Raw genomic sequence first — 109,025 nt, 5'->3', positions numbered from 1 at the left:
CAATGTGTTGTGTTTTTTTATAATTGAATTTTCAGGCTTAGTAGTGGAAGGCATCATGTAGACAGAATCCATTACTAAGCTGGGGCTTAGCGTTAGCCCCCAAAACAGCTAGCGCTAACCTCCAATTATTACCCCGGTACCCACCGCCACAGGGGTTCCGGAAAGAGCTGGTGCCAACAGGCCCAGAGTGTTAAAAATGGCACTCCTGGGCCTAGGCGGTAACAGGCTCGCTTTATTTAGGCTTGGGAGGGCCAGTAACAATGGTAACGTCATACACAATACAATGTATTGTACATACGGGGGAGTGGCTACCTCCATGTTGGCCGTGCACCCCACCCACCTCTATCAGGTGTGTATATAAGGTGGCTTGGATGTTCCAGATCCTGCCATGCTTACTGAACTGTTCACACAGAGGCATATTCACAGTGTAGGGTCCGTCCCAGGAGGCTACCTTATCGCGGTGGGACGGTCCAAGCTATTTGACCGCCGGCGGAGACAAATTTGCGAGCTAAGTGCCTCATTATTTCATAGTTTCACATTTGCATCTATTACACCATAGCTGTATAGCTCTCCATGTTTTAACTGCATATTCATGTTGCACCTATATCCTTGTGCTGGCAGTGTGCTGCTGCATTCTTCTGTTGCTACAATGGTAACGTCAGACTGTTGCTGCTTGGTTGATATCTTGCTGATACTGAAAAAATTTGGGAACCACACACTTTTTTTTATTTATTTAAAATAAAAAAAATGCATAGGGTTCCCCCTATTCAGTATCAGCCAGATACCAACCAAGCAGCAACAGCCTGACGTTACCAGGGTGGGCAACCATGTATACTGGCCCTCCCCAGCCTAAATAACACCAGCCTGTTACCGCCTAGGCCCAGGAGTGCCATTTTTGACGCTCCGGGCCTGTTGGTACCGGCTCTTCCTTTCACCCCTTTGGCGGTGGGTACCGGGGTAATAATTAGAGGTTAGCGTTAGCTGATTTTGGGGCTAACGCTAAGCCCCGGCTTAGTAATGGATTCCGTCTATAAGACAGCTTCCACTACAAACCCTGAAAATTCAACTATAAAAAACACCACACATTGAAAAATGTTTTTATTTAAAAAAACACTCCCCCACAGCCCTCATTAACCCTTTTAATGAAATAAAAAAAATTGCTGGTCATCGTTGCAGTCCACCGAATCTGACGTAGTCCTCCGCATTCACGTATCTGAAATGAGAAGAAAAGAAAAACAAGAAATATGGGTTAGTAAATATTTTTTTTTGCTCTCCCCTGGGAAGAGCACACATAATGCAGCGTGTTCCTAAACAGGGAGCCTCCAGTTGTTGCTAAACTAAAACTCCCATCATGGGGGGCTGTAGTTAAGCAACAGCTGGAGTCTCCCTGTTTGGGAACACACTGCCAGAAAGGCTCTGTTCCCATTATGCAAAACTCATAATGTGAACTTAGATCTGTCCCTCTGCCCTGGGACTACTACTCCTATCATGGGGCAGAGCCTGTCCCATGATGGTAGTAGTTGTAGTACCGCAGCGCTGCTGAGGGATGGCACTTGCACATCCCCCGGCTGCAGGACTTTTAGGACTACTACTCCCATCATGGATATACTCTGCCCATGATGGGAGTTGTAGTCCAGGGGTTGAGTCATTCTACAGAGACCCGCTGCGGTCCGCATTTAAGTTAACAAGCCGGAGATACATGCGTCTACACTGTTGCTGCCACCGACTTCTATATACACTGTAATAATTCATAATCCCCGCCACCGGGAGAGGGGAGCTCTGATTGGTCAATAGCTATTCACCAATCAGAGCTCCCGTATTCCGGTGGCAGTGATTATGAATTATTAAAGTGTATATAGAAGCCGGCGGCAGCGCAGTGTAGACACATGTACCGCCGGTTTGTATAGTTAATAAATGCGGATTGCAACAGATCTCCAGAGAATGATCTGCTGCAATCCGCATTTAAGTTAAAAAGCCGGCGGTACATGCAGCTACACTGCGCTCCTGCATACACTGACATAATTCATAATCGCCGCCGGGAGAGGGGAGCTCTGACTGGTCAATAGCTATCCACCAATCAGAGCTCCCGTGTTCCGGCAGGGATTATGAATTATGACAGTGTATATAGAAGCCAGCAGCAGTGCAGTGTAGTCGCATGTAACGCTGGTTTGTATAGTTAATAAATGTGGATCGCAACAGATCTCCAGAGAATGATCTGCTGCGATCCGCATTTAAATTAAAAAGCCGCCGGTACATTCAGCTACACTGCGCTCCTGTGCTCCTATATACACTGCAATAATTCATAATCGCCGCCGGAACACGGGAGCTCTGATTGGTGTATAGCTATTGACCAATCAGAGCTCCCCTCTCCCGGTGGCAGGGATTATGAATTATTACAGTGTATATAGAAGCCGGTGGCAGCGCAGTGTAGGCGCATGTACCGCCGACTTGTTATCTTAATAAATGCGGATTGCCGCGGGTCTCTGCAGAATGACCCGGTGCAATCTGCACCTCAGCCCCTGGACTATAACTCCCATCATGGGCAGAGTCTGTCCATGATGGGAGTAGTAGTCCTAAAAGTTCCGCAGCCAGGGGATGTGCAAGTGCCATCCCTCAGCAACGCTGCGGTACTACAACTACTCCCATCATGGGACATACTCTGTCCCATGATAGGAGTAGTAGTCCAAGGGCAGAGGGGCAGATCGCACTCCTGCGATCTGCATTTATTAACTATACAAGCCAGCGGTACATGCATCTACACTGCGCTGCCGCGGGCTCCTATATACAGTTCTTATAATTCATAATCCCCGAAGGGAGAGGGGAGCTCTGAATGGTGGATAGCTATTGAACAAACAGTGTAGATGCATGTACCGCCGGCTTTTACAGTTAATAAATGCGGATTGCAGCGGGTCTCTGGATAATGACCTGCTGCGATCTGCACCTCAGCCCCTGGACTACAACACCCATCATGGGCAGAGTCTGTCCATGATGGGAGTAGCAGTCCTTACTGTGTGAAAATAGACACTTTGGTACATGTCCTCCGAGGTGGTGTATATTTTTCGCAAGAAAATGCAGTTTGCGCATTTTTTTGGGCATAAAAGAACCGCAATTAGTAAATTTGATTCTACAGTAGAAAGTGCTCTATGGTAAACTTAACCGTAGACAATAGAAGAAGTAGAAATTTTTGCGCAAAAAAATTGACACAAAACAGCTCTATTTATAATGATAAATTCCCCCCATTGACTCCATGGATGTTTAACCCCTTAGGCTAAGTTTCCACTGCCACTGCAGTTTTTATGCCAAAGCCAGAAGTGTGTTCAAAAGGAATAGGTCATATAAAGGAAGGACTTATACTTCTCCTCCCTTATGGATCCAAGTGGAAACTTAGCCTTAAAGGGTAGCTCCCACTATCCTATAATTTTTTTTTTTTTTGCTAGCCCATTCCCCCCCCCCCCCCCCCGCTACGGCACTAGCCCGTTATCTCTTCCCCCCCCCCCCCCGCCCCGCATACCCCGTTCCCTCATTACACTTGCAGTTACTGCAGAGTCCGGCAGCGGGCGTGCAGGGACAGCGGCGACAACGAGGCGGCGGCGATGTGCGGGAGGAGTGGCCTCCCAGCCAGTGGCCGGGGAGCCAATGCGCTCGCTCCCGCCTGTCTGATTGACAGGCAGGGAGCGAGTGCAGCCTAACTGTAAAAGGACTGATTGCCACTCCAAAATCAGTCCTTTTTCAGTGGCCGGTTTTTAAATGTAAATTAAACCTTTTTGATGAAAAAAAAATAAATAAAAGTATATTAGAGAAATGTTGTAGTACATAAGTACTACAACATATCAAAAAATAAAGTTGGTGACAGTGCCCATTTAAGGACAATTTTATTTTTACGTTTTCATTTTTTCCTCCTCGCCTTCAAAAAATCATAATTCTTTTATATTTTCATCCACAGACTAGTAATAGGGCTTGTTTTTTGCGCGACCAGTTGTCCGTTGTAATGCCACCACTCACTTTACCATAAAATGTATGGCGCAACCAAAAAAATACTATTTGCGTGGGGAAATTAAAAAGAAAACCGCAATTTTGCAAATTTTGGAAGGTTCATTTTCACGCCGTAAAGTTTACGGTAAAAATGACATGTGTTCTTTATTCCTTGGTTCAATACGATTAAAATGATACCCATGATAATATACTTTTCTATTACTGTTGCGCTTAAAAAAAAATCGCAAACTGTTTAACCAAATTAGTACGTTTAAAATCCCCCTATTTTGAAGACATATAACTTTTTCATTTTTTCGTATAAGTGGCGGTATGAGGGCTCATTTTTTGCGCCGTGATCTGTACTTTTTATTGATACCATATTTGCTTATATAAAACTTTTAATACATTTTTTATTAATGTTTTACATAAAATGTTATAAAAAAGCAGCTATTTTTTTACGTTCACGCCGTTCACCGTACGGTATCATTAACATTTTATTTCAATAGTTAAGATATTTACGCACGCGGCGATACCAAATATGTATATAAAATGTTTGTTTTTTTCACTTTTTGGGGGTGAAATAGGGAAAATGGGACAATTTACGTTTTGATTGGGGGAGGGGGGTTTTCAATTTTTTTTTTACTTTTTTTAAAAACTTTTTTTACTTTTATTTTTACACTTTAATAGTCCCCATAGGGGACTATTTATAGCAATCATTCGTTTGCTAATACTTTTCAGTGCTTTGCATAGGACATAGCACTGATCAGTGTTATCGGTGATCTTCTGCTCTGGTCTGCTCGACCTCAGACCAGAGCAGAAGACCCATGGAAGGCAGCAGAGGCAGGTGAGGGGACCTCCGGCTTCCATGCTGGATGATCGGATCGCATCCATTTTAGTGTTTGCAATGCGGCAGATGCCGTTATCTATATTGATCACAGCATCTGAGGGGTTAATGGCGGACATCCGCGCGATCGCGGATTTCGGACATTACTGGCGGGTCCCTGGCTGTTATCAGCAGCCGGGACCTGCCGCGCATGACCCGAGCATCGCTCCGATGCTCGCGGTTATGTATAGGACGTAAATGTATGTCCTAGTACGTTAAGTTCCAGCTCATAAGAAGGTACATTTACGTCCGGCATCGTTAAGGCGTTAAGCATTAAAATAAAGGATTACAGTTTAATCTCTTGACGGGGCGGACATTTGGGGCTGAGGTTTCGAGCACGTATTAAACCTTACATGTTGTTTTCTACATTTCTGTACCTTTTTGATATGTAGGCTTTGTTAACACCCACATTCCCTCTGTCATGGTTTTTGTTGCCTTAATAAGAAGAAAAGCGATGCATACTGTACAATTCTTCTCATTAAAAATGATGAAATCTGCAATGGAGGGTCCAAATGGAGCCTCCGGGCCAGATGTGTACACAGCCTTACTCTTATACAGTGGTCCCTCAACATACGATGGTAATCCGTTCCAAATGGACCATCGTTTGTTGAAACCATCGTATGTTGAGGGATCCGTGCAATGTAAAGTATAGGACAGTGGTCTACAACCTGCGGACCTCCAGATGTTGCAACACTACAACACCCAGCATGACCGGACAGCCAACGGCTGTCCGGGCATGCTGGGAGTTGTAGTTTTGCAACATCTGGAGGTTCCGCAGGTTGAAGACCACTGGTATTGGAGGTTATACTCACCTGTCCCCGCCGCTCCAGACCATCACCGCTCGTCACTGCTGCCCTGGATGTCGCCTTGATGCTGGGAGTTGTAGTTTTGCAACATCTGGAGGTCCGCAGGTTGAAGACCACTGGTATTGGAGATTATACTCACCTGTCCCCGCCGCTCCGGACCGTCACCGCTCGTCACTGCTGCCCTGGATGTCGCCTTCCATCGCTGTCGCCGCGTCCCCGGTGTGTCCCCGACGCTCCGGCAAGGCCTCTGCTTCCCCGGTATCCTCACTCTCCGTCGCCGCCATCACGTCACTACGCATGCCGCTCCTATTGGATGACGGGACGGCGTGCGCAGCGACGTGATGACGACGATGGAGAGCGCCGACGATGCAGGGGATCCCAAAGAGGACGCGCCGGAGCCCAGAGGACAGGTAAGTGATCGTCAGCGGACCACACGGGGCACCGTAAACGTCTATCTGGTGGCAGCTGAAGCAGTCTGTGCTGCCGGAAAGCCGTTTATGCGATGGCCCCGACATACAAAAGCATCGTATGTTTTTGCTGCCTTCAACATGCGATGGCCTCTGAGAGGCCATCGTATGTTGAAATGATCGTATGTCGGGGCCATTGTAGGTTGGGGTCACTGTATACCCATGCATCTGCTCATGGCATTGCTACAATAAAACATTCATAAGACATAAGATGTGAGATCTGTAAATAAAAATTCTAGCGTTTTAATAATGCAGGCACATCTCTACAAGAAACTTTGAACATATGACTGGAAATACACTGTAAGCAACACCAGCATGGCCATCAATGAAAATAAGAAATCATTTATTCATATATTATCTCACAAGAGACCAATTCGGAGTGCAGGATTCCTGTGTTTTTCCATGTCGAGTACATTCGGAATATAAGATCTCCCGTTTCATTCCTTCTCATAAGTACATGCCCCAATAGAAGAAATTAAACAAAATATAGACAATAGGAAAGATGATCCTGGAATAAGTGTCTATGGCATGATTGTTCTCCAGGATTATTCTGCCAACGTTCCCTTTAATCGATTTCTTGCGCTTCACTCGAGCTGCATCCAGAGTGCTCACGCTGGCCCTCCCGCGAGATGACGTTTCCTCAGAATGCAAAGAATAGTTTAGGTCGGCATCACTGTCATGGTAACAGCCATCAAACGCCATGGCCTGCACTGCCTCCAGGTTCAGTGTCGTAGAAGACTAGAACAAAATATAAGCAGGTCAGCCCGAGATCTCTATTTCACGTTGTTTTCTCAATGCAAACATATTCTGCAGCACTGTACAGTTCATAGCTAATGTACTCGAACCCTTATCTATAACACAGTAGAATTAAAGGGATTATCCAGAAAAAACTTTTTTTTTATATATATATATATATATATATATATATATATATATATATCAACTGGCTCCAGAAAGTTAAACAGATTTGTAAATTACTTTTATTTAAAAATCTTAATCCTTTCAGTACTTATGAGCTTCTGAAGTTGAGGTTGTTCTTTTCTGTCTAAGTACTCTCTGATGACACGTGTCTCGGGAACCGCCCAGTTTAGAAGAGGTTTGCTATGGGGATTTGCTTCTAAACTGGGCGGTTCCCGAGACAGGTGTCAACAGAGAGCACTTAGACAGAAAAGAACAACCTTGACTTCAGTAGCTCATAAGTACTGAAAGGATTAAGATTTTTTTTAATAGAAGTAATTTACAAATCTGTTTAACTTTCTGGAGCCAGTTGATATATATAAATACATTTTTTTTTCCTGGATAACTCCTTTAAAGTTTTTTGTCAAAGAAAACCCATTAATGGCCTATCACCAGAATAGGCACAGACTTCAATGTGGTCTAAACCCCCCTTAAAAACTTTGAGAAAGATAAATAAATCTGCAAGATACCATGTTTAAAGTGTAGCTGCAATTTTAAATTAAATTATTGAAATTATTATAGTGCAGCATGTTGCAAATTGTGCTGACCTCACAGATGTGCCATAATAGAGGCAAATTTTACCTTTAGGACCCAAACCTATCTCTTGGTCGAGGGCGAGCCTGCAGAGCTTCGCCTTTTATGCAACAGGTACTCCGGTGGAAAACTTTTTTTTTAAACAGGTACTCCGGTGGAAAACTTTTTTTTTTTTTAAATCAACTGGTGCCTGAAAGTTAAACAGATTTGTAAATTACTTCTATTAAAAAAAATCTTAATCCTTCCAGTACTTATTTGCTGCTGAATACTACATAGGAAATTCTTTTCTTTTTGGAACACAGAGCTCTCTGCTGACATCACGAGCACAGTGCTCTCTGCTGACACCTCTGTCCATTTTAGAAACTGTCCAGAGCAGCATATGTTTGCTATGGGGATTTTCTCCTACTCTGGACAGTTCCTAAAATGGACAGAGATGTCAGCAGAGAGCTCTGTGTTGCAAAAAGAAAATAATTTCCTCTGTAGTATTCAGCAGCTAATAAGTACTGGAAGGATTAAGATTTTTTTAATAGAAGTAATTTACAAATCTGTTTAACTTTCTGTCACCGGTTGATTTAAAAAAAAAAAGTTTTCCACTGGAATACCCCTTTAATGTCATCAATTTAGTTTTGTTTATGCATCTTTTTCATTCCTTTTATACCTTTCCTCTCCTTTTTAGCTGTTTTCTTTCTTCCACTGTAGTCAGGTAATTGACAGCTGCATATTCAATAACAGACAGAAAGACGAAAAGAAAGCTGATCCACAAGTAGACGTCTACGGCTTTAATGTAAGACACCTGAGGCATTGAGGCACTGACTCCGGTGATGATCGTGGACATTGTCAGTACGGTGGTGATACCTGTTAAAAAGAAGTAAAAGCATCATTGTCAATTGTGAAAAACTGTGCAAAAAGTTTTATACACACACGGCAGAGAGCACAACATGTGCTGCTGTGTGGTAACTCTATATGCATTGTGCATATAGAGTTACCACACAGCAGCACATTAAAAAAATCTTAATCCTTCCAGTACTTATTAGCTGCTGAATGCTACAGAGGAAATTATTTTCTTTTTGCAACACAGAGCTCTCTGCTGACATCTCTGTCCATTTTAGGAACTGTCCAGAGTAGGAGAAAATCCCCATAGCAAACATATGCTGCTCTGGACAGTTCCTAAAATGGACAGAGGTGCCTCAATTGTGTACTTAAAGGGGTTCTCCACTGACCAGCTTTCGGAAGTAAATGTTCCGAATGCTGTTTTCGCGCTGTGGGTGTCGGCCACGCCCCTCATGCCATCATTGCCACGCCCCTCAATGCAAGTCTATGGGAGGGGGCGTGACTGCCGTCACGCCCCCTCCCATAGACTTGCATTGAGGGGAGCGTGGCTGTGATGTCACGATGGGCGTGGCCGACACCAGCAGCACAAAAACAGCATTCGGAACATTTACTTCCGAATGCTGGCCAGTGGAGTACCCCTTTAATCACCCCTGTAAGCAATCCTTCTATAATACATCATGAAAAGGCACGTGCCATGAGTTAAAAAAATAAATAAAATTCAGAGATTCTGTTTGAACCGAAACAAAAAAGAACTTTATACAGAGACCTATAGAACTGTATGACTACAGACATCTAATGGTGCTTTATTATGGCTCTGTACATCTTGGAGTTTTTACAAAGCCACAGAACATCCAGCTCTCATAGGCTATACGTGACAGTCATTATAAATCAATTGTACAAACTAATATAAGAAATGTTGTAATCTCCTTTTATTAGTCTTTTTATTTTTTATTTTTTTTTGCCCCCTCTCTTTCCCAACTAAATGTATTATTTATATCAGTGCACTAAGGGATTAGATGCTGCCTATAGAAGTCTATGGAGAGGGAAAGGTAAATAGAAGAAGGGATGCTGGAGATAGAGACAGAGAGACTTAAAGGGGTTATCCAGGAAAAAACTTTTTTTTATATATCAACTGGCTCCAGAAAGTTGAACAGATTTGTACATTACTTCTATTGAAAAATGTTAATCCTTTCAGTAATTATGAGCTTCTGAAGTTAAGGTTGTTCTTTTCTGTCTAAGTGCTCTGTGATGACACGTGTCTCGGGAAATGCCCAGTTTAGAAGCAAATCCCCATAGCAAACTTCTTCTAAACTGGGCATTTCCCGAGACACGTGTCATCAGAGAGCACTTAGACAGAAAAGAACAACCTTAACTTCAGAAGCTCATAAGTACTGAAAGGATTAAGATTTTTTAATAGAATTAATTTACAAATCTGTTTAACTTTCTGGAGCCAGTTGATATATAAAAAAAAAGTTTTTTCCTGGAATACCCCTTTAAGATGTTAATAGTACAGTGAGACTACAAGAGTTTATGTGGTGGTGACCTGGTACGAAACACACTACTCTGCCTGTCCTCTCAGGTAGATATTGCTGCAGGTGTTGTGTCTCCAGGGAACTTGTAATTTAATATTGTATTTATTGTTCCATGTTTTATACCGATGTATGCTGTTTATCCTGTGTAAAGTGTACTGTGCCTTTAAGGGAGAGGTTTTCAGATGTGTCATGTGATCACTGTGGCCAATTGGAGTCCAGCCTTAAGCCTCCAATCTGGCAAGCATGGAGAAGTTAGTCAATAGTGGTTGTGAGAAGAAGGAGAGAAGTTCTTCTTCTGTCCCTGTCTATTGGCAGCAAACATAAGCGCTGTCTAATGGGTGTACATCACTTCTCTGGTGGATCTGTTCAATCTTCTGCCAGAATCCAATTCCTTATCTGAGATTTCTGTGACAAAACTTCTAACTAGTAAACTAAGCAGCAGAACTCCCATTAAAATCTGCACAAAATTTACTCCAGGGATTTCCATAGTGTTAACAAGGCCTTAGGGTTAATTCACACATACAGAATTCTGCGCAGATTTGATGCACAGGATTTGAAGCTGTGTTCAGTCATTTAGTTTACATTGAAATCTGCAGCAGAAAATCCTGCGCATCAAATCCTACGCATCAAATCCTGCGCATCAAATCCTGTGCATCAAATCCTGTGCATCAAATCTGTGCATCAAATCCTGCGCATCAAATCTGTGCATCAAATCCTGCGCATCAAATCCTGTGCATCAAATCCTGCACATGAAATCCTGCGCATCAAATCCTGTGCATCAAATCCTGCGCATGAAATCCTGCGCATCAAATCCTGTGCATCAAATCCTGTGCATCAAATCCTGCGCATCAAATCCTGCACATGAAATCCTGCGCATCAAATCCTGCGCATCAAATCCTGCACATGAAATCCTGCGCATCAAATCCTGCGCATCAAATCCTGTGCATCAAATCTACGCAGAATACTGTATGTGTGAATGGACCATTGAGGAGAAAAATACCTGTCAGACTCTGGCTATCAGAATTAATTCCTGGACCAATGACTCTTCTCCAGATTTGAGTAATTATACCCGTTTTTACTCTCCAGAAATGTATTTAGGTCACCATGACCCTGAGTTCCATAGTTTCACTGCTCTTACAGTAAAGAATCTTTTTCTATCTTGGTGATGAGGGAAGGTGAGTGGGATTTTTTTATTTTCTTTTGTAGGGGACTTATTGAGGGAAACTACTTCATGGAGGCATCTACCTAATAAGAGGTTCCCTACCTACTTGACTACCTAACTACTAAGGAGCTTCTACTTAAAAGGGGAGGGTTCCCAATCCCTACCTACCTACTTACCTACTGGGGCCTTAACCTTATAGGGGGATTCCCTATTTACCCTTCTACCGGGGGCTTTTACTTAAAAGGAGAGAATTCCCTATCTACCTACTGGGGTTTCTACCTGATAGGGGGGATTCCCTACTCAGCTACTCAGGGTATCTTAATTTGAGTGAGGGTTGCATGTTCGACTTTCACCTATGGCTTCACAAAGTCTAGAGTGACCTCTGCTGTCACATGACGTTAAAGAGATGTAATGGTAATCGGCATTGGTGAGTACTTGAAAAATAGTATCTTACATTTTTTTTATGAGGACATCTCTAGTTATTAGGTCACCCTCCAGCCATCTTTTTTGTCTAAATAACTACAATTTTGATAACCCTTCTAAATATTACAGTCCATTATTTTATTTTCCCAGGCAGAAGGTGCCTGGCACTGATACAGATCCCTTTATACTGTCCTCCTTTGTATTAATGAATACCCTGGAGGATGAGCCCCCCCCCCCCCCCCCTCCATCCCTTTATTCTATTACTTTTATCAAGTTATCTTAATGTGGTAAATATAAAAAAAAGGGGGGGCTGTACTTATGTTGGTGTTGAGATTTTGTTACAGGGCCAGCTGTTGCTGGGCAGGATGGATGTGGATTGGTTGCCATGGAGCCGTCGAGAAAAAGAAGCGGTGATAAAGACCGAGGCAGCTGGAGGCGCTGGACCAGTTCACAGTGACCGGCGAAGAAGAAACAGCTGCCCACCACCCCCCCCCCCCCCCCCATCCCTTATCCTGTCGCGGTCGTTTGAGGGCGTCACCTCACCTCTGGGTGGACAGGTGATAATTTTAAGTGGAGATATGGTGAGATTTTATCTTGGTTACATGAGTTGAAGTTATAATAATAATTGGCTTGCATTGAAGGGGCGGAGCGTGATGTCACACGGGGGCGGAGCCTTGACGTCACAATGCTCCGTCCCCGTGATCGCCAGTAATCAGACCAGGAGCGAACGCGCTCTGGGGACTGATTCTAACAGGGTGCTGCGTGCAAGGTCACAGGGGTCCCCAGCGGCGGGACCCCCGCGATCAGGCATCTTATCCCCTATCCTTTGGATAGGGGATAAGATCTCTTAGCGTCGGAGTACCCCTTTAAGTAAGGGAACAGAATGCAGTTTTTATATATCCTTAGCAGTACAATGTTATGTCCAGCAGGTGTCCCCCTTGTAATGCCTTGTAAAGTCAAACACTTTTATGTCCTCATCATGGAGTTATGCTTACCTAGGGATACTCTGGCAGGTACAGCTCTCCTGTCAATCCAGAAAGAAACCCACGACAGCATCACCATGAGCATCGCAGGGAAATAGGACTGGAGCACGAAGAAGAATATGTGTCGTCTAAGAATGAAGTTGATGAAAAGCCTGTTGTACCATCCTATGAAATAGACAACAATTATTTCATAATCATGTGAGTTGTAGTTATTCATTATTGCAGTGTTTCCCAACTATGGTGCCTCCAGCTGTTACAAAACTACAACTAGTTTTGCAATAGTTAAAGGCCCCCTGATTGGGAACACTGCATTACTGTATAACAGAAAATAAGCTTGAATTAGGATTCAGGATTATGTGTGTGAATTGGTGTCATTGCATATACAATAAATGTATTTGAAGGGACTAACTGCTTTGAACAAAGTCCTTTTTTTCTCTACTGAAGAATAAGAAAAATCCACTAGAGGAAAATATAAATCATCCAACAGGGAGGATAAGGGAGTTGTATCCAGCACAAGGTATGGAGAGTTGGGAGAGCATACATGGAGGGCAGTTCACACAGGCTGTAGGCAACAAGGAAAGCATATGAAGGAATATTCCGCATGGAAATCCCACTTCAGCAGAGTCCTATTGATTTCATTGGATTCTACTGCACTGTGCACACGGCAGAATATCTGCAGCAGATGTTTCTGCCACGGAAATCCCGATTCTGGCATCCGCAGAAAGAATAGACATGTCTATTTTTCCTCCAGATTCCGCTCGGAAATGCATCTCCGTCTATGAGAAAGCGCATTTCGGAGCAGGCGGGAAAATTCTGCACATTTTTGGCCATGTGAACATGGCCTACAAGGGTAGAAAGAAGGCAAAGCAGTGATAGTAGAAGTAGACACCTCCATTCAGCATGTAGTACAGGAAGGACTCTCCTACACATCCAAACCTAGAGACAAAAAAGACTAAGTGTAACATTATTTAACTCAATGTAACCACTAACCACTGTATCAAAAATGTCCATAGACTTTAAAATTTCTGATTGAAATAAAAAGGGTATTCCAGGAAAACACTTTTGTATGTATATATATATATATATATCCTTCCAATAATTATCAGCTGCTGAAGTTGAGTTCTTTTCTGTGTGACAACAGTACTCTCTTCTGACATCTCTGCTTGTCTCGGGAACTGCACAGAGTAGAAGAGGTTTGCTATGGGGATTTGCTTCTACTCTGGACAGTTCCCGAGACAGGTGTCATCAGAGAGCACTTAGACAGAAAAGAACAACTCAACTACAGCAGCTCAAAAGTACTGAAAGGATTAAGATTTTTTAATAGAAGTACTTTACAAATCTGTTTAACTTTCTGTCGCCAGTTTAAATATATATATATATATATATATATATATATATATATATATACACATATATGTATATATATATATATATATATATATATATATATATATATATATGTCTTTTCCTGGATAACCCCTTTAAAGTGATGTGGATTACGTATAGACTTTGATGTGTAATCTGCATGAAAATCCACATGAAAGCCATGTAAAAAGACTTTGTGTAAACAATCCCCCTACTGTCTTTCCCACAGTAAATATGATTGCTGGTGGTCCCACCAAAAGTGCACATCATGATCAGCCTACTGCTAAGAGACCCTTCTAAAAAGTAGGGGTTGTCCAAAGTAGCATGTAGCAATAGAGAAAGCGCTGCCGGCACTGCTATAAGTTATGACGATGGCTCTCTTAACACCACACACTTCCTATTTCCCTTTGCTGACTTGGCGGTGCTCTATCATGGAATACAAAGTGCAACATATTATCCAAAAGAAGACACGATGGCACTCACCATTGCAGGAGTAAAATTTTATTTTCAGTCCTGGTACGAGGATACATGATGGCCGACGGGCTGTCGGCCATGATGTATCCTTGTACCAGGACTGAAAATAAATTTTAACTGCTGCAATGGTGAGTGCCATCGTGCCTTCTTTTGGATAATATGTTGTCCAAAGTAGACAAACCCTATTTAACAAAATACAATTGCAAATACTAACAATACTTACCTGTGCTACTGTACAAGGCCAATCCACTAGATGCACTGAACTCTTCAATAAAAAACTGGGACAGTGCAATATGCTCATCTGTTTTCAAGGACTCATTTCCTCGCTTCCAGTACAGCATGAGATCATCCTCATTGTAGGCATCTATGAAAAGATTTCAAAGCAAGTAACATAGTAACATAGTTCATAAGGTTGAATTCATCAGTTCAACCTATATCCCTAATGAGTCCCTACTGAGTTGATCCAGAGGAAGGCAAAAAACCCTCATACTAGAGGTAAAAATTCCTTCCCGACTCCAAATATGGCATCAGAATAAATCCCTGGATCAACGTTCTGTCCCTATAAATCTAGTATACATAACCAGTTATGTTATTATTCTCCAAAAATGCATCCAGTCCCCTTTTGAACTCTATTACAGAGTTCACCATGACCACCTCCTCCGGGAGAGAATTCCACAGTCTCACTGCTCTTACATTAAAGAACCCCCGTCTGTGCTGGTGTAGAAACCTTCTTTCCTCTAGATGTAGAGAATGCCCCCTTGTTATAGATACAGTCCTGGGTATAAATAGATCATGGGAGAGATCTCTGTACTGTCCCCTGATATATTTATACATAGTTATTAGGTCTCCCGTAAGACTTCTTTTCTCTAAATTAAATAATCCTAATTCTGATCATCTTTCTGGGTACTGTAGTCCTCCCATTCCCCGTATTACCCTGGTTGCCCTTCTTTGAACCCTCTCCAGCTCCACTATATCTTTCTTGTACACTGGTGCCCAGTACTGTACACAGTATTCTATGTGTGGTCTGACTAGTGATTTGTACAGAAGAATAATTATTTCCTTGTCGTGGGCATCTATGCCCCTATTGATGCACCCCATGATTTTATTTGCCTTGGCAGCAGCTGCCCGACACTGGTCACTACAGCTAAATTTACTATTAACTAAGACTCCTAAATCCTTTTCCATTTCAGTCATCCCAAGTGTTCTCCCATTTAATACATAATCCCAGCCCGGATTTTTCCTCCCCATGTACATTACCTTACATTTATCAGTGTTGAACCTCATCTGCCACTTCTCAGCCCAAACCTCCAACCTATCCAGATCCATTTGTAACAGTGCACTGTCCTCTATTGTGTTTACCACTTTACAGAGTTTAGTATCATCTGCAAAGATTGCTACTTTACTATTCAACCCCTCTGCAAGGTCATTAATGAATATATTAAATAGAACAGGACCCAAGAGGGACCCCTGTGGTACCCCACTAGTAACAGTCACCCAATCAGAATAAGTACCATTAATAATCACCCTCTGTTTCCTATCCTGAGCCAGTTACTTACCCATTTGCACACATTCTCCCCCAGACCCATCCTTCTCATTTTATGCATCAACCTTTTATGTGGCACCGTATGAAATGCTTTGGAAAAATCCAGATATACGACATCTAGTGGTTCCCCCAGGTCCAGTCTGGAGCTCTCCTCCTCATAAAAGCTGATCAGGTTAGTTTGATAGGACCGATCCCTCATAAAGCCATGCTGATATGGGGTCATACATTTATTTTTATTAAGATACTCCAGAATTTCATCCCTTAGAAAACCCTCAAACAATTTACATACACCAGAGGTTATACTAACAGGTCTATAATTCCCGGAGTCACCTTTTGATCCCTTTTTAAATATTGGTACCACATTTGCCATGCGCCAGTCCTGGGGAAAAGTCCCTGTTACTATAGAGTCCCTGAATATTAAAAAGGGGTCTGTCTATTACATTACTTAATTCCTTTAGAACACGGGGGTGAATGCCATCTGGATCTGGTGATTTGACTATTTAGATTTTTTGTAGGCAGCACTGTACTTCTTCCTCGGTTAGACAGGTGACCTGTACTGGGGAGTTTTCCTTATCTCGCAGTATTTCACCTGGCATTTCATTTTCCTCGGTGAATACAGTGGAGAAGAATTAGTTTAATATATTAGCTTTTTCCTGATCCCCGTTTATAATTTCTTCCTCATAATTTTTTAACGGGCCAACACTTTCATTTTTGATCATTTTGCTATTTTTATAGTTAAAGTCTTTCTGTCTCTATTTTTGTGGCTTTTATCTGTTTTTTTACATATTTTACATTTTTCTCTATAGCTTTTTAATGCTTCTTCACTGCCGTCCTGTTTTAGTAGTTTAAGTCACACGGGAGAAAACCAGGAGACCACCTAGGCCAAGATTTCTCAAACTTTTTCCACTTAGGCCTCACCAGTTAACTCACAGGGAGAGATTTATCGAAAACTGTGCAAAGGAAAAGTTGCCCAGTTGCCCATAGCAACCAATCAGATCGCTTTTTTCATTTTGCAGAGGCCTTGATAAAATTGATAGAAGTGAGCTGATTGGTTGCTATGGAAATCTGGGCAACTTTTCCTCTGGACAGGTTTTGATAAATCTCCCCCATAGTGATGCTAGGGCATCAAGATTTTACATATACGATTTTGCAGCGATAAATACCAATGTGCAGAGACGGTATCACTAAATACTTTCTTGCAACACACATTATACCCCCTAGAAGCACCAAGCACTACAGTGCAGCACTACATACCCCACCAGCAGCACAAAACAAATACTTCAGTGCAGCACAAAATATCTCCCCAGCAGTTTAAAACAAACACCGAAGTACTTTTCCAACAATGCTAAGAAAATATCACAGAGCAGCAAAAAATTCCTCTCCAGCCGCACAAAATACCTCGCTAGGTCCACACACACACACACACACACATGATTGTTACAATTTTGAACATTTGTATTTATATTTAAAATATGAATTAGAATTTGAACTCTTGAATTAGAACTTGTCCTGTCCCTTGTCTAAAGTCCCCTCAGCTAGAGTCCCTCCATTCATATAGGGCCCTCCTGCAGGGCTTGCCCTTGGTCGCCTCATGTAAAGTGTTTATATTTATTTAATGTATAGAAAATATATGTACAGGACCTTAGTGGTCACATGATGTACGGTTGTGATGTATAAAATGTACAAGGACCTTAGAGGTCATGTGATGTACCCAGAGTTCACCGGGTTCATAACTTACAGGTTTGCTGACCAATGAGCTTTGTCCAGCTCCTTATTATAAAAAGGGCTGTAGCCACTAAATTCGCGCTTTTATCTCCTGGACACTAAAGAAGCACAAACGTCTCAGCATCAATTCAATTCATCTAGGCCAAAGCCTAAGAACCTGCAGCCACTAAACGTGAGTTACTCAAAGCTCCATCTATCAAATCTTGTGTGACTACTACCAGCTCAAATATTATAATTAGTAGCACAGTGGTCTGCATCAAAGCTTAGTGCTTCCAAGTCCCAGCAAACCTGTGAGGAACCTGTAGCCCGGTTCACTCTTGAAAAGACTGTTATGTTAAAGAATGTTTCATAAATTCAGCAAGTAAAGTTTTCTTCAGTTTATTCCTGAAATCTGTTGTGGACATTCCGTTATTTTTCCCTGCCATTTGTGGGACGGTTGGCGGTAGGAACATTACTATTGAGGAAACCGCACCCTGGCATCACGACATTCAAGGGTTAATACCACCAGACCCTACACTACCACTGCAACACCCCAGTCCCTCTCCTGGCTCACCACATTTATATTTATATTAATAATGTACACTTCATTTACAGATATAAATAAGATTGTTGGTAAAAAAAAAAATTCTCCAATTTCAACTAACAAGCTTAAAGGGGTACTCCGGTGGAATACATTTTTTTAATCAACTGGTGCCAGAAAGTTAAACAGATTTGTAAATTACTTCTATTAATAATTCTTTATCCTTCCAGTACTTATGAGCTGCTATATACTGCAGAGAAAGTTCTTTTCTGATTTTTTTTTCCTGTCCACAGTGCTCTCTGCTGACACCTCTGTCCGTATCAGGAACTGTCCAGAACAGGAGCAAATCCTCATAGCAAACCTATGCTGCTCTGGACAGTTCCTGATATGGACAGAGGTGTCAGCAGAGAGCACTGTGGACAGAAAAAAAAAATCCAAAAACAAAAGAATTTTGTTAATAAGTACTGGAAGGATAAAGATTTTTTAATAGAAGTAATTAACAAATCTGTTTAACTTTCTGGCACCAGTTGATGAAAAAAAAAAAATTTCCACCGGAGTACCCCTTTAAATAGATGAGTATAACTTTCCATTGTTTTTTTTTTTTTTCAATTTGCCACAATGCCAACCCCCCAAAAAATAAAAAATAAACTGCAAAACACCATGCGCTTTGGCAACAGTCTGAATCTAACAGAAATTAATACAATCAGTCGGAATCAACCGATCCGATATCCTGCCAAAATGTATGTATCCTCAATGTTCTGTCAACTGATCAACACATGAAAATGATAACGCCCCACATTGTTCAGCAGGTTTAGTTTCAGTAGAGATGTTTTGCGGCTCTTTAAATGACATTCAGCGTGTGCTTTGATTTAACCCTCTGTATTCTGGAAAGATTACACTAGTGCTGTGATTTAATGTGCTCAGCGTGTATAAATAGAAGCAAAGTTATTATTAAATGGGCCACATTAATCCCAGATGACTAGGGGAAATAAGCTTCTCGTAGTCATGGCAAAACACAATGAGGTCATTACTTACTGCTGCAAGAAATGAACGTGACACTGATCTCTGATCTATAGGCTTATTTCTTTCTTTTTTATACTTTTTCTTTTTGACAATCACACCCTCCTCCTCTCCTTCTTTTCAACTTTATCCTGTGCTACACCCGGGTCTTGCTGCCAGAGAGTAGTGTTGGGCGCAAATATTCGCATTGCGAATTTTTATCACGAATATCGCAAATTTGCGAATAATGCGAATATATTCACTATATATTCGAAATTGCGAATATTCGTTTTCGCGCATATTCGCATATCCCTTCTTTTCACGTGTGGTCCAATTAGAATGATGCAAATACACTTGTCAGAGGTTATCAACAACATCCATAGCAACCAATAGTAAAGTTGCCCACCCCCTCACTGTTTTCTTCCTCGAATACGCGAATATGCGAATGTAACGAATACATGAAATTCGCAAATATAAGATGGATATTCGTCTATATATTTGCGAAATTTCGCAAATTCAAATATGGCAAATGCCACTCATCACTACCAGACAGGACCCAAAGGGTCTTATGCCTCATAAGAAGACTCAACTATTATGAACAGCACATTGAGGGGAATTTTCTAGCTGTTTAGACGGCTTTTTTCGTCTAAATTTGTCACAGGAAAAGACGCAGGCCGGTCCCGTGCAACATTTCATTTACACTGTTTAATTTTCATGACCATAAAGTGATCTGATTTAGATCACTTTGTGCAGTGGTCACTAATTCACAGAAAAGTCGCATGGACCAGATAGAGAAGAAATCACAGGGCAATCCAACCCTGCCCTACATGTCTTAAAGGGGTACTCCGTTGCTCAGCATTTGGAACAAACTGTTCCGAACACTGGAGCCGGCGCTGGGAGCTCGTGACATCATAGCCCCACCCCCTCATGACTTCACTCCCCGCCCCCTCAATGCAAGTCTATGGGAGGGGGCGTGACGGCTGTCACGCCTTCTCCCATAGACTTGCATTGAGGGGACGGGGCGTGGTGACATGAGGGGGCAGGGCTATGACATCACGAGCTCCCTGCGCCGGCTCCAGCATTCAGAACAGTTTGTTCCAAATGCTGCGCAGCGGAGTACCCCTTTAATCTGACAATTGAATTAAGCTCTGCGACATTAAAACAGCGCAGTTCAGTGGGCATTCACCAACGTCCATGTGCTATTTGATAAATCTACCCGCAACTTTTTTTTTTACCGAAACTGAACTAAAAGCAAGTTGAGTTTTGATAATGCCCCTCATTGTCATTGTTGAATAATGTCACCTTTATAGATTTCGTGTAGAAATCAGAGCTTCTAATGAACCATGTCAGATTATATAACAGCTTTACATGTTTACAGGTTTGGTCATTTATTTTCCCCAGTGTTGAAAAAAATTGTATAAAGCTATAAAGGTTTATTAGCAACTTAAACATATAGGACAGAGGTACAGGACTTGCAACCACATTACCAGATGAGGAGTGGGTAAGTGGATCCTTTTTTTATATACGTGTAGGTCCCAAAAGTAAGACTTACATCTTTCAGTCATTTATGCTAGTCGGGATCATAGAAATAGGAAGCGCAGAGATAATGGTTATCCCTCTGCTACATAGGGAAACAACAGTATTATAAATAACACATGGTAGATGGATCGCTTCACAATATGTCTCTGATACCTATTACTAGCTCTTTAAGAAACCAGGGAGCTAATTGTACTACAGTAAAATCTCTCTTAGCGGACACCTCCCAATAGGGGACACCTCCCAATAGAGGACACCTCCCAATAGCTGACAGTTTTTAATTACCCGGCAGAGTCCCATAAGACTTAATGTATTTGCCCCCTCCGAATAGGGGACATTCCCAATAGTGGACGCGGACATACCCAAAAGGGGACAATAGGGGACAAAACACTCCCAATAGGGGACAAAACACTCCCAGGGGGCCAAGGCCACCGTTGAACTCCCCTGCAACAGCCCCAGCACAGAAGCAGAAGATCGCTGTTAAAACAGTGGTCTCCTGCTTCTGTACATCCGCCAGCCACATCATTCACCCCCCTCCTTCCCTGATCCCCCTGTGCCACTTTATTCCCCCTGTGTCAAATTACCCCCCCCCTTTTTACCCCCTGTGCCAAATAATTTCCTCTTGATTCCCCCCCGCCCGCATGCTATTTCATTCCCCCTTTTTCACTTCATGAAGAGGGGGTGATTCATTTACACAGAGGGTAATAATGGGGGAATGGCGAACGTGAACTTCCGCAAATGTTCGCGAACCGGGCGAACCGCCATTAACTTCAATGGGCAGGCGAATTTTAAACCCACCGGGACTCTTTCTGGCCACAATAGTGATTTAAAAGTTGTTTCAAAGGGACTTATACCTGGACTGTGGCGTGCCGGAGGGGGATCCAGGGCAAAACTCCCATGGAAAATTACATAGTTGATGCAGAGTCTGGTTTTAATCCATAAAGGGCATAAATCACCTATTATTCCTAAATTCTTTGGAATAACGTGCTTTAGCCCCCTTTAGGCAGCACATAGTTACATATCCCCTTTAGGCAGCACATAGATTCCCCCATATTAGGCAGCACATAGTTAGAGCCCCCCTTTAGGCAGCACATAGGTAGAGCCACCCCCTTTAGGCAGCACATAGGTAGAGCCGCCCCCCTTTAGGCAGCACATAGGTAGAGCCGCCTCCCTTTAGGCAGCACATAGAGCCCCCTTTAGGCATCACATAGTTAGATTCCCCTTTAGGCATCACATAGTTAGATCCCCCCTTTAGGCATCACATAGTTAGATCCCCCCTTTAGCCAGCACATAGATTCCCCCATGTTAGGCAGCACATAGTTAGAGCTCCCCTTTAGGCAGCACATAGAGCCCCCCCTTTAGGCAGCACATAGATTCCCCCATATTAGGCAGCACATAGTTAGAGCCTCCCTTTAGGCAGCACATAGAGCCCCCTTTAGGCAGCACATATTTAGATCCCCCCTTTAGGCAGCACATAGATCGCCCCATATTAGGCAGCACATAGTTAGATCCCCCCTTAAGGCAGCACATAGATTCCCCCATATTAGGCAGCACATAGTTAGAGACCCACTTTAGGCAGCACTGGTTTTATTTCACAGCCAAAAAAGGTATTTTTTATTTTTATTTGAACAACTGTCACACCAAATGTGATTTGCACTAGTGTGACAATGAGCAAAAAAGGTTGCCAGCGGAGTTCCCCTTTTAAGCAGAGGTCCCCAACCAGGGTGCCTCCAGCAGTTGCAAGACACACGGACTGAACTTATATCCCTTTTAATACTGCAGTTAGTTGCTTGAAGGAAATTAAGTTTTACACCGGAGTACCCCTTTTAACCAGCGGTTCCCTCCCAACCAGGGTGCCTCCAGCTGTTGCAAGACACACGGACTGAACTTATAACCCTTTTAATACTGTAGTTAGTTGCTTGAAGGAACTTAAGTTTTACACTGGAGTACCCCTTTTAACCAGCAGTTCCCTCCCAACCAGGGTGCCTCCAGCTGTTGCAAGACACACGGACTGATATTTGAGCCCTAAAAAGGGCTTTTTTGGGTGCTGTCCTTAAAGCAGATGTTACACTAGTGCTTTAGAAATAAAGTGGATCCTGAATACACCACCTAGCAGCAACCTAGCTATCGCTTTCCCGATTACAGCAGGAGCAGTTTCTCTGTCCCTCCACTTTCTAAGCCTGCAGCATGCTGAATGAAGGTAAAATGGTGTCCGTCCAGGAGGTAGGAGGGTCTGGAAAGGAGGGACTGCTGCTGATTGACTGTAATGTGTCTGCTGACTCTGACTCACAGGGTCAAAGTTTACCGCAATGTTAAAGTATAGGGGGCGGATCGAACTTCACATATGCTCACCCGGCGATGCGAACGTGCTAAGTTCGCCGGTGAACAATTCGCAACATCTCTAATAAGGTGGCACAGGGTATAAAGGGTGGATGAAATGATGGGGGGGATAAGGGGTGATTAAAAGGCACTGAGAGATCCTACTGTAATATTGCTTTTTATCATATCTTATAGGTAATTACACTCTGGAGTGAGGACAGTGCTGTATTCAGGCATTTAGAAAGGTTTTTGAGCCTTTTTTCCCAATAGGGAACATCTCTCAATAGCGGACACTTTTTTATTCCCAGTGAGTGTCCACTATTGGGAGATTTTTTTGTACCAATAATGATATTCCTCCAAAGATTTGAACCCAAACTCCAAACCAGACAGTTAACAACACACCTATAACCTCAGATAGATGTTGATAAGACAATAAATCATTAATTCAGCTTTCCCCAGGAATAGCCATCAATTTTATAACAGTTTTCGTCCAGCAACCCAGAAGTGCGGGGCAGGCGAATATTGAACAAACAGAGAAGGGTAGTCCAACGCAGGGGTGTGCAATCTAAATGCTTTATTGGAGCAAAACCAGACATCACAGTTTACATAAGATCAAAGGAAGTCATGTGACACATTTCAGGTATCGCCCCCCCCCCCCCCCCAATCGTACATCCAGTCATCAATATTAGGTCGCTGGAGGTTCAACGTCTACCACCCCTGACGATCCACTGTTAAAACGTGTTGCATTGCTTGCACGGAGCCATCAGTTTATAAGGCTTCACAACCCCTTTAAAGGGGTACTCTGCCAGAAAACATCTTATTCCCTAGCCAAAGGATAGGAGATAAGATGTCTGATCACAAGGGTCCCGCCCCTGGGGACCCCCATGATCTCCGGGCCCGCAGTGGTGGCATCTGGAACACGGAAGCTTGGAGCTTCCGTGTTAATGACGTCACGCCACACCCCTTCCATTCATGTCTATGGGAGGGGACGTGACGGCTACATAGCCATCACACCTCCTCCCATAGACATGAATAGAGGGGGCGTGGCAGCTGTAGTCGCCAGTCATCCGGCACAGAGCAGAGATAGCTCAATGCACAGGATGACCGGGGTGCCGCAGTGGAGATCACGGGGGTCCCCAGTGGCAGGACCACCACAATCTGACATCTTATCCGGCAGAGTACCCCTTTAAAGCATTACTTTCACAGAAATAAAAAAAAGTTGACTTTGATCAGTCAGGATCCTGATTCTGAGATCCCCATTGATTGCTAGTCATAACCAGAAGAAGCATGAAGTGCACGTTGCTCTTTGGGTAACTGCTCAATTCGATTTGTAGCAGAAGACAGACTTCAATGTAAGTCTATGGAGCCCATCTCTTACTACAACTTGGATAAAGTGGCTGTGAGCTTCTCCTGGCTATGTCTAGTGATCAGTCTGGGTCTCAGCACCAAGACCTTGATCAATCAAAACTTTTGTCAAAGCAGGTAAAAAGTGACATTTACATTTGGAAATAAATTGATAATCATATTATTTATGTTGGAGTATGTTTGGCACACATTGGAACATTGAAACATGTGCACATTGTAAATTTTTTTTGTTCTTCTTTAAGTATTTTAGAAACCTACTTACAACTTTCCAGTTCCAAAGAACAGTTCTGAGTGTCCAGAGGAAATCTGCTGAAATCCATGAAGCACATTGCAGACACAGTTATCCTGTAACATTGGAGAGAACATCACTGTTACATAACACTAAGTAAACTAATCCAGCATTGACTGTATAACTATGGATTGTATTACATGGTTATATGTTGTTATTTTACTATTCCAATCACTTTAGCTACTTAGTGGCTAAGACCAGGACTACACGATGACAGCTACTTCCAGCTAATGGATGTGGATGTGGTGACACGTATCTTCTCATTAACTGTGATGGAGAAGCACAAGACTGGAATCCTTGGCTGGGACACACGTCACATTGCACCATGTAGACCTAGCGCTAATGTCACTTCTGAAACCAGAATCATTTCCAGGTAAAGAAATGCTAGGTCAGTCAAATCTAATTTTTTTTGTCAGTTTTAACCTCAATAGAATATAAAAATAAAGGAACATTTTTATATCACATTGCACAACTTAGAATCACTTGACCCATTAGATATATATATATATATATATATATATATATATATATATATATATGTATATGACACAAAGAAGAGGTCAGAGTATATGCAAATACATAAACAAGGGGGAAAGGCTTAAAGAGGTATTCCTATCTCAACTAATATAGTTAAAGGGGTTATCCAGGAATAGAAAAACACAGCTAATTTCTTTCCAAACCAGCTCCACATCACATTTTACAACTTGGCTTCTTTCACTTCAATGGAACTGAGCTGCAGAACCTGTAGACAGATGAGGAACTGTTTTTTTTTTTTTTTTTTAAAGAAAGTAGCTCTGTTTTTCTATTCCCGGATAACTCCTTTAAATTCGTAGGGCTCGCCAACGTAAATATTTTTGCATCGTTCTAATGATATTCTTGTTGCTATATATATATATATATATATATATATATATATATATATATATATACACACACACCAGCCTGTCCACCTTTTCTAGAGTAGAGCTGTGGTCTGTAACATAGGCAATAAGCTGTCAGCATGTGGAGAAAAGAAGCAGGAATATCAGAAAAGGGAAACCAGGATAGCACTCTGCTGCCCATAAAGATCTATGGGAAGTCAAGGAGGAGTGGTTGGAGAAAGACAGAAGCAGATGGAGACACACAGGGAGGCTGCCATAGACAGGTTATATAGTAAGTGGAATTGATGCCTTTAATTTGTTATGGAAAAGGGTAATATATCACTTATTGGAAGGTGGGATTCTAAAGGAGGATATTTTTATTTCTTAAATTGCTTCATAAAAAAGAACCAGCACAGAGCATTTGGTAGTAATATATGTACATCCATCCATCATATATATATTATCCTCAGATTACCCAGGACATCCACGAGCTCTGCTAATAATATCCAGTATAATCTCATGCTGGTGCAGCCCAGGCAAAAACAGCTTATTATATTAAATACTATATCTTTACAGGAAAATGCACCAGATGTCCAAGTTAGATTTTTCTGTAATTTCCGCCTGATAAGAAGCACACAATGGCTCGGTTTATGAACGGGTGTGTAATGACTGGCTTGTTAGCAGATAAATATAATATGTATCCTAGTATGCTCCTATAACTGTGTGAACATAGGTCTATTGAGGTGGCTGAAATGAAAGATTATCATTATCGCGTGGCGTGACATCACGAAGGGGGTGGCCGTGATGTCATGACCCCCGCAGCCAGCACCCATCGTTTGAAACAAAATGTTCCGAACGCTGGGGCAGTGGAGTACCCCTTAACCTCTTAAGGACCCAGGGCGTATGGATACGCCCTCACACCCTGGGCCTTAAGGACCCAGGGCGTATCCATACGCCCTGGCGTTTTCCGGTCTCTGCCGCGCGCCGGGCAGAGATCGGAACCGGATGCCTGCTGAAATCCTTCAGCAGGCATCCAGGGCAAACGCCGAGGGGGGCCATGTAGGCCCCCCATGTCGGCGATCGCCGCAAATTGCAAGGGAAATCGCCCTTGCGATCTGCGGCGATACCGGGCTGATCGGATCTCTGGGACCCGACCGCCCGGTAATTTCGCATGATCCCGGCTGTCACAGACAGCCAGGACCATGCTAATGTATAGGAGCGAGGTGGCAAACCGGCCACCTTCTCCTATACCCTGCGATCTGTCGGTTAGTTAACCGACCAATCGCAGGAGGGGGGGCGGTTACTTCCTCCCGCCCTGTCCGGCCCCTGAAAGTCCGGAGAGGACGGGAGGAAGACCGGAGGACGCGGCGGGGGACGGGGGAGTGCTGGGGAACAGCCCCGGTACTTACCTCGTCCCTGAAGACCCGGATCCCGGCGAGGAAGATGGCGGCGGCGGAGACAGGTGAGTATATCTTCAGCCGCGGTCGGGCCCTTTACAGCAATGCACGTCGCCGTAAAGCGACATGCATTGCTGTAATGGGACCCTGTAAACTACAACTCCCAGCATGCCCAGACAGCCCTTGGCGTCTGGGCATGCTGGGAGTTGCAGTTTTGCAACATCTGGAGGTCCACAGTTTGGAGACCACTGTGCCCTTCCAGATGTTGCAAAACTACACATCCTCAGCATGCCCTTGCTGTCCAGGCATGCTGGGAGTTGTAGTTCTGTAACATCTGGCCCTTCAGATGTTGCAGAACTACAACTCCCAGCATGCCTGGACAGTTTTGGCATACTGGGAGTTGTAGTTTTGCAACATCTGGAAGGGCACAGATTGGGAACCACTGTATTAGTGGTCTGCAAACTGTAGTCCTCCAGATGTTGCAAAACTACAACTCCAAGCATGCTGGGAGTTGTAGTTCGGCAACATCTGGCTCTAAAGATGTTGCCGAACTACTACTCCCAGCATGCCTGAGAATGTTTGAGAGTTGTGGTTTTGCAACAACTGGAAGCACACTGGTTGGGAAACATTGTCTGTTTCCTAACTCAGTGTTTCCCAACCCGTGTGCCTCCAGCTGTTGCAAAACTATAACTACCAGCATGCACTGATAGACTGTGCATGCTGGGAGTTGTAGTTTTGCAACAGCTGAAGGTCCCCCCTGTGAATGTACAGGGTACATTCACATGGGCAGGGGCTTACAGTGAGTATCAGGCTGCAAGTTTGCGATGCAGCAAATTTTGCGTGGCAGCTCAAACTTGCTGTAACCCCCCGCCCGTGTTACTGTACCCTAAAAACACTACACTACACTAACACAAAATAAAATAAAAAGTAAAAAACACTACATAAACACATACCCCTACACAGCCCCCCTCCCCAATAAAAATGAAAAACGTCTGGTACGCCACTGTTTCCAAAATGGAGCCTCCAGCTGTTGCAAAACAACTCCCAGTATTGCCGGACAGCCATTGACTGTCCAGGCATGCTGGGAGTTTTGCAACAGCTGGAGGCACCCTGTTTGGGAATCACTGGCGTAGAATACCCCTATGTCCACCCCTATGCAAATCCCTAATTCAGGCCTCAAATGCGCATGGAGCTCTCACTTTGGAGCCCTGTCGTATTTCAAGGCAACAGTATAGGGACACATATGGGGTATCTCCGTACTCGGGAGAAATTGCCTAACAAATTTTGGGGGGCTTTTTCTCTTTTCACACCTTATGAAAATGTGAAGTTGGGGTCTACACCAGCATGTTAGTGTAAAAAAATAAATTTTTTACACTAACATGCTGGTGTTGCCCTATACTTTTCATTTTCACAAGAGGTAAAAGGGAAAAAAGCCCCCCAAAATTTGTAATGCAATTTCTCCCGACTACGGAGATACCCCATATGTGGGCGCAAAGTGCTCTGGGGGCGCACAACAAGGCCCAGAAGGGAGAGTGCACCATGTACATTTGAGGTGATTTGCACAGGGGTGGCTGATTGTTACAGCGGTTTTGACAAACGCCAAAAAAAAACCACATGTGACCCCATTTCGGAAACTACACCCCTCACGGAATGTAATGAGGGGTGCAGTGAGAATTTACACCCCACAGGTGTCTGACAGATCTTTGGAACAGTGGGCTGTGCAAATTAAAAATGTTGTACAGACCACTGTTCCAAAGTTCTGACAGACACCAGTGGGGGTAAATGCTCACTGTACCCCTTGTTACGTTCCTCAAGGGGTCTAGTTTCCAAAATGGTATGCCATGTGGGTATTTTTTGCTGTCCTGGCACCATAGGGGCTTCCTATATGGGACATGCCCCCAAGCAAAATTTGCTCTCAAAAAGCCAAATATGACTCCTTCTCTTCTGAGCATTGTAGTTCGCCCGTAGTGCACTTCAGGTCAACTTATGGGGTACCTCCATACTCAGAAGTGATGGGGTTACAAATTCTGGGGGGTATTTTCCGCTATTAACCCTTGCAAAAATGTGAAATTTGGGGGGAAACACACATTTTAGTGAAATTTTATTTTATTTTTTTACATATGCAAAAGTCATGAAACACATGTGGGGTATTAAGGCTCACTTAATTCCTTGTTACATTCCTCAAGGGGTCTTGTTTCCAAAATGGTATGGCATGTTTTTTTTTTTTGCTGTTCTGGCACCATAGGGGCTTCCTAAATGAACATGCCCCCCAAAAACCATTTCAGAAAAACGTACTCTCCAAAACCCCCTTGTCACTCCTTCGGTTCTGAGCCCTCTACTGCGCCCACCGAACACTTTACATAGACATATGAGGTATGTGCTTACTCGAGAGAAATTGGGCTACAAATATAAGTATACATTTTCTCCTTTTACCCCTCGTAAAAATTCAAAAATTTGGTCTACAAGAACATGCAAGTGTAAAAAATGAAGATTGTGAATTTTCTCCTTCACTTTCCTGCTATTCCTGTGAAACACATAAAAGGGTTAAAAGGCTGACCGAATATCATTTTGTATACTTTGGGGGGTGCAGTTTTTATAAGGGGGTCATTTGTGGGGTATTTCTAAGATGAAGACCCTTCAAATCCACTTCAAACCTGAACTGGTCCCTGAAAAATAGTGAGTTTAGAAATTTTGTGAAAAATTGGAAAATTGCTGCTGAACTTTGAAGCCCTCTGGAGTCTTCCAAAAGTAAAAACTTGTCAATTTTATGATGCAAACATAAAGTAGACATATTGTATATGTGAAAATGTTTTTTAAATATTTTGAATATCCATTTTCCTTACAAACAGAGAGCTTCAAAGTTAGAAAAATGCAAAATTTTCAAATTTTTCATAAAATTTTCAAATTTTTCACCAAGAAAGGATGCAAGTTACAATTTTTTTTTACCACTATGTTAAAGTAGAATATGTCATGAAAAAACAATCTCGGAATCAGAATGATAACTAAAAGCATTCCAGAGTTATTAATGTTTAAAGTGACAGTGGTCAGATGTGCAAAAAATGGCCGGGTCCTAAGGTGTAAAATGGCTGGGTCCTTAAGAGGTTAAATTAAAGATACCTATGTTGTTGTACAATGGACCTGCTTTGGCCTCCAGAACTGCAGCAATTTATTGTGGAATAGATTCTACTAGATTGTTAAAGGGGGTTAAACAGGAAAAAACTTATATATATATATATATATATATATATATATATATATATATATATATATATATATATGTATATATATATATATATATATATATATATATATATCAACTGGCTCCAGAAAGATTTGTAAATTACTTCTATTAAAAAATCTTATGAGTTGCTGAATTTGAGTTGTTCTTTTCTGTCTATGTGCTCTCTGATGACACCTGTCTCGGGAGCTGTCCAGAGTAGAAGCAAATCCCCATAGCAAACCTCTTCTACTGCAGTTCCCGAGACTTCAACTTCAGCGGCTGATAATTATTGGAAGGATTAAGATTTTTGAATAGAAATAATTTACAAATCTGTTTAACTTTCTGGAGCCAGTCGATATAAAAAAAATGTTTTCCCCTGGAATACCCCTTTAACATTATGCAGAAAGCACATTGACCTATGCGAACAGCATAGCTTATCGTAGTTCATTCTACTTTGTCCCTAATATACTCTATAGGATTAAAGGGGTTGTGCAGTGAAAATTGACTTATCAGTACAGGATAGGGGATAAGTGTCAGATTGTGGGGGATTTGACTGCTGGGATCTCCTGCACGGGACCCGGCTCTCTGCGAGGAGCATGTGCTGGGGATGGCACATTCTCTATTCTTTTCTATGGAAGAGCCGAAGATCCCCAGTACAGCACACTGGCGCTCCCATAGAAAATAAAAAGAGCGTGTGCCGACCCCAGCGCGTGCTCCTCCAGAGCCCTGCCTGTGCAGGAGATTGAGGGGGTCCAAGCGGTCTGACCTGTGGATAGGGGATAAGTTACTTTTCGTTGCACAACCTCTTTTAGTTCTGAGCAACCATGAAGGCCATAGAAACAAGAAAAATCACTGTGATGTTCCTGGAACCAATACGTGACTATACGACGACTGTTGGCATGGTGCATTGTCCTGCCATAGGGTAAACAGCTGCAATGAATAGATTAATTTGGTTGACCACAATGTTTATGTCCCAGTACAGATTGAGTCCTGTCAGACTAAGTCCCTAAGTGACCTGGGTTCTCTCCTGCAGTGTCTCCCCTGCTGTTATTATAAGTGTCATTTATTGCCATAGGATTATAGTCAGTGCATTAATGTATAGCTAGTCTAAAGGACCTGTGAGATGTCTGAAGGACCTGTGGAAGGTCACATGTTATGTTATGTTGTCACATGATGTTACCCAGAGGGCTCCCGTTTAACACATGACCCGCAGCTTGACCAATGGGCTGTGGCTCAGCCCCCCCTCTATATAAGGGAAATAAAAAAAGCACAAACGGATGCGCTCCGTAGTGTAACACCAAAGGTGAGTTGGTAACGCTAAGTGTGAATTGCGCTTACCACATGAAGTTGTACTCCAACCAAGTACAACAATGGAACAGGGTGTATCATCAAAGGGTCTCTGCAGCTTCGTCCCGCTGAAATAGAATCACGATAAAAACAAGCAATCTCCAGGTAGCAGAGCGGGATCAATGGAAGCGCTGAGACCAGATAAGAAGTTAAAAGGATTTATTTCCCATAATGCAACGCGTTTCACGGTCACCCGCTTCCTCAGGCAGGGAGGAAGCCTGAGGAAGCGGGTGACCGTGAAACGCGTTGCATTATGGGAAATAAATCCTTTTAACTTCTTATCTGGTCTCAGCGCTTCCATTGATCCCCCTCTATATAAAGGGGCGGCCATTACAATTCTCTCTCTTTCTGCTGAGGACAGCAAAGCACAGACATCACAGATCCTGTGTCCAGTACACCTGGAGGGCACAAAGCCAGAACACCAGCCACATTGTCACTAAGTCATCTCATCTATGTCTGCTGTCTCTTCTAAAGTCAAGACACTGATCAAGTCTATTCTAGTCTGCGTGGCTGAACTAAAGTCTTTTATAATAACTACAAGTCCCAGCAAGCTGCAGGGCCCTTTCCGTGTTACTGGTCGACTCTTTGGGATTCTGGCCTAGCTGTGAAGATAATACCACCTGTCTTAACTCAGTAAAGCCTCCGTTACACCATAAGCTGGTTGTGGACTCTCCTTTCCCTGCGTAGCCATTGGAATAGCGGAGATACCGTTCCTGTGGTTCCGGTACCCAAAAACCACTCTGGCATCACGAACATTAGGGGTTAACAACACCTTGCCCCGGGGGTTCATACCATCTTGCCCTTCCACCTACACTGCTACAACCCGTGGTCCCGCCATACACCATGGGTTTAGATAAGCCCTTTTATCCAAATGTTCATCCACAGGTATCAGATGACCTAGGGTGGGCCACAAAAACATTCCCTGCACCATAACACCTTCTCCGTCACATTAACATCTGAAATGAAATGTTCTTCAATGGATGCTGCTTCTGACAAATTTGTATTGAATTCAGCTGCAGTTTCCTTAACTGTGCACCACCTGTTTGTCAGGTTTTTGACATCTCCCTCTGACCCATATTTCAATAAGTTGTTCACAACTTTTGCTGGATGTTTTTCTTCCTTGATCAATGATCAGACCTTATTCAGAGTCAATCATATTACTCTATTTTCACATTTTAAAGGGGATTAACACTGAAACTGATCCACAAAAAACATACTAACTTAAAGGGGTATTCTGGCCAAATACATCTTATCCCCTATCCAAAGGATTGGGTATACGATGTCTGATTGCAGGGGGCCCACTGCTGAGACCCCCCGCGATCTCCGAGCAGCACCTGGCATTCTATACAGGGCTGCGTCTCCAGTCCCGGAAAGCTCTTTCTTTCCGGAACTGGAGACAAGAAGTCACGCCACCCCGACTCGAGATGTCATGCCACGCCCCCTCCATCTATGTCTATGGGAGGGGGTGGGATGGCCATCACGCCCCCTCCCATAGACATCAATGGAGAGGGAGTGGTGTGACATCACGTAAAGGCGTAGCGTGACATCACGTCTCCAGTCCCAGCAGAGAAAGAGCTTTCCGAGACTGAAGACGCAGGTACGGAGATCATGGGGTTCCCAGTCCCTTTGGATAGGGGATAAGATGTATTTGGCAGGAATAACCCTTTAATTTTACAGGGCACTCCAAGCTTATGTGTCAAATTTCCATACGGGGGAACTCCAGTTGTAAAAGCTTTAGGCAGCTTTCTAATGCCCCAAATTCAGAAAAAAAAATTACTACATTGACCAAATCCCAGCAGATACTTGCGTAATGCAATAAATTGCCATATTCTCTATCTACTCACCTTAGGCTGAATAAAACATTTCCATCCGGATACACTCGGAGCATGATGTTCTCCATTGTGGTATCATGTATAAATGACCGTTTGGAATGAACAAAGAATACATCTGGAACCCAAATTTTTTTTATTAGCCTTCCATCAAATGTCATGCTCCTGTTGTTGGTACTCTGGAATGAGAGCCTCTCGTCTTTCCAGTAATGTCTGAGGTATAAGGTCATTGTGAAATCCTTGAAAAGCCAAAAAAAAAATTAGACAAAAAAAATAAAAAAAAGGAAATGAACACATGAATGTCATCATGTAGTTATTCACTTTGAAGGTGTTATATGGCGGTATGGTGTTTTTTTAGAGCCTTCTTCCAAGTGTGGGGGCTTAATACGTCACACTGTGGCTCAGCCAACCATTGGCCAAGGCCAGACATTGCTGCAGCCAGCGATTTGCTGAGCCATAGAGTAACAGATAGACCCCCAGAACCAGGAAAAGGATCACAACAGAGGCCGGGAGTGGAATTCTAGGAGCACCAGGAGAGTCCTAAAGGGGAGTAGAGGTTTATTTTTTTTTTCTAGTACACAGAATGGGCATTTTGTTAAAAAAAGAAAAAAACAAAAAAAAAAAACAAACACCCTATCACCAGATAACTCCTGTGACATATCATGGAAATCTGATATATTATGTAATTATACATCTATATATTGGGAACGTGTATGTATGTGTGTATGTTCCAGCACAACTTCCAAACAGCTGAAGATATTTCAATCTTTTGAAAACTTGGTACTTATATGTCAACTACAAATATAGGATAGATAAATTAACCCTAACCTACCCCTATTTGAGAGGGTCTGGATTTTTGTTTAAAGTTCCATGCAAGTTTATGGGAAATGTATGTTCCAGCATAACTTCCCTACAGCTGGAGACATTTTATTAATACTTGGTACTCATGTTACTTATGTGTCAAATAATATAATAAGATTACCCACCCCCTTACGTGATGGATGACGTATTTGTCTCAAGTCCCATGCAAGTCTATGGGACTTCTGGAGCCTTATTCCACAAGCTCCACTCTACATCTCCTGGTGAGTACGTCTATCTGGCTTGCATATATTACTGTCTACATCTAACACAATAGTGCACCTAAATTCATGCATTACTCTATATGTTACACATCCACTCCTTTTATCTGGTGTAGGATGCCATTGTAGCACTTGTAGTCTGCTGCAGGCATCCCCGTGCTGCCACGCCCCCTCCCATAGGCTTGCATTGAGGGGGCGGAGCCGTGACGTTACAATGCTCCGGCCCCATGATCAACAGTAATCAGAACCGGAGCGAACACACTCCAGGGACTGATTTTAACGGGGTGCAGTGTGCAAGATCACGGGGGTCCCCAGCGGTGGGACCCCCACGTCAGGCATCTTATCCTCTATCCTTTGGATAGGGGATAAGATGTCTAAGCGCCGGAGTACCCCTTTAATCACTATTATAGGCAGCATTTTGGGGCACCTGTGAGGCCGGCAACATATCAGCCTACTTGGGTGGGGCTCATAGCCTCCCTCCTCCCACTGTATGTGTGCTTAGCGGCACTGGAGTGAACTGGGAGAAGGCTGTGAGTCTGACCTAATGCCGCTGTAATTGCCCACTGGCCCCTGGTTTTGCCCACACAGCACAGGTAGGTTTAGTGTTGGGTCCCGTGCCACTTGAGAAACCTTAGTGCACTAGTATGTAGGGGAGAAAAAAGACAGATGTGGTGCTAATATAGTGCCGGTTATCCGTAGATGACGGATGGTTGGTAGATAGATAAGAGCCTGCTCACCTTTAGGTGTTGCGCTAATTTCAAGCACAACACTGATGTAAGCCTTGAGCAGGTGTCTTTCCGCAGGTACGCCGGGAGCAGCTGGCCGTCGGTCCCGTGGGAGATGGTGGATAGGATACTGTAGCAGATGTGGGAGATAGGAATCCCGGGACTCCTAAACCTTCCCGTGGGTGATGACTTCGGGCACTGCAGCGCTACACCGGCAGGGTAAAAATAGCAATCGGAGAGGGTGCAGAGGATGGTGATAGCTTTTATTTGTATAATCATAAAAAGGATCGGTGCTTGGATGGACAACGCGTTTTGGAGGGGCTCCCTCCTTCGTCAGGTCCGCATTTATGGTGTTAGTGTGCAGGCTCAGGTATGTCCTTCATATAAGGATATACTGGCTAATGTCTCAATTTTAACATCATTTTGAGGGTTAGTCATATGTTACTGTCTACATCTACCACAGTAGTGCACCTGAATTTATGTATTATTCTGTGTGGCTTGCAAGTCACACCTTTCCTGCATGCCACGCCTCATCTCACAAAGCCATGCCCGCCATTTAAGCCACACCCCTGTTTATTTTCTGCCCTTTTTGTGCATCGGTCCTGCTTGCAAGTCATACCCACTCCTAAAGCCGCGCCCTCTTCTATTTTCGGCCCACAATCTCTTCATCACAACTCAGCCCCACCCGAGGACATGATATGAAGTCAGGGTATAAGGACAGGATAAGATGTCGGTATATGACAGGATATAAGGTCAAGATATAAGGACGAAATGTGAGGTCGGGATATGAGGACAGGATATGAGGATAGGATGTGAGGCCGGGATAGAGGGATGAGGACAGGATATTAGGTTGGGATATAAAGACATGTTAAGAGGTTGGGATATACAGGGGGGCAAAAAAAGTATTTATTCAGCCACCAATTGTGCAAGTTCTCCCACTTAAAAAGAAGAGAGAGGCCTGTAATTTTCATCATAGGTATACCTCAACTATGAGAGACATAATGAGAAAAAAAAATCCATAAAATAACATTGTCTGATTTTTCAAGAATTTATTTGCAAATTATGGTGGAAAATAAGTATTTGATCAACAACAAAAGTAAATTTCAATACTTTGTTATATGCCTTTTGTTGGCAATGACAGAGGTCAAAAGTTTTTTGTAAGTCTTCACAAGGTTTTCACACACTGTTGCTGGTATTTTGGCCCATTACTCCATGGATATCTCCTCTAAAGCAGTGATGTTTTTGGGCTGTTGCTGTGCAACATAGACTTTTAACTCCCTCCAAAGGTTTTCTATGGGGTTTAAATCTGGAGACTAGCAAACTTCAGACAGGCCCAGACTGGCTTAAAGATATAAACTTTTTTTTATATTTCAACTGGCTCCAGAAAACAGATTTGTAAATTGCTTCTATCAAAACATCTTAATCCTTTCAGTACTTATGAGCTGCGTAAGTTGAGTTGTTCTTTTCTGTCTAAGTGCTCTCTGATGACACCTGTCTCGGGAACTGTCCAGAGTAGAAGAAAATCTCAATACCAAACCTTCTACTCTGGGCAGTTCCCGAGACAAGCAGAGATGTCAGCAGAGAGCACTGTTGCCAGACAAAAAAGAACAACTCAACTTCAGCAGCTGATAATTATTGGAAGGATTAAGATTTTTTAATAGAAGTAATTTACAAATCTTATCACATACGAAGAAGTCAGAAATAAAGTCGCACTCACTAGCATCTTCAGCAATGTGGTAGCTTTTATTGCATATTTTCGGAAGTGAACAAACAAAAGTTCATGGCGGGGAGCGAGAGTCAGCCGACTCTCCTGACGCGGGACACACCTGTGGGAGCGACTAGTTTCGCGTCACATGATGGACGCTTCTTCCGGCTCTGGTGCGTCCCTCACAGGTAATGACCCTCTTCTTATCCTAACAGATGTAGGTAGCCATGGAAACAAAAAAACATAGTGCTATATACCATAACCATTAAAAACATTAGGATACAAAAAGAAGAGGTTAAAACCAATAATAAAAAATGTGACTTACAAAAATGCTGAAAAATCGTTACGTTCATTTAAACCCATATTGCGGGTGGCATTTAATCTAACTATCCGGAGGGCTTCTCTACGTAAAAGATAGCTGTCTTTATTTATACCGGGTGGGAAGCTGGTAACCCTTTCTAATCCGGCAAATTTTAGTCCCTCAAATCTACTTTCATGGCAATCAGCCATATGTGAAAGTAGTCGAGGGACTCCCTTGCCGCTTCTAAGGGAATACCAGTGTTCCCTAATACGGGCACATAGTTTACGTTTGGTTTTACCCACGTAGAAAAATCCAATGGGCAAATAATACAGTAGACTACGTGAGTGGATTGACATGTTATAAACTGATTAACAAAAACATTGTTTCCTCCAATAATAAAATTCCATTTGGCAAGATTGTGATGACAAAACTTGCAATTACGGCAGAGAAAATTACCCTTTGGTTCTGTTCTGCTAATCCAGTTTTTGTTAGCAGCCTTTTTATTTTGATTCTTTTTTATAAAATCTCCTATGGTGGTAGATCTCCTAAATGTTATAATCGGTCTTTCTTTTGCCTTGGGACCTAGTTCATTATCTTGTGAAAAGAAAAAACAATTATCAACAATACTTTTCTTTATAATATTGTTACTGGGTGAGTTCGCAAATGAAAAAACAATTTTGTTGTCGTTGCTATTAGTAACTGTATTGATGTTTCTTTTAATTTTGGGGGTGAGTAAATCTCTCCGTGTTTTTTGTTCTGCTCTGGTTAATGCTTTATCTAAGATTGCTTGAGGGTAACCTCTCTTTTTCAGTCTATCAAATAATTCTATTATTTGTTCTTTGTATTTAGTATAATCACTGTTTATTCTTTTTAAGTGCAATAGTTGACTATATGGAATATTGTTTTTGATATGAGCTGTATGAGAACTATTGTAGTGTAGAATAGAATTTTTCGCAATAGGTTTTCTATAACCAGTGGTAATGAGGGAATTATTCTCTATGGATAATTTTACATCAAGAAATTCAAATTTTTCTCCCCATAAACGCTAGTAAATAGCATATTAACAGTATTATGTACATTTAGATATTCTATGAAGGAAGAAAAATCGGTTTCTGTCCCCTCCCAAACTATAAGAATATCATCTACATAATGCAAAAACATTTTTATATTGTGGATGAAAGGGTTAGTGGGGGGGGGTTGTGGCTTGGCGCGCTGGCGGTCGCACGCACATAGAGAGAGCTCCGGCACCGGCCCTACTAAACGGACGATTTTCCCTGGCATGGGAAGCCGTCGCCGCCACAAAAAGAACAGCGGGAGCTCACGAGACACAAGCTGCCCGCCTCGGCAGATCACTGCCTTCTTCAAGAGCCTGTCGGCGCCTGTGAGTTCCCCGCCACGACCAAGGCCTAGCTGCGCACCCTCTCACAGTGCGCCTGAAGCATCGCCCATCTCCACGGCTCAAGCCGCTGACTCACCCTCTGCTACCGGAGTGAGCGTCTCCCACACCCGGGCTCTGCGACCCCGCTCCCCCGCTGCGGTACCTCCGGGGCTCCCAGCTGAAATCACCTGGACCGAGTACCCGCCGCTGCAGAGACCTCAGACAGCGATGCTGGCAGTCCTAGCTGCCCACGTGACCGTTGGGCCTACATCCAGAGCGCAGACAGCACCATCTTTGGAGGTAACAAACGGCCCTGCAGTACAGAACATGGCGAGTCCGCTCTCCCTCACCCCCCCACCTTTAAGCTGTGTGTGTGTGTCAGCTACAACCCCGGCTGCCGCAATGGACATTACGTTAACCCCCTCCTCACCTGTTACCACCCTGGAGGAGGGACAACCCCTTGCAGCAAACGGCACACCACCAGTGCCACTTGTTAAGAAGGGGACTGCAGTCGCACAGAAACCTTATCCCACCCCTGCTCCATATGGTCCTCCTCTGTCGGTCCCAGATGCAGCTAATCCCCCATATTCTCAACATATGGACTCAGATGCCTCGTCCGGCGATGATGACTCCACGGACAATAGTGATGTCCCGGAATACTGGGGTGACAGCCCTCCTGCTAAAAAGAAATTATTCCACACGCCCTCAAAATCTCGCCCACGGGCGGCGTACAGTGGTGCCTGTTCTTCCTCTGATGACTCGCAGGACCCTGCCGGCACCAAAAGGTCACATCACGATGCCTCAGGTGGCCCACCGGTTCCTCCCTCACAACCCTCTGCTGCTCAACTCACTAATAGAGAGACAGCGCCTGCGTTGCCCAGTCCTGAGGCTGCTGCCAACACGCTGAAGAATCATCCAGAACTGCAGGCGTTGTTGGCTCTGATCCCGACCAAAATGGATATGCTCTCCATGGCTGAGGAAATGAAAAAATCTTGGCGCCAAGATCTGGAACCTGTCAAGGCGGAGGTAGCCCAATTGTCAACCAGAATGACTGCTCTAGAATCTTTTCGCTCATCCATTTCGTCGGAGGTCCATACCCTGCGGGATGCTACCACCTCTCTTCTTGCCCAGCAAGCTCAGATGGTTGACCATATGGACGACATGGATAACAGAAACAGGCGAAACAACATACGCATTAAGGGACTGCCTGAATCTGTAACCCCCCAAGAGGTCCCTGCTACCCTTCAAAAATTGTTCAATAATATACTCCAAAGACCTACTGACACCCCCCTGGAGTTAGATCGAGCCCACCGCGCTCTAAAAGCAAAGTCCCCAGACCCGCTCAAATCGAGGGATGTCATATGCAAGGTACATCATTACACTTTGAAGGAGGACATTATGAGAAAATCGCGTAACCTGAAGTCGATACAGTGCAAGGGGGCTGAAGTTTTCCTGTTCTCTGATCTGTCGCTCCGCACCCTCCGCCTGCGGGCCACACTGAAGCCCCTGCTCTCTATTCTCCAGAATGCTAAGATTGTATACCGCTGGGGTTACCCGTTCTACCTAACGGCTCGATATGGTTCGACAGTGGCCACCCTTCGCAAACCAGATGACCTCCCTGAATTTTTGGCAGCTTTCAAGTTACCTCCTGTGAAAATCCCAGACTGGGAACAGCTGTTCTCCCCAGTTACAGCGTCAGCGCGTCACTCGGCAGAGACTCGCCAAGCCTGGAGGCGTACCGGACAAGAAAAGGACTTAGCACCTCTCCCCCAGAGGAGAGGCCGCACGACCTGAGACTGGGACATCCTGCTAGACATATGGTTCTTCTCACATGGTCGCAGTGCTCTGCTTCTTGATGGGTCGCGGTGCACAGTTTCTTGGGGGCTGACTTTCTCTTAGTTTAGAGTCGCACCTGAAGAAGCATTTTGCCCCTTACAAGTTGTCCGTACACGCTAGTTGCAGTATTCTTTTATCGGTTACACTTCACTATGTTTCCCATGCCACGTAGGTGTCATTAGATCTCAAAACCTCCTTGATTTCCACTGCATTTCCCCTCCTCTGTTCTGGGGGGAAATTCCTATAGTATATTATGGGCCACCTGCTGTACTCTTATTGTCCCGTTACAATTCATTTTAGTTCTCCCATAAGTGGGCGGCTAGCGCCTCTTCCCCGCTACCCACTAGTTGAGTGTCCAGGCCGGTCCTGGTTACACCTTATCTTAACCCTTATGGCTTCCACACATAGTCCCTTTGTATCCGTTCTCTTACGGCTGCTTTTTCTGCTTCCCCTTTTCACCTACTCATCCCTCCCTTCTTCTCCTTTCTTCTTTCCTAGATGGAGTGTTCCTCTGACTGGACGGCCTCGATGGATGGCGGTGTGGGCGGACTCCTGGGGGGTTGGTAAGTTTATTTTTCTTTCCTCACTCACACATGGTGGCTGACATTAATGTCACTACACTGAATGTCAAAGGGTTCAACACACCCGAGAAGCGTGCTCAAATCCTATACTCCCAACATAAGCAACACACACATATACTTGCCCTACAGGAGACCCACTTCAAAACGGACCACCTCCCCACCCTTCCCACCAGATATTACTCGACCTGGCTGCACAGCACGAACTCTGATGCACGCACTAAAGGCGTCTCCCTAGCTTTCCATAAATCCCTTCCTTTAAAAATTCTAGACTCGGTCTCTGACCCTAATGCCAGATTTCTATTTGCTAACTGTGACCTCTCTGGTCATAAACTTACCATCGCCTCCATATATGCACCTAATCGCCATCAAAGCACATTCCTCTTGAATGCCCTAGAGGCTCTTGCCTCCTTCGCGACGGGTCAAATTTTACTCTGCGGAGACCTAAATCTCCCTCTATTCCCCACGCTAGACACCTCTTCTGGCCGCTCCCTCCTCCCCAACAGCAGATTGAGGCTCATTCGCTCTAAACTTCACGAACTGCAACTCGCCGATACGTGGCGCTCCCTACACCCTAATGACAGGGACTACACCTTCTTTTCCCATCCACGCAACTCATATTCCCGGATCGATTACATCTTCTGCCCCCATAATCTTCTCTCATCGATCACCCACACGTCTATTGGATCTATAACCCTCTCAGACCATGCTCCTGTGAGGCTTATCTTCACGCTCCCCTCTTTCGCCAAACCCCACGCTACCTGGAGGCTAAGTGAGAGTCTCCTTCGGGACGCCCTCTGTGCCCAGGAACTGAAAGTATCGATTGCCAATTTCCTCGCGGACCACATCTCAGATGCTTCCTCTCCACTTATTAAATGAGAGGCGTTGAAATGCGTGCTCCGGGGGGTGTTGGTGAAACATGGGGCGAGGCTGAAGAGGGAGGCGTCACTTAAACTATCCTCCCTTCAAACGGAACTACATGCCCCGAATCCCAACACAAGCAATCTCAACTTGAACACACCCTCCGTGACATTATCCAAGTCCGACAGGAAATCCTAGCCATCCTGAACGTGAAACATAGATATTATAAACAGATTGTGGGAAGGTCCTTTTATGAATGGGGGAATAAGCCTCGTAAAATGTTGGCCAGGGCTCTCAGACAAAAACGGGCCTCCCTTTTTGTCCCTGGTATCAGGGATTCGTCGGGATCCCTCACCCATCTCACCTCGGACATTCTTGCAGTCTTTCGCTCCTATTACGCTAAGCTATACAGACTCCCATCGCCCTCTTCTTCAAACCACTCCTCTCTTTCTTCCTATATTAACGAGACGGCACTGCCGTCACTGCCGCCAGATGCGGTTTCAGCTCTGAAAGCGCCGTTCTCACCTGAGGAATTGAGCTCCACGATCACATCTCTCTCGGCGGGCAAAAGCCCGGGACCCGATGGCTACACAGCCAAATTCTATAAATTCCTTAGGTCAGAACTGTCTTCACCCCTTCTCTCTGCCTTCAACGCTATCTCTGACTCCAGCGCCCCTCCTCAGTCCTTCCTGCGAGCCTTTATAACAGTAATCCCCAAGGGAGACAAAGACCCATCCCTATGTCAAAACTGCCGCCCCATATCACTGTTGAACACAGACACAAAGCTCTTTGCAAAACTGATCTCGAACAGATTGGCCGCATACATGGGGACCCTAGTCCACAACGATCAAGTTGGCTTCATACGGGGCAGAGAAGCAAGGGATAACACCCTGTGCACTTTCTCAATTGCACACCAGGCGCGCAGGACTAAGACGCCCTTATGCCTGCTCTCTTTAGACGCCGAAAAAGCCTTTGATCGGGTGGACTGGGGCTTCCTGAGGGCAACCCTTTCTCAGATAGGCTTGGGATCGCAGATGCTTGCTCGCATTATGGCCCTCTACTCGGACCCGCAAGCACAGGTCAGAGTTAATGGTCAACTTTCACACCCCTTCCGCATTTGTAATGGTACTAGGCAGGGGTGTCCCTTATCACCCCTCTTGTTCGTGCTCTGCATGGAACATTTACTCATAGCGATTCGTAGTAATGTGGACATCAGGGACTTTCCCGCTGCCTCTCACCATCATAAATGCTCGGCCTTTGCGGATGATCTCCTGTTATTCCTCTCCTCCCCGCACACTTCCCTGCCTGCCCTACTTGCGACCATACGCACCTTTGCTCTCCACTCGAACTACAAATTAAACTCCTCTAAGAGCAAAGTGCTTAACGTCTCCCTCTCCCCAGAGTCCGTCCGACAATTGCATGCCAACTACCCCTTCAAGTGGTGCCCCACCTCTCTTACCTATCTTGGAATCCAGGTACCTAATGACCCCAAGGACACCTTTCGACTCAATTTCCCTCCCCTTTTGCATCTCATTAAATCGGACCTGGCTAGATGGGAGCGAACGGATTTCTCCTGGCTTGGGAGGATCAATATAATAAAAATGAATGTGCTGTCGAGACTTCTCTACCTCTTCTCCTGCACGCCGATATGTCCCCCCAGGTCATTTTTCGGAGGGATTGCTTCGCTCCTCTCTAGCTTTGTATGGGCCCGCAAACGGCCAAGAATATCCCGGCGGGTCCTGACTAGACGTAAGGACCGCGGGGGCCTGGGTATGCCGGATTGTCTGTATTATTTCCTAGCGGCTGTACTGACTAGAGTACTCGACTGCAGCACTGACCAAGCCACTAAGCAATGGGTCTCCCTGGAAAGGCATGTCTCTCCACTTGACCCCAAAACAGTGCTCTGGCTGCCATTGCAAGCGGTCCCGGCTGGCCTGGCCCCTGTGGTCCCCCCAGTAACTCTCTCCATTGTGAATGTCAAACGCCTGCTCCCGGTCGGTAATATTCTATTCTCTCCTAATGGACCTCTCGCCCCAGTTTTCAATAACCAGTCCTTCCCGCCTGCCCTGTCCTCCTCGTCCTTCCTGGGTCACCATAGCTCTGAGGGCATTTCACCTTCCTAGATGCCACGGGCTTGAAGCCACTATGCGACATTGTTGCTCTGCCGTCTCTCACGCCGACTCATCACTTCCAATACATGCAACTTAAAAATGTTTTTGCCTCTTGCTCCGCTTCGCTCCAGTTGACCCGCTCTCCCTCCCCGTTCGAGAAACTTTGCTGCTCTCCTACCAGCGTGACTCATCCGGTGAGACAAATATATGCTCTTCTATTGGAGGCTAATCATAATGAGCCCCTGCCCTACCTGAAAGGCTGGGAAAATGAGACTGATAGTTCATTCTCGGATGGGGACTGGAATGCAGCTCTTCGACACTGGCATACAACGTCCATCTCGTGCAAAGCTCTTGAGACGAACTACAAGGTATTATCGAGGTGGTACAGAGTGCCAACCGTGTTGTCCCGCATTTACCCTAATGTGGAAGACTCCTGCTGGCGATGTGGCAGTAGTGGAGGCACAATGTCGCATATCTGGGTACAATGCCCCCTATTGACGCCCTTTTGGAATAGTGTCCTTGACGTGATACATAAACTGACAACAATACACCTTGCACTGACCCCGGCCCACCTGCTCCTCTCCATCTTACCCCCATCGGTCCTGAAATGGAACGCCCGTCTAATTAGATTCATGCTACTAGCAGCCAGGTCGGTAATACCGCGTTTATGGAAAACCACCTCGCCCCCTCCTTCTCCTCATGGGCTCAAGAACTTTCCCATATCCACCGTATGGAGGAACTTATGGCTGACTCCAAACGTCAATTTGTGAAACACCGTTTGATCTGGGAACCTTGGACTTCCTTTGTTTCCTCTTCTGAATTCAGATCTCTACACCTCTCACCGTAAATTACTCACTGATCCACTCATTTGCTTCCCGGGCGTGTTGGCCGCCGTGTGTCATCTTCAATGCCCTCCCCCTGAGAAGCCCGCCGGCGCCTGCCGCCCTGAAAGGTATGTCCAGTACTATTCTGTCTATTCTTCCTCTACCCCCCCACTCACTCCATCCGCTAGTCCTTTCTTTCTTTTTCCCTTCTTCTCCCCCCTCCTCTCCTCTATTCTTTCTGTGCCTTTTCTCATATACTAGTCTGTACACCGTAACATGGAAAGTGCATTCCCTAGTTTCTCCATATTTGTAGGATTGTTTTACGATGATCGCCTGAATTGGTTTTCATGTTTATTCCCCCCTTTGGGGAGGCTTCATTGTTGCTCCCATACAGCAAGCCCTATGACAGCCACCGAGACCTGACATGCATGCTCTTACTGCATTATTTTGACTTCCTGGCTGTGTATTGAAATATGCTTACCCATCCTTATTTCTATGTTACCTTTTTGTTATGATGTTATATATTGACCAATGTTTGGTAAACCTAAAACTTTAATAAAAATGTATTATGGAAAAAAAAAAAAAGAAAGGGTTAGTGGAGGACAAAATCTAACTTTGTTCCATAACTGCCCAAAAAATATTTGCATAGGAACATGATACAGGAGAGCCTGCCTGTACCACTTTTCTTCGCAAGTGAAAGTATTGTTTTGGAGAACAAAAAGTAAGGCTTCACAGAAAAAATTGACAAAAGATTCAGATTTTCCTGCATTGGACAAAAAGGCCAGCATAGACTGTACACCCGCCCCGTGGGGAATGCGGGTATATAGACTTTCTATATCGATTGCTGTCAGCTTATAGTTGTCTTGCCAAATAAAATTATCAAAAGCAGTGAGTAATTCCCCAGAGTCTTTTAACAGAGTTGGTATGCCTTTTAGAAGAGGGGCTATCAACCATTCTAAGTAGCTAGACAGGTAAATCTACTTCAAACTGCTCTCTGTTGAATTCATCATGTAAACCGTAATTTAGTCCTTTTGACAGAACAGCTATGCAGTCATTGTCCAAAATAATGTCAGTAAGATTAATAACATTGTCCGGTTCTCCTATGTTTGCCAACTGATCGCCTTTCTCTTCCCTTGTTGAGTAGGTTGACTCTTTCTTCTTGCCCCTTCCACTCCTTGTCCGTCTCGAGTTCCCCCTAAAGGGAGTGTAGCGGTATTGTTGGGAGCGGATTTAGATGTATAAGGTTCACTGTCTTCAGATAGACTTGAATCCGATTCTGTTGTAAGAAAGTCTGTGAACCTTTTTTTGCGATAGTTAGGTCCTGATTTATTTCTTATATTCCTTTTTCCTTGCGGTTTATGTTTAATGGTGTTCACATTTATCCAAGAAAAAACGTGTCCATTTTCAAAGTTGGATTTGTCGCGGACATATTTGTCCCGCTTTTGTTCTTTGATTTCAATTTGCAGTGGAGCCAATTTTTTTTCCAATGCTTTCATAGATGCATCAAATTTAACTTCTGTCAGTCGCGTTTTTAGTGCGTTTTTCGCCTTACATAGTTCTTCTACAGATTTTTCACATTCCATTTCGTTTTTTTGCAGAACAATTGTTAGTAGCTTAAGAAAATGTTCTAGATATGCCTGTTCCCAAGCTGATACAATAGATCTATCTTCAGTGAATTGTGAATTGATTCGGCTGGCTGGAGGTGGATCCTCTGTGCCAGAGAGGGATTGTCGTGGACCGTGTTGGTGGACCGGTTCTAAGTTGCTACTGGTATTCACCAGAGCCCGCCGCAAAGCGGGATGGTCTTGCAGCGGCGGTAGCAACCAGGTCGTATCCCCCAGCAACAGCTCAACCTCTCTGACTGCTGAAGATAAGCGCGGTACAAGGGAGTAGACAAGAGCAAGGTCGGACGTAGCAGAAGGTCAGGGCAGGCAGCAAGGATCGTAGTCAGGGGCAACGGCAGGAGGTCTGGAACACAGGCTAGGAACACACAAGGGAACGCTTTCACTGGCACAATGGCAACAAGATCCGGCGAGGGAGTGCAGGGGAAGTGAGGTATAAGTAGGGAGTGCACAGGTGAACATACTGATTAAGCCTGCTGCGCCAATCAATGGCGCAGTGGCCCTTTAAATTGCAGAGACCCGGCGCGCGCGCGCCCTAAGGAGCAGGGCCGCGCGCGCCGGGACAAGACAGACGGGGAACGGGTCAGGTACGGGAGCCGGGATGCGCATCGCGAGCGGGAGCCTCCCGCATCGCGAATCGCATCCCGGGTGGGAGTGATATTGCAGCGCACCCGGTCAGCAGGTCTGACCGGGGCGCTGCGAATGAGAGGATGCTGCGAGCGCTCCGGGGAGGAGCGGGGACCCGGAGCGCTCGGCGTAACAGTACCCCCCCCTTGGGTCTCCCCCTCTTCTTGGGGCCTGAGAACCTGAGGATAAGACTTTTGTCTAGGATGTTGTCCTCAGGTTCCCAGGATCTCTCCTCTGGGCCACAGTTTTCCCAATCCACTAAAAAAAATCTTTTACCTCTGACAGTCTTGGAGGCCAGAATCTCCTTCACGGAGAAGACGTCAGAGGAACCGGAAACAGGAGTGGGAGAAAGAACTTTGGGAGAGACGCGGTTAATGATGAGTGGTTTAAGGAGAGAGACATGGAAGGCATTGGGAATACGGAGAGAAGGAGGAAGAAGGAGTTTGTAAGAGACAGGGTTAATCTGGCACAAGATTTTGAAAGGACCAAGATAGCGTGGTCCCAGTTTGTAACTGGGGACACGAAAGCGGACATATTAAGCGGAGAGCCATACCTTGTCTCCGGGAGCAAAAATGGGGGGAGTTCTTCTTTTTTTATCAGCAAATCTTTTCATCCGGGATGAAGCCTGTAAAAGAGAATTTTGGGTTTCTTTCCATATGGTGGAAAGATCACGAGTCACTTCATCCACAGCGGGCAAACCAGAGGGCAAGGGAGTAGGGAGGGGAGGAAGAGGGTGACGGCCGTACACCACGAAAAATGGGGATTTAGCAGAAGATTCGGAGACTCTGAAGTTGTACGATAATTCGGCCCATGGTAGAAGATCTGCCCAGTCATCCTGGCGGGAGGAAACAAAATGCCGTAAATAGTCACCCAGGACCTGATTAATTCTTTCTACTTGCCCATTGGATTGGGGATGATAAGAAGAAGAGAAGTTTAATTTGATCTTGAGCTGTTTACAGAGGGCCCTCCAGAATTTAGACACGAATTGGACGCCTCTATCCGAGACGATATGCGTGGGCAAACCGTGAAGGCGAAAAATGTGTACAAAAAATTGCTTTGCCAACTGAGGCGCTGAAGGAAGACCAGGAAGAGGAATAAAATGTGCCATCTTGGAAAATCGATCAACGACCACCCAAACAACTGTGTTGCCACGGGATGAGGGCAAGTCCGTAATAAAGTCCATACCAATCTGTGACCAAGGCTGTTCAGGAACAGGCAGAGGATGAAGAAGACCAGCAGGCTTCTGGCGAGGAGTCTTATCCCGGGCACAGACAGTACAGGCCCGCACGAAATCAACAACATCAGTCTCCAGAGTCGGCCACCAATAAAATCGAGAGATGAGTTGCAAGGATTTTTTGATGCCCGCATGGCCTGCGAGGTGGGAGGAGTGTCCCCATTTGAGAATCCCGAGATGCAGGCGTGGAGAAACGAAGGTCTTCCCTGGAGGAGTTTGCCTGATGGAAGCTGGAGAAGTGGAGATCAGACAGTCCGGAGGAATGATGTGTTGCGGAGAGACCTCTACTTCAGAGGCATCAGAAGAACGAGAGAGGCCCTAATGTTCTTGTCAGCAGGGCGAAAATGGATTTCAAAGTTAAAACGGGCAAAGAACAACAACCACCTAGCCTGGCGAGGGTTCAGTCGTTGGGCAGACTGGAGATAGGAGAGATTCTTGTGATCAGTGTATATGATAACTGGAAATTTTGATCCCTCCAGCAGGTGCCTCCATTCCTCAAGAGCCAATTTAATGGCCAGTAGTTCTCGATCACCAATGGAGTAGTTTCTCTCCGCCGGAGAGAAGGTCCTAGAAAAAAACCCACAAGTAACAGCATGCCCGGAAGAATTTTTTTGTAGAAGGACAGCTCCAGCTCCCACAGAGGAGGCATCTACCTCCAATAGAAAGGGTTTAGATGGGTCAGGTCTGGAGAGCACGGGAGCAGAAGAAAAGGCAGACTTGAGATGTTTAAATGCGTCTTCCGCTTGGGGAGACCAGGATTTAGGATTGGCATTTTTCTTGGTTAAAGCCACGATAGGGGCCACAATAGTGGAGAAGTGTGGAATGAATTGTCTGTAATAATTGGCGAACCCCAAAAAATGTTGGAGGGGCGTGGCCAATCTAAGACGGCAGAAAGTTTATCTGGGTCCATTTGTAGTCCCTGGCCAGAGACCAAGTATCCTAGGAAAGGAAGAGATTGACATTCAAAGAGACATTTCTCCATTTTGGCATAAAGTTGATTGTCCCGAAGTCTCTGAAGAACCATGCGGACATGCTGGCGATGTTCTTCTAAGTTGGCAGAAAAAATCAGAATATCGTCCAGATAAACCACAACGCAGGAATATAGGAGATCACGAAAAATGTAATTAACAAAGTCTTGGAAGACGGCAGGGTCGTTGCACAGGCCAAAGGGCATGACCAGATACTCAAAGTGTCCATCTCTGGTGTTAAATGCAGTCTTCCATTCGTCCCCCTCCCTGATGCGGATGAGATTATAAGCACCTCTTAAGTCCAGTTTGGTAAAGATGTGGGCGCATTGTAGGCGATCAAAGAGTTCCGAGATAAGAGGTAAGGGGTAGCGTTTTTTTACCGTGATTTTATTAAGTCCGCGGTAATCAATGCAAGGGCGTAGGGAGCCATCTTTTTTGGACACAAAAAAAAATCCAGCTCCGGCAGGAGAGGAGGACTTGCGGATAAACCCCTTTTTTAAATTCTCCTGGATGTACTCCGACATGGCTAGAGTCTCTGGAGCAGACAGAGGATAGATTCTGCCCCGGGGTGGAGTAGTACCCGGGAGGAGGTCAATAGGACAGTCATAAGGCCTGTGAGGAGGTAAAGTCTCTGCTTGCTTTTTGCAAAAAACATCAGCATAGTCCATATAAGCCTTAGGAAGACCGGATACCGGGGGAACCACAGGGTCACGACAGGGAGTACTGGGAACCGGTTTAAGACAGTCCCTGTGACAAGAAGTACCCCAGTTCTTGATTTCTCCTGTGGACCAATCAAGGGTTGGGGAATGGCGTTGAAGCCACGGTAATCCAAGAAGAATTTCTGAGGTGCAGTTGGAGAGGACCAAAAATTCAATTTTTTCGTGATGGGGTCCGATGCACATTAGGAGAGGTTCTGTGCGGTAACGCACGGTACAGTCCAATCTTTCATTGTTAACAGAATTGATGTAGACGGGTCTGGCGAGACTGGTCACCGGGATGTTGAACCTGTTGATGTGAGAGGCCAAAATAAAATTTCCTGCAGATCCGGAATCCAAGAAGGCCATAGCAGAGAAGGAGAAGGTAGAAGAAGATATCCGCACAGGCACAGTAAGGTGTGGAGAAGCAGAGTTCACATCAAGAGCTGTCTCATCTTTGTGCGGAGTCAGCGTACGTCTTTCCAGGCGGGGAGGACGGATAGGACAATCATTCAAGAAATGTTCAGTACCGGCACAGTACAGGCAAAGATTCTCCATGCGGCGTCGTGTCCTCTCTTGAGGTGTCAAGCGAGATCGGTCAACTTGCATAGCCTCCACGGCGGGAGGCACAGGAACGGATTGCAGAGGACCAGAGGAGAGAGGTGCCGGGGAGAAAAACCGTCTCGTGCGAACAAAGTCCATATCCTGGCGGAGCTCCTGACGCCTTTCGGAAAAACGCATGTCAATGCGGGTGGCAAGATGAATAAGTTCATGCAGGTTACAGGAATTTCTCGTGCGGCCAGCACATCTTTAATGTTACTGGATAGGCCTTTTTTAAAGGTCGCGCAGAGGGCCTCGTTATTCCAGGATAATTCGGAGGCAAGAGTACGGAATTGGATGGCGTACTCGCCAACAGAAGAATTACCCTGGACCAGGTTCAGCAGGGCAGTCTCAGCAGAAGAGGCTCGGGCAGGTTCCTCAAAGACACTTCGAATCTCCGTGAAGAAGGAGTGTACAGAGGCAGTGACAGGGTCATTGCGGTCCCAGAGCGGTGTGGCCCATGACAGAGCTTTCCCAGACAGAAGGCTGACTACGAAAGCCACCTTAGACCTTTCAGTAGGAAACTGGTCCGACATCATCTCCAAGTGCAGGGAACATTGCAAAAGAAAGCCACGGCAAAACTTAGAGTCCCCATCAAATTTATCCGGCAAGGATAATCGAAGGCTGGAAGCGGCCACTTGCTGCGGAGGAGGTGCAGGAGCTGGCGGAGGAGAAGATTGCTGGAGCTGTGGTAATAGCTGCTGTAGCATCACGGTCAGTTGAGACAGCTGGTGGCCTTGTTGCGCTATCTGTTGCGACTGCTGGGCGACCACCGTGGTGAGGTCGGCGACAACTGGCAGCGGGACTTCAGCGGGATCCATGGCCGGATCTACTGTCACGATTCGGCTGGCTGGAGGTGGATCCTCTGTGCCAGAGAGGGATTGGCGTGGACCGTGTTGGTGGACCGGTTCTAAGTTGCTACTGGTATTCACCAGAGCCCGCCGCAAAGCGGGATGGTCTTGCAGCGGCGGTAGCAACCAGGTCGTATCCACCAGCAACGGCTCAACCTCTCTGACTGCTGAAGATAAGCGCGGTACAAGGGAGTAGACAAGAGCAAGGTCGGACGTAGCAGAAGGTCAGGGCAGGCAGCAAGGATCGTAGTCAGGGGCAACGGCAGGAGGTCTGGAACACAGGCTAGGAACACACAAGGGAACGCTTTCACTGGCACAATGGCAACAAGATCTGGCGAGGGAGTGCAGGGGAAGTGAGGTATAAGTAGGGAGTGCACAGGTGAACATACTGATTAAGCCTGCTGCGCCAATCAGTGGCGCAGTGGCCCTTTAAATTGCAGAGACCCGGAGCGCGCGCGCCCTAAGGAGCGGGACCGCGCGCGCCGGGACAAGACAGACGGGGAACGGGTCAGGTACGGGAGCCGGGATGCGCATCGCGAGCGGGCGCCTCCCGCATCGCGAATCGCATCCCGGCTGGGAGTGATATTGCAGCGCACCCGGTCAGCAGGTCTGACCGGGGCGCTGCGAATGAGAGGATGCTGCGAGCGCTCCGGGGAGGAGCGGGGACCCGGAGCGCTCGGCGTAACAGATACCTTGAGTTTGCGTAGTGTTGTCTGTGTTTTCCAAATCCATCTGCGTGGAATTGCCCTGTGTAGTGTGCGTGCTCATGGTAAGGCAAAGTTTCTATTATAGACAATAGTGAAGAAAGAATCCAGGCACTGCACTATGGGCATGAAGAAACCAGACAATATCCAAAATGTTTAGATGCAGTTCACACCATGTGGCAAACTCAAGTCTATCTCCGATAGGGTGCTGTATAAGGGGGTGCTGACTTATGAATGTCCAAGTGGTATATATCATATCACATACGAAGAAGTCAGAAATAAAGTCGCACTCACCCGAATCTTCAGCAATGTGGTAGCTTTTATGGTATATTTTCGGAAGTGAACAAACAAAAGTTCATGGCGGGGAGCGAGTGTCAGCCGACCCTCCTGACGCGAGACACACCTGTGGGAGCGACTAGTTTAGCGTCATGTGATGGACGCTTCTTCCGGCTCTGGTACGTCCCTCACAGGTAATGACCCTCTTCTTATCCTAACAGATGTAGGTAGCCATGGAAACCAAAAAACATAGTGCTATATACCATAACCATTAAAAACATTAGGATACAAAAAGAAGAGGTTAAAACCAATAAGAAAAAATGTGACTTACAAAAATGCAGAAAAATCGTTACTTTCATTTAAACCCATATTGCCGGTGGCATTAAATCTATATTAGGGAACACTGGTATTCCCTTAGAAGCGGCAAGGGAGTCCCTCGACTACTTTCACATATGGCTGATTGCCATGAAAGTAGATCTGAGGGACTAACATTTGCCGGATTAGAAAGGGTTACCAGCTTCCCACCCGGTATTAATAAAGACAGCTATCTTCTAAGTAGAGAAGCCCTCTGGATAGTTAGATTAAATGCCACCGGCAATATGGGTTTAAATGAACGTAACGATTTTTCAGCATTTTTGTAAGTCACATTTTTTTCTTATTGGCTTTAACCTCTTCTTTTTGTACCCTAATGTTTTTAATGGTTATGGTATATAGCACTATGTTTTTTGGTTTACATGGCTACCTACATCTGTTAGGATAAGAAGGGAGGGACGTACCAGAGCCGGAAGAAGCGTCCATCACGTGACGCTAAACTAGTCGCTCCCATAGCGTCAGGAGGGTCGGCTGACACTCGCTCCCCGCCATGAACTTTTGTTTGTTCAATTCCGAAAATATGCAATAAAAGCTACCACATTGCTGAAGATTCGGGTGAGTGCGACTTTATTTCTGACTTCTTCGTATGTGATATGATATATACCACTTGGACATTCATAAGTCAGCACCCCCTTATACAGCACCCTATTGGAGATAGACTTGAGTTTGCCGCATGATGTGAATTGCATCTAAAGATTTTGGATATTGTCTGGTTTCTTCATGCCCATAGTGCAGTGCCTGGATTTCTTTCTTCACTATTGTCTATAATAGAAACTTTGCCTTACCATGAGCACGCACACTACACAGGGCAATTCCACGCAGATGGATTTGGAAAACACAGACAACACTACGCAAACTCAAGGTATCAATGCGGGTAGAGCAGACGCTGGGACATACTTTACGTCCTGTGACACACATGATGCATTATATAGCCTTAGCACCAAGAATTTAGAATACAAGGTGCATTCCCTTGGTGAAAAAGAGATTCGACTATACTGGACTATTCAATCATTAAAAGCTTATGTGGAAGCAAATTGAGTTCCAAGAGGTCTACGTGCATACAGACCACCTTCACAATTCACTGAAGACAGATCTATTGTATCAGCTTGGGAACAGGCATATCTAGAACATTTTCTTAAGCTACAAACAATTGTTCTGCAAAAAAACAAAATGGAATATGAAAAAACTGTAGAAGAACTATGTAAGGCGAAAAACGCACTAAAAACGCGACTGACAGAAGTTAAATTTGATGCATCTATGAAAGCATTGGAAAAAAAATTGGCTACACTGCAAATTGAAATCAAAGAACAAAAGCGGGACAAATATGTCCGCGACAAATCCGACTCTGAAAATGGACACGTTTTTTCTTGGATGAATGTGAACACCATTAAACATAAACCGCAAGGAAAAAGGAATATAAGAAATAAATCAGGACCTAACTATCGCAAAAAAAGGTCCACAGACTTTCTGACAACAGAATCGGATTCAAGTCTGTCTGAAGACAGTGAACCTCATACATCTAAATCCACTCCCAACAATACCGCTACACTCCCTTTAGGGGGAACTCGAGACGGACAAGGAGGGGAAGGGGCAAGAAGAAAGAGTCAACCTACTCAACAAGGGAAGAGAAAGGCGATCAGTTGGCAAACATAGGAGAACCGGACAATGTTATTAATCTTACTGACACTATTTTGGACAATGACTGCATAGCTGTTCTGTCAAAAGGACTAAATTACGGTTTACATGATGAATTCAACTGAGAGCAGTTTGAAGTAGATTTACATAAGGCCCTAAGAAAGATCAATCTTAAAAAAATGTTTGCAAATAAAAACAGTAATAAAGATATAAGCACAGCAGAGAAAAAAGGTTTGGAGGGTGAAAATCCATGCACTATATCACAATTGGGTTTTAGTGTAGCAAAATAATTTTCTACAGAGGACAGAAACATTGCGGAGATGCTTAGTGATTTAATGGATGAAAGAGAACATCCTACGAATGATACTGCAGTAATTTAACACCAGAGATAATTTTCTTGTGGAAACAGGTCAAATTTTAACCCCAATATTATAACGGGGAGTAATTTGGACCTGTTTCATAAAGCAGTCATTAGGGATATCTCAGCACTTCTATACCCCCCTCCTCAAACTGATCTCTCAGAAAAAAGGACCCTTACTTGGCTCAGTAAGCAAGACCATCTACATATTACACGTGCCGATAAGGGAGGAGCGGTGGTTGTCTGGAGTAAAAAAGCTTATGATAAAGAAATCAATAGACATCTGTCAGATAATTCTACTTATACCCTTCTAAAGGAAAATCCTACTCGCAAAACTATTGACAGCCTCCGCTCCCTCCTTAGGCGACACGTCGAACACTCGATTATATCACTGAAAACAGCGGAAAAACTTATAACTGCCAATCCTAAACCAGCCAAAATGTACATCCTACCCAAAGTGCATAAAAGCACATATAATCCTACAGGTAGGCCTATTGTAGCAGGAATAGGAGCGCCCACCGAATACCTGTCTAGCTACTTAGAATGGTTGATTCCCCACTTCTAAAAGTTATACCAACTCTGTTAAAAGACTCTGGGGAATTACTCACTGCTTTTGATAATTTTATTTGGCAAGACAACTATAAGCTGACAGCAATCGATATGGAAAGTCTATATACCCGCATTCCCCACGGGGCGGGTGTGCAGTCTATGCAGCCTTTTTGTCCAATGCAGGAAAATCTGAATCTTTTGTCAATTTTTTCTGTGAAGCCTTACTTTTTGTTCTCCAAAACAATACTTTCACTTGCGAAGAAAAGTGGTACAGGCAGGCCCATGGCACGGCCATGGGCTCTCCTGTATCATGTTCCTATGCAAATATTTTTTTGGCAGTTATGGAACAAAGTTAGATTTTTTCCTCCACTAACCCTTTCATCCACAATATAATTTTTTTTTGCGTTATGTAGATGATATTCTTATAGTTTGGGAGGGGACAGAAACCCTCCCCGGAGCGCTCGCAGCATCCTCTCATTCGCAGCGCCCCGGTCAGACCTGCTGACCGGGTGCGCTGCAATATCACTCCCAGCCGGGATGCGATTCGCGATGCGGGAGGCGCCCGCTCGCGATGCGCATCCCGGCTCCCGTACCTGACCTGTTCCCCGTCTGTCTTGTCCCGGCGCGCACGGCCCCGCTCCTTAGGGCGCGCGCGCCGGGTCTCTGCAATTTAAAGGGCCACTGCGCCACTGATTGGGGCAGCAGGCTTAATCAGTATGTTCACCTGTGCACTCCCTACTTATACCTCACTTCTGCCGTTGCCCCTGACTACGATTCTTGCTGCCTGCCCTGACCTTCTGCTACGTCCGATCTTGCTCTTGTCTACTCCCTTGTACCGCGCTTATCTTCAGCAGTCAGAGAGGTTGAGCCGTTGCTGGTGGATACGACCTGGTTGCTACCGCCGCTGCAAGACCATCCCGCTTTGCGGCGGGCTCTGGTGAATACCAGTAGCAACTTAGAACCGGTCCACCAACACGGTCCACGCCAATCCCTCTCTGGCACAGAGGATCCACCTCCTGCCAGCCGAATCGTGACAGTAGATCCGGCCATGGATCCCGCTGAAGTCCCACTGCCAGTTGTCGCCGACCTCACCACGGTGGTCGCCCAGCAGTCGCAACAGATAGCCCAACAAGGCCACCAGCTGTCTCAACTGACCGTGATGCTACAGCAGCTATTACCACAGCTTCAGCAACAATCTCCTCCGCCAGCTCCTGCACCTCCTCCGCAGCGAGTGGCCGCTTCCGGCCTACGATTATCCTTGCCGGATAAATTTGATGGGGACTCTAAGTTTTGCCGCGGCTTTCTTCCCTGCACTTGGAGATGATGTCGGACCAGTTTCCTACTGAAAGGTCTAAGGTGGCTTTCGTAGTCAGCCTTCTGTCTGGGAAAGCTCTGTCATGGGCCACACCGCTCTGGGACCGCAATGACCCTGTCACTGCCTCTGTACACTCCTTCTTCACGGAGATTCGAAGTGTCTTTGAGGAACCTGCCCGAGCCTCTTCTGCTGAGACTGCCCTGCTGAACCTGGTCCAAGGTAATTCTTCTGTTGGCGAGTACGCCATCCAATTCCGTACTCTTGCCTCCAAATTATCCTGGAATAATGAGGCCCTCTGGGCGACCTTTAAAAAAGGCCTATCCAGCAACATTAAAGATGTGCTGGCCGCACGAGAAATTCCTGCTAACCTGCATGAACTTATTCATCTTGCCACCTGCATTGACATGCGTTTTTCCGAAAGGCGTCAGGAGCTCCGCCAGGATATGGACTTTGTTCGCACGAGGCAGTTTCTCTCCCCGGCTCCTCTCTCCTCTGGTCCTCTGCAATCCGTTCCTGTGCCTCCCTCCGTGGAGGCTATGCAAGTTGACCGGTCTCGCTTGACACCTCAAGAGAGGACACGCCGCCGCATGGAGAATCTTTGCCTGTACTGTGCCGGTAGCGAACACTTCTTGAAGGATTGTCCTATCCGTCCTCCCCGCCTGGAAAGACGTACGCTGACTCCGCACAAAGGTGAGACGGTTCTTGATGTGAACTCTGCTTCTCCACGCCTTACTGTGACGGTGCGGATATCTTCTTCTACCTTCTCCTTCTCTGCTATGGCCTTCTTGGATTCCGGATCTGCAGGAAATTTTATTTTGGCCTCTCTCATCAACAGGTTCAACATCCCGGTGACCAGTCTCGCCAGACCCCTCTACATCAATTCTGTGAACAATGAAAGATTGGACTGTACCGTGCGTTACCGCATCGGACCCCATCACGAAAAAATTGAATTTTTGGTCCTCTCCAACTGCACTTCAGAAATTCTTCTTGGATTACCGTGGCTTCAACGCCATTCCCCAACCCTTGATTGGTCCACAGGAGAGATCAAGAACTGGGGTACTTCTTGTCACAGGGACTGTCTTAAACCGGTTCCCAGTACTCCCTGTCGGGACCCTGTGGTTCCCCCGGTATCCGGTCTTCCTAAGGCTTATATGGACTATGCTGATGTTTTTTGCAAAAAGCAAGCAGAGATTTTACCTCCTCACAGGCCTTATGACTGTCCTATTGACCTCCTCCCGGGTACTACTCCACCCCGGGGCAGAATCTATCCTCTGTCTGCTCCAGAGACTCTAGCCATGTCGGAGTACATCCAGGAGAATTAAAAAAAGGGGTTTATCCGCAAGTCCTCCTCTCCTGCCGGAGCTGGATTTTTTTTTGTGTCCAAAAAAGATGGCTCCCTACGCCCTTGCATTGATTACCGCGGACACATCTTTACCAAACTGGAAAGAGGTGCTTATAATCTCATCCGCATCAGAGAGGGGGACGAATGGAAGACTGCATTTAACACCAGAGATGGACACTTTGAGTATCTGGTCATGCCCTTTGGCCTGTGCAACGCCCCTGCCGTCTTCCAAGACTTTGTTAATGAAATTTTTCGTGATCTCCTATATTCCTGTGTTGTGGTTTATCTGGACGATATTCTGATTTTTTCTGCCAACTTAGAAGAACACCGCCAGCATGTCCGCATGGTTCTTCAGAGACTTCGGGACAATCAACTTTATGCCAAAATGGAGAAATGTCTCTTTGAATGTCAATCTCTTCCTTTCCTAGGATACTTGGTCTCTGGCCAGAGACTACAAATGGACCCAGATAAACTTTCTGCCGTCTTAGATTGGCCACGCCCCTCCAGACTCCGTGCTATCCAACGTTTTTTGGGGTTCGCCAATTATTACAGACAATTCATTCCACACTTCTCCACTATTGTGGCCCCTATCGTGGCTTTAACCAAGAAAAATGCCAATCCTAAGTCCTGGTCTCCCCAAGCGGAAGACGCATTTAAACATCTCAAGTCTGCCTTTTCTTCTGCTCCCGTGCTCTCCAGACCTGACCCATCTAAACCCTTTCTATTGGAGGTAGATGCCTCCTCAGTGGGAGCTGGAGCTGTCCTTCTACAAAAAAATTCTTCCGGGCATGTTGTTACTTGTGGGTTTTTTTCTAGGACCTTCTCTCCGGCGGAGAGAAACTACTCCATTGGTGATCGAGAACTACTGGCCATTAAATTGGCGCTTGAGGAATGGAGGCACCTGCTGGAGGGATCACAATTTCCAGTTATCATATACACTGATCACAAGAATCTCTCCTATCTCCAGTCTGCCCAACGACTGAACCCTCGCCAGGCTAGGTGGTCGTTGTTCTTTGCCCGTTTTAACTTTGAAATCGATTTTCGCCCTGCTGACAAGAACATTAGGGCCGATGCCCTATCTCGTTCTTCTGATGCCTCTGAAGTAGAGGTCTCTCCGCAACATATCATTCCTCCGGACTGTCTGATCTCCACTTCTCCAGCTTTCATCAGGCAAACACCTCCAGGGAAGACCTTCGCTTCTCCACGCCAGCGTCTCGGGATTCTCAAATGGGGACACTCCTCCCACCTCGCAGGCCATGCGGGCATCAAAAAATCCTTGCAACTCATCTCTCGATTTTATTGGTGGCCGACTCTGGAGACTGATGTTGTTGATTTCGTGCGGGCCTGTACTGTCTGTGCCCGGGATAAGACTCCTCGCCAGAAGCCTGCTGGTCTCCTTCATCCCCTGCCTGTTCCTGAACAGCCTTGGTCACAGATTGGTATGGACTTTATTACGGACTTGCCCTCATCCCGTGGCAACACAGTTGTTTGGGTGGTCGTTGATCGATTTTCCAAGATGGCACATTTTATTCCTCTTCCTGGTCTTCCTTCAGCTCCTCAGTTGGCAAAGCAAATTTTTGTACACATTTTTCATCTTCACGGTTTGCCCACGCATATCGTCTCGGATAGAGGCGTCCAATTCGTGTCTAAATTCTGGAGGGCCCTCTGTAAACAGCTCAAGATCAAATTAAACTTCTCTTCTTCTTATCATCCCCAATCCAATGGGCAAGTAGAAAGAATTAATCAGGTCCTGGGTGACTATTTACGGCATTTTGTTTCCTCCCGCCAGGATGACTGGGCAGATCTTCTACCATGGGCCGAATTCTCATACAACTTCAGAGTCTCCGAATCTTCTGCTAAATCCCCATTTTTCGTGGTGTACGGCCGTCACCCTCTTCCTCCCCTCCCTACTCCCTTGCCCTCTGGTTTGCCCGCTGTGGATGAAGTGACTCGTGATCTTTCCACCATATGGAAAGAAACCCAAAATTCTCTTTTACAGGCTTCATCCCGGATGAAAAGATTTGCTGATAAAAAAAGAAGAACTCCCCCCATTTTTGCTCCCGGAGACAAGGTATGGCTCTCCGCTAAATATGTCCCCTTTCGTGTCCCCAATTACAAACTGGGACCACGCTATTTTGGTCCTTTCAAAATCTTGTGCCAGGTTAACACTGTCTCTTACAAACTCCTTCTTCCTCCTTCTCTCCGTATTCCCAATGCCTTCCATGTCTCTCTCCTTAAACCACTCATCCTTAACCGCTTCTCTCCCAAAGTTGTTTCTCCCACTCCTGTTTCTGGTTCATCTGACGTCTTCTCTGTGAAGGAGATTCTGGCCTCCAAGACTGTCAGAGGTAAAAGATTTTTTTTGGTGGATTGGGAAAACTGTGTCCCAGAGGAGAGATCCTGGGAACCTGAGGACAACATCCTAGACAAAAGTCTTATCCTCAGGTTCTCAGGCTCCAAGAAGAGGGGGAGACTCAAGGGGGGGTACTGTTACGCCGAGCGCTCCGGGTCCCCGCTCCTCCCCGGAGCGCTCGCAGCATCCTCTCATTCGCAGCGCCCCGGTCAGACCTGCTGACCGGGTGCGCTGCAATATCACTCCTAACCGGGATGCGATTCGCGTTGCGGGAGGCGCCCGCTCGCGATGCGCATCCCGGCTCCCGTACCTGACCCGTTCCCCGTCTGTCTTGTCCCGGCGCGCGCGGCCCCGCTCCTTAGGGCGCGCGCGCGCCGGGTCTCTGCAATTTAAAGGGCCACTGCGCCACTGATTGGCGCAGCAGGCTTAATCAGTATGTTCACCTGTGCACTCCCTATTTATACCTCACTTCCCCTGCACTCCCTCGCCGGATCTTGTTGCCATTGTGCCAGTGAAGCGTTTCCTTGTATGTTCCTAGCCTGTGTTCCAGACCTCCTGCCGTTGCCCCTGACTACGATCCTTGCTGCCTGCCCTGACCTTCTGCTACGTCCGACCTTGCTCTTGTCTACTCCCTTGTACCGCGCTTATCTTCAGCAGTCAGAGAGGTTGAGCCATTGCTGGTGGATACGACCTGGTTGCTACCGCCGCTGCAAGACCATCCCGCTTTGCGGCGGGCTCTGGTGAATACCAGTAGCAACTTAGAACCGGTCCACCAACACGGTCCACGCCAATCCCTCTCTGGCACAGAGGATCCACCTCCTGCCAGCCGAATCGTGACAGTTAATATGCTATTTACTAGCATTCATGGGGAGAAAAATTTGAATTTCTTGATGTAAAATTATCCTTAGAGAATAATTCCCTCATTACCACTGGTTATAGAAAACCTATTGCGAAAAATTATATTCTACACTACAATAGTTCTTATCCAGCTCATATCAAAAACAATATTCTATATAGTCAACTACAGTATTGCGCTTAAAAATAATAAACAGTGATCATACTACATACAAAGAACAAACAATAGAATTATTTGATAGACTGAAAAAGAGAGGTTACCCTCAAGCAATCTTAGATAAAGCCTTAACCAGAGCAGAACAAAAAACACGGAGAGATTTACTCACCCTCAAAATGAAAAGAAACATCAATACAGTTACTAATAGCAACAACAACAAAATAGTTTTTTCATTTGCGAACTCACCCATTAACAATATTATAAAGAAAAGTATTGTTGATAATTGGTTTTTCTTTTCACAAGATAATGAACTAGGTCCCAAGGCAAAAGAAAGACCGATTATAACATTTAGGAGATCTACCATAGGAGATTTTATAAAAAAGAATCAAAATAAAAAGGCTGCTAACAAAAACTGGATTAGCAGAACAGAACCAAAGGGTAATTTTCCCTGCCGTAATTGCAAGATTTGTCATCACAATCTTGCCAAACGGAATTTTATTATTGGAGGAAACAATGTGTTTGTTAATTAGTTTATAACATGTCAATCCACTCACGTAGTCTACTGTATTATTTGCCCATGTGGATTTTTCTACGTGGGTAAAACCAAACGTAAACTATGTGCCCATATTAGGGAACACTGGTATTCCCTTAGAAGCGGCAATGAAAGTAGATCTGAGGGACTAAAATTTGCCGGATTAGAAAGGGTTACCAGCTTCCCACCCGGTATAAATAAAGACAGCTATCTTTTACGTAGAGAAGCCCTCTGGATAGTAAGATTAAATGCCACCGGCAATATGGGTTTAAATGAACGTAACGATTTTTCAGCATTTTTGTAAGTCGTATTTTTTCTTATTTGTTTTAACCTCTTCTTTTTGTATCCTAAAGTTTTTAATGGTTATGGTATATAGCACTATGTTTTTTGGTTTCCGTTAGGATAAGAGGAGGGTCATTACCTGTGAGGGACGTACCAGAGCCGGAAGAATCGTCCATCACGTGATGCGAAACTAGTCGCTCCCACAGGTGTGTCCCGCGTCAGGAGGGTCGGCTGACTCTCGCTCCCAGCCATGAACTTTTGTTTGTTCACTTCTGAAAATATGCAATAAAAGCTACCACATTGCTGAAGATTCGGGTGAGTGCGACTTTATTTCTGACTTCTTCGTATGTGATATGATATATACCACTTGGACATTCATAAGTCAGCACCCCCTTATACAGCACCCTATTGGAGATAGACTTGAGTTTGCCGCATGGTGTGAATTGCATCTAAAGATTTTGGATATTGTCTGGTTTCTTTATGCCCATAGTGCAGTGCCTGGATTTCTTTCTTCACTATTGTCTAATTTACAAATCTGTTTAACTTTCTGGAGCCAGTTGAGATATATATATATATATATATATATATATATATATATATATATAAAGTTTTTTCCTGGAATACCCCTTTAAGCAGGGGAACACGTCTGGCACTGCATGATTTGAGTCCCTGGCGGCGTAGTGTGTTACTGATGGTAGCCTTTGTTACTTTGGTCCCAGCTCTCTGCAGGTAATTCACAAGGTCCCCCATGTGGTTCTGGGATTTTTGCTCACCGTTCTTTTGACACTATGGGGTGAGATCTTGCGTGGAGCCCCAGATCGAGGGAGATTATCAGTGGTCTTGTATGTCTTCCATTTTCTAATAATTGCTGCCACAAGTGATTTTTTTTCACACCAAGCCGCTTGCCTATTGCAGATTCAGTCTTCCCAGCCTGGTTCAGGTTTACAATTTTGTTTCTCGTGTCCTTTGACAGCTCTTTGGTCTTTGCCAAATTGGAGAGAGAGTTCCCCACTACATGAGACCAGGGGGTTTCTGGAATGGGCAAAGGCTGTAAGGAACTTGCAGGCTTCTGTCGTGGAGTCTTCTTTCTTCTAAGGTGACCAACTGGCAAGGAAGAATGTCCCCAATTCAAGACTTTACGTCTGAGTTTAACATGCACAGAAGATATCACAGGGGGAACAAGACAGTGATCTTGGCAATATTATCCCCAATAAGTGATTACACAAGATTTCCAGTCAAGTTGTGGAGAATGACGTTGAAGCCAAGGAAGACCAAGAAGAATCTCCGAAGTAGTGTGTGGTAGCACATAGAACTCAATTTTGTCCTTATGCAAATTTCCTACTTGCATGACGAGGGGTTCCATGTGAAATTGCACCTTACAGCTCAAATTTTGTCCATTAACAGAAGAGATGTTGAAGGGCTTGGCAAGACGAGACACTGGAAGACAGTGTTTATGGAACTGGGAGGCACCAATGAAGTTACCAGCGGAACCGGAGTCCAAAAGAGCAGAAGTGATAAAAGACGTCTTGGCAGAGGAAAATACTTGAAATGGGGTGGTTAAGCGAGGAGAGGTAATATTAACATCTAGGGAAGCCACTCCTACTTGTCCAAGTTGACAGCGTTCTCCCGGACGTGGAGGACGTATAGAACAGTCTTTGAGAAAGTGCTCCGGACTGGCACAATATAGGCACAAATTCTCATTGTGTCGACAGGATTTTTCCTGCTGCGTTAAGTGAAAACGGTCCACTTCCATAGCCTCTTCGGCAAGAGGCAAAGTAGATAGTAGGGGTGGATGTTGGAACACGGGGGCCAGACGAGGTAGACGCCGTGTTTGGGCAGATTCTTTTTCCAAAGGAAGTTCCTCCTGCCTCTCGGCAAAACGCACATCAATTCGAGTGGCTAAATGGATACGCTCCCTTAGGTTAGCCGGAGAATCTCGCGCAGCGAGAGCATCCTTGAATCGAGAGAAAAGTCCTTTTTTAAAGGTAGCACACAAGGCCTCATTGTTCCAAGAAAGTTCAGAGGCAAGAGTGCAGAACTGAACCGTGTAGTCACCAATGGAGGAGTTCCCTTGGCAAAGGTTCAGTAGAGCCGCCTCGACAGAGAAGGTTTGCGCAGGTTCTTCAAATTCATTGCGGAATTCTGCAAGGAAGGCTGACAGGTTCAAGGAGACCAGATCTCTATGATCCCAGAGAGGAGTAGCCCAGGCCAAAGCTTCCAGACAGTAGACTGAACACAAACGCTACTTTAGAACGCTCCATCTGGAACAGATCCGCCATGAGTTCTAGATGGATAGAACATTGTGTCACTAAGCCTCCGTCATACTTAGATGGCAAGGACAAATGAAGCTTGGTCCTGGGAAAAGCTGCAGACACAGGAGGAGGCTAAGGAACAGGTGGCTGCTGCTGAGTGGCAAGAAGTTGTTGCACCATGGCTGAGAGTTAATTCAGTTGTTGCGCCTGATGGGCTTACTGCTGCGACTGTTGAGCCACAACGGTGGGAAGATCCAAGACATCTGGCAAAGGCACCCCAGCGGGATCAATGGCCGGATCTTACTGTAATGGGATATGGCAGTTAGTGGATCCTCTGGGCCTGTGTGGATGATGACGTGAGCCGTGCCAGGGAGCGGAGTCTAAGGTGCCGCTGGTTTTCACCAAAGCCCGCGACAAAGCACGATGGTCTTGCTGAGGCAGGCCTCACCCAGGTCGCTTCCGCTGGCATGACTCGTCCACACTCGTCTTTAAAAATCAGACAATGTGATTTTATGTTGTTTTTTTCTCATTATGTCTCTCATAGTTGAGATATACCTATGATGAAAGTTGTGGTTTTGCAACAGCTGATGCACCCCCCCCCCCCCCCCTGTGAATGTACAGGGTACATTCACATGGGCAAGGCTTTTACAGTGGGTTTCTCGCATCTTGAGATGCAGCAAATTTTGCGCTGGGAAACTCGCTGTAATCCCCCGCCCATGTGACTGTACCCTAAAAACACTACACTACACTAACACAAAATAAAATAAAAAGTTAAAAACACTACATATACACATACCCCTACACAGCCCCCCTCCCCCAATAAGAACGTCCGGTACACCACTGTTTCCAAAGCAGAGCCTCCAGCTGTTGAAAAACAACAACTCCCAGTATTGCCGGACAGCCGTTGACTGTCCACGCATGCTGGGAGTTTTGCAACAGCTGGAGGCACCCTGTTTGGGAATCACTGGCGTAGAATACCCCTATGTCCACCCCTATGCAAATCCCTAATTTAGGCCTCAAATGCACATGGCGCTCTCACTTTGGAGCCCTGTCGTATTTCAGGGCAACAGTTTAGGGCCACATATGGGGTATCGCTGTACTCGGGATAAATTGCGTTACAAGGTTTGGGGGGCTTTTTCTTCTTTAACCCTTCATGAAAAGGAAAAGTTGGGGTCTACACCAGAATGTTAGTGTAAAAAAATTAAATTTTTTACACTAACATGCTGATGTTGCCCTATACTTTACATTTTCACAAGAGGTAAAAGGGAAAAAAGCCCCCCAAAATTTGTAACGCAATTTCTCCCGACTACAGAGATACCCCATATGTGAGCGCAAAGTGCTCTGGGGGCGCACAACAAGGCCCAGAAGGGAGAGCGCACCATGTACATTTGAGGTGATTTGCACAGTGGTGGCTGATTGTTACGGCGGTTTTGACAAACGCAAAAAAAAACAAAACCCCACATGTGACCCCATTTCAGAAACGACATCCCTCATGGAATGTAATGAGGGGTGCAGTGAGAATTTACCCCCCACAAGTGTCTGACGGATCTTTGGAACAGTGGTCCGTGAAAATGAAAACTTGTACAGCCCACTGTTCCAAAGATCTGTCAGACACCAGTGGGGGGGCAAATGCTCATTGTACCCCTTGTTACGTTCCTCAAGGGGTCTAGTTTCCAAAATGGTATGCCATGTGTTTTTTTTTTTTTGCTGTTCTGGCACCATAGGGGCTTCCTAAATGCGACATGCCCCCCGAGCAAAATTTGCTCTCAAAAAGCCAAATATGACTCCTTCTCTTCTGAGCATTGTAGTTCGCCCATAGTGCACTTCAGGTCTACTTATGGGGTACCTCCATACTCAGAAGAGAAGGGGTTACAAATAATGGGGGGTATTTCCTGCTATTAATGCTTGGAAAAATGTGACATTTTGGGGGAAACACACATTTTAGTGAAATTTTTTTTTTTTTTTTTACATATGCAAAAGTCGTGAAACACCTGTGGGGTATTAAGGCTCACTTTATTCCTTGTTATGTTCCTCAAGGGGTCTAGTTTCCAAAATGGTATGCCATGTGAGGGTTTTTTGCTGTTCTGGCACCATAGGGGCTTCCTAAATGCAACATGCCCCCCAAAAACCATTTCAGAAAAACGTACTCTCCAAAATCCCCTTATCGCTCTTTCCCTTCTGAGCCCTCTACTGCGCCCGCCGAACACTTTATATAGACATATGAGGTATGTGCTTACTCGAGAGAAATCGGGCTACAAATATAAGTATACATTTTCTCCTTTTACCCCTTTTAAAAATTCAAAAATTGGGTCTACAAGAACATGCGAGTGTAAAAAATGAAGATTGTGAATTTTCTCCTTCACTTTGCTTCTATTCCTGTGAAACACCTAAAGGGTTAAAATGATGACTGAATGTCATTTTGAATACTTTGGGGGGTGCAGTTTTTATAATGGGGTCTTTTGTGGGGTATTTCTAATATAAAGACCCTTCAAATCCACTTCAAACCTGAACTGGTCCCTGAAAAATAGTGAGTTTGAAAATTTTGTGAAAAATTGGAAAATTGCTGCTGAACTTTGAAACCCTCTGGTGTCTTCCAAAAGTAAAAACTCGTCACTTTTATGATGCAGACATAAAGTAGACATATTGTATATGTGAATAAAACATTTTTTTATTTGTAATATACATTTTCCTTACAAGCAGAGAGCTTCAAAGTTAGAAAAATGCAAAATTTTCAAATTTTTCATCAAATTTTAGGATTTTTCACAAGGAAAGGATGCAAGTTACCACAAAAATTTACCACCATGTTAAAGTAGAATATGTCACGAAAAAACAATCTCGGAATCAGAATGATAACTAAAAGAATTCCAGAGTTATTAATGTTTAAAGTGACAGTGGTCAGATGTGCAAAAAACGCTCTGGTCCTTAAGGCCAAAATGGGCTTGGTCCTGAAGGGGTTAAGTGGGAGAACTTGCACAATTGGTGGCTGACTAAATACTTTTTGCCGCACTGTATGGATGAGATAAGAGGTTGGAAGGTATGGACGTGATAAGAGGATGGGATATGATGCCAAAATAAATAGAAAACTTGACCTATTATGAGTCAAAGGTGTTTGCTATTGGGATTTGCCATATGATGGATCCGTCATGGTATCATGGCTTACATTATAAACCGAAGCCCCGACCTCAGTATGAGCAGAGCCTATGATATAGCGGAATAGAATTTTTTATAAGATAGGAAAATGCTCCAAAGTTCAGCTAGATTTGCCATACCATTTTATTGCATAAACTATGGGGGGAGATGTATCAAAGCTTGTCCAGTGGAACAGTTGCTGTGTTGCCCATAGCAACCATTTAGATAGCTTCTTTCATTTTTGAAAAGGCCTCTGAAAAATGAAAGAAGCGATCTGATTGGTTGCTATGGGCAACTCAGTGACTTTTCCTCTGGACAGGTTTTGACATATATCCCCTTAGATCTTGTATTTTTAAGCATTTTCTTTTTTACCATGCAACATTCATAAGTAGGCTGCATACATAGAGACTATTTTTTTTTTTTCAACTGCTAGAAATGAATGTGTGACTGCAGGAGAAAATAATACTGCACGTCACTAACCATCCTACACAGATAGCCTTACCTGCAAAGAGAGGCTTCTGCTAGTGTGCGATTGCTTATGCAACAAAAAAGTTTAAAGGAACACACTGAATGAAATGGATATGCAGTGTTATGCCTAAGGCTGGTTTCTGAAGTGAAGATGCAAGACAAAAAAGATTCATGCAATGTCAAAGAGACAACCCTTCTGTTCTCAGCTACACCTGAATGCAGGAGATGCCTGAAAGCTGTACTCCGGTCTCTTCAGCGCTCCAATAGAAATTAAAGGGGTACTCCACAGGAAAACATTTTTTTTTTTAAATCAACTGGTGCCAGAAAGTTATATTGATTTGCAAATTACTTCTATTAAAAAATCTTAATCCTTCCAGTACTTATCAGCTGCTGTTATGATCCATAGGAAGTTATTTTCTTTTTGAATTTCCTTTCTGCCTTACCACAGTGCTCTCTGCTGACACCTCAGTCTATTTTAGGAACTGTCCAGAGCTGGATAGGTTTTCTATGGGGATTTGCTCCTATTCTGGACAGTGCCTAAAATGGACAGAGGTGTTAGCAGAGAGCACTGTGGTCAGGCAGAAAGGAAATTAAAAAAGAAAAGAACTTCCTCTGGAACATACAGCAGAGGAAGTTGTAGTTTTCCAACATATGGATGGCCATAGTTTAGAAATCACCACAGAGTGGTCTCCAAATTGTAGTCCTCCAGATGTTGCAAAACTTTAACTCCCAGCATGTCCAGGCAGCGAGTGCCTGTCTGGGCATGCTGGGAGTAGTAGTTTTGCAAGATCTGGAGGACCACAGTTTGGAGACCACTGTGTAGTGGTCTCTAAACTATGGCCATCCATATGTTGGAAAACTACAACTACCAGTATGCCTAGACAGGCACAAATTGTATGGGCATGCTAGGAGTTGCAGTTTTGCAAATTGTAAAGGGGAAGCACTCACCCACCGCATCATCACGACACCCACCGCCGGACCTCCGAACACCAACCGCTCCTCCCGTCGGACCTCCAGACACCCGTTACTCCCACCGCCGGACCCGCCGGACACCACGGGACGTTAGCTAATTAACAGGATCAGCGCTGCGAGAGCGCATATTTACTGAATGCCGTATGTAAACGGCGGAATGCGCACCCCCCTGCTCTGAGTGTCCACTTGAAAAGGGAGGGACTGCAGTACCAGCAACTTGGACAGGAGCACATTCAGTTTATGTGCTGTTGGATAAGTGGGTGCATACGGCTAGAAGTTGCTGCAGTGTAAAAGCTCATACTTGTATGTTAAAATCGAGCTGGCGGTCCTCCGCAAGGCGAGCTGCCACCTATTCCAGCCACTGCCTCTCAGCGCCCCCGCTCCCCCGACTGTGAAATTGCAAATGTTTAATTTAATCAGTTATGGTTCATTGTTATAGCTCCAACCTGTTTCATTGGATTCTTGTGGTAACTCCACAGGTAATATATGATGACAACCATAGGGCCTCACAATTGAAAAGATTGAAGAGATTTTTTAAAGCTTAAATTGATTTTGATTAATTTTGATTAGATTTTGATTAGATTCACAAGTTTAATGTCCAGGGTTTCCGAAGAGTTTACTTTGAACTAATACTGTATGACCACAAAACCCAATATAACAAGGAGTCACATGGCGGCACAATGACAGAGCCTGGAGGTGGCAGCATTAGCATGAGGATACCAAATGGTGGCACAATGACAGAGCCTGAAGGTGGCAGCATCAGCATGAGGAGACTATATGGCAGCACAATGACAGAGCCTGGAGGTGGCAGCATCAGTATGAGGAGACCACATGGCGGCACAATGACAGAGCCTGGAGGTGGCAGCATCAGCATGAGGAGACCATAGGGTGGCACAATGAGAAAGCCTGGAGGTGGCAGCATCAGTATGAGGAGACCATATGGCGGCACAATGACAGAGCCTGGAGGTGGCAGCAGCAGCATGAGGGCCATGCCAACTGAGGGTTAAGTCTGAGTAACCCCCGACTGTTGACTGTGGATGTCGGATGTCACTTGGGATGAATTGGATGACCAAGTGAACCAATCAATCACGACTGCTCGGTTGCTGGTCGACACAACTGCTAGCTGACATCGGGAGCTCAGACCTCTTGCTGCGATTCCTGCTGCCACACACCCCTACTCTGCTGTGACCTCTGCCTGCGCCTGACGAATTTAGGCCTCTGCCACTCCTATTTGCAACTCCTGTCACTTCTCTGCTTGACATACGTATACACCAGCTGAGTGCGTATATGTTACATTTATGACAGGAGGACAATATGCTCCACTACGCTTAAAACTGTATTTGGCTGCAAAAGCAGGTGTGTAGTTTTGGCTGGCCTTTCAGAGTAACTAGGCCCTTATGACTTTAACAGGATTAAAATCGTACACCACGTAGGTGTACGTACAGTATAAACTTATGAAAAGAGGACTATGTGCTCCACTACACTTAAAACTATATAAGGCTACAAAAACAAGTGGGTAGCTTTGGCTGGCCTTTCACAGTAACTAGGCCCAAATTATTTTAACAGGAAAAATATAAAGGACATCACGTAGGTGTACGTACAATTTACACTTATGAGAGGAGGACTATACGCTCCGCTACAAACTGTATAAGCCTACAAAAACAAGTGTGTAGCTTTGGCTGGCCTTTCACAGTAAGTAGGCCCAAATTTGTTTGACAGGAAAAAAAAAACTACACCCCCTATGTATGCACAAGTTACACTTATGAGAGGACAACACGCTCTGCTACGCAACCTGTATTAGGCACTGAAATCAGTTGACTATGGCTTGTCGTGCTCACCCTAACTGGGCCCTGTTAGCTTTAGAGTTGTAATACACACTAGTGGTGCAGCAAAGAGTCTCTGTGTAGTAGCCCAGTACAGTATTATTATGCATTAATAGCAGGTGACAATGGGTTTTAGTGCTCAGCCTAACTGGCCCCTATAAGCTTTAGAGTTGCTGTACACCCCACTGCAGCAGTACAGAGTCGCTGTGTAGTACAGCCCAGTACAGTATTATTATGCACTAATAGCAGGTGACAATGGCTTTTAGTGCACACCCTAACTGGCCCTGTTAGCTTTAGAGTTGTAGTACACACTAATGCTGTAGCACAGAGTCGCTGTGTAGTACAGCCCAGTACAGTATTATTATGCACTAATAGCAGGTGACAATGGCTTTAAGTGCTCAGCCTAACTGGCCCCTAAAAGCTTTAGAGTTGTTGTACACCATACTGCAGCAGTACAGAGTCGCTGTGTAGTACACCCAAGAGTGTACTTTCTCTCTCTCTCTTCCCTGTCAGTGCTTTTCTTCAGCGATTTGGGCTTGTGCTGAATTGCTGCTGTGAAGCTGTTTTTCTGTGCAACACACACACTGCTCTATCTCTGTCTGCATTAAAACACTCTCTCTGAAATACAATGCTGGAATGGCTGGCCGCAAGGTGGCTGCCGATTAAATAGGGCTGTGACATCACAAGGCTGACTGGCTGCTGATATGCTGCATGCTGCATGTGATTCAGGGTCATCCCCCCTACCCGCCTTCCCAGAGTTCCTTGCCCCATGTCCTCACATGTTGATCCGCCATTTTAGATGCCCTGGAGCATGGACCGCACTAAACGGAGTTTAATGAAGCGTTTCATTGAATCGCGGTGATATTCAGATTCGTTGCAAAGCAAATTTTTCCTGAAATTCATAACGAATTCGGATTTGTCAGATTGGATTCACTAATCCCTATTTACTATACTAATAAAAAAAATCTGATAAATATTTTATAGCTGCTTTTATTTTCTGATTATAGATTTTTCATTTATTGCACACAGATATAGGGGTGATTATCCTGCATGAGCTGCTATTACAAGTATTTAGAGATATGCTTTACCGCATCCACATGGACCATATGAGCATTTACTCTGGAGTTGACTTATTATGGGGGAGCTTTATCAAAACCTGTGCAAAGGAGAAGTTGCCCAGTTGCCTATAGCAACCAATCAGATTGCTTCTTTCATTTTGCAGAGGCCTTGTTAAAAATGAAAGAAGTGAGCTGATTGGTTGTTATGGGCAACTGGGCAACTTTTCCTTTGGACAGGTTTTGATAAATCTCCCCCATTGACCTGTATGAGTGTTGTGGCCTGCTCCATTACCTGTGCAGAGCTCATTGTGCAGTGAATGCTGGGAGCAGAGCTCCGATTATCATCACCTATTGTAAATGGTGGATCCTGTGTTATCTATACATAGATGTTATCTTTCATTGTAACCCTGCCTGTGATGATAATGATGAGACTGCTGACAAGTGACCTCCACAGAACAGGAAGTGTCAGTCTATTGTAAAGCTGGGTAGTCAGAAGGAGAACTGCAAAATTTTACAAAGAGTAATGTCACATACTTACATCCATTGTAACCTACCATATCAACTTCTGAGATACTATCTATACTTTCTATCTGTACATCAATGCCGACAGGAATTGCTGAACCTAAGAAATAAAAAATACATATTATTTCTGGGGAAATCCTATTAAAGAGTACCTGTCACTAAATAAACTTTTCTAAACCAACTTAGGTTATGTTCCCTAACGACTCCTAACACCTGCCCTAAAAATTTTCTTAAGAGCTTTACAAAGCTCTGTATCTTACCTCTCTTCTTGCTCACATAGTGTGAGCTGCCGGCATGAGGATGTGGGCATTCCCCAGCAGGCGCTACGTCAATGAAGCCTGCTTCCACCCTTACTTCGCCGAGGAGAGCAGTGGGGGTAGGGTGGTGGAGGGGAGGGTGCGAGTGAGCCCGCATTTGCAGAGCCCTGCTTGTCCTCACTGCACAGAGCGCCGCTTGTCCTCAGTTTACAGAGCCCAGCTTGTCCTGAGTGTACAGAGCCCTGCTTGTCCTCAGTGTACAGAGCCCCGCTTGTCCTCAGTGTACAGAGCCCCGCTTGTCCTCAGTTTACAGAGCCCTGCTTGTCCTCAGTGCACAGAGCCCTGCCTGTCCTCAGTGCACAGAGCCCTGCTTGTCCTCACTGCACAGAGCCCTGCTTGTCCTCAGTGTACAGAGCCCCGCTTGTCCTCAGTGTACAGAGCCCTGCTTGTCCTCAGTGTACAGAGCCCTGCTTGTCCTCCGTGTACAGAGCCCTGCTTGTCCTCCGTGTACAGAGCCCTGCTTGTCCTCAGTGTACAGAGCCCTGCTTGTCCTCAGTGTACAGAGCCCTGCTTGTCCTCAGTGTACAGAGCCCTGCTTGTCTTCAGTGTACAAAGCCCTGCTTGTCCTCAGTGCACAGAGCCCTGCTTGTCCTAAGTGTACAGAGCCCTGCTTGTCCTCAGTGCACAGAGCCCTGCTTGTCCTCAGTGCACAGAGCCCTGCTTGTCCTCAGTGTACAGAGCCCTGCTTGTCCTCAGTGTACAGAGCCCTGCTTGTCCCAGTGTACAGAGCCCCGCTTGTCCTCAGTGTACAGAGCCCTGCGGGGTATGGGAGTGAGCACAGCGCTCCCACCTGTCTGATTGACAGGCAGGGAGCTGCGCTGAGCTGGTCACGTGCTCAGCCAGCGGTCTGCAATTTTGGACTTACTGCCAGGCCGGCGTGAGTCCGACATTAATGCAAAAGCTTGCGACAAGGGAATCCCAGGGAGACCCCTAGTGGCCACATTTTCAAAATGTAAAAAGACATTCAAGGATTTTTTTTTAGAAAGTTGTTATATATGGAATGATCTATAACAAAAAAAAATTAATAATTAATGACAGGTACTTATTTAATAATTAAATACAGGCTTTTTCACATTTTGCAGATCAGTAGTGTTTTCTTGCCACAGTACCACAGCAAAGCCAGGCTGTTTCACAAAAAATTTAACCACAATGCGTTTTTTTTTCCATACCATTTTGTAGTGTCAGTGCCCTGATTTCAACACTGTTTTTATTTTGTTGCTAAGACACCACTACTTGATTACTATGGATTTTAACTATTTTGTTGACTATCTGTACTTTCCCCAGAATAGTCTGGTTGGTGTGAACTTTATTTCACAAAGGGGGTGAGAGTAATAGACACAGAGGGGTGTAAGTGTCGGGCTGAGGGTTCATAATTCAACATTGAAGGGCCAAATATATGCAGCTGATGGCGCATTAACTAGCATCAGGGTGTGTTAATATGAGGCTGGGGGGGAGGGGTTGTGAATCAGGCTGGGGGGGGTGAATATAAGGGCTGAGGGGGCGTGAATCAGGGAGTGTGAATACCATACTGAGGAACTCGTGAATCTGGCTCGGAAGTGTGAATCTTTTTTTTGAGGTGGTCATGAATCAGGCTGAGGGGTGTAAATATGAGGCTGAATGGGGTGTGATAAGGCTCAGGGGTATAAACATGAGGCTGAGGGGGGTCAAAAATCTGGCTCAGGGTGTGTAAATATGAGGTGGCGGAGGGGGTAAATCATGTTTAGAGGGTGTAAATATGATGCTGAGTGGGTCATCATCACGCTCAGGGGTGTGATTGTTTGGTGATTATGGGGGTAATTATGGGGAACATGAATCAGGCTCGGGGGTAATTATGGGGAACATGAATCAGGCTCGGGGGTAAATATGAGGCTAGGTGTCATGAATGATGCTCGAGGGGGTTATTGTGAGGCTTGGGATCATAAATCAGGCTCAGGGTGTGTTAATATGTGGCTGATGTGAATCAGGTTCAGGAGGTATGAATCTGAGGCTTAGGGGTGTGAATCAGGTTCAGTTTTGGAATCATGGCTACAAAATGGTCTAAAAAAATTAGATTTATTTTTTATTCTGGCCACAGGTCCTCTTTAAATAAATAGGCACAAGTTCTTAGTAGTGAGCTGCAAATAGTTTGTCCCAAAAGTAAACTGATCAATACAAATAAGAACCTTTGTGGTGAGGGTGTTGAAAGGACAGATGTTATTAACCCCTAGGGCAGTTGGTATTAACCCTTTGTGTTCATGACGCCAGGGCGTGGTTATCCTCGCTACCACCAAAGGTACAGCTGATGATTCCTGGGCCATGTTCGAGGCAAATTATTTCTCTGATGCAAGGTTACAGAACAATGGCTCTTTCCTGAGGCAGACAAGGTGTTAAAGTCTTTACAGCTCAGTTCAGGCCTAAGGAGATGCACAGTGAACTTTAGGAAGCTTGTCGGCTTGATGGGATTTGTAGTGGACTTGGACTGACTTGTGCAACCCACACTGAATGTAGTAATTTGACTAGACTTGTCCCCTATATTTGTGCTTACCACCAGGCTTTGACTTTCACCTGCAGGGGTTAACTGGTAGTAGATGCGTGGCTGCTTGACTAGGCCTTAGGCCTCCCTCAGGAACCCCAGACAACTTCTCAGGTCTTCACTCCACTGTACCTCAGCTAGATCTCCAACTCTCAACTGCACTAAACTGACTCCTCCCAGCTATATATGGGAGCAATTTAGAGATGTCCCATTGGTCACCAACAAGCCACCTGTTCACCTTACACCTTCCTTGGTAACATAACACTTAGCAACAGTATTCAAAGGCACAAGAGCATATTATTATAACTCACAGCGTGACATTAGTTCAAATATTACTTTATATTATAAAAGAGTCCTGAGGAGTGTGGGGCCAGGGGACATGGACTGAGTCCGCCTGATAGGACTGACAGGGGTACAGAATGGCACATTCTGTACTGGGCCACCACACATTTTCTGCCTGATTTGGTGTTTTCTCAATGTGCAATATGGTTATGATTCCACACAATAGAGTACAACAAAATAAACAATTTGCTACATTTCTCTTACAAAAGCAAATCTGCAGCATTACACATGTATCCAATGAATACTAATCTTCACCAATGTAAAGGAAAAGCAAATCAGTTCCCCATAGCAACAAATTAAATTCCACTTTCTTTTTCCAGATGCCCTAGAACTGTGGTCTTAAACTGTGGCCCCCCAGATGCTGGATAAACTTCAACTCCCAGCATGCCGTTGGCTAGTTTTGCAACATCAAGAGGGCCACAGTTAAGACCACTGCTCTAGAAAATGTAAACGGCAACCAAATTAGTAGCTAAGGGAAACAGGTTTATTCAGGTTAATATTTTGTTACAATGTTATATTACTGACTAGCAGGCACAGTTTGCCCCATTGCATTTTATCGTTGTCTTACCTCCAAATCCAGGTCTCATTGCAAAATCATGGTCATCTATCCGTAAAAGCTGTTCAGATTTGACCTGACGGACTTTAGTGCTGTCAATTCTCTTCATTTTACTGCAAAATCAGATAATAGGGTGTTTAGTTATTCATATTGTTACATTGTTTGTATTCAAAAGGATTGCCAAATTTAGGAAATCCATTTTTAAATACGCTACTGAGGAATTCTGAGTTTCAACAGGGATCTCTGTTAAAGGGGTACTTAAAAATATTTATTTATTTATTTTTTAATCAACTGGTGCCAGAAAGTTAAACAGATTTGTGATTTACTTTACTTTAAAAAAAATCTTAATCCTTCCAGTACTTATAAGCTTCTGTATGATCTAGAGAAATTTTTTTCTGTCTGACCACAGTGCTCTCTGCTGACACCGTTGCCCATGTCAGGAAAATTGTTTTCCACCGGAGTATCCCTTTAAGGATTCCCATATGTTCTGACCAGAGAGAATATCTCCTTGTCTGTCCTGCAGTACAGAGAAAACCCATTGATTGAATGGGGACTGTGTAATGCTTTAATGGGCACTGTCAGGATCAAAAAGTATTATATGTTGTACATGTTGGAAAAACATTAGCCTTTCGAATATACTCCATTATTTTTTTTTATCTCCTTTTAATAAAAAACAGGGCTTATAAAAAAAGACTCCAGAACATAATCCTGACCGGCTGCTGCATCATCTTTGTTCAAGCTGAAGCCCTCTTGTGTGCTCACTCCTGTCCTGTCTGAAAACAGAGAGGAGGCGGTTACAGAGCAGCCTGCAGTGATTGGATGAAGAGACCCAACACAGCAGACTCAGGAAGGAAGTGAATGCACGGGGAGTGAGGGCAGGCTCAGTGATTGCCTCGGACGCATATATAAGCTTTTTCTTCTTTGTAATATGACAGGTACGCTTTAAATTCTCCTTTGGTGGCGCTGTAGGGAAATGTAATACTTAGTGTCAAGGTTCTCCACAAAAGACAACTGATCTCTTTGGATTCTAGCAGGACAACAATTCGTTACCAGATTATAATAAAGGGACCAAAGCGGACAACCTCTTTGAGGCCACCGTAGGTTCCAGTGGGAGATTTCAGTAGAAAATTATGACAAGAGTGATGCTAGTGTTATTCAGTCCAGTAAAATGGATCTTATTATAGTTAATGGGCTCTGTTGGATGGCGTCAGTGTCCAGAATTCAGAAGATCTAACATTGGTGTTATTTCCATTGTTCTGCCATTATGGCGAAGCAAAAGAAGTTATTTATGGTAGGAGGGAGGGAGTCTTCTCAGAGAAAATGGTCACCTTGCATAGTGTATGGTGCCTTGAAAATCTGTCACTCAAAATCTGGATGGGGTAGTGGTCTAAATAGGTGGTCTTTTGGACATATTTTACTGTATCACAGTCCTGACTTTAGAAGGACAATCCCATGAACCAAACCACAAAAGGCAAGGAGTTTGGGGGCATTCCTGGGTGTTCTTTGGAGTGAGGAATAAATTATGTTGGTAATTAAAGTATTGGTAGGTACCGTATTTTTCGCCCTATAGGACGCACCGGCGTATAAGACGCACCCTATTTTTAGGTGCAAAATCTAAAAAATTTACGATTTTGAACCCAATAGTGGTCTTCAACCTGCAGACCTCCAGATGTTGCAAAACTACAACTCCCAGCATGCCCGGACAGCCGTTGGCTGTCCGGGCATGCTGGGAGTTGTAGTTTTGCAACATCTGGAGGTCCGCAGATTGAAGACCACTGCATAGGAGGTCTTAGGAGGTAATACTGACGTGTCCCCGCCGCTCCGGACCCATCACCGCTGCCCTGGATGTCGCTCCATCGCTGTCGCCGTGTCCCCGTCGCTCCGCTGCCGGCCTGCTGCTCAACGTCTCTGCTGCCGGCCGGGTATCCTCGCTCTCCGTCGCCGCCATCACTTCGTTACGCACGCCGACGCACGTACGCGATGACGTGATGACGAGGAAGGAGAGCGCCGGCATACAGGGGATCCCTGAACGGAGAAGACACCGAGGAGGCAGGTAAGGTCCCTCCCGGTGTCCTGTAAGCACTTACCCGGCTATTCAGTCGGGCTGTTCGGGACCGCCGCGGTGAAATCGCGGCGGTCCCGAACAGCCTGACTGAACAGCCGGGTTAGTGTCACTATCCCTTCAGACGCGGCGGTCAGCTTTGATCGCCGTGTCTGAAGGGTTAATACAGGGCATCACCGCGATCGGTGATGTCCTGTATTAGCCGCAGGGACCGCCGCGATAGGGGTGTATTCGCCGTATAAGACGCACCGACTTTTTCCCCCCATGTTGTGGCAAACTCCTACGTAAGCCTGAGGCCTCATACATCAGTTTATTAGGCAAAATTCTATTAACCCCTTAACGACGCAGGACGTATATTTACGCCCTGCGCCGGCTCCCGCGATATGAAGCGGGATCGCGCCGCGATCCCGCATCATATCGCGTTGGTCCTGGCGCTCATCAACGGCCGGGACCCGCGGCTAATACCACACATCGCCGATCGCGGCGATGTGCGGTATTAACCCTTTAGAAGCGGCGGTCAAAGCTGACCGCCGCTTCTAAAGTGAAAGTGAAAGTGACTAGGCTGCTCAGTCGGGCTGTTCGGGACCACCGTGGTGAAATCGCGGCGTCCCGAACAGCTGACCGGACACCGGGAGGGCCCTTACCTGCCTCCTCGGTGTCCGAGCGGCGAATCACTGCTCCATGCCTGAGATCCAGGCAGGAGCAGTCAAGCGCCGATAACACTGATCACAGGCGTGTTAATACACGCCTGTGATCTGTGTAAAAGATCAGTGTGTGCAGTGTTATAGGTCCCTGTGGGACCTATAACACTGCAAAAAAAAAGTTAAAAAAAAGTGTTAATAAAGGTCATTTAACCCCTTCCCTAATAAAAGTTTGAATCACCCCCCTTTTCCCATAAAAAAAATAAAACAGTGTAAAAAAATAAATAAATAAACATATGTGGTATCGCCGCGTGCGTAAATGTTCGAACTATAAAAATATATTATTAATTAAACCGTACGGTCAATGGCGTACGCGCAAAAAAATTCCAAAGTCAAAAAAAGCGTATTTTGGTCACTTTTTATACTATTAAAAAATGAATAAAAAGTGATCAAAAAGTCCGATCAAAACAAAAATCATACCGATAAAAACTTCAGATCACGACGCAAAAAATTAGTCCTCATAATGCCCTGTACGTGGAAAAATAAAAAAGTTATAGGGGTCAGAAGATGACATTTTTAAACGTATAAATTTTCCTGCATGTAGTTATGATTTTTTCCAGAAGTGCGACAAAATCAAACCTATATAAGTAGGGTATCATTTTAACCGTATGGACCTACAGAATAATGATAAGGTGTAATTTTTACCGAAATATGCACTGCGTAGAAACGGAAGCCCCCAAAAGTTACAAAATGGCGTTTTTATCCGATTTTGTCGCACAATGATTTTTTTTTTCCATTTCGCCATGCATTTTTGGGTAAAATGACTAATGTCACTGCAAAGTAGAATTGGCTACGCAAAAAATAAGCCATAATATGGATTTTTAGGTGGAAAATTGAAAGGGTTATGATTTTTAAAAGGTAAGGAGGAAAAAACGAAAGTGCAAAAATGGAAAAACCCTGAGTCCTTAAGGGGTTAAAGGGAATGTGTCATCAAAAACTGACCTAATGTTTAAATGGGGTTTTTATGTTAACCATATTTTACAGAATATTTGGTGATGTTTTTTTCAAATTTTCCATTTTTCTATCTATAATAATCCTGAAATCTTGCATTTTCCATTCTGCGCACTAGGCCTAAAACTAAATTGCGACTTCCTGTTCTGTACAGATCATTTCCCAGTAATGTCTTTTTTTTTTTTTTTTAACACATACAGGATTACAGTGAAATGTAACAACAGTAAGATAGATACACACAATAACTTTTGCACAAAGAACAGTCTCCCCCTCCCTGTAGAATGACATCTGCAATTAAAGGGGTACTCCGCTGCTCAGCGTTTGGAACAAACTGTTCCGAACACTGGAGCCGGTGCCGGGAGCTTGTGACATTATAGCTTCACCCCTACATGATGTCACGCCCCGCCCTCTCAATGCAAGTCTATGGCAAGTCATGACATCATGAGGGGGCGGGGCTATGACGTCACATTTGTTCCAAATGCTGAGCAGCGGAGTACCCCTTTAATGCGAAACCATAGAGACTTTGCCGTGTGCATGAAAATTTGATGTTACACATTTTTTCTTTAATTTGCATAATAAAAACTAAATTTATCCTGTATTCGTTACAGTATATTGTGAAGTGGAAAACTATCTGTGAAGTTCTGTGAAGAGAATAAATATAAAATAGTCTCTTGTTTATTGAGTAAATGGCCCTGGAGAGTAATCTCTCTCATGTACGTTTGGTTAATGCTTTAAAATCTTCTTTGGAAGAGAACACGGACAAATAGCTTTGTAAAGGAGGGGGGGCATCTGCTCTCTGAGACCAGGGGGAATTGTAGGTTAATAACATATTCACTGTGGATTCTTTTCTAAAAGTCCCCTAGTCTTCCCAGCACCATCTGTCTGGGATGTGTCTTCTGTATATGCCTGCCGACTGCTTGTTTTGTTGCAGGAAAATATTTTAAGATACTGTAAGAAAAGAGTGAACCTTTCCAAAAATAAAGACTTAAAGTGGTACTCCGCTGCTCAGCGTTTGGAACAAACTGCTCCAAACACTGGAGCCGGCGCAGGGAGCTTGTGACATCATAGCCCCACCTCCTCATGACATCACGCCCCCTCTCATAGACTTGCATTGAGGGGGCAGCAGAGTACCCCTTTAAAGGGGTACGCCGCACCTAGACATCTTATCCCCTATCCCAAGGATAGGGGATAAGATGTCAGATCGCCGGGGTCGCGCTGCTTGGGACCCTGGGGATCGCTGCTGCACGTAATGACGGGCAATACAGGGGCTGGAGCCTCGTTATGTCACGGCTCCGCCCCTCGTGACATCACGGCCCGCCCCCGTCAATACAAGTCTATGGGAGGGGGCGTGGCGGTCGTCACTCCCCCTGCCATAGACTTACATTAAGGGGACGGGCCGTGATGTCATGAGGGGCAGAGCCATGACGTCACGCTGATCCGGCCCCTGTATCGCCCGTCATTACGCACAGAGCGAACTCGCTCTGTGCAGTAATGATGGTGGGGTGCCGAAGCGGCAATCCCGGGGATCCCCAGCAGCGGGACCGCGGCGATCTAACATCTTATCCCCTATCCATATGATGGCTATCCTACCATTGATAGGACTTATTGATCGCTTTTTATTCATTTTTAAATTATATAAAAAGTGACCAAAAATGCACTATTTTGGACTTTGGAATTTTTTTGCGCGCACGCCATTGACCGAGCGGTTTAATTAATGATATATTTTTATAATTCGGACATTTCCGCATGCGTTGATACCATATATGTTTATTTTTATTTTTATTTACACTGTGTTTTTTTTTATGGGAAAAGGGGGGTGATTCAAACTTTTAATAGGGGAGGGGTTAAATGATATTCATTAATTTTTTTTTCACTTTTTTTTTGCAGCTTTATAGGTCCCATAGGGACCTATAACACTGCACACACTGATCTTCATCATTGATCACTGGTTTCTCATAGGAAACCAGTGATCGACGATTCTGCCGCATGACTGCTCATGCCTGGATCTCAGGCACTGAGCAGTCATTCAGCGATCGGACAGCGAGGAGGCAGGTAGGGGCCCTCCCGCTGTCCTGTAAGCTGTTCGGGATGCCGCGGCTATCCCGAACAGCCCACTGAGTTAACCAGCAGCTTTCACTTTCGGTTTTAGCGCGGCTAAAGGGTTAACAGCACGTGGCGCCGCGATCGGCGCTGCGCGCTATTAGCGGCGGGTCCCAGCTTCACTATGACGCCGGGCCCGCCGTGATATGATGCGGGGTTACCGTGTAACCCCGCGTTATATCAGGGGAGCAGGACCAAGGACGTACCAGTACGTCCTTGGTCCTTAAGGGGTTAAAGACACCTGTCCACAACCTCAAACAGTCAAACTCCAAACTCCACTATGGCAAAAACCAAAGAGCTGTCGAAGGACACCAGAAACAAAATTGTAGACCTGCACCAACTGTGGAAGCAATTATTAGAAAATGGAAGGCATACAAGACCACTGATAATCTCCCTCGATCGGGGGCTACACGCAGGATCTCACCCCGTGGTGTCAAAATGATCACAAGAGCGTTGAGTAAAAAACCCAAAACCACACAGGGGGACCTAGTGAATGACCTGCAGAGAGCTGGGACCAAAGTAACAAAGGCTACCATCAGTAACACACTACGCTGCCAGGGACTCAAATCATGCAGTGCCAGACATATCCCCCTGCTTAGGTCAGTACATGTCCGGGCCCATCTGAAGTTTGCTATAGAGCATTTGGATGATCCAGAAGAGTATTGGGAGAATGTCATATGGTCAGATGAAACCAAAGTATAACTTTTTGGTAAAAACTCAACTTGTCATGTTTGGAGGAGAAAGAATGCTGAGTTGCATCCAAAGAACACCATACCTACTGGGAAGCATGGCGGTAGAGACATCATGCTTTGGGGCTGTTTTTCTGCTAAGGGACCAGGAGGACTGATCCGTGTAAAGGAAAGGATGAATGAGGCCATGTATCGTGAGATTTTTTTGTGAAAACCTCCTTCCATCAGCAAGGGCACTGAAGATGAAATGTGGCTGGGTCTTTCAGCATGACAATGATCCCAAACATACGACCCGGGCAATGAAGGAGTGGCTTAGTAAGAAGCATTCAAGGTCCTGGAGTGGTCTAGCCAGTTTCCAAATCTCAACTCCATAGAAAACCGTTGGAGGGAGTCCGTGTTGCCCAGCGACAGCCTTAAAACATCACTGCTTTAGAGGAGTTCTGCATCGAGGAATAGGCCAAAATACCAGCAACAGTGTGTGAAAACCTTGTGAAGACTTACATAAAATGTTTGACCTTTGTCATTGCCAACAAAGTGTATATAACAAAGTATTGAGATGAACTTTTGTTATTGACCAAATACTAATTTTCCACCATAATTTGCTAATAAATTCTTTAAAAATCCGACAATGTGATTTTATAGATTTTTTTTCTCATTATGTCTCTCATAGTTGAGGTATACCTATGATGACAATTGCAGGCCTCTCTCATCTTTTTAAGTGGGAGAACCTGCACAATTGGTGGCTGACTAAATACTTTTTTGCCCCACGGTAGGCCTGAGCTCATCTCTGGCAAAGTAAAGTGGTTTTCACAGCCATCCAGTCATTAGTCTGGTTAAATCTGTAACAAGCAACACTAATAAAGATTTACTACTTAAAGGATTTATACCCATCTGGACATTATAATCTGGATATTATAAACATTCTTGTTGAGGCTGTCGGATGTAGTCAGGAAGCCAAAAACAGCCAAGGCGGCTGTTTTATACAGTTTGTGTAACTTCCATCGATGTTAGTGTAAGTTGCGCAAACCATGCTACACTGTTTATGTTTGCTACACTGTTATGTTTGCTATGGGGATTTTCTCCTACTCTGGACAGTCCTTAAAATGGACAGAGATGTCAGCAAAGAGCACTGTGCTTGTGATGTCAGCAGAGAGCTCTGTGTTCCAAAAAGAAAATAATTTCCTCTGTAGTATTTAGCAGCTAATAAGTACTGGAAGGATTGAGATTTTTTTAATAGAAGTGATTTACAAATCTGTTTAACTTTCTGGCACCAGTTTATTTAAAAAAAAAAAAAGTTTTCCACCGGAGTACCCCTTTATCTCTTTCATTTTAAATCTACAGACCCATATGAAGGCTTTTCTCAGGACCAATTGTACTTTGTAATGACACCCTTCAATTTTCCATAATACAAGTAGAATATCCCAATAGTGGACACTCCCAGAGAAAGAAAACGTGTCCACTATTGAGAGATGTCCCCTATTGGGAAAAAAGGCCCCAGAATCTTTCTAAATAAGTGAATACTGTATTGAACTCACTCCAGAGTTAATAACCTATAAAACACGATAAAAAGCAATATTACAGTAAAATCTCCCGATGCCATTAAATCATCCCTTATCACCCCCTGTACTATTCCATCCCCCCTCCTGTGCCGTTTGATTCCCCCTCTTAATTGATCCCTTAATTCCACTTCATTCTTCCCCCTTTGAACCCTTCTGTGCCATTTTGTTCCCCCTTTACACCCTGTGCCAAATTCTCCCCACTAAGCCCCTGTGTCACATAATTTCCCCTCCCATGTGCCATTTCATTCCCCCTTTATTGCCCTCTGTGCAAATTCATCACCCCTTCTTTACCATCCCCTGTGCCATTTCTTCCCCCCTGTGCCATTTGATCCCTTTATCCCCCTGTGCCACTATATTCCCCCTGTGCCAAATCATTCCCCTCCCCTTACACTTTGTGCCACATCAATATTTCCCTTCCCTCTTCCCTCTTTACCTGGTCCGCAGGCTCAGGTGTAGGGGCTCTCAGTGGGTTTGACATTCTCCTGACGTCCTCTGTACTGCACGTAATGAGAGCAGCGGCTGCAGGCACTGACAAGTGACGTCAGGAGCCTCCCTCATCAGTGCCCACAGGCGCCACTGCACAGTGAGTGCAGCGCAGAGGACGTTAGCAGAACATTAAACCCACTGAGAGCCCCTGCACCTGAGTCTGCTGGCCAGGTAAGAAGAACAACAGGGGGAGGAGGGAAGGGGAAAAGTGATGTGGCACAAGGGGTGAGGGAGGATGATTTAGCACAGGGCACGGGGATAAAGGAAGATGAAATGACACAGGTGGAATAAAAGGGGGAAAGAAATGGCACAGGGCTTGGTAAAGAGGGGGTGATGAATCTGCACTGAGGGTTGTAAAGGGGGAATAATAGCAAAGGGGGGAGCAAGGGGAAATGATGAGGCACAGGGGTTATAATGGGGGATTATTTAGCTCGGGGGATCAGGGGGGTATACAAAAGCAGAATACCACTGTTTAAACAGCAGTCTTCTGCGCTGGGGAGCCTGGGTCCCTAACTGGGGTATTGTCTGTACCCCACTGACGGCAGCCCTGTGTACAAGGTAGGGCCGACACATAAGCCTGGTTGTCCTCTATTGGGAGCATTTTGTCCCCCTGTTGGAAGTGTTTTGTCTCCTATTGGTAGTGTTTTGTCCCCTGTTGGGAGTGTTTTGTCCCCTATTGGGTGTGTCCGTCTCCCCTATTGGAAATGCTTCCTATTTAGAGGGTGCAAATATATTAAGTTTTACAGGACTCTGCCGGGGAATAAAAAACGGTCCACTATTGGGAGGTGTCCGCTAAAGGAAATCTTACTGTATATACTGCGAAGCAAAAAAATATATAAATATTTATGAGGAAAAATTGAAAAGAATAAAATTTTGCTAATTTATGCTGTTTAATATACACTTAAACTAACATATTTTCTTGATTCTTCAGGTCTATATCATTACAATGATACCTTATTTGTATATATTTTTTTGTATGTGATTTCCTGGTTTAAAAATGTTTAAAAATAGGCGTAAAATTGCCCTGCTCTGACCCCTATAACTTATTTATGTGAACTTCTGATGTCATGTGACCAAAAACTGCAACTGTAGCCTTTGCTATATATATATATATATTTTTTTTTTCATACACGCCCATCACGAGATCAAGAACGCTATGTTTTAACAGTTTGTACAATTCCACACATGGTAATGTTAAATTTGATGCAACACCTTGCTGGTGTGAAACATCTGTCACTTTTATCATACTGCTAGCTCCATATCTGGAGTGATTTTACTGTATGAAGTGTAATGGATTTAATATATAATCATATATATTTTAATTGATAAAATGACTTATTTTACATCTACTTAGACCTTTGCTCAATATTAGCTGACCAGACAGAAATCAGCCTCTCTCCCACCAGTGCAGTGTAAGAATCAAGATTTAACTGTTTGCAGAGAGATAAAGTAATGTCAAAATGACATTTGGATATTTGAGGAGAAGAACAAGGTTAATAATTGCTTAGCACTTAGAAGCAAAACAAGTCAAACTTGCGCATGACAAAAAAACTATGTACATGTATCTTAAACACACACACACGTCACTAATGATTAATCAATAATGTGGGTGGTAATTTATGTTAATTCTGAAGTCTATATGAACCCCTGTGAAGTGCTGTAATTTCTGTAGTGAACAATGTGTCAGTGTGTTATTAACTTACTTCGATGCATGCATCAAATAATAATTGATTTGGACGGGAACAGATATCCACTAGGTCCTGAAGGAGAGTTCCACTTCAGTTGGGGCCCGAAAAGGAACTCCGAGTACTGGTACCGGAAGGCAGTCGCGAGAGGCAAGGCATTAAGCCAGACCAACTGGATACAGAAGGGACACCGATGAACCTGGTCAACTCTTAAAGTACGGGAGGACACATTTCTTGTTGTAACCTAGTCAGTACCTAGACAGGTAAAAGTTCTTGCTCAGAGTCGTTTTGCTGAACCTGTCATAAAGTGACTGTGATCTGTTGCCCGGGTATGTGTTTAGTGAGTGTGTGTGTTCTTGAGAAGAGGGCTGGGTCTCAGGGTGATTGAATAGGAAAGGCACTAATAACTGCTACTACAGATATTTCTGTTAATTAGAGCATTAGCATTAGGTGCTGGACACCAGTAGTTCAAACAAGCCACTGCAGTAAGGCATGTCTTGAACATACAGGAAAGTATAACACAAGAAGTTCCTCTGCCTATAAGACATTTCCATGACCTTCCCTGTCATAACTGTTTATGTGTGTGAATAGCATCCCAGCCAGAAGGACAGCTTCTGAGAGATTGAGTTCCGGAAAAAGCTAATAATCATCTCCAGTTAGTCTGTGAGAGAAGATATTAGTGAATTTGGCAGGGTGCCAGTAGTTAAATAGAGACACAGTGTATAGTTAGTGTCTCTGGTACGTGCACGTGCATAGGATTTCTCTTATAATAAGACATCTCTGTGACTTGTCCTAGTGTGTATATTGTATGTTATCTGTATATGTGTCATGTCATGTCCAAATTGTGTCTGTGGATTAATGCTAGCGGTTTCACATGGGGGTTAAAGATTGCTTAAAGTGATTAGCCCAGGTTATCCGAGTGAACTGTTGGGACGTCACCCAATTATACCAGAGTTAGAAGAGTTAGTGGTTTTTAGATTGAATGTGCACTTTCCAATAGAGGATTGGGAGCAAGGACTAGCTTTGGAAGAAATAGAAGGTAAAGCAAGAGAGAAGGGGAGTGAGCCAGTTAGGTGTCCCTGCCATCAAGAACAGCCAGAGGACTGTGAGACGGAAGAGCAGAATAGAGCAGAAGATCTGTTTGGGCTCCAACTGGGAGGTTCAAAGAAGTAAGGATGGGACAGAAACAGGTGAAGCCGGAGAGAAGAATTTTAACATGTGATCTGGTGGCAGAGAGAGTGGGTGAAGAAAATGTGAAAAAGTTGGGTAAACTAATGAAAATATGTAATATACAACCAGTAATGGGAGAAAGGTTGCAGCCAGAAATATGGCGGAAAATTCTCAGAGAGAAGAAAGGATTATTAGTTGCTAATAATTTGCTGAAGACAGCAGAAGCATGGTTTAATACAGCTAAATTTGTGCACAAGGAAAATTGGTTAGAACAAGAAACAGAACAGGGGGATAAGAAGGTATATGTGTACCATAAATGTCTTAATGCTGATGAAATGCCCCCCAACCTATACCTAAAAGTGTTTTCTATCAGCATTGGGATGCAAGTTTATTGCGTGAGCCTGATGATGTTAATTACAGAGTAGTTGCAGGAAATGGGCAACCAGTCCCTAGACATGGATACTGGGAGCCAACCATTCAGTTGGGAGAGCATGTACTTACCGGGCAGGGAGTGATTGTAACTAATGTGACAGATATGGGGTCTGCTGAGTTTATATTGGGGATGAAGAATTGTTATGAAGAATTGTTTCACTGAAGTGTTAGATGCCTTTCCTGCCTCTCTTCCCCATATGCCCTCTGCAGGCCAGCAGGCTGCACAGCACCACTTGAAAGTTCTACAGGCGGAGCAGAAGTTTGACAAAAAGTAAGGTGAAATCTGCAGAGTACGAGTTCAAGACATCAGGTCGGTGACCTTACAACCCAACACAGAGACCATCATCTGGTGTCTTGCATGTCCCGGAGTCAAGAATAAGGACTATCAAGCCCTGTTGGAACCTCTGCAATTGGAAGATCATCCTCTTGTTCGAGCTGAGAGAAGCCTTGTCACCAACGGGAGAGTCCTGGTGCGGTTAGTAAACCTGTCTGATTCTGCTACTGTCTTACCCAAATACACTCCTGTAGCCCAGCTGTACCTCCTAGAGTCAAAAGACATTGTGACAGAACGTCTGGTGGCCCGACAGCGTGCAGCTCAATTGACTGAAGGATCCAGTGTGAGCCCTCCAGAGCCCTGGTGGGCTCAACTCCAGTTTGGAGACGACACTACCCCAAGGGACCAAGTCAATGGAATCATCAATGTTGCCAAGAGGTACCATAAGGCTTTCAGCAAGCACCCCACGGACTTCGGGCAGACCTTAATGATTCAGCACTGAATCCTCTCAGGTGATAGCCCACCTATCAAGGAAAGACACTGTCCACTCACACCCAGTATGTTTCAGACTGTCAAGAAGATGCTGGCCGTCATGAAAGATGGAATCCAGGAAAGTCAAAGCCCCTGGGCAGCGCCACTTCTCCTAGTCTAGAAAAAGGACAGAACCATCTGCTTCTGTGTCAACTACAGGAAGTTGAACAATTTTACACACAAGGACACTTATCCATTGCCAAGAATTGAGGAGTAATTCATTGCCCTTGGGTCTGGCTGCTTATTTCTCCACCCTGGACTTAACCGGTGGATATTGGCAAGTGCTCATGGCTGTGGAGGATCAGGAAAAGATCGCCTTTGTGACACCCATGCGACTGTTTGAGCTTAAAAGTATGCCATTTGGGCTGTGCAATGCACCTGCTAGCGTCTGATGGAAAGGTGCCTGGGCCATCTGAATTTTCAAAGTGTCCTATTGTACCTGGACGATGTCATTGTGTATTCCAAGTCCTTCCAAGAGCACCTTAGCCACCTGTCAGCCATCTTCCAAGTCCTGATCAAGCATGGGCTGAAGATCAAACCATCAAAGTGTCACTTGCTCAAACCTCAGGTCGTCTATTGGGTCATGTTGTCAGCGCAGAGGGATTCCAGCCTAATCCTGAAAAGGTGGAAGTTGTCAAGAACTGGCCAACCCCGCGCACGGTGAAAGATGACAGGAGCTTCCTGGGGTTTGCCGGCTACTACCCCCGTTTTATTCCCCACTTCGCCCAGATTGCAGAACCCCTCACAGCTCTCTTACGGGGTATGGTGAAGGAGAACTACAATGGAAGAATACCTGTTGAATGGGCCGTAGAGCAAGAGGCGGCGTTCTGAGCTCTCAAAAGTCTGCTGACAGAACCACCCATCTTGGTGTATCCAGACTACAGTCAGCCATTCCTGCTGTATACTGATGCCAGTTTCGAAGGTCTGGGAGCTGTCCTGTCCAAAGTCCAGGAAGGGTGAGAGCGAGTAATTGCCTATGCCAGTCGTAACCTGCCAAGAGCAGAGAAGAACTATGCAAATTACAGTTCATTCAAGTTGGAACTTCTTGCCCTGGTGTGGGCCATGACCGAAAAGTTCAAAGACTATTTGGCTGCCACGCCATTTACTGTCTACACGGATAATAACCCGCTGGCCCACCTGAACACTGCCAAGTTGGGTGCCATCGAGCAGCGTTGGGCTTCAAGATTAGCCAATTACAGTTTCACCATCAAGTACAGAAGCGGCAAGTCGAATGTCAATGCCGACGTACTTTCCAGGATGACGATGTCCCCATTCTACCAACGGTTCGTGAACCAGAATGTTGTGACCACCCTCATGGACGGTGAACCCAGGTCCGAAAAGGTCAAAGAACACCTATATACCTGGAAGACTCTTCAGGGTGAAAGTCAAGTCATGGGGGATCTGTTGGACTACCACCTGTCTATGCCGGGCCAAGTGTGACTACGAGCTTAAACATCTGTGGCGACAGAGGAAGCAACTGTTTGTGCACAAAGGACTGTTGTACTGAAACTCTTCGGATCCGGTCTCTGGTGATCGACTTCATCAGATTCTGGTTCCCCGAAGAGATGCGGCGATGGTCCTCCACGCATACCATGATCAGTTGGGACACTTTGGAGTCCACAAGACTAAAGCTACTGTCACGGGAAGATTCTATTGGATCGGAATGCAGAGTGACATTGAGAAATGGTGCAGAGAATGTGCTGTCTGTAACATCATCAAGAACGTGCACAAGGACCCAAGAGCACCCCTCCATTCCATCCAGAGTGAAGGGCCTAACCATGTTGGTTGCGCTAGACCATGTCAAGTTGTCTCCTATCCGGTCTGGGTATACTTATGCTCTCACCATGGTGGATCACTACTCCAAATGGGTTATCGTTGTCCCCGTCAGAGATCTCACAGCCAAGACAGCGGCCCAGGTGTTCTACTCCAATTGGGTGCAAACTCTTGGGTGCCCGGAGTCCATCCTAACGGACTGTGGAACGGCCTTCGAGGCCAAACACTTCCAAGAGCTATGTCAATTCCAGGCCTGCAATCACCACCAGGGGAACGGGCTCTGTGAGCGCATCAATCAAGTCTTTATCCACATGTTGCGAGCAGCCTCTGTGTCAAGTCTAGAGTAGCCCTGACTGCTGCTTGAACCATCGGAGATCTATAATAGCACAGTCCACTGTTCTACGGGGTATACCCCTTTCTATTTGATGATGGGGCGACATGGGCAGCTGCCTAAAGGCAAACATTTGGGCTCCAAGCCCCGTTCATCAACTCTCCGCAAGCCTCCCTGGAGTGGGTCTCTGACAACCAGAGAAGATTCCTAGAGGCTAAAGAAATTGTCAGCAAGAAGATGGGTGAGGCCCAGCAGAGACAACAGGAGGACTATAACCGTCATGCTTCTGCCAAACCACTTCAATTGGGCGATAAAGTCTGGCTGCGGTAGTTTCCAAGGACCCACAAGTTAGACTCTATCTGGGAGACAGAACCGTACACGGTGAAGGCCATACCCTATCTGGAATCTGCTGTATACGAAGAACAAAAGACTGGGTATGAGTCGCAGGTTGTTCACCGAAACCGAATCAAGTTGTGTCTGAAAGAAGATCTACCAGTGCTCCCAGCGCCACCTGGGTACTTTCCAAGCGAAGGAATCCACTCATCCATGGATTTCCCCATGTTTTCTCCAACCCAGCCTGCGATCTTCTGTGTCTCACCAGCACCGGTTCAGCCTACTCTAGTCTCTGCACCAGTCCCAGTCTTGTCACCATTGACTTTGGTCTATACACCAATCTCTAGAGAACCAACTCTTTCTCCAGCCTCTCCAGTATAGATGCCAGTGACTCTGGGCCCTACCAGTCCTGAACTAACACCAGCTCTTGAGTTCACTGAGGACGAACCAGCTGCGGCCTCGGAAGTTCCAAGAGCTCCAGAAGACGCAATCGTTCCAGATACCCCTGAGGTGGTGTTGCATAGATCCCAAAGGTCTACTCAAGGATAGCTTCCCGCTAGATATAGGGAGTAAAAAACAGTATCACACATAGTCCAATTAATCTAGTCAGTCTACAGTATACAGTGTGTATATAACCTTTGTCAAAATGTCTAGTCAGGACTGCATCTAACGTGTCCATTACCAGTCCATATTGTCGAAATGTTTATATGCATCTAAAATTTTTCCTGTCCCCGTGTACAGGGTGCTCTCCTGGCCAGAGGGTTCCTCTGCAACTTAAGTAAAGCACTTAGAGACACAGAAATGCTGTATATAGAGGTAACAATGGTGTGTTGTATAAAATATGTATAGAGTTCTTGGGAGAAGTGTTTTAGTACCGAAGGGCCCCAGTCGCTAAGGCATTGGGTAAATAGCCTCCAGCAGCCCAATCCACAATTTATGTGTTTCAGTGTCTAAGGTATGTTATCAATGCAGTTGCAAGTGTAATAAATCCCACATGTTTACCAATTTATTTCCCAAAGGAAATGGACATTTCTAAAGTGCTACATGGACTCATCCTCTGCTGTTATTTACTACCCAGACCTGTGAAGGACATTTTATACAAATATGCCCCAGGAACTGTCACTAGGCCCCAGTGGCCACTTCTAGTCGTCCGCCCTCCAGCACTGGGTGCCGAGGACGGCTGTGCTTAAGAGGGGGAATTTGTGGTTCCACGGTATGGGAGGTGTCACCCCGTACCTTTGCTGCCCTGTCAGGCAGCCTCCCTATAGTGGGCCCCTTTACATCTGTCCCCCCATGTAAATATGTTTCTAATGTATTATACCATGTAATGTGTTCAGAAAGCATTGTCACTTTAAGACTGTTTACCATGTGACTTGTCATGTGATTGTTACCCAGGTGGTACCAGTGACCAGGGGATCCCAAGGGTGGCCTATGGGCTTCCTGCTAGTCTCCCCCATGGGAGGAGCTAGCTCATGCTCTTTCCTTGCTCTCTTGCTTCCTGCTGAGGCCCAGTGCAGTCGAGTCTAGGTGTGTGTCCAGAGTCATAGGATGCTTCAAGTCCAGTCTGCAGCTAGAAGTAAGCCACAGTCTCAGTATTGTCAGTCATCAGTCAAGTCAGTCACAATCACCATTTGTCAAGTCAACTGGCCTGCATTAAAATGACCCCATCTACTACAAGTCTTAGCAAGCCCTTAAGGTCTCTGAGTCACTGGTCACCTCCGTAGGCCCTGACTGAACTGTATAGACTTTACAATCTGTCTAAGCTCAGTAAAGCTACCGTTATCGGTAACTTGGCATCCGAGTCATTATTGCCCCTGTGCCTAGCCCAGGAGCTACCGGTCTACCTTCGGGTGGTATCGAGGATAAACCACGCCCTGGCGTCACGAATACAAGGGGTAAATGCCATCTGCTTGTAGGGTAATTCAATCTGCCAATACTGGACACAGTTCAGTCTGAGGGGATACTTTAGGTGTACACCCGTATCTTGTTTGTGACGCCATAAGTTGTGGTAGAGGGTGTGATGCAAAGGGCAGATGGAACTACCCTGGGGCAGATGGCATTAACCCCTTGTATTCGTGATGCCAGAGTGTAGTTTATCCTCAATACCACCCGAAGGTATACCGATGGATCCTGGGCTAGGCACGGGGGCAATAATAACTCCGGTGTCAAGTTACGGACAACGGAAGCTTTATTGAGTGACAAATGGAACAGTCTATACAGTTCAGCCAGGCCCACGGAGGTGACCTGTTACTTCAGAGACTTTAAGGGCTTGCTGGGACTTGCAGCAGATTTGGACAATTTTAGTGCAGGCCACGCTGACTTGACAATAGATGACTGTGACTGATTTGACTTGACTTGAGAATGACTAATCTGTGACTGTAGTTTACTTGTAGACTTGAAGGCTTGTGGCTGCAGGACGGACTTGAGGCCTCCTATGGACTCCAGACACACTCTAGGACTTGACTGCCCTGGACCTCCGCAAAGACTTAACTGGAAATCAAGAGCATAAGAGAGCGAGCTATCTCCACCCAGGGCTTATATGGGAGAGACTAGGAGGGGTCCCATAGGTCACATGCTCATTGACACCTCACGGGGTTACACTCACATGACAACTCACATGACAACTGGTGATCACATGTTAACATTTCTTAAAGCAATAACACTCATATTTATTTTACAGTATAACACATGGCTGAAAATATATCTACATAAGAGAACAGGTGTCGGGGGCCCAGGGGACACTGCAGGGAGGCTGCTTGACAGGGCAGCAAGGGTACAGGGGTATAACTCCTGTACTGGTCCACCACACGTGTTTAGCCAGCATATGGTAAGAAAAATGACCTTGAGGGTAGGGTCACATGCAACGGATCCGCAGCGTATTTTACGCTGCAGATCTGTCGGTGACCTGACCCATTTTGTGCCTCCAGCTGTTGTCATTCCCGTTCCCCCGCCTCGCTCCGCCCCCTGCCTGCTCGCAGCGGCCACTGCTACGAGCAGCCGCACAGGGGGTCTGCGAGTTGGCGAATGCACGCTGACATCGCGGAGCACTGCGCATGTGCAGTGTACTCAAACATCGCGGCTGCTCCGCGATGTCTGAGTGGACTCGGCAACCCGCAGGTCCTCTGTGTGGCTGCTCGTAGCGGCGGATTGCTGCTGCGATCAGGCCAGGGACAGAGCAAAGTGGGGGAACGGGGGTGGCAACAGCTGGAGACACAAAATGGGTCAGGTCACCGGCAGATCTACAGCATAAAATATGCTGCAAATCTGTTACGTGTGACCCTGCCCTGAAAGGGTAAAATCACCTTAAGGGTAGGGTCCCACGGAACGTATCCACAACGTATTTTACGCTGCAGATACACCGATGAAGGACCCTACAGTGTGCTTCCAGCTGTGCCTGCTTGTAGCAGCATTCTGCCGCTATGAGCAGACACAGTGTACTCATGCACATCGCAGCTTCTGTCGGCCTACCTCAGGGAGCAGGAGGAGCGGTCGTGATGTCTGTGAATACACTGCACATGCGCAAGGCAACTCACAGATCGGTGTGTGTATGCTGTGGATCCATTCCGTGTGACCCTATTCTAAGCGTACGTTCACACATGCATATTTTTGCTTCAGATTTGCTGCAGTAGATTTCGCTGCCCATTGACTTCAGTGGGTAGCAAAATCTGCTACAGCAGATCAGCAGCAGTGAAACACACTGTATTCTGCTGCATATTTTTTGCAGATGATTTTGCCACCCATTGACTTCAAATATGCAGCAGTAAAGAGGCAGCTAAATATGGCTCGTGTGACCATACCCTAAAAGGTTATATCTTTGGGAGGACTCCAGGAGGAGGTAGAGCTATCAGCTCCTTTTTGAATGGGCACTGTCAAAATCAAAAACTTTTTATATGTTGTACATCTTAGGAAAACATTAACCTTTCTAATATACTTCATAAACATTTTACAATCTTTTTTATAGAAATCATGGCTAATATAAAATATGACTAGGGGTCCCCATTCCATCCAGAACATAATCCTGTCCGGCTTCAGCATCATCTTTGTCCCAGCTGAAGCACAGGCAGGGACAAGGTCCAGTAAGTGCAGGTATAATGTCCCAGTACAGGACATGATCCTGCACTACACTTAGGCCTTGTCAGTTCACTACACTTAGGCCTGGGGTCTCTCCTGCAGTGTCTCCCCTGCTGTTACTTTAATGTTTTTTATTGTACTATATGTATAGTCAGTATAAAGTTATGTATTTTGTGTATAAGGTGTTTAGGACCTGTGGAGGTCACATGATATGTTCACATGATGTTGTCACATGTTACCCAGAGGGCACCAGCTAAACACATGACCTGCAGCTTGACCTATGGGCTTCTAGTACAGCCTCCCTGCTGCAATCTGCCTCTTTTTTCTCATTCTGCTGAGGACAGCAAAGCACAGACCTCACAGATCCTGTGTCCAGTACACCTGGAGGCCATAAAGCCTGCACACCAGCCACATTGTCAGTAAGCCATCTCATCTATGTCTGTGGTCTCTACTAAAGTCAATACACTGAGCAAGTCTATTCTAGTCTGCGTGGTTGAACTAAAGTCTTTTACAATAACTACAAGTCCCAGCAAGCTGCAGGGCCCTTTCTGTGTTACTGGTCGACTCTCTGGGATTCTGGCCGAGCTGTAGAGACTATAACAACTGTCTGACCTCAGTAAAGCCTCCGTTGAACCATAACCTGGCCGTGGACTCTCATTTCACTGCCTTAGCAATTGGGATAGTGGAGATATCGTTTGGGTGGTTCTCGATAACGAAAAACCACTCTGGCGTCACAAACATTAGGGGTTTATAACACCTTGCCCCTGGGGTTAATACCATCTGTCCCAACCACCTACACCGCTACACCCCGTGGTCCCGCTATTCACCGTAGCTCATCACACAGGCAGGACTAGAACTACTCTGCGGCATGAAAACAGAGAGGAGGGGGTTTCAGAACAGCCTGCAGTGATTGATTGAAGAGACCCAGAACAGCACAGCAGACTAAGGGAGGAAGTGAATGCATGGTGAGTTTGGGTGAGCTCAGTACGTGCCTGGGACACCCCTTCCTGAGCAGTGGATGTCAGAATGAGTGAGCAGCAGAACAGATGGATTTGTGAGCCAAAAAACTGAATCTAGATACATACAAAAGACAAGTAAAGAATCTTCATGACCTAGTAAGTAAGTAACATACATAAGGAATAATGTATTTCTGTAATATGTACACTGTACACTGATTTACTACTGTTTAATTCTAAAAGAGTGTGAACTTAGACTAGACAGTCTGCGAAAGTTCCAGATTTATCATAGTGGCTAAAGCTATATGATAAATCTTTTGTAAATTCTGTCACATTTACAAAAGTAAATCTGCCTAAATGTATGTGGGCTGAAAGTAGGTTGCAGGTGTCCGTGGAGAGGGATAGACCCAAAAATCCGACTTTTGTGCAGCGCTTCTCCGGGATGGAACAAATGATGTCGGAAAAGATGCTGTGTAAACTTTTTATTTTTCAAATTACAATAGTAACATGGGCCACAAAAGTTACACAGATTTGGGATATGCTGGACAACGCGTTTCTAGAGGGGATTCCTCTCTTCGTCAGGTCCCAGGGGCGAAGGACAGCCTGCACTCACTGCTGTGCTGCTTACTCTTACAGCCTGCACTCACTGCTGTGCTCCCTACACTTACAGCCCATACCCACTGTTGTGATGCCTACACTTGCAGCCTGCACTCACTGCTGTGCTGCTTTCTCTTACAACCTGCAATCACTGCTGTGCTGCCTACACTTACTGGGTGCGGGGAGTCAGTGCAGCCACATTTCAGACGCTAAAGGAAGCCTGCCCCTCCAGTGCCCAACACCTGGTTGCGCTGACTCTACCTCCCCATAAGTGTACATCAGCGAGGCAGGCAGCACCAGCATTGCGACCCCCTTCTGGCCAACAAATACCAAAGCAATAATTATATCCCAGTAGGAGCATTGGTGGCCACATTCCTGTCACTGTGAGATCTTAGCATGTACAGTGTGATGAAAGGAACCAAACTCCTATCACCCTCAGCAGACTGTACAGGAGGAGAAATATATTATATTGTATGTGGATGGGGTGTCTATAAAGGGTGTACACACGGGTACCCCAAAATCTTCTATTGCCTGGGGGCCCTATGAGGTGTCAGTCCATCCCTGTCCCAATCTGTATATATCATCCTCAGTAAAACAAAATGGGGGACATTTATCAATCCACGCCAGCGGCACAGATCCTCTAAAGTCATTTTTGCACAGAAATTAAGCTGCTTGTTAAAATTACAAAAATTTACAACTTTATAGTATCTATACCCCTCACACCAAGGGGGCGTGAAGGAAGCTAAAGGAGGCTGGAAGGGGGCTTGGTTTGAAATGAAAGAGGGGTGTCAGGGGGTGTGCCCTCCTCATATGTGACTTGCAACATCTAAAGTCACAGAAATATATTTCACCTTAAAACGTGGTGTATATTTGTGTACCAGGCACAATGGCAGCAACAGGGCCTATGAGGATATTATGAGGTGTGTGCCTTTTAGTACAACCAGCAGACAAAAAATGGGTGGAACTTTATGTGAGGCCCACCAAAATGCTGCAGATGATACATGTATCTATATGTTCTTAGTACATCAGATGAGTAACTAACAGGTGTGCAGAGAACGTAAGAATGCCTATGCCGATGCCTATTATATCCCAGTCAAGACATATATATCCCTATAAGGCTATGTTCACACGGCGGAAACATTTTCAGGGTGGACATTCCACAAACAGCAGGTGCAGGCAATGACCATCTCCATAGATGGCATTGCATTTCAGAGCGGATTCCGCAGAAAGAATTGATACGCCAATTCTTTTTGTGGAGGCCAGAATCAAAATGTGCACTGTGCAGAAAAATCCCTATGAAAACAATGGCATTTACGAGTGTAATTTTTCCTCTGGATTTTGCTTGTAAATTCCACCGTGTGAACATAGCCTTATACAAACCCCAGAATATCAGACCTGAACATTTTTATTCCATTCCTTTTACTGTCCAGGCAACTCTTTATAGGCTCTTTCAAAAAATAAACACCTGATATGAGAAATGCCTTCACTCCCATTGCTTAAAAGGTACCATAGTTTTTGACATGTCAATGGGGTCTGGGTGTTCAGACACTGACCAATGGCTAGAACTAGTAGGGATAAGCATGCAGCTGAGCTCTTCCCACTCTCTTTGCACGGCCCCATATAGTGACATTATAAGGCCATCTTGGTCTTGGTCAAAAGTACCTTTCAAGCAATGGAAAAGTAAAGGCATTGCCCATAGAAATCAGTCATTATATTGGTTGAATTTTTTTATGACAAAATACTTGTAAAAAAAAATTTGCTAGTCCAGTGTCATTGCTCTTCCTGCAAAAAGTCAAACATTACAGCTGCGAGGAAAAGGTTGTGCAAGTGTGTCTTATCCTAAGCATCATTTTACGCTAATATGTCACTTATATTTTTTAGCAATAAAGTCAAGATACTGATACATATTCTTATACTTAGTATATACATATACTTATTATTTGCTTTTATGTTCAACAGGACGAGGGGGGGATTTACCTAATAGTGTGTGTGTGTGTGTGTGTGTGTGTGGGGGGGGGGGGTTACCTATCTTCTTACCTACTGGTGGGGTATTATCTACCTACCTACTAGGGAGATTCCCCACCTGCCTAATGATAGCATCTACCTAATGGTGGCAAATTAACTACACACCCCAACTTAATCCCCCTACCCCAATAAGCTCACCTACTCCTTCATAGTATTCAGGGCACCAAGGGAGGCATTATTTGGGGAACTGAGTGTAGGGAAAAGTTAGGAAATGTTCTGGAAATACGCGGAGCCTAACATGTTTTTCTGGCAGATTCTGTGGTGACGAGTCATGGTTGGCAGAAGACTTCTTGGTGGTCAGAGCCAGACAGGGAAGAGCCAGACAGAGCCAGACACCCCCTGTGAGTTACTACATGTACCTGCACTGAAATCTGTTATACAGTCTACAGTGCTCGTGTAGCTCTGGGATCACCACTATACTGTATGTTAATCCGTGTACAGTGGTTTAATCAGTATCTGTATGGTGATGTTATCCAGTCACTATATGGTGGTTATGGTAGTGGTCATGGTGGATGCAATTATTTGTTTCTCGTATAGTGGTGTTATTGGTGATACTGGTCAGTGTCTAGTGATTTTATTCAGTATTAGTATGGTGGTATTATCCAGTCAATAAATTATGGTAATGGTAGTGGTCATAGTGTGTTGCAATAGTGTGTTTTTTTTTTTTTTTTTTTTTTTTTTTAATAACAGTGTGATGTCCCAGTACGGGATGTCATCCTACAGTCCTATCAGCTTGAGTCCCTGTACGTCTTCAGGGCTCACCTGCAGTGACCCCCCATAAAGTGTATAGGTTGTACATAAAGTGTAAAGGACCTTTGATATGGTCACATGGTTATTAGTCACATGATAATGTTGACATATGTTAAAGTCACATGTTTTGTTACCCAGAGAGCACCAGGTGACCTGCAGTTAGCCTATGGGCTCCTTGCTCAGCCCCCTTTATAAGAGGGGAGGTACTACAATCTCTCTCTTGTGATTCACTTTATGCTGAAGTCAAGTCCAGTCCAGACGTCTCAGAGCCAGTGTCCAGCACATCTGGAGGCCTCAAGCCTAAATTGCAGCCACAAGTCAGTAAGTCAAGTCATCTCTGTCTGCTGTCACTACCTTCAGTCAAGTCTATTATAGTCAGCGTGGCTGCGCTCAAGTCTGTCAAGTCACCGCAAGTCCCAGCAAGCTGCTAGGTCCCCTGTGTTAGTGGTCACCTCTCTAGGATCTTGGCCGAACTTTATAGACTGTGAAACCTGTCTAACCTTAGTAAAGCTACCATTAACCTTAACCTGGCCTTGGACTATTATTTGCCCTGCCTAACCTAGGACTTGTGGTACTACCTTCAGGCAAACCACGCCCTGGTGTCACGAACACTAAAGGGTTAACACCATCTACCACTGGGCAACACCATCTGCCCCTCACCTTGCACCCTGACAACACAACATTATGATGGTATTAGTCACTGAAGTAGTAATATGTTGTCTGGTGTGAAGTTATTATTTTATGTTATTAAACACTGTCAGGCCCAAAGCCTGATTATGGAAACATGCATGTGTTTTTATTGTATCTGTGTATAACCTAAGACCTGGGGGTGAGAGGTCATTCAGACTGTGGGTTTGTGTATTGCATTTTATTGGGGGTCTGGCTGTTTGTTTACATCTCCTTTGAAGTCAAAGGCTTTTTTGAAGTCATGCACCCTGGTCTCATCATATAATCAAACAGATAAGGGGCCAGGAAGAGAGAAAAACCCCTGGTGGGATCAGAGGGGAGGGGGGAATGGAGTCTCCCTTCCAAAAAGGCAGATATATATATATATATATATATATATATATATATATATATATATATATAGCACTGTGATACCTTTTATCAGATTAAATGTTTAATTAATCAGCTCTGGTCTTTGATCTCTAAATATATGAGCTCACCTTTCTGAAGGCAGCTCTGGTGGAAACACGTTTATCTAAGGGTTAATTTGTTGACTTTCTGGGACTAGTAGTGGATACCCAGAGGTCTGGTGGCCTTAACCCTTGCACCACCACACTCTCTCTAGCGTCTTGGCTGGACCGATAGGGTGTGATCGTGACAACTGGTGGCAGCGTCAGGATATATTTAGAGATTTTTAGTGCTTGCTGGATTTTACCTGTAAGGAAATCTTAGCACTAAAAAGAAATTGCATACATATTCTTGTGTGTAAATTCCAAAGACAGAGCTCAGTGCTGGTTTAAAAGACATACAAAAAGAGTGCAAGACAGTTCTGTCCTCTCCATCTCCTGTTTTACCTCCTCTGTCTCATCTCGGAAATATGGAGGCGTATCGCAAGCAGTCCAAGCCTGCACTGGAGCTAATGTGCCAAGAAAAGGACATCCCTTACTTTTACTTCTACTTATATGGGCCTTTATGGGGGCTCATTTTTTGCACCCTGATCTGCAGTTTTTACCAGTACCATTTTTGATGTGACTTTTTGATAATTTTTTTTATTATTAAATTCGGGAGTTGCCATTAGATACTAACTACAACTCCCAGCATGCCCTGATACAGCCTGTGGCTCAGCAGCTGCCCCAAACAAAAAACTACAACTCCCAGCATGTTGGACTATATAGTAGTATATATACTAGTATAGGTCAGTGTTTCCTAACCAGGGGTGTCTCCGGCTGACACAAAACTACAACTCCCAGCATGTTGGACTATATAGTATATACACTAGTATAGGTCAGTGTTTCCCAACCAGGGGTGTCTCCAGCTGACGCAAAACTACAACTCCCAGCATGTTGGACTATATACTAATATATAGTATAGGTCAGTGTTTCCCAACTAGAGGTGCCTCCAGCTGTTGCAAAACTACAACTCCCAGCATGTTGGACTATATACTAGTATATAGTATAGGTCAGTGTTTCCCAACTAGGGGTGCCTCCAGCTGTTGCAAAACTACAACTCCCAGCATGTTGGACTATATAGTAGTATATACACTAGTATAGGTCAGTGTTTCCCAACCAGGGGTGTCTCCAGCTGACGCAAAACTACAACTCCCAGCATGTTGGACTATATACTAGAATATAGTATAAGTCAGTGTTTCCCAACTAGGGGTGCCTCCAGCTGTTGCAAAACTACAACTCCCAGCATGCTGGGAGTTGTAGTTTTGTAACAGCTGGAGGTGGTCTGGTTGGGGAAACCCTGGTATAGTATATGGTGCAACATTCCGTGAGTTGGAGGATTGGCTGGAAAAATACCGGTCATTGCATTGCCAGTATTTTTGATATAAAAACACCGGCAGGGTGGCCTAAATACTGGCTGTGCCTGTAAAATACCAGCCAGGTGGCAACCCTATTCTATACTAAAAAGGCCTTCCCTAATCCCAAGTGTGCACAGGCATTAAACATCTTTTATATACTATTTTGTTTGCCATGAGTAAAAAGAAGACAATAAGACCTGCATCTTAATCTGTTACCATAGATCCATTATACTCTTGCTAACAATGTGCACAATGACATCAGGACCCTCCATCCATATCAATACCTCATGTGCATGTATAACAAGTAACATGAAATACAGAAAGATTGATCTTCTTACTTTGCATTCTTGCGACTGTCTCTCAGGGGCACTGGGTGAATCTCCTCTTTCTGGTGATGGTGGTGCTGATGATGAGCGTGGTCCTTCTGTCTTTGCTGATGGAACCCATTGAGGACAGCCCCTGGCCACAGACTTGAGAGTAGAAGCAATTTAATGATGAGGACCATTTCTTCCAGAGCAGAGGAGTTGGTCTATTCCTCCGGGCCCTCAGAGAATCTTCATTTCTTTATGGTCACTTTCCTGCCATACAAGCATTCCCGGGAAAACGTAACAAGCACATACCCAAGGATGATTATCCCGTTTTATCCAGACTAAAGCAAATGACAACTCTCCAGGCTTTTCCCTCTAACACATTCGCACGGATACATCCTCTGCCCTCTACCAGGAATTCCTAAATGCAATGAGGAAAACAAATCACGAAATCTGCTTGTCAGGTCACTGGAACATCATCCGGCCGAGTTCTTCTCCCTGTGTGGAACTACATAAGCTCAACACGGGGCTTACCCACCCACACAGTACATTCTCAAACATACTCCAGCATGGAAAAGAGTGATGTGGGCATTTAATCTCCTTAATCCTACACACGCCATTAAAAAAAAAAAAAAAAATCTTCAATACACTACAAAATCTGGTCTTATTTTGTGGAGGTCATGGGATTTAATCTCAGCTATACATCTTGAGACTCATTTTTCAAAGGGTTATTTTTCTGTAAATACATAAGCACACAATAACCTCCAATGGTATGGGGTCATATGCAATCAAGCATATAACACGACGAAAGGAAGCGTATATTGATCAATAATAAATAAAGTTTATTAACATATATGCAGCGCCTGAAGTTTCGTCACCAGACTTCTTCCGGGGTGTCTGGTGATGAAACGTCGGGTGCTGGAGGCCTGTTACTGGAGTATATGATCTGATTAAAGGGATATACCAGGATTTTTTTTTTATTTGACTATGCTACAGGGGATGTGAAGTTAGTGTAGTTCATAAAACTAAAATCGATGACATTCGTGATGAAATCCTCTCCCAGTCCCCTAAAAGTTCTGATCCAATTCCCAGCCACGTCTCCTCTTCATCACTCTCAGTTTTTGAGCCTGTAACGGAGGATGAGGTTTCCAGGCTCACTACCTGCTCTAGTGACCCCATGCCTTCACACCTCATCCAGTCTCTCTCTCCTGCTATCAGCTGTCACCTAACTAAAGTCTTTCCCTCCTCCTTCAAACACTCTATCATAACCCCACTATTGAAAAAACCATCTCTGGACCCGTCCTGTGCAGCCAACTATCGACCCATCTCAAATCTCCCCTTTATCTCCAAACTCCTGGAACGCTTGGTCTACTCCCGCCTTATCCGCTATCTCTCCGAGAACTCTCTCCTTGACCCCTTACAGTCTGGTTTCCACTCCCTTCACTCCACAGAAATGGCCCTAACCAAAGTCACTGACGATCTTCTGACGGCCAAATCAAATGGCAATTTCTCTTTACTGATTCTCTTGGACCTGTCTGCGGCTTTTGACACTGTGGATCACCAACTCCTCCTCAGTAGTCTCCGCTCCATCGGTCTCAATGACTCTGCTCTCGCCTGGTTTTCCTCCTATCTCTCTGGCCGCTCCTTTAGCGTGTCGTTTTCTGGCTCTACTTCTTCTCCTCTTCCCCTTGCTGTCGGGGTTCCCCAAGGATCAGTCCTGGGTCCTCTACTCTTTTCACTCTACACATCCCCCATTGGAAAAACAATCAGTAGATTTGGTTTCCAGTACCACCTCTATGCTGATGACACCCAACTCTATACCTCTTCCTCCAACATCACCCCTGCACTCCTACAGAATACCAGTGACTGTCTCTCTGCTGTCTCAGACATCATGTCCTCTTTATATCTGAAACTAAATCTTTCTAAAACAGAACTTCTTGTTTTTTCTCCATCAACTGATACTGTACCTAACCCTGACATTTCCATCTCTGTATGTGGTACTACCATAACTCCCGGGCAGCAGGCTCGCTGTCTTGGAGTTATACTTGACTCTGATCTGTCTTTCACTCCCCATATTCAGTCCCTTTCACGTTCTTGTCACCTGCACCTCAAAAACATTTCCAGAATCCGCCTGTTTCTCACTATTGAAAGTGCTAAAACTCTCATTATTGCTTTGATTCACTCCCGCCTCGACTACTGTAACTCTTTACTAATAGGCCTTCCTTACCTTTGCTTGTAATTCTGCTGCAGCAGAGTCTCATTGAATTCAACACGATCCTGCTGCACTGTGCACCTGGTAGAACATTTCTGGCACGGAAATTCTGCCGTGTGCACAGCGCAGCAGAATTCCAATTCAAACGTGGCCTAACACTCACTACAAGCTGCTGGAGCCTGCTACTAAAAACACATGCTGGACTAGGCCCTATCGGATGCGTACTTCAGTATCTTCCCATGGAGCCATTGTGTAACTTATTCCCAAAGTCTGAAATCCTCCTTACTTCACTTCTTTCCTGCTGACAGATGGGGCTAGGTTGAACTGAGGTACTCAAAGGGGTACTCCGGTGAAAACTTTTTTCTTTTAAATCAACTAGTGTCAGAAAGTTAAACATATTTGTAAATTACTTCTATTAAAAAATCTTAATCCTTCCTGTACTTATTAGCTTCTGAATACTACAGAGGAAATTCTTTTCTTTTTGGAATGCTCTCTGATGACATCACAACCACAGTTCTCTCTGACATTATAATAATAATAATAATAACACTTTATTTATTGCTGTCCTTAGTGGGATTTGAACCCAGGTCCCCAGCACTGCAAGGCAGCAGTGCTAACCACTGAGCCACCACGCTGCCCTTAGAATACATCTGCTATGCATCTGCTATGCATGGTTGCTAAAATGGACAGAGATGTCAGCAGAGAGCACTGTGTTTGTGATGTCATCAGTGTTCCAAAAAGAAAGGAATTTCCTCTGTAGCATTCAGCAGCTAATAAGTACTGGAAGGATTAAGATTTTTTAATAGAAGTAATTTACAAATATGTTTAACTTTCTGCCACCAGTTGATTCAAAAGAAAAAAGGTTTTCACTGGAGTACCCCTTTAAGGCCATGTTCACAGGGCAGAATTGGAGACCGCATTGGAGTCCGGCACGGAGATTCTGCTGCAGCAAAGTCCCATGGAATTCAATAGGATTCTGCTGTGTTGTGCATACCGTGGAATTTCCGTGCCAGATGTTTCTGGCAAGGAAATTCCATTTTCCGTCTGCACAAAGAATGAACACTTTGAGACTGCACCGAATGCATAGCCATCATTAAGACTGTGCATTCCCGTGCGGTCCTAGTGCCGGCAGAATATGCTTGCGCCCCAGTGTCGGGAATGTCCGCACAGAGATTCTCCATGTGGACATTTCAGCGTGTGAACATAGCCTAACTGTAATCTTAACAGGAGTTGGTGTTGCCCCAAGCTATGCTCAGCTTCTTGTGAATCAGCAGTACAGCAATGGTGCTGGAGAGTTATAGCTGTGATGCCTGTTGTCCCACAGAACCTACCAGTGTCACAGAAATTGGGAAGTGAGCGAGTCTGGGACTGCTGAAATCCTGGGGAGCCTGTTCAGCACTGAGATAGGTTGTTGGCAGCTGAGAGGGTCCCTGGAGAGTCAAGCAAATGGGATGGAGATGCCCCATGCCACATCAGAAGATGCCTAGAACAGGTTGGGTAGGTCCATTGGGTTATCTTCGAGATCTGATCCTAGATGAAGGGTAAGAGGGGGACCTTTGCTCTAAAAACCACAATGACTTTAGTGCTGAGCACAAATTTCATGTAGAAATAAAGGATTTTTACTTTTGTTAACAGACGGCTTATTAGATTCCATAGTGGACTCAATAATAGGCGGCTGCTGATCAGGTTTATTTTCCAACATTTCAGATTCCAGGGTGGTCAAGGCAAGTGCAAAACCTGTTGAGACAATTGTATGACCATAAACATTTGCATTTGTAAAAGCGAATTGGGTCAGCACCATAGAATTTTCTGTCCCTGACCCTCTTGTAACTTTGTTGGAAGTGCGATGAATACCCGCCCCACCACTTGTAGTAATGACATGTAACTAGGACATTAGATACTGTAGGTAACCTTGGGAGGACACCTCCTTTATAGTGCACGGAGATGAAGACACTACTTTTTTTCCTAAGACAGTGTTTCCAAACTAGGTTGCATCCAGCTGTTGCAAAACTACAACTCCCAGCATGCCATTTCCGGACATACTGGGAGTTGTAGTTTTGCAACAAATGGAGGCACACTGGTTGGAAAACATTGTCCTAAGAACATGGGCCACTGCTGCTTTAGCTCCCTTAACTACAGTGGGGCAAAAAGGTATTTAGTCAGCCACCAATTGTGCAAGTTCTCCCACTTAAAAAGATGAGAGAGGCCTGTAATATTCATCATAGGTATACCTCAACTATGAGAGACATAATGAGAGAAAAAATCCATAAAATCACATTGATTTTTAAGAATTTATTTGCAAATCATGGTGGAAAATAAGTATTTGGTCACCTACAAACAAGCAAGATTTCTGGCTCTCACAGACCTGTAACTTCTTCTTTAAGAGTCTCCTCTGTCCTCAACTTGTTACCTGTATTAATGGCATCTGTTTGAACTTATCAGTATAAAAGACACCTGTCCACAACCTCAAACGGTCACACTCCAAACTCCACTATGTCAAAGACCAAAGAGCTGTCGAAGGACATCAGAAACAAAATTGTAGACCTGCACCATGCTGGGAAGACTATATCTGCAATAGGCAAGCAGCTTAGTGTGAAGAAATCAACTGTGGGAGCAATTATAAAAAAATGGAAGACATACAAGACCACTGATAATCTCCCTCGATCTGGGGCCCCACCCTGTGGTGTCAAAATGATCAGAAGATCGGTGAGCAAAAATCCCAGAACCACACAGGGGGACCCAATGAATGACCTGCAGAGAGCTGGGACCAAAGTAACAAAGGCTACCATCAGTAACACACTACACTGCCAGGGACTCAAATCATGCAGTGCCAGACGTGTCCCCCTGCTTAAGCCAGTACATGTCCGGGCCCATCTTAAGTTTGGAAGAGAGCATTTGGATGATCCAGAAGAGTATTGGGAGAATGTCATATGGTCAGATGAAACCAAAGTAGAACTTTTTGGTAAAAACAACTCATATTGTTTGGAGGAGAGAGAATGCTGATTTGCATCTGTGATGCCCCAGTACAGGACATAGTCCCGTACAATACCTAGGCCCTGTCAGATTGAGTCCCTCTGTGTCCTAGGGGCCCTCTTGCAGTGTCTCCCCCCCCCCCAATAATATATGTAATGTATAGTGTTATGTGTGTTATAGATTAAAGACCTTTAAGTTGCCACATGATAATGTGTTCACATGATGTGTTATGTTACCCAGAGAGCACCAGCTAACCATGTGACCTGCAGTTTGACCTATGGGCTTCTGGCTAAGCCCTCCTTCATATGAGGAGCAGCCATTATAATCCCTCTCTTCTACCACACTTCCTACTGAGGCACAGTAAAGACCAGATGTCTCAGAGATAGTGTCCAGCATATCTGGAGGCCTCAAGCCATCTACAGCCACATTCCAGTAAGTCAAGTCTATGTCTGCTGTCACTACCTACAGTCCAGTCAAGTCCAAAGTCAAGTCTATTTTAGTCTGAGTGGCTGAACTAAAGTCTATCAAAGTCACTACCCGGTCTTGGACTATTATTGCCTGCCTAACATTGGGATAGCAGTACCACCGTTCGGGGGGTTATCGGTAAAACCACGCCCTGGGATCACAAACATTTATGGGTTAATAACACCTTGCCTCTGGGCTACAACATCTGCCCCATACAATTCACCTTCGCACCCAGAGACACCCCATGCCTTCGCCACACATCCAAAGAACACCATACCTACTGTGAAGCATGGGGGTGAAAACATCATGCTTTGGGGCTGTTTTTTTTTTTTTGCTAAGGGACCAGGACGAATGATCCGTGTAAAGGAAAGTATGAATGGGGCCATGTATCGTGAGATTTTGAGTGAAAACTTCCTTCCATCAGCACAGGCATTGAAGATGAAACGTGGCTGGGTCTTTCAGCATGACAATGATCTCAAATGCACCACCTAGGCAACGAAGGAGTGGCTTCATAAGAAGCCTTTCAAGGTCCTGGAGTGGCCTAGCCAGTCTCCAGATCTCAATCCCATAAAAAACCTTTGGAGAGAGTTGCCAGTCCATGTTGCCCAGAAACAAGGTGTGAAAACCTTATGAAGACTTACAGAAATTGTTTGACCTCTGTCATTACCAACAAAGGGTATATAACAAAGTATTGAGATTAACTTTTGTTATTGACCAAATACTTATTTTGCACCATAATTTGTAAATAAATTCTTTAAAAATCAGACAATGTGATTTTATGGATTTTTTTTTCTCATTATGTCTCTCATAGTTGAGGTATACATATGATGTAAATTACAGGCCTCTCATCTTTTTAAGTGGGAGAACTTGCACAATTGGTGGCTGACTAAATACTTTTTTGCCCCACTGTGTACTATATGTAAATTCACTGCATTTATATGAGCTGCAAAATTACAACAGCCCCAAATACAGAGGTATTTTACATGTCAGGGGCTTGTGCAGCTAGAGGAACAAGATTAGACTTAATCTCCTGCAGCAGCAACAGATGATCTCGATTGAAAATCCCTATTCTAAAATCAAGATGTTACTATGACAGAGGGACAGAAT

The 109,025-nt window shown here is 44.9% G+C and overlaps 1 protein-coding gene across 1 annotated transcript; it reads right to left on the bottom strand.

The window, feature by feature from the left end:
- Nucleotides 1-6,355: 6,355 nt before the first annotated feature.
- On the bottom strand, nt 6,356-102,708 carry GABRR3 (gamma-aminobutyric acid type A receptor subunit rho3). Its single transcript, XM_056559313.1, has 9 exons — nt 102,299-102,708; nt 76,027-76,127; nt 72,320-72,387; nt 33,354-33,577; nt 24,659-24,741; nt 14,613-14,753; nt 12,563-12,715; nt 8,278-8,474; nt 6,356-6,866 (listed from the first exon to the last, which is right to left on the bottom strand). Exons 1-9 carry the CDS (start codon nt 102,463-102,465, stop codon nt 6,576-6,578), a joined length of 1,425 nt encoding a protein of 474 aa, XP_056415288.1. The 5' UTR covers nt 102,466-102,708; the 3' UTR covers nt 6,356-6,575.
- Between the last annotated feature and the right edge of the window lie 6,317 nt (nt 102,709-109,025).

The sequence above is a fragment of the Hyla sarda genome, chromosome 2 (genome assembly GCF_029499605.1).
Source record: "Hyla sarda isolate aHylSar1 chromosome 2, aHylSar1.hap1, whole genome shotgun sequence".
Taxonomy (NCBI): Eukaryota; Metazoa; Chordata; class Amphibia; order Anura; family Hylidae; genus Hyla; species Hyla sarda.
This window is presented reverse-complemented; position numbering and strand designations above follow the sequence as displayed.

Coding starts and splice junctions, on each gene's coding strand:
- GABRR3 (XM_056559313.1), bottom strand. CDS start 102,465: ATGGTCCTCATCATTAAATTGCTTCTACTCTCAAGTCTGTGGCCAGGG. Junction 14,754..24,658: donor TTCTTTGGAACTGGAAAGTT/GTAAGTAGGTTT, acceptor ATCTTTTCATAG/ATGCCTACAATGAGGATGAT. Junction 6,867..8,277: donor AGCTAAAAAGGAGAGGAAAG/GTATAAAAGGAA, acceptor ATTTTGTTCTAG/TCTTCTACGACACTGAACCT.